At 41.4% G+C, this 144,179-nt stretch overlaps 4 protein-coding genes and 1 long non-coding RNA gene across 12 annotated transcripts in view; 3 read left to right on the plus strand and 2 right to left on the minus strand.

Moving 5' to 3' along the window:
• Positions 1–7,354: 7,354 nt before the first annotated feature.
• On the minus strand, positions 7,355–21,193 carry rab18a (RAB18A, member RAS oncogene family). Its single transcript, XM_035415834.1, has 7 exons — positions 20,999–21,193; positions 15,004–15,059; positions 11,888–11,949; positions 11,160–11,232; positions 10,287–10,405; positions 9,836–9,902; positions 7,355–8,072 (listed from the first exon to the last, which is right to left on the minus strand). The coding sequence occupies exons 1-7, from the start codon at positions 21,064–21,066 to the stop codon at positions 7,900–7,902; spliced, it is 618 nt and encodes a 205-aa protein (XP_035271725.1). The 5' UTR covers positions 21,067–21,193; the 3' UTR covers positions 7,355–7,899.
• Positions 21,194–22,432: 1,239 nt separating this feature from the next.
• Positions 22,433–61,926, minus strand: osbpl1a (oxysterol binding protein-like 1A). Of its 5 annotated transcripts, none has more exons than XM_035412701.1 (29): positions 61,456–61,926; positions 58,761–58,879; positions 58,183–58,268; positions 58,018–58,092; positions 57,446–57,557; positions 56,424–56,509; positions 54,911–55,055; positions 54,488–54,555; positions 53,523–53,567; positions 53,184–53,257; positions 52,531–52,594; positions 52,199–52,300; positions 51,631–51,753; positions 50,927–51,008; positions 50,328–50,434; positions 38,413–38,575; positions 36,160–36,325; positions 33,445–33,520; positions 32,671–32,805; positions 32,320–32,417; positions 30,727–30,909; positions 30,102–30,209; positions 29,822–29,911; positions 29,531–29,654; positions 28,235–28,345; positions 27,383–27,506; positions 26,351–26,441; positions 25,867–25,887; positions 22,433–24,122 (listed from the first exon to the last, which is right to left on the minus strand). In XM_035412701.1, the coding sequence occupies exons 2-29, from the start codon at positions 58,867–58,869 to the stop codon at positions 24,020–24,022; spliced, it is 2,871 nt and encodes a 956-aa protein (XP_035268592.1). In that variant the 5' UTR covers positions 58,870–58,879; positions 61,456–61,926; the 3' UTR covers positions 22,433–24,019. The 5 variants fall into 5 exon arrangements, with proteins under 5 accessions (XP_035268592.1, XP_035268591.1, XP_035268593.1 ...); XM_035412700.1 differs by having other exon boundaries at positions 50,328–50,437; XM_035412702.1 differs by lacking the exon at positions 25,867–25,887 and having other exon boundaries at positions 50,328–50,437.
• Positions 53,531–54,001, plus strand: LOC118224882. Its single transcript, XR_004764714.1, has 2 exons — positions 53,531–53,610; positions 53,887–54,001. It is a non-coding gene; the product is annotated as an uncharacterized LOC118224882 (long non-coding RNA).
• A 126-nt stretch (positions 61,927–62,052) lies between the features above and the next one.
• impact (impact RWD domain protein) lies at positions 62,053–118,998 on the plus strand. 4 transcript variants are annotated; one of them, XR_004764713.1, is made up of 12 exons: positions 62,053–62,635; positions 62,853–62,981; positions 63,052–63,104; positions 65,562–65,624; positions 66,266–66,351; positions 79,149–79,289; positions 80,099–80,193; positions 84,221–84,294; positions 89,388–89,478; positions 101,043–101,177; positions 116,268–116,484; positions 118,486–118,997. XR_004764713.1 is itself a non-coding variant. In XM_035412707.1 (11 exons), exons 1-11 carry the CDS (start codon positions 62,594–62,596, stop codon positions 116,274–116,276), a joined length of 918 nt encoding a protein of 305 aa, XP_035268598.1. In that variant the 5' UTR covers positions 62,053–62,593; the 3' UTR covers positions 116,277–118,998. The 4 variants fall into 4 exon arrangements, 3 of the variants coding, with proteins under 3 accessions (XP_035268598.1, XP_035268597.1, XP_035268596.1); XM_035412707.1 differs by having other exon boundaries at positions 116,268–118,998; XM_035412706.1 differs by lacking the exons at positions 116,268–116,484; positions 118,486–118,997 and adding an exon at positions 106,979–107,392 and having other exon boundaries at positions 62,055–62,635; positions 66,266–66,346; positions 79,147–79,289.
• Positions 118,999–132,798: 13,800 nt separating this feature from the next.
• LOC118225155 (histamine H3 receptor) overlaps positions 132,799–144,179 on the plus strand; it is a 21,855-nt gene continuing 10,474 nt past the window's right edge. Inside the window, exons 1-2 of the mRNA XM_035413217.1 lie at positions 132,799–133,498; positions 135,524–135,690. Coding sequence (XP_035269108.1) covers positions 133,249–133,498; positions 135,524–135,690 — 417 coding nt within the window. The 5' untranslated portion in view covers positions 132,799–133,248. The remainder of the gene's footprint in view (positions 133,499–135,523; positions 135,691–144,179) is intronic.

Genomic DNA, 144,179 nt, shown 5'->3' on the forward strand with positions numbered 1-144,179 from the left:
CTGTTCACTTTATGGAAGAGAGCTTTCAGACCTGTACGTCTCAGTAGTTCCCGCTTCACACTTAAAACGTCTGGACCATGAATTTCCTCCTAAAACCTTGGTACAGACAAGCAAAAGACATGAGCTGAACCTATAAAAGAAACATAAAGAACACTCACTGTGCCAAAAATGATAACCTCAAGGTATAAATCTTGAAGAAGATTAAGACCCTTAAATATGCGTTTTCAAGCCAAGAACAGCAGGGAAAACATTCATAACGTCGACTCCTATTGGACGTTCTCTACGAAACGGGTGAAACCCCTTGATTTTTTTCTGCAAGAGGTGAGAACGATAGCCCATGACCTCACTGAAATATATGCGCTACTGTCTCCCGTTTGACTGCATGATTGTAAATATTTGATGCCACAATGTGCCTACTGTGAAGTTAAGCCAAACTGCTCAATGCTATAAATGAGTGGAGGAGCCTCTCTAGTTCAGGGGCTCCAGATCTGCAAGGAATGCCATAGTGATGCGGCAACAATATTAACTCATTAACTCCTTGTTTTATTTTCGAAATTGTAAAAAAGTATTTTTATTATTTGTGAAATTGCCACGGAAAAAACACCTTTCTGTTAGACGAGGCCGGTGTATGGCAGGATATGAATCTCCTCCACATTAAAACTAATTTCAGCCAAAACGATGAAATCCTGAAATCCGGCCCTGGGTGGAGCTCACAGAAAATCTGCGTAACGTTTTTGTTTGCGCGCACAGTCAACGGGCTAGTGGTGATGAGCACTGTCACATCTGCTGTGCTTACCAGTACACGTTTAAAAGTTGCTCAAGAACCTCATGTTTTACACAGAAAACCTTAGAAATGAGGAATCTAATCCTGTCACGATGTGACCATAGAAATAAGTAATATCTTTATCGAGGGACTTAAACAATTCTATACATAAAGCCATACTGAGGCACAGAACATATTTCACACATAAATGTATTCCCCTCACTGGGACAACTATGACTTGTGAATAACTGACACCATAAGTAATTTTTGTGAACACTGGCAACAAACATACATTCTCAAAAGATGTCACATGCTCCAAAAGTTTGTATTTTTCTTCCTAGTGGAATGAACCGGCACCTCAAACATCAATGATCATAATGACATTCATGACTAATGTACATGCTGTACACAAGCAGGTATGTGTTGCACTGTGCACAGTGGGTTTAAATTCTAAATGTTTTTCTGACCCCCTCCCCCTTTTTGCCAGTCATTCTTTCCTCAAATTTGGAAAAACAAAATCTTTTAAAATAATTTAAAAAGTGCGCTAATCCAAGGAATAAGCAGCAAACAGTAATAAAAAAAAAAACCAATAGTAGGCTTATAATGTGGAAAAATATGTATTGTATGTGTAGAAAAAGTTCAACCTATCCTACTTTTTATTTTATGAAATGTCAACTCAACTCGTTTTTTAAAGTAACATTCTTTAGATTGCTGTCATATAAGAAGTAATGATGGCATAGCTTCACTTAAAACATACCATTGGGGCAACGTGTTTCACAGAGATTCACAGTGAAAGACATTGTTCCACAGTGAAGGCTCAAGAGACAAAAAGGTGTGTCTGAGCATCTGGAATTCCCTCCAGTCCAGAAGCAGGATACAGAAGATAAGGAGAGGAGAAAAATGACAGACAAGAAAAAAATGAAAGGAGGGGCTGAGTGAAAAGGGGACAAGAAAGGAGAGAGAAGAGTGGAGGGAAAAATAAATGAGAAATAGACAATAGAAGTGAAAGAAGTGATGAGAGAATAACAATTAGAAAAGTAGAAATGGGCATTTCCAATGAGATGATGGAAGATCAACAGGTGAGAAGGAATGGAGGAGGGAAGATAAGTGTGTAGTACATTATAGGAGGTGAATTTTTCAACCAGAACCAATCAGAGCAATCATAGCCTGGTACAAAACAATCAAATGAAAATCAAATAAAACATACCGTATTTTTGAATAGTTCATAAAACCCCAACATCTTAAACAAAGTAATTATATAACGTAAGCATGCAGGGGATTTGTTTTAGAATTCATGACATATTATTGTGTTTCTTTAAGACCTGATCAAAGTACATTTCTTTAATTAACTTGACACAGGATATTTGTCTCCTCACATTAAACACGTTTGATATGTCCTGTTTCATGAGATAATTCCATATTTTCGAAGAGAAGTAAACTTACATTTTACTCGAATCAGGGGAAAATGTTTAATTTAGATTTTAGTTGGATTTTAGGTTTAAACAGTGGAATTCTGTTGCACATTTGCAAATTACCTGAGCATCCTATGAAATACTGTAAAAATAATCCCTGTTCACCAGAACACAACTGCTTTATGTAAATGTCTGAAGTAGAAAAATACACAGTAATTAGAACAGCTTAACAGCAGACCAGAATAATTCAATGAGCTCTCCATTCATACCAGGATGAACTATGGAGCAAACAAGGAGTGGAGCTTGGTTAGGTAGGTTAGGTAGAAGCTTCATTATGACTTTGTGCTTTGTAAAGTGTCTTCATGTACCAAGCTTTCACACAAGTTCCTCCATCGCTTTTTCCTGTCATTTTCAAATCATTTTCCAGTTTTGTCCCTAATAGGGTCTGGGGTTTATTGGGGTTTTAATTCTCTCTAAAAACATACTCTTCTTGGTTCTTTCTCACAGTAAAATTGTAAAAATGTTTTATAATAAATGCCTTTTGATTGATTGACTTGAGACCTTGAATTTCTATCATTCTGTATTGCTGTCCCTTCCAATACTCCAAAGAATAACATCTTTTTATTGAAGTACAAAGCTGATTCCACCATTTACAGACCAAGGCTCACTTTTACATTTCACCGGAGACAGCCATTTTTTTTTTTGAATTCACAGGCCTTATTTTATAAGCAATTCACTGGCACAAATAACAAGAATAGATGAGTCCAGCAAAGGCAATAAGCACTGCAATTATAAAATAGGACAAATGTATTTACACAAAAAAATGAATCTGTTTTATTTTGCAGCAATTATTCTACCAATAAGATTTCTTTTTTTTTTTTAATTTAGAGGCAGAATCATAATACTAAAACAGGCGCTCTTCCACGGAAAAAAAATGTTTAAACTACATAGAAAATTAACACTTTTCCTGTGTTGATACAATGTGATTAGTTTATTATAGAAGCCATGATTATAACGCAAGGCTTTTCTGTTTACATGTTATAGTTCAGGGCTTGGGGACTTCGGAGTGGTTTTTTTAAATGCGAGACTGAATGACAGCATGGCTGAAAAATTTACTGTAGGGATCGGAGCGTAGCCAGAAACACAGCGCACACGAGTGAAGTAACAGGAGAATTACCGGTTGATGAATGGCAGTACTCATCCTTCAATTTATTTCCACAGGATGCCGGTGCCCGCGCTTGGCCCTGCATGCACCCCTCTGCTTATTGCCACAGTAAGGAGAAGCTTTCATTGAGGCAAGCCCACATAGAGCCCTTGCCTTTATCTGTTAAAATGCCATTTTATTTTCTGGATACCACGGTTTTCTAGAGCTCCGTCGGTAACAGATGAGTTTTTGACCACTGGCTGTAAAAAATGCACAACTAGGGCAACAAGGGCAGCTGAATAAATGTGTGTATTTTTTAATGGATGGAAAAAGGTCTGACATGAAATTTTGTTTTGCTTATTTTATTATTATTATTTTTTTAATTCTGATGTGGCTGCCTCCACTGCCACGTCATCAGAGAAAGTGTAACTGGGGAAGCACAATGATATGCTAGTGTTTCCCAGCTTTACTGTGCATAAAGAATGGCTTTAGTTGCAATCAAGCCCCTGAATCTGTCCACAGTGATGTTTGAACAACAACAACAACAACACTGTATACTGCAACAGCTGAGGCTCTGTGGGTGTCATTAAAAGCATGCCCTTCAATAAGCCATAGCTGAACACAGCCTACGTGCCTTCCTGTATCATTTCATAGCGTACCTTTGACAATGAAATGGTGAAGGACAAGGCCTTTGCACTGAGTGGGTAGGCTGGGGAGCTGTGGTAAGAGACTGGGAGACTGGGAAGGTATATTTCACACAGGGTTGTCAAATAAAGAAATAAGAAGCCTGTGAAGCAATACATGTAATGAAAGTGAAGTTACTGGGATACTCTATACAGGCAATTCAATGTAATTAAAGTGTTTCCACAGGGTGCTGGCAGACTCATCAGTTTGTGTGCCGGTGGGCGATTACCTCACAGCGGCAGGAGTTATTCTCTCACTCTCTTCTCTCCTTGGAAATCATTTCTTGAGTCACCCGCGTGTAAAAAATGGAGTAGGGCAGGTGCCCGGCAAGGTCTGGCTTCCTTCCTGCGAGTGTTATTCTGCTGTATCGCCGCAGGACCAGGCCGAGGCCTGTGCAGTGAGGGCGTGTGTGCGGCTAACAGCCTGAGCTTCGTAACCAATAGCGCCATTTTTGTCAGTCGGCGCGGCTAAAACGACGCGTCAGCTTCCGCCGACGGGCAGAACATAAATCAAGCGCGACTGACCCAGAAAGACCGGCGCTAAGTGAAGCAGATAGCGAGTCAGTGCCATTTCACACGCGGTGGTATGCCGGTTCTCTTTAAGGTAAACATCCGAACAGAGCCCCACACGTCTACGCTGCAGAGTCTTAAAGACAACACCTTATATCATGCAGCTGATACCTCCGCCAAGAGGTAAACAGAAAAATAAATTAGGAAAGCGGGGGAAAAAACGTCTTGAAATGCATGGGGCTATTTAGTCTGAGCATTAGGCATAGTCCACACCCACCACAAACAGATGAGATAAAAATGTGGTTATACAAACTTCACATATGAAACCCCTGAGCCATGTGTCAACTTCAGAGTTGTGTTCTTGTATTACAGAATGCTGAGCGGCAGTAGTATGGTATTTGGTCAAAATGATGATCAAATATAAATTTACATAGTGCCTCCCAGTAAACCCTGTTTATAGTGACTTGTAAGCAGATGATATTAAATTGCCCAAATAACTAAATGTGTAAAATGATGGTAAGACTAGTTAATGTGAACATCATGACCAGTTATTAAAGTGACTGTAAAGGTCAATCTGTGAATGGCTTCAGACTACATTGTATGGGGTTACTGTGGTATGTATTGAGCATCAGCGACAGTACGAGATCAGTCACATTGCAATATCAATTTATATCAGCCTAAACATTTCCATCAGTTCATATGTGCAGACTGAATGGGTGGAGTTTAATTTATTACTGGGCTCTGAGCTGTTGGGTCCAGGTCGTTCATGACGTAGAAATATACATTTACACTGAATGTTTATTTGTACCAAAGAATGCAAAAATATTCTCTAGGGTATAGACTATTACTAATTGTTTTCATTTATGAGGTAGGCTACAGTAGGCTATATGTAAGGCCTTATATTTCCCATTTTGTGGATAAATGGCAGACAAAATCTAGATTAAAAGGCAGAGTATACACATAAACCGGAATGCCACCGAATTGTGAGATCTTTGTGTACATTTTTCAAATTGCATTTGGTGCTGTTGAGCACGGGCGATGCCGTTTGCGTACGTCTGCTGTGTTCGTTTAGCCACGTGTGTTTGTTTACTTGTGGGTGGGACCGTTTGGGAGGAGTTCAGTGGGGAGGTGGGGAGGTGGGGTGGCGGGGCCTCTTGACCACCCCCATACAATCCTGAGGTTCTTTTTCAATACAGATTTTATGCCTGATTTGAAACGCATGTCATTATATTTATTGACATTACTTTGAATAGATATTTGGTGGATGTGTAGTGGATACATCCCTCTGTGATAATTAATGGTTATTTCAGCTATTTTCAGGCACTTCACAATCACTTCAAATTCCATGTGGCAAAGCGGTGCAGTGTAACATAACTTTAGAGCGGATTATGCTGAAATAACATTTATTTGCAGGTCACACCCAGAATTCATTTTTCTAAACTATTTCAAAACCTTAAAACCACCTATTTCAACTTCTCATTTACAACCACGGGACATAATGCTAGCTGAGGTCTCCCGCTGTAATCTGTAATCTTGGGATAGTCCATCTTGAACCAGTTACAATACAGTGTCCATGGGGTATCGGTGTGTGACATCCATGTCTGTAAAAAGCTCTGGACTAAATGTGTGCCGTGCACTGCAATATGAATGAACTAGAATAACCATGTTACTTAGAAGCAATGCCAGTTTATTTTACAATATTAAACTAAGACTCATCACCTCAGTATGTGGTTTAGAATGAACAACTGCATTAATTACAACTAACACCAGTCCTTAAAGAATGTTCAGCAAATGCAGGTTTATACATAACCATGTATGCTTGGTGGGTATTTCCTTGAAATTACAACATCATTAGAATATAAATAATATCTGTAATTGATTTAAAAAATAAATGTAATTTACTAAATGCAGTTTGTCACAGTGACTGTACATTCCCCATGTAAATTACTCAATAAAAATGTTCATTACAAGAAAAGTCACCATCCTTACAATGTGAAAGCGTATATAACACGATACCTTTGCAGGTTATTAATACCATTTATTATTGAATAAACAAGTGGAAAAGGGTATGCATTCCTGTGCCAAAACACAGTTTTCCATGCAATTAAAAAAAAAGAAAAAAAAAAAGAAAAAGAAAAAAATTTATATTATGAACAGACAAAAAAAGGCATGTGTTTCAGTACACCAGTGTACACTCCTGCGCCTAAGCACTCAACTACAGGCAGGGATAAGGATAAAGGATATCGCACATGCAAGGACACCACATAACAGACAACCAGCTTCAAATTAAATGAAACGTGACAAACTGAAGATGATAATAATAATAATAATAATAATAATAATAATAATAATAAGTGTACTCAGAATGCTGTGCCTCTCATTTCTCTCCCAGGGGAAACCCTGTGTTGGTGTTCTCAGTCTTTGCTTTTTAAACGTCTTTAGTTTTATCGGTTTGGTACGAGGCTCAGTCAGAGACAGCTCTTAAGCGAGCTGAAGGTCAGGAGTGGGACACGGGTGTTTCAACCCCGGATAACCAGGGCAGACACGCACCTTTCACTACTCTTTTAGTGTGCAACAGACTGTCGAGAGTGCCAGAGTGTTTGATTAATAAACCTTTCACATATTTCAAGCATGGACTCCACATTAGTAATAATAAAGCATATTTCCAACGTGTTGGTAACTATTTTGAACAAACAACCAGTTCTGAAACATGGGGGGGGGGGGGGTACATTATCTGCAAGTCTCCGGTCAGGCTGAGTGAAACATATCAACAGCTTAAACTTCATCTGGCAAAACGTTCAAAGAGCCTCTAAGGGAAAAGCAACTTCATACTACAGACAGATTTTTGTGTCCTAGAACAGAAACGTGTCACCAAGAACACAAGATAAAACGAAGAAAAAAACAAACAAACAAACAAAAAAAACAATGAAATAAAATGGTAAAAGGCAGCATGGATGGATAAATGCCACTGACTGTTCACACTAGAGCCTCTGAATGTTCTGCCCTCTCCACTTCAGGGACAAACACCTACATCGTGTTCGCCAGCCATCGCCATGGTGAGGGCAGCTGTGCTTAGGGGGGGGCGGGGACTGCAAGGGGCGGAGCGGACGGGCTCAGCGAACGTCGTCTGGCGGGATGAGGGCGGGGCGGGTGCTTAACGATCGCCGAGCGCTGCCATGATACGGAGGGGAAGTGTGCAAGCGGCGACGTCCCTAAGAGCACAGCCGCGAAAAACGTGCAAGGACTATTTACACTTCAGAGGCTGTTCAAACGGTTTTAAAAAAATGATGCCTTCCTCGTCTGTTTTCTCTTTATTTTCTCTCTCTCCTTAAATCTGCCGTAATGCGTGGTGTTTAAGGGGGAGGGGGGTTCTCCTGCGGGGGGGTTTTACAGCACGGAGCAGTACCCCCCACAGCCGCCCCGGGCGTGCCCCTCCTCGTCGGACAGCTGCACCCCCCGACCCTGCGTCTCGCTCTCCCACAGCCCCGGGGTCTGGATGATCTTCTCCACCAGCTCCTCGAACGCGCACTGCACTCCGTCCCGGGTCTTCGCGCTAGCCTCTGCAGCCGCAGGGGGAGGGGCAGGGACAGGGTGTTGCGGGACAAGACAAAAAAGTTTTTAAAAAAAAAAAGGAAACCTCAACAACACAACTCCGGGTACAGCGGTCCTGTATTTACAGTGTGATTGTCTTGCATGTGAATTATAGTCTTCTATTGAATTATAGTTTAAAAACTAAACTGGGAAGATAAAACAATAACATTGCCATGCAAACGGTTAAGGCTCAGTCAAAAGAAATGCAACTCTGCTACAAGGACAGGTACCCGAACTTGGAATGTGCAGCTATTTGTAACCACAGCTGCGCTCAACCCCACTGCTGATTCAGGAGAGCGCGGACACCCACGGTTCACCGTGGAAACGCGTGGTGTCGCCAGCCTGCTTCTTTTCACACCGCAGGCCACAGTCAAGCTTGCACAGAGTGGAGTCAGAGGAAGGCCTTTATGTGGTCATGTGGCTTTGGCATGTCCACAGGCGCTCGACTGACCAGCGGGGGGTGCTAGAGAGCAACGAAGCGCGGATCCTGAACCGGCTGAACCCTCCAGCGTTGTGGTAACCAACCCTGTTCCTGGAGATGTAGGCTATCACCCTGTAGGTTTTCATTTCAACCCTAGTGTAGCACACCTGATTCTACTAGCAGCTCAACAAAGATCTCTAGCTGTTGAATGAGGTCTGCTTTCTTAGGGTTGGAATGAAAACCTACAGGATGGTAGATCTCCAGGAACCGAGTTGGTTACCACTGATCCAACATGATCGCCAACTGCACGTCCTATGGAGGTACTGCCCGCAGCCGGCACTGGTCCAGATTCAGTCTGAGGCTGTGGCGCTCATCCATGCGCCACAGTGTGGTGCCTTAACCAAATGAGCCACCCAGCAGCCCATTGGGCTGGCTATCCCGTGTGCATTTCCCTCTTTCACCCTGCCAGACACTCATAAGTCAAAATGACATCATCAGCTGTGACCCATCTCATCCACTTCCCTGACTAACAAGACCATGCAGTGCTTGTTGGATATGCAGTTATTACAGAATTCCAATCATCCATTACATTGCCTTACAGGCATTTAGCAAACGCTATTATCCAGAGTGTCTTACACATAACATTTTTTACATTGCATCCATTTATACAGCTGGATATATACAGAAGCAATGCAGGTTAAGTACCTTGCTCAAGGGTACAACGGCAGAGCCCGGGGCCGGGGAATCAAACCTGTGACCTTTAGGTTACAAGACCAGCTCCTTACCCATTATACTACCCTGCCACCCATCCATGAAAGACATACTCAGCAGATGTTATACTTAATATCATGCCATACCACACAATACACATATTTGAAATTGGAGAACACGTGTAAAGATTGCTTAAATTCTTTTTGACGTTCATGTTCATTATATACACTTCCCCTTTTTTAAGCATTCCTTTGGCTTGTTACATTAACATGGTAACCCTCTTAAATCTCAGTCTAGTTTCAATAAAAGGAACATGTTCTGGAAAACAAAACAAAACAAGATGTGTGGGAAAAAAGTAAATCATAGCTTTTTGTTCTACAACATCTCACAAATTGTTTTAAAAAACCCACAATTCCAACAGTGAGGGGGCATCACGGCTAACCGAATGGCATTACTTCAGGCTCGGGGTAAAGCTGTTAAAAATAGAACAGCAATTCACTGCTGCCGACGTTCCCCTACAAGCATGACAGTAATTCAAAAAGCAGCTTCCTCTGTATAATTGCCTGCAGTAATTCACAAGGGGTAATTCTCCTGTCTTACCTATAAAAAGCATGGAATGTTTTCTCGCAAACTTCAGGCCTTCGTTCCTGTCAAGCTCATGGTTTTCCTAAGACAAAGAGAAGAAGGAAGCCTTTTTGAGAGGTCTGCTGTCTGTCAGACGCAGGGAACTGGACAGGGCGAGCGAGGGAGAATCCCACAAATTCAAATCACAACTGTCAAACAATAACTGGACATTAGAGCAATAAAGAATAATGCGTGGATGAGGGATCTGTTCAGTTTTCAGACAATGCTTTAGAGAAATGCCAATGCATGTTTTAGCACTGTGACACTGGGTGGTGGTGGTGGAAACAAAAACATGTAAATATTTGAAGAAGGTCAGAAAACATGGGGGAAAACATGTCTGGTGAAAAAACCCCATTGTTTTATCTTTGTGTAATTTCTTACAGTGAATAGGGGCAAAGTTTACAGACAATGTAAGGAGTGAACTCACTTTATCAATCTTGTTTCCAACCAGCATTTTCACGAGGTCATTTCTTGTACAGTACGTCTCCAGCTCATTTAGCCAGTTATCAAGCTTGGCAAAAGTGTCACGTCTCGTAACATCATACACTAAGAGATAAAGAGACACAAAGGAAGGTTTTATCTATTTCCAGTCAGGAAGACACCACACACTGCACACACACCAAACACTTCCACACATCACACATACACCACATTCTTAAATTCACCACACACCACACACACCAACCACTTTCATTCACCACACACCACACATACACCAAACACACCACACATAAACCAAACACCACACACCACACACACCGAAGACTTCCATTCACCACACACGCCAACCACTTCCATTCACCGCACACCAGATACACAAACATGTCCACACACCACACATACACACTTCCACTCAACACACACCAGACACACACCAAACACTTCCAATCACCACACATCACATATACAGCACATCAAACGCTTTGATTCACAACACACTCCTATTCTCTGCATACTGCACACACACCACACCAATCCCTGCACACCATACAGGACACATACATAATGTTGCATATATAACAGCCCACATGCATTCTGGTACTGTGGCTGTCAATACTGGCAAACTAATCTACTGCAGGTATATGAGACTTTTTTCTAAATCAGCTTGGATGCAAAGTGCCATCATAAATGTGCACATATGCGTGTATATGTAGGGGGAAGGAAGAGAGAATTTGTCATCGGAAAGATTTCATTGGTCCAGATGGGACAAGCAGGGAAACTCACAGCCTGAAAACCCATCGCTTTGTTTTTACGAGTTATTTATTAAAAGCACCTTTGAATAACACAGCCTCTTACTCACCCAGGATAACTCCCTGAGCGCCACGATAGTAGCTAGGTGTCAGCGTTCTGAAGCGCTCTTGGCCAGCTGTGTCCTACAAAAAAATTTAAATAATTCAGTTGAATCACAGACAGGAAAATGTGGCTCAGACGCCAAAGAAACAGCAGCAACTTCTGGTCCATCTTCTCATCGACGCTCATTATTATGCAAGTGCGCCATCTGCTGGTCGGTTGCGTGAGTTTGTCTACAGACGCTGGGCTGTGTCGGATTTGCAGGACCCCACACACAGACGGATGACCTCAGCGCCGTCTTCGGCTCGTCCCCATATTTCACAGTGACGGCGCCCATCCGCCAGGTCCGCCTCCGAGCCAAGAGAAAGGCTGTGACGTGTTCAAAATGTGCTCGATTCATTTGACCACGCGTGCAGTTAAAACGTCTCAAAGAGTCTTCTACTTTTAAAACTCACGGCTGGCTCTTTGAGAAGGAACACTTAAACATTTCTGTTGGACATTACACAGGGAAACATAACCTATAATTATGCAAATATCAGTAGAAATAGCACGCACAATGTATAATCATGCAAATACTGGATTTTTCAAAGCCAAAGGAAGGCAGGACATTTTCATTGATCTTTTTGACTGTACAGCAGCTGTGGTCCTTTACTTCCTGTCAGAAAGAGTGCCCTCATACCCTCCGCCCTTTATCACCCTCCATCCTGGACACGAAATATGAGGGGGGAAGACACATACCCATATTGCGAGCTTCGCCTTGTTACCGTCCACCGAAATGGTTTTTACTTTGAAATCCACACCTGCAATTACAAGGACACAGCATGCAAAGTCAACCATCTCGTCTCATAACCAATGTATAACTTACAGTATTAGGACTGCACTACAAGTTGTGAATTGGGTTTGGCCAAGACAGGAAATACTTAAGGTGATGCAAAATACACCTTGTGAAAATAAAATACATTACATTACAGTCATTTAGCAGATGCTCCTATCCAGACTTACACAACTTTTACACAGCAGACATCCAGTTAGCCTATATACTTCTGGATATATACTGAGGCAATGCAGGCTAAGTAACATGCTCAAGGGTACAACAGCAGTGTCCTATCCGGGAATCAAACTTGTGACCTTCAGATTACAAGACATGCTACACACTTCATTATGGGTCAAAGTTTATTTTGACCAAGTTGTTTGGCAGGATCAGAATGCTGTATTGTTACCTGACGTTCAGAATCCACAGTAATTTGTCACTTGGGAATAGCACATAATCACATGCACAAAGTAAAGCAAATACTGCACGCCTAATTAAACAGTGAACATATCTAATATTGATCGACGAAACCACAACTCAGGATAATTCTGGCTGTAGATGAAATGTTTTTTATTATTATTATTATTTATTTAATAATAGTGTTTATAATGCAAATATCAAATGCTAGCAAACGAAAGGCCGTTGAAGTTACACTTTAGCCCCAGAGAAAGCGCGAGCGCGGCCACCCTCTCCCCGAGCGCTGTCGGTCATCACGGATCGACCGGTAGCGGAGCCTGCGCTATGTAAACAAGTCCGTTGAGGTCGATAAAACGTTGCGCCCATACGGGAATTGCGGAATTTACGTTTACGCGACAGGAGAATTGCTTTCGCGGAACACCGCTACGTTTAGTGTACGTTCGGTAGCAGCTGCCCCGCGTGCTTCAATTATGAAAAGGACCAGAGATTAACGAATTCAGTCCAGCTTTCATTGATTTTAAGAGTAATATGAAACCACGTAAAGACGAGCAAGGACACAGAACGGACAAGGACACAGGATTACATACAACTAGTCTAGATGCATCAATCGAAAACCAATGTAATAGGGGTGGAGATATTCAAGATATGCTCTTTATTTTGTAATGGCACATTTTCAAATTTGCTTGACCTCACACACAATCTTATCTGACAGTACAGCACTTCCTTGAATGTGCAGGGTTTTGAAAGGCAAGGTCTGCATTTTAATGCTGCTGAACAAAAGCATACATGTCACTTCCCTATTATAATGTGCGGTGTTAAGATAATTTCTCTGCCAAAAAATTGCGACAGACCTGTCGAATGCATCAAATATCACTGACCCTGTTCCATAAGCACACAAAAAAAGGTTTCAGGCTACATAGTTTATGAAATGAAGCTGGACTTCATTTTGGATGAAGCTGGACGAAACGCAGCAAAATAAAACTGAAGCTTCCCTTTAGATGGCTGGGCTACTCTTTACAAAAAGGCCTAAAATCACATTAAGCTATTAAAATGTAATGCAAAATGTAAAAGCTATTTAAATGTAAAATAACAACTGGAAATTCCTCATTATCAATGTTAACAAGATATGCCCGCACACTGCACGATTCTCCTTCATGCCAGAGAAATCATCCGTGTTGGAGCAATAGAGTTTTCTAGCAGAAATAAGGACTTATGTCAAAGCGCATTGGGCTGGATTTCTGCAGGGACATCTGTTTGGCAAAGCACAGCTGGCCAAGTTAAATAGCAGAATTGCCTGCCTACCAGAAAAAATATTTTTATTATATCTAGGTCCCTACAAACCTGCTGGTAACATTACTTCAACAAAGCCTACATTGTGTGGAAGGATTTATATAGATCCAATTGTAAAAAGTACAATATAGGATTTCGAGGTGATGAGTATGGATATTCTGATATTCTATAATTGCACCAAATATTACGGTCCACTAATTTATAAATGGTGTTAACTGTTGACAGTTCCAAGGTTACCTCACAAAATACCACAGTAATGTCCTACAAGACTTTCCAGAATGTCAGTTGAGAATTTCACTCATCTTTTAATACTGTTGAAGAATCTAATGCCATTCACAGGGTCTGACGAGACTGCTTTCTGCTCTACTTTCTCAAGCCAGTTAAGGCTGAAGCAAATGGTTTTACTATGAAACAAATTAATATCATTTTTTGTAAAAATGTTTATTCATAAATAAGGGGATAAATCCACATATCTAATCACCAGGTTAACCCAATAATCTAGCTGCCAACAAGTTGTCCTGTAAACAACAACACAGGAAGAGAGATGGATCCAATGTTACAGACAGAGGTGTATTTCCTGGTTAATCAATGTAAGGTGCAAGTTGTTTCAGTTTAATGCTCACATTTTTTTTTTGCACTGGTGACAATAACAAGGAAAATCTACGTATTGTAAAATAAGCAGAACGAAAATGTGCAATTGCTTACATCACTTTGGAGTTCACACCCTGTTCAGTTGACTGGGCAGTTGATAAATGAGGTTCTATGGTATTATAACTCTTGGCTGTCAGGATTCAAGTTTTCTTTCCCTCGCTCTCTCAATCTCTCACTTTAACTCTCACCAGGGAGTCAAGCTGGCTTTATTTGCTCAAGAGTTTAATTTGACTTGCCAAAATATTTCAAAACGTGAACATGCAAGATGGACCACCTTTACCTCCACCTCTCTCAGCAGGCTTTGTGTGTGTGTGTGAAGGACAGAGAACACACACATTCACCTCCCAAAGCTGAGGAGAGTTCACACGTGTCTGTCCCCTGAGCAGGGGCTTTTAGATTCTGGCCAGAAAGCCATCGCCTGAGGAGCGGGACACATCCCCAGCATCTGGACAGTCTCCATAAAATGTTCCTCAATGGGCTGTATGGTCTGGGCTGTCTGAGAGACAAGCTCATAAAACCACTGTGGATCTAGACGACTTTAGGCCCTGCTGCCACAGCTGCTGGTTGCTATGATACAGTGCAACTTTAATCTCAATCATGAAACCGTCATTCAGATATGCAATGACCTTAGTGTGCTAGGTTACTGTGTGTGTGTGTTCCACATTACTGTATGTTCCTTACTTACCAATGGTGGCTGCAAGTTCTGGATCAAACGTATCATCTGTGAATCTCAAGAGTAGACTGAAAAAAAGGAGAAAACATTTTTTGTTAATTGAAAACATCATCTCAAGAGAAATACTCAATATCATTTAGGCTGCTAAGCAAATACAATGACAAATTAATGCATTCAAATATTTTAAAGGGGGGTCTCCAAGAAATAAGAAAGTCTTAACCAGACACAAAATAATTATGTCCTCCTAAAATGCAGCAATTAAATTTTGTCCACTTTAGGGGACACAAGTCTGGTCTTAATGTCAAGAACCATATGTTCTGCTATACTGAAATCTACACTACAAGGGACATTCTCAGCTCAGGAGGTAAGAGCGGTTGTCTGGCAGTCGGAGGGTTGCCGGTTCGATCCCCGCCCTGGGTGTGTCTCCCTGAGCAAGACACCTAACCCCAAACTGCTACGGTGAGTTAGAGGCATCAATTGTAAAGCCCCTTGCTATATAAATGCAGTCCATTTACATTCATTAGAAATAAAATAATTAGTATTTTCTCTGCAACATGTTTTTGTTACTCAAGACAGTTGTATTTTTCACATAATATGCTAACTCACAATAATAACACAATAAATGTATGTCGTTCATAATTCTATTTTGACACCTTTAACAGAAGCTGGATGAAATGGTGGGATTACAGTAGCTGTGATACTTCAGTATTACACCCAGACACTAATCCCGGACTGGTCTTCCACGGTGGTAAAAGTGTATTTGTGGGATGTGTACAGTGAAGTCATTGTTTGGGAACTGGGACTGTAACCAGCTTTTCGGCTCATAATCACAGATGGACCACTGCTGCAGTGCCCTTTGCTCACATAAATCCAAATTCACAGGGAATGTCCATTTCAAGACTTGAAATTCCACTAAATTTTCACTAAATAAAAGGAAATTAACATCTCACATACACTACATTTCCAAAAGTATGTGGACACCTGAACATGTACTTGCTGAATATCTCATTCCAAAAACCACTGACATTAATATGGAGTTGGACCTTCCTGTGCTCCTGTAACAGCCTCCGCTCTTCTGGGAAGGCTTTAATAGATTTTGTAACATGGCTGTGGGGATTCGCTACCATTCAGCCACAAGAGCATTAGTGAGGTTTGGCACTGATGTTGGTCATAAGGCCTGGCTCACAGTCGGCATTCCAATTTATACCAAAGGTGTTTGATAGAGTAGAGGTCAGGGCTCTGTGCAGGCCAGGAAAGTTCTTCCCCACCAAACTCGGCACACCATTTTTTATGGACCATGCTTTTCGCACAGGTTATCATCATGCTGAAACAGGGGAAATCCTTCCCAGAAGTGCTGCCACAAAGTCGGAAGGACACAATTCTCTAGAATGTCATTGTATGCTGTAGCATAAAGATTTCTCTTCACTGGAACTAAGGGGTCTAGCTCAAACCATGAAAAACCTACCCAGACCATTATTCCTCCTCCACTAAACTTTACAGTTGGCACTATTCGGGTCAGTACAGTTGGCACTATGCATTCGGCCAAACCCAGATTTGCCTGTCAAACTGTCAGATATTGAAGCCAAATTCATCACTCCAGAGAATGCGATTCCACTGCTCCAGAGTCCAATGGCGGTGTAATTTACACCACTACAGCCGATGCTTGGCATTGCACAATGGTGATCTTAGGCTTGTGTATGGTTGCTTGGCCATGGAAACCCATTTCATGAAGCTCTTGACGAACAGTTCTTGTGCTGACGTTGTTTCACTATGCAAACTGACATAGGCTATGTTATTTAATTAGCCTAATTAAAACAGTTGGGGACAATATAGCCTATATTTAACTACTGCATGGTTATATTTTAAGGAAATTGCATTTCCTTTTTCATATTCCTTTTCATTGCATTCTATCTCTAAGACTGACTGCATATTTCATAACAAAAAAAAGACTTCTTAAACGCCATTGTTAACAAAGCTCTTCAAATCATGAATAACACGTCTTGCTGAAAGTACTAAAGCACAAATTCCAATGCTATTAAAATGCACCAGACAAATAAATTAACAATTTAGCCAACCCTTTTTTGAACATGTTGATCCTGAAAGTCTAGCCAATCAGAGAGATAAACATCAAGGTTAAGCCTGTTTTAGGACCTTTTCCCCCTTCATTCAGCACATAGGCTAAATCTCACTGCCTTCCAGCATGAAAAGAAGGCCTTGAATTGAGAACACAATCGAATGAAAGCAGGCATTCAGCTCGGGCAATAAAGCACACGCAATCTTGCGGCTTCAGTAACGTTTCACCTAGCAGCCAGAGCAAGGATGTGCAGAACAGAAATTAACGATAATACCTGCCAGAGGTTCTCTCCCAGAGGCACTCTGTTCCACTGTGGTGTGGTCCCGTTAAACCTAATAATTCACTTATTCACACCTGGTAGACTTCACTCAAACAGACAATGCAGTAACTGCAGGAACACAGGTACTGCATTTCCTGTAATGTAATGTAATGTAGTTACAGGTAAACTGTCCCATATCATATATGCATTAGATACACTATGCCAGTCAAAAATTTTGGCACAACTACTCATATAAGGTTTTATTTATTTTATTATTTGTTTTTACATTTTAAAATAACAGAGAAGAAAGACATCAAAACTATGAAATAAAACATAGAATTATGTAGTGACCAAAAAAGTGTCAAACTATATCTTATATTTTAGATTCACTCTAGGCTTCATGAGGCAGGCACCTGGAATGCTTTTCCCAACAGTCTTGAAGGAGTTCCCACATACTGTGTGTTGAGCACTTGCTGGCTGCTTTTCCTTCACTCTGCAGTCCAGCTCATCCCAAACCATCTCAGCTGGGTTTCGATCATGTGACTCTGGAGGCCAGGTCATCTGATGCAAAACTCAGTCGCACTCCTCCCTTGTCAAATAGCTCTTACACAGCCTGGAGGTGTGCTTTGGGTTGAAGAACAAACCACAGCGCAACCAAGCACAAACCATATTGGATGGCGTGTTGCTGCAGAATGCTGTGGCAGCCATGCTGGTTAAGTATGCCTTCAGTTCTGAATAAATCGCAGACAGTGTCACCAGCGTAGCACCCCCTCACCATCACACCTCCTCCCTCCTCATGGTGGGAACCACATATTCAAATATCCTCTGTGCACCTTCTCTGCGTCTTACAAAGACACGGCAGTTGGTACCAAAAACCTCATAATTGGATTCATCAGACCAAAGGACAGATTTCCACTGGTCACACACATGCACACACACACACTCTCTCTCTCTCTAACACTAACCTCCACTATCAATTTGGAAGAGCGCAGACATGCTCTCCTCCAAAGCACATGATGTCAGCTTGTCAGCTGCTGCTTCTTATCGCAGTTCAAACTCAGGCTTACACAGACATGAGTCAGAGGAAGACACTTAATGAACACTAGCTGGTGCCTGCTGGATCAGTACAGGTCACCGGTACCAGATGAGTCACAGTCGTGCCAGCCGGGAGGAACCCTACTGTCCCAGGCCGATGCCAGACCCAACTGTGTGTCGCTCTGTGGGAATGGCCTGGATTTGGTATCAGACTGTGGGTCCCACGCATGCCCTTGGTCAGTGCTTTAACAGAATGAGCCACCCAGCAGATGGTCACATACATTTAGAATATACAACAAATGAGTCATCAGGAACTACTCAGTAGAGTCCCAACACTGGAAATCGATAGGCGGGCTCTACTGAATTGTTCCTGTTGTTCTTGCACAGCCCAGCACCTGGTGTTATGTGCACACTATCACCCAGAGAGGCTCTAGGATTTTGGTGGCCCTAAACAAGAATGCTGTCAGAACCCATTGTGAACCAGGGTGAAAAGAAAGAGTAACAGACAGCTGCAGACACATAAATTACAGTACAGTTAAAATGTGATTCCAAAACAAAAACTTGAATTGTGTGGCCCACGGCTGGTTGTGACCCTAAACAAGTGCACAGAGTGTTTATGCCAGCAGCAGGCTCTGTAATCACCATTCCCTGAACATGAGTCATGACACCAAGACTTTCTTAGAAATGCAAATCATATTATCACATGACAGCTACAAATTCAATATGAAATCAATACAGGAATAAACACCGGTGATGGGTCTGATCCAAACAAAGGACATCACGAGAACAAACTGAAAGTTACTTAGAAAAGTGCAAGAGCTTTGCTGTCCGTATATATGCTGTTTGCCTGTATGGCATGAGAAGCAAGGTGGAATGGGGGTCAAGGTTAGCTTAAGGCATTTTCTCTTTATCTCTTGACAGTGCGCTTCCCTTCGATATTACATGTTATGGAAGGAAAATGTGTTAATTTACCATCTTTTATTAGCCCATTTGATGTTCAGCACATCACCGCAAGTAGCCCTTGTTTTCGTGTCAGAAAAAGAGTAATGCCACTCCCCTAAACTCAGCATTTCACACAGAAGCGTGGTGTCAGTAGGCCTATCCCTCCTGATGAATTCTAATTCTCTATACCACAGCATGCACAGGCTGAACTGGCCACATGTGGTGGCCCAACACACTGAAAGCAACTTCATATTTACACCATTATCTTTACTTTAGTGCCTGTAAATGTTCTGCATAGAAACCTAAAGAAAACTATTAAATATCAGCTACAGTACTACTATTGAACTATAATGCCATTTCTATGTACCTATGTTAGATTAGGGGGTCATTTTCATTAAATACGTACGAACCTATAATGACCAGCATGGCATGGTTACATAACACAAATTTATGAAACAAAACTATCATGCTGCAAGTACAGGTAATTAACTGCATCCAGTCCCCTTCTGGAAGCAGATTACACAACTGTCAGGGCTTGTATGGACACGTATAGTAAAATATTGATAATGCAGCTTCAATAACTGAAAATAAACCACGTCGTCGGTACAGTCAGCTTCACTAACTCACAGTCATGGATAACAACATATATATTATTACAGACTATAGTAATACGTAGCTAATCCGTTATTGGCATTACAGTCATTTAGCAGACACTCTTAAAAAACACGACAAAACCTTGCTAACGTTACCCATCGCCTAGATGGTTGCACCATCACTTCTGGCCACCCCTACAGTATGCTATCTCGTGTTACATGCTCCACGCTGTACATGGTGACGAGGCAAGAATGCATTCACAGATTAACTCGCTTAGTTCGATATTGATTTATCGCCATTTGCACGACTGTACCGAGACATTTTATAGGTTTTCGTGGTCACTGTATGTAGTTATACCTACCATAGATGACTATTTAATAGAGAATGATCATAGAGAAATATGTTAGACAGCTAGCTAGCTAGTTAGCCACCTGGCTGACTAGGCAAAATACCAATTGTTACCAAAGTTACTGCTTCTTCCAGCTAACATTTGCAAGATAAACTCCTGTTAGCGTATTTGTTAAACTAAACTTCCCACAGTTAGCTACTGAACTGCAGAGGCTGTGTTCATTTGTTAGCTAGATTGTCATTATTTTATTTAGTCAGCTAGGTCTTTGTTACGTGATACTCGTTGGCTCTCAACTTTTGTATCCGTTTTGTTTCTGTCGACACAGCTAATTGACAGTATATAAACAAGTATAGCTGGCACAAACATCTAGCTGGCAAGCAAATGTAATTATTAGCTAGGATAGCTAGTACTGATAGTTACGAAATTAGGAACCAAGTTAGTACACAACGGCACAAGTATGCCTAGATGGTACATTCGCACTATGGATAAGACAACCAGCTAGCCAGGTAACTGGCCAGCTGTATGAGAACAGTGGTCACTGTAGTGAACGTTACGGCGACATTACTGAACATTAACAAGAATCCTAGCTAAGCTTACCAAGCTTGGCTGAACCAGAGCAGAAGCAAGACATGGCAGGACCATATTTTACAGGTAGCAAGCTAGATAACTTTGCTAGCCGCAAAGGATCTTCGAAGACATATTTTTTTGTGAGGCAGCTAAGGTAAACAATAGTTAGCAACGCAGATTATCTCACCTTGACTTCCCCACACCGCTTTCTCCAATTATCAGTATTTTCAGAGTTGTAAGCACGTCGTCGTCCATACTCCTTAGCCTTTCAGTTTTTGTTTGCAGTAGGAACCTGTCAGTTCACACAAGCTGGCGTGACGTTTCTGGTTAACCGAGGGAAAAGAGGCCTTGAGGTCTTCAACAAGCGGAAATTCCAAATGAATATATGACGTCATTATCATGTGGCCAGAAAATGAACCACTAGGGGGGGTGCTGTGCACAAATGTGTTATCATTCCAATGCATTAGGGTACAGAACCGTTCTGGGAATTAGGCCCATTGAGTTTAGTGATTAGGCCCAACCCACAGATATCCCATATGTTGAACAGACATTTGGCTTGGTGTGCCCAGATAGTGAAGGAAAATAACATGATACGTATTATAACAGAAATCAACTGTGTCCAACACATGCGTTGAAACCTAACCATCATAAGTAACACATGGCCATTAAACAAAACAATGACCGGATGACTAGCTCAAAAGCAAGCTCGATACGGAATTCTCATTGGTTGTGTAAAGAAATGTGACAGCACGAACAAATTCATGCTTTCCAAAAATATGACTAATCTGTGGGTAAAAAAGCTTACCTGTGACAAGGCTGGGAAAAAATCCCATTGGATTTGATTTAAACTAAAAACAAATCCCTGGCCCTAGTTCATGGGGCTGCAAGAGAAACTATATCCTCTAGTTGATTACCAGACTAGTCTGTTGTCAAACCATACATTCCTGCCAGATCGCTATGCTCCACAGATTTGCTCACTATTCTCAAAATGGTTCCTCTTCTGTTTACGTCTCTCTTTCGACCTTACAGTGAGAGAATGAACTCGCTACAAGTCAGGACAACGCAATCACCATCTTCTGCTTCAGTCTGTAAACTCACCTGTTCAAACCACATCTTGTTTAAAAAATGTATTTGTAGTTGAGTGCCCTCTTTGTGCTACATATAAAACTATACTTTTCAAAATGCATTTGCGATATGAAGCACTAGCTCCCTCTTGCACCTGCTAAGGAATTTGGCTTTCAGTTGAAGGTGTATGTAATAAATTAGCTGTGACACAGATGACTTGCCATGATCTCTGCTCTTTGCCTATGCCTTAATATACATTACAGTTAGTGGTTTAACAGATGCCCTTATCCACAGCAACTTACAAAATGCAAAATGAAGTGCATAACCATAAGGTACAAAGTGCTATTGCAGTATCTATAAAAAAAAGAATAATCCACAACTGGTAAGTGTATGGTTTAGAAATAGAAGAAACAAAATGAGAAACTTTATTTTTTCTTTAAACAGGTACTCAGTTTATCATAAAATGGCTAACTGCAATTTCCAACAAAGGATAAAAACAAAGAACCAAAGGTGTGTGGAGTTGTAAGAATGCAGTGAGAGAATGAACACATACAAATGTATTTTTAAGCTTTTATTTAGCAGCAATAGAAATCTATATTCAAGATCCTTAACATACAACAGTCTTTAAAATGGTGTATGTCCAGAGCACAGAACTTGTGTGTCTTTCAAGTACTACTCATTTTAAACCTCCTAAAGTTCTATGCCTTTTAAAGTTACTGTACCTTTTTACATTGGAGTAGAGGAATGTTCTCAGGCTACAGCACCTAAAGGAGTTAAGACATGACCTTGCATTCACCTCCTGTACCCTTCTTGCATAGTTGATGTGACTGAGGGTTTTCAGATTCTTGGGTCAGATTATTACAACCAGTTTCATTCAGACAGACATGCGCACACACACAATTACTGTAACTATTTTTTTTCTGACCAGCACCTAACATCATGTGACCTTTTCCAACAGAAGTTATTCTCCACTTCACTTCCAGTACAGAGCTATAACCACCAACACCACCACCTCTGTAACTGATTTAAACAAAGAGATCTGAAGTCCGTGTCCGTGAAATACTGTGATTATCATTTTTGCGTTCTGTGTTAATCTGAAGCTTATTAAGAAGCGATTCCTGAGAACATCAGAAAAAAAACCAACCTCTTCACTAACATTAACTCTGCACTTCTGCGTAACTTCCTCCACCTCACCACACCAAAGCCCCAACCCTACACGGCACCGTTACACTGTCTACACAGAAGTGTCCCCAAGCGTCTTAATCTGGAGATGGTGTACCGACATATTTACAGCTCTCTTGGAGGGAAGGAACTTCTTGCCTTACAAACAAAGACATTATAGCAGAAACAAGAGTTTGGATCGCTCTCCCAGTCCCAGAAAATGAAACACCCATGAACATCCCAGTCTCATTATCTCTAAGGCATACTCAACATATAAACACGTGAAAGAGCATCACTGATGCAACTTCAGCATTTCTTCTGAAATGCAACCGCTGAGCTTCAGGGTTATACATAACTCATATTGATGTAACAGCAAGTATTATTATTATTATCATCCTTTCTTTTTTTTTTTACACAAAATAGCTGTACATTTCCTTAAATAGATCAGAAAATATCACCTAAATGGCTTATTTATTCCTGAAGCTTAACTGTAGTGGAAGGCGAAACACAAAATGACAACCACATTCAAAGCAAAAACACAGCACCTTAAACATTAAATTGGTAAAGTAAAAGCTGTCGGCGAGATAACAGAGCCCCTGGATAAACAGCAACATAGAAAACAAACTTGTTCTTTTTTTTGAATGCTGCATCAGTGTTATGATATGAAAGGATAAAAGAACAGGGAGCAACATTGTGGAGTGGAGTATCCTGTATCTATCAGACTCTGAATAAGTTAATACGTTAAAATTTCAAATAAAAAGACATATATATAACTTTAATGCACGTTGAAAGGTGTCAGCTATTAAAAATGCACTAATTATTGCCACTTTTTCACTGTAAGTTCATTTAGTTAAGCCATGTCTCAGTTTCTTGCTTGAACACCTCAACTGGTAGGTTCTAAAAAGGTTTTAGAATTATTAGAGTTACACAATGCATAAAAGTCTTGGAAGTGGGCCAGAACTGAAACGGAATGTAGAGTACATCAGTAGATGTCCGGGAGCTGGGAATAGTTTCTGTCCCAGTATCCACTGGAGTAGAGCCAGTCCTGGGAGCTCACGTGGGGGTTGAGTCCCTGGTGAAACCACCTGAGGAAAAAGGGCACACCCATCACACCTTTAGTAGAGCGTGTGAAAAACATGCACACACGTGCACACACACACACACACACACGCATGTATGCAAACACTTTGATATTTTTTGGCATTTTAATTGCTATAGCACAATGCCTCTATCCTCACAGACTTTGATCAACTGTTTACGAGTCTCAACTGATCAAAAATCTTTTTACTTCCATAAATACACCCATCTTATAATTTTATTTAACGCATGCAGATCTTATTAGGACTACATTTGCCAGGTTCCAGGTTTTAAATGTCTGTATTCTGTTTAAATCTTCTCAGATTAATTTAGCATAGTATGCAAACAGTTTAATAAAAGCCTGCATTTTGTTTTCCCATGCACAAATTTAACTAATTTGCTACTACTGCCCCTGTCATATCTTTTACGTAACTAAGGATAAGCAGAGATTCTAACACCCATCCTAGTGGGACTCCATTTCCCATAGCACCTCATATATGATCTCTCCTACTCTCTGGAAAATAAGGTTTTCAAAATAAGGTAGAGCGCTATCTGAAATAACTCCTGCAGTTCCTACTGACTTAATTTTGACAATGAGTCTCTCATGCTACTTTATCAACTGCTTTTCGGAATCACAAAACATATATCATAATCCTGGTTATAGTTTAAACACTTACATAGCCTTCCTAAAGAAGTCCAGAAAGTATATTGGGGACAATCTTCTCCTGCAAAAACCATTTTGGCTATCCCTTAGAAACATATTTTTTTCCCCTAAGAAATCTTGTCCCCGAATGATTGATTCCAGCATTTTGCATGAGATGCTGGATCAGTACGATCCCCTTTCTTATACTGTATGTTGGTACTACATGACCATGCTTCCTGTCATCTGGTATTTCTCTACTTCTTTAGAGAGTGCATAAAGTACCTGGTTTTTTGAGCACTCCAGAGCATATCCTACTGGGGCGTGCGGCCTTATTTGTTATATGTTTTTGCACTTTATTTGTAAATGTAAATACATTTAATACATTTATTAAATCGGACAGGGTGGAGCGATTAGGACGCTGTTCGTTTTTAATTGCGAGGCTGAAACCGCTACGGCCAAACGTCTCTCGGAGAGCGTTCTGCAGACACGCCCTTTGGTCTGGAGCAGAGTCGTGCTTTGAATCGACCGAAGGGCTGCCCCTCGGTCACTGTTAGCGGGAATCTCGGCATTGCATTTAACATTAACTGTTTGGCCGAAGGTTATCAACACTACGTGGTATGGCATGTGCAAAATGATCAAACTTCACCAGGTGCAAATGCAGCCGCAGCCAAGTTAAAGATTTGGTCATCATATTAGGTGCTAACGGCAATTCAAGCAGCTTGTGTATGGGTAAAATTGCACTGAGCTACAGTGTCCTGCACAGATGCATTAGTTATGAAAAAATAACAGGGGATTACTTAGCCTGTGCTTCAATAGTATGCACAAGGACAGAACCATAACATCGTGGGAATATGAGCATTACCAGTTAAAATCAGGCTACTGGGCTTATAGATAATTTATTAAAGTGCAAATTGATATTGTGAATTGAAATATCTGATTTGTATTGTTAATAATTTGCCATTCATTAAACCGCAGAAATCAGTAAGTTATTTTAAGTTTATTTTCAGCACAACTAATGCATCACATGCAGTAATTGAGAAAGCCTTTAGGTGGCGGTACAACACAGAAGAACAATCAATGCAAACCAACAAGCGGCAAACAACTCGAACCTGGGGCCAAGAGCTGGATTTCTTCTCGCGAACAAAGGACAACAGAGGAAAACAACGGAAAGAAAAGGAGACTTATTAGCAAAGGCACAGTATGAGTAGAACACGAAAACAGCACAGGAATTACTAACATAATAAGCTATACAATATTAACATAAAAAATACAAAGGGGAAAAACTCCAGGCTGTATATGCACACATGCATGCAAGCATGCACACGCACAGGAACAGAGAGAGGATATGTTCCTTTCTTTGCTGCAGTCAGATTAAATTAAATCCACTCAACACAAAAGTCTGACCATTTCTAAGAGGAAGTCTAAATTCTGGGAAAGCTGTACTCATTTCGCCTGAGCCACAGGTGGGGATGTGAGTGTAAGCACCCCATGCATAGCAGCAGAACAAAAAACAGCCGCCACCGCCCCCGGCACCGGCGCCCGAGCGTGCTGAATTATTTAAGCCGGGCAGAGGGCTCTCGTTCTCCCGCTCACCTGGTCTTCCACTCCTCGTCGGACTTGGCGCGGATCTTGCGCGCCGCTCTCTGTTTCTCCTCCAGCCGCTTCTTCTCCTCACTGGCGAGATCTGGAAGAGAGCGAGAGGACGTCACGCCTTCACGGGACTACGAGCATTCGTCAGTGCGGAACAATACTGTGACAGCAATGGATGCGTGGCCCTTCAGCCCACGCAGAGCTACAAGCCCTAGTACAGATTTGAGACATGCATTTCTCACTGATGGCAACGTTTTTTATTTCGTAATTTTTTAAAAGGCATTTAATCTCTAATCCAAAGTGACTACTTCTCAGGAAGTACCTTACTCAAGGGTACAATGACAGTGTCCTAACCAGGAATCGAACCTGTGACCTTCAGGTTACAAGATCAGTTCCTTACCCATTATATTATACTGCCACCCATAAAGGTTGGAAACAGAAGCTTTTGGGTGCCTGGTATGTTGGTGAGAGGAACTAATGCATGTGGTACTCTGAGAAGCCCTAGCCAATTTAAATCAGCCCTACGATCCCAGACATGTCAAAGCCAGCTGTCCCCCCCTATGGCAAACTCCCTGTGGCAGTCGGCTTACGACTGCTAATACTTGCTTGGGGCTAATACTTGTTGGGCGTGAATAATTATACAATTAGGCACTAAATACGAGGTATTCGTCAGTGTGAAACAATACAGTGGCACTGTTACATCACATTATGCAAGTGTGGATTCAGGGAACCTAAGAAAGCGAGATGCAAAACTTCAAACTGGGGTGGGGAAATGTGAAGAGTTGTTACCCCTTTGAAGAATAGGGTTTTGGGAAAGCTTCCTTTTTTTTCAAAATTCTAAGTCAATATTCTAGAACTCCATTGCTTAGTTACCAGTGATGATTGTTACATCAGCATTAGAATGTTCAATTGAGAATATTCTAACCACATATACGGTATCTCACACCTTAAAGGGTTAAATCGGCAACATTACAGCAGCTGTACTGTACAAAATGCCAAATGAAATGTTAAACGTGGTCGTTCATTTCGCATTACCTATGTCCCCGTTCTCCATGGCGCGGATGTCAGGCCGTAACCTGCAGTCCGTTTTGGGAACGACGTCCTCGATGTCTTTATCCAGCTCGTTCAGCTGCATGGCGAACGAAGTGAAGCTGTACATCTGTGACCAGGGAGCAACGAGACAGAGAATCTCACATCCAGGTCAAAACTACGATCAGGCAGAATCAATACCGCGTAATCTTGAGTCGAGATAATCTAACACGATTCAAAACTGAGCATCTCTTCTTCAAATAACACGCAACTATGATCAGAACCAGCTTCAAAACCAGCGACAAAATCTAGGTTTGGGGTGTCCTGCCAAATTCTGAAAGCAAGACTAAAGATGAGGCCGATCCCTGAACGAAATGCAAGCGTTAATCAACTCACTGTGTGTAAAACAAACAATAACTGCCCTTACATGAACTTTATCACTTTATTTTTTAAATGCCTTCTCTACATTTTCTTTCCAGTTTAGAATACCCAATCATCCTCGCGTGGTAAAGCTCATACCAACCTCTGTGGTCATTTCGTGAGAACACAGACCAGCATGTGCAGGTCACTGTCCCACATTCTCATCATTTAAAGGACTCTAGTATTTATATATTTAAGGACAGTAGACAGTGCTCCTTTCTCATGTATTTCTTTTCACCTTATTCATACAGTAGGAAAGCAGAGAGGGTTACAGACCGAGAGGTGTGATCACAATACCAAATACCCAGAGTCACAATACCAAATACCCAATGCAAAAAACAGGATTTTTGGCTGAATCTGAAAGCTGGATTGGGTGCATCCCTGCTGGACACAGCATCTGGCATGGGGGTGATGTGGAGCGGGGTCAGGCTGTCTCACCTGGGCTGAGTTCGGCGGCCGGGGCGATATCCTCCACAGCAGCTGGCTGCCGGGGATGACCTGGACCGTATCGGCGTCCGGCAGGGGCATCTCCTCCGGCTCCTCCGAGCCCTGGAACGCCATCGCACATTTCTCACTCGTTTGCGCATCCTACTTTTACCTGCAGCACTCAAATTTTACTGAACCGGTATATTCGTTGGTTGGGTCCAGGTGGTGATGGCATTTTTAACTTGTGCCCTTCTGGTTAAGAGCGAAATTCCCCAACCCCTACACCAAACTTAATCTGACGGGACCTCTCTGCCTTTAAGTCGTTCCTCCTCCTGTTGGAGGTCCCTTCTGACATATCCCTTCCCTTTCCTTAACCCTTTAAGGAGTAAGAACATGGGATCTTAATGTTCTTTACGGCTGAAGTAACAATCAGTATTTGCAACTGAAACCAATGGAGTTCTAGAACACCAACTTGGAATAAAAATTTAAAAACATTCCAAAAATCTTACTCTTCAAAGGGCCCTTTGAAGTGGTTTTTTGGAATGTTTTTTTAAACTTCTAAGCCAGTGTTGCGTCAGCATTCGAATGTTCATTTTGAGAACATTCTAATTATATATTTGCGATCTTACTCCTTAAGGGGATAAAAATCCCTCCACTCACTGAGCATGGCAACCCCTGGCTCTTTCATGTTTCTGTTGAACCCAACCACTAGACACCTACCCTTCCCTTACGTGCCCTCGGCTGTTCTACCACTGGCTGTTTTTGTGGGTCTCTTAATGAATTAACTGAGCTGAAATGAGCAACGCATCACCCCTCACACCATCTTCTGAAGGCTTTTCATTTCAGGCTTTATCTGGCCGATTCCACAAAAAATGGCTCCGGTATCTGTGAAATACGTCGGCAACTGTGAATTCTGTTCGGCCTTATCTGGTTTGTCTCTATAAGCAGGTCTAAAACTGTGTTTCCCCACCAGCAAATTTATGTCTCATTCATTTAAATTACATTACAATCACTTAGCATGCACTCTCTCCCAGAGTAATGTACAGTAGTGGAGAACCTCAGTGTTGCTCTCAGGAATACAAGAATGTGGCATCACCAAGAAGGCCCATTTATGAATGAATTATGGTAATGTTTACCTAACCTAACTATTTGTACTGTAAGTAAAGAATGTTTGACTAGACACATATTTACACAGCTATACATGTAATATTATCCAAGAGGAAATCCTGAGAAGGAAAGACATAAGGAAAAGGGGGGTTAATGGGGGGGGGGGGGGGGGGTTCTCTGGCTCTGAAGCCCACACCGTACCGAACTCCTTCTCTTCTCCTCCGCGTTCTTCTTGTCGCTCCTCCTGTGGGCGTCGAGCGCGGCCGGGTCCACGGTGTACATGCACTCTGTCCACTTCCCGTACAGGGCACACAGCTTCCTCTTGCTGCATCAAATGCGAAAAATTAACCCATCAGACAAGCCACGGTGCAGGATATGTATGTATTATGACTAAGCAGGCCTTGGAGGGGGGCGGGGGGGCACAGGGGGGTCTGACAGTATGTCTTGCTGAATAGACAGCCCGGGTTTAGTCAGACTGGGATGGATGCCTACCTTTTGTCCAGGATGTAACCCTCGACTTTGTGCAGCTCTTTTCCGAAAAGGCCGCAAGGTTTGAAATTCAGACAGCATCTTTCCCCGGTTCTGCGTTTCAAGAATTTTAAGTCATTTCTGATGCACACGGTGACAACAACATGCGATTAAGAAAGCTCATCGTCATCAATAGCTAGCATTGTCAATGGAAAACTGCCAGAATCCTTCCTCCCTTCTTACTTACAATAACAGTGAAGGATAACACAGGGCCCAAAGGCCTAGAGCTTTACAGATCTCTTACTTGTGGTTGATCACCTCCATGTTGCCGTATTGCTCGATCCACAGCTGGCCCACTATGATGTTGTGGACGCAGCAGGTGGGATTGGTCCATGTGTACGCTTCATTATACCTGCGGAACACACATGCTGTTCAAAATCTGGATCGCCGCTGTGCTTTCTCCACTCCACTCCGTTTCACGCAGTGTCTGCTAGACCTGTGTACTGCTCCTCTGTAACACTCTCTCTGTGATAGCTGCTGACAGAGAGCCATAGACCATTCAAGCTGAACTGAATTGACAGATTTCTGCTGTGCTGGTTGTTTACTATAAGTGTGTAGTTAAAAAAAAAATCAATAGTAGGTTGCAGGTTTGATTCTCAGTTGGGGCACAGCCAATACACATCTTGAGCAGGTTATTCCTTACCCTGAATTGCTTATTTTAATATCTAGCTAGTCGGTCTTACCTAAATGCCAGCATAAGAATGAATGTAAGTTAGATTACAGGCCTTTCAACTCTATGTTTTCAATTTATCTACTCTACAGAGTAACAACCACAATATAAATTTATCAAGCACTTTGATATCTGCCAAAAGAAATGCATATGAAAAGAACATGGCACAATGTGCGGAGCGAAACGCGCAGAGTCTTACTTGGGCAGCTCCAGGGTTATGATCCCTTTGGGCTCCGCCTCCACGCTCTTGCCCCAGAACTTGAGCTTGGGGTAGATGGACCCGTGGAACACAAAGTCGTTGTTGAGGCCCTCGGCGTGGAAGGCGCTGACGGGCGGGTGGTGGCTGACCTGCTCCGAGATCAGCCTGAAGCCCAGGTCCTCCCTGAGCCAGGAGACAGGAGCGGCCCGCGTCAGCTAGCAGCTCTGCGCTAACAGGCCAGGCCAGCCAGACCAACGCGCAGACCGTAAGCCCTAACGCAATATACATCCTACCCCACAGAGCTCTCCACACATCCACAATACCATAATGTCACACTTCAAAGTGGTTTCCATGTATGTGTGTCAAGAGTCACTACAAAAAAAAAGCTACTGGCTTCAGTATTATAACCACTGCCCCAGAATACATTAGCCCCAGAATATATTAGTATCACGCCACATAAACTGGTTCATAATGAACAAGTCCATTCATAATGTTTATAGTATAGTTTGGGAGGCTGCAGAGTGATTAACATTAGTTGCGCTCAGAGTTGTTTTTTAGTCATTTTCTTCGGCGTGCCAGCGCATCCTGCTCTGATCTGCTAAATCACACATTTCATTCATAGCGACTGCTGACTGGATATTTCAGTGAGACCAAATAAATGTGTACTTGAAGAGCCTACGGTTTAGGCCCATTTCAATCATTATTTTATGCTTGTTTTGACACGCAGATGCGTGACGCATTTGCAAACTAACCCAGCTAAATGGTAAGTAGCTTGCTGGAAATTATGTTGAGGTAAATCAAGCCATCTGTTTTTTTTTCACTAAAGGTAACATTATTTCCCCAGTGTAATATTATGCTTGACATTGATTAGACTGCGGTATAGTCTAAATTTTCCAATTTAATCACATTTGCCTCCCTGACTTTCCATCAGGCTATATTGATGACTATAACCTTGTTGTGTAGAATGTCTAAACTTAATGAAATGATGCCTTATCTGATTTTAATTGCATTAAATAACCTAATTTGAGAAGTCAGACTATGTTGGATTTTTATGAGCCAAGCCTTTACAATCAAATAAAAGTTAATATACATCCCAAAAAAATAGCTTTCATCACCTGGAAACCAGATGTTCACTTTGCACATCCTATTGTGAAGGTCTCCACACAAACGCGTATGAATGAATTGTTCCCCTCAATCAGTCTAATGACATTAAATGAGTCATTTGTCTTCCTCAAAACTGACATGAAACCTTTGCCTATGCCATCAATTACAAACAAAAAAAAATTTGACAGGTTGAACATAATAGGGGAGCTGCTTTAGGAACTACTACCCTGTAATTCTACCCTGTGTACTCCACATACATGTAAGATACATGTATCACTCTCTACATGTAAAACAACTGAGAAAACTACATCCCCCACTTATTCTGTTGATTGCCCTGATGGTCCTCGAAAAGTATCTCATATTGCGCACCATTGCTGAGAAACACACAAGGAGCCACTTGTAGAGGAAGTAACCCCTCTCGACATAACTTCGTCCAGAAAGACACATCGTCTACGAGTCGATGCAGGTTAGCGAGCGCTTCAAACACACCTGACCAGCTCGTAGGTCTCTCCCAGGAGCGGGTTGAAAGGCTTGCCGGTCCTCTCCCACTGCGACGCCACGGCGGACACGGCGAAAGCCGCCACGCACTGCGGACACACACGGCAGCTGTCTGTCAGACTACGCTACGCTACGCGGCCGGTCTTATTACACAGAGGGGAGGGGAAGACCAGGCCTGATGCAGTGTCACACACTATCTAGTCTGTAAGGTAATCAGAGCACTAGGCACAATTTAGTCAGGAAAATGGCGAGCATTGTTGGGCCGAATGGCCTGTTCTGGTCGTTATGTCATGTTAAGGTAAAAGGACGTGTAGTTCAGGCAGACCCAGTGGCCCGGGATACCTTCATCCTCTCGATGGAGTCAGACGTGGCGTTGGCCTGGTGGATCAGGTACGTGTGCTCCATGTACTCAGCCAACCGCTGCAGGAAGCTTAGGGGCTCGTTGAAGATGACCGGCATGGTTATCTTAGACAGCTCCTGAGAAGGAAATAAGAGACAGAGATGTCACCACTTTCAGTTCAGTGTGTCAGCAAAGAAAAGTTTTTCATAATCAGGTCATGAACACAAGCACCTCCGCATTTTTTTTATTTTTAGCTGCAGGAAGTGAATCTCTGAATCTGGGATGTGAGGTATCAGGAAGTGTGAAAGGCCAAGAGGTTAAACAGGGACACCAAATTCAAATTCAACAGGCTGCTACCATGAGATCCTTTTCACAATGAACATGGCCCAACATTTTTGTTTTGTTGATTTATAGGTATATGGCACAATATATTCACTGAAAAATTCATGAGATACCTTCTTCATGAGATTCAATACAGAAAGACTATATTTGATAGGGAGGAACTGATCTCACAATTTTTCTACAGGGTCTTTAAAACGTGAGCTCCACCCTATCGAGACAAACAGTGTAAGAAGCCCAAAGAGGAGATTGGACACAGCATAAAGTGACTCAATACAAATCAGTTAAATATGCTTATATTACTAGATTACAGAGGACACTACGTTTTACCATAGAAGAAGAATACAAAAGCTGCTTTGTTATTGAAGGGTGTTGGGAGGCATTATTTGGAGAAGTGAAATTCGGGCAGAAGACGCTGTCATGTGATGAGACCTCACCAATCCGATGCACTTCCTCAGGATGCTCCAGATGCTGAAATCATTCCTGGAAAACATGGGGGCTGGCAGGCTTGTCCTGAAGGAGACACACACACACACGCACACGCACATGCACACGCACACACACAAAGACAGCATACATAAGTTTGAGGAAATCTGGAAGGAATAGGCCAGCCTTACTGTCCATACACTCATGATTCAATAGAATGAGGACTATTATACTCAAACAGATCACTGTGGCAGGGTCATTGTGCTGTAAAGCATCACCTGAGAGCCAACTGACAGTATTACCCATTAGAACGCTTAACCCTACCACTGTGACAGTGCCATCCCAACACTGTCACTCTAACACTACCGTGCCAACACTGTCGCTCTTACTGATTAACACTTCAGTTTGGTCCCAGATGGGGATGTCAGCATTGTCTGACACTACATCAATCATACATGACATCATATAACAACCCCAGGGCAGCACTATTATGAAGGAAAGAAAAAAGTTCTACACAGCTTAATGGTGTGTTATTTAAATCGTAGACATCAGACATCACTGGATTTACAAGATCTGGCAACAATGGCAGCCTCAAGTTCACAGCATTACATTACATTACATTTATTTGGCAGACGCTTTTATCCAAAGCAACGTAAAATAAGTGCACAGCAATTATGTAATACTGATAGCTACCATTCTGAGGGTTTTGATATTATTTAAAATTTAGTGTATGGTTTCATTTAGTAGTGTACGGGGAAGGATATTTTCAATATCTGCAGAGGTTTCTGAAACCTGTCGGCTACATAAAATCAGGTTAGGGTATTTGGCGTTTGCGGTCTAAACCATGAAAATACGCTTCGTGTGACTCCAATGATAGATACCAGTGTTTATCTCACACTGGGACTCCTTTGCTTGTGAGGTGCGGTCTCAGGTTACACTGTGCATTCACTAAACCAGGGGACCTCAATCTTATCCAGGACGGGCCGCGGCGGGCTCATTTTTTATTCAGGATCGTCTGGGCTGCCTGCAACACAAGTCTAGCTCGGGTTGAGGATCTGGCACGGTGCTGGACACGGGCCCAGGCCTAAACAACAGAGGCTGGAGGAACCTGAACCCGAGGGAGAGGGAGCACCTCCGGACCGCTCCTTAACACGCAATGTCCCTGGCCTGGCCGTTCACGTCAACTTCAACACAGTAAAAACAGGAAGAAGGTTCCAGGCCACCTCCTAACAAAACAAGCTACCGTGTGATAAGATGACAACACTATTTATTTGTTTGTTTCCTGAGATGCAGACGCTGTGAGGTGGCCCTGGGCCATTGTGGCTTCCTCAGTACAGGTCAAAGGTCATGCGTGTCCACACACAGGTAGTGTTACCCCTAGGTGTAATTTTCTATAGTATTTGTATTCCCTCCTATTCCAGTGCACAAGAAAGAGAACAATATGTCAAAGTCTTATCATCTACCCCCTGGACACATGTTTGTGCAATTAGCCAACATCTGAGTACAGAGTGACATTTCCTAAGACGTCGGCAATGATTACAAGAAACACTAAAAAGTCACGCAAACACCCGAATCCTGAAACCGATAACAATGTTTAACTCAACACACATAAACTCAACACATCGAGCAAAGAGTTACATTTGCAGAAAGCTTCAATGCCAATGAGGGCAGCGGAGAAATGGAGATTAAAAAAGGAGAATCATTTAAATTCCTGTCCTGGCAGACTCCCTTCACTCAGTCTGTCTGGCGAGAGTCTGGCTAGGGTCCCTGAGTGGAGGAAACCTGGGGATTGTAAACGCGATGGTATTAACCTCCGCTGGCCTCGTACACACCCTGCACTAAAAACACCTTTTTTCTAAAGACTTCTCCCCTCTCAACCTCCGGCTAACCAGCGCTCATAAATTATTCACAGTCTACTTGACTGACTGAAAGGCTAAAACAAAAAAGGAAAGGCTAAAACAAAAAAGGAAGATGCTATCTTCTGAAAGGAAATTGATTTTTTTTTGCCACACTTCAGGAGCAAAGGCACAGTGTCAACCTGAGAGTAGAGCACATGAGCGAGAGAGAGAGGAAGAGAAATAGAGAGTAAGAAAGAGAGAGGAAGAGAGAGAGAGAGAGAAAGATAGAGAGAGGAAGAGAAATACAGAGTAAGAAAGAGAGAGAGGAAGATAGCGAGAGGAAGAGGGAGAGAGGTGGAGAGAGAGAGAGGGAGAAAGATAGAGAGAGGGAGATAGAGAGAAATAGAGAGAGAGAGAGAGAGAAAAACAAACAGGGCCCTGGTGGGGGATGCAGTTACCCGATGAATGCAGGCGGTAAGCAAACACCCGCCTAAACTAAATGTGGGGACGGTGACACCGGAGACGCGGTGTCCATTACACACCGTGAAGAGACGGCGCCCCTCTCTATACAAACCGCTCCCGGCTCAATGGCCGCCGGGGAAACAGTGTCCCCCGCACTGAGACACTATACTTTCATCCCCGCTGCACAGCAATCGATACCGGTTCACCAATACGGCCGCCGGCCACAAACCCACAAACGGCCCCATGCATTTTCAATTAGGACTGGAGGGGGAAGAGAAGAAGAGAAGGCGAGCGGCAAGAGGGCCGCCTGGGCTCAGCACAGAGGCGCTGAAAGCCGGCCTCCAGCCCTTTCATTGCATTCCCCAGCAGCGGAGCCCTGAGCGGTGGCGGGCCGGTACGGCCGGGCGGAGGCGGGGGGTCGCTCACCTGTGCCTCTTTATCCCGTTGGCCTGGGGCTCCTCGTCGCCGCGGCGGTCCTCCTGCAACATGCTGACGGGGCTGCCGCGGATGCTGCTGAACTGGACCGACTCGCCCTCGAAGGACCGGCTGGCCACCGTCTCGAACCCGCTCAGGGAGTGCTCCGAGCCGGAATCTGCGAGGGGCAGCCGGAGCGGAGCGCGTCAGTGGAGAGTCTGCGGCGGACGCCCCGCGCGTCCCCACACACAGCTGACACCTTCCCCTGACGGGCGGCCCGGGACATCCGATCCGGGGATAGTGTTGCCTTTAAAGGCTGCTGCTGCGCTCGGCTTCCAACAGCAATGTCTGACCCCCCCGCCCCCCCCCAACCCCAACCACAACCCCAACCACAACCCACCCCTCTGTGAGAATTCAGGCTAAAGCACACACAAGCACTGTCACCTTCATCATCTTTAAAACTTCATCACATTAACAATCATCATTATAACGAAAGAACATTCCCCCATATTTATATATATATATATACACACACACACATACACACATATATATATATACAATATGCTATATAATACAATATAGAATAAAATAATATACCATTATTTTTGCATTCTATAAGCCCTTTTACTTGTCTCATGACAACTTTGCTGTTTATATTACAGATTATATCTTTATGTGTTCAGGACTTTTAATTCCAATTTATGGAAAGATATGAAAAAAATTATTATTATTATTAGTAGTAGTAGTAGTAGCAGCAGTAATGTACAGGTAAAAATGAGAAACGTAATCTCATATAACATAGATTCAAGCCAAGCAATTTTCCAATGCAGGCATGTTTAGGATATACAGCATTTTTTGTTTGGTGCCCTATTTTACAGAAATATTTGTTGACCATATTTATACAAGTTATTTGGAATAATAGTGTCTTTGATGTCAACAACACAACTGGTGTAGCCAGACATTGCGATTTGATAACTTCAAAGTTAGGCTATATCATGAAAGCATACACACATCCACCATTTTCAGGTGGGTGCTAAAGAGTAAGTGTTCATTGACAAATAAAAGCCAAAGATCTAAAGGTCCAAACAACAAGTAGTTCAATTACTCTTCTACTGAGAAAGCGATAACTTTTCAACCATCATCGACCGTCGCCTCGACTGATCGGCAAGGCTCGAACCACGATGTAGTACATTTGAATCTTCTGCAGAAAGCACACGTTTAAATCCTTATAAACCTAACCCATAAACCTAACCCACCAACCTGAAGCCACGTATGGTACAAAATCATTATGGAAAACAGCGTGTGTTGGAAACCATTGTCATGACAATGGCTAAGTAAGTGTAATTTGAACTTTCTTGCTTTTCAGAATTGTAACCTCCTACCATCATGTACAACAGATAAAAAAAAAATAAAAAAAAGATATTCAGGATTTTATGAAAAAAACATGGACGTCCAATAAAGTTCTAAGCGTGTAAGGACATGAATCATTAATGCTAACAGGTAACTTCTGTATGAGGCCCAATACAAGATCATCATAAGGTACTACATATACATTCCTAAAAAAGGGGACATTCAACATCTGACTGCCACAGGGTGTACTGTGTCACCATAACCACCCTGTTAAGCTACATCTATGTTATTCAACTATTGTGAAATACTGTACACGGCTTTCCCTTATTTCATGGGGCATCACAGAACAGCAAAATGAATGGAAAACATTAATGCACACATGAAAAACACAATGCTGGCAAGGCTGAAACTCCATCCTCTGTCCCTCTCCCTTGGTAAGATAACCCTTCTGCCTGGCACACCAGATAGGGGCAATTAAAAACCAAGCCCTATTCTGTCTTCTGCTGGGTTAACAGAGAGGGCCATGTCAAGACATACTTAAAGCCACAGTAATGGCACTGGGAGATTCTGAACACCTGACCTTTAAAATTTCACAACCAGAAAAAAAAAAACCAACAAAAAGACTCTTTTGCTCATAAAAATTGATATGATCATAATACATAATATACTGCCACATACACACAAAAGTATTATGTTACCCTGATAAGCTGAGAATCTTTATCCTGAGACGCATACAATACGCTAGTCAAATGGTCTCTGCAGGGATAATGTAAGCACCTGGTGAAATATCAGTTTAACAAAGACACAAAATGGAGCACATGCATGTATGCCTATGATACAGCACCAGTGAGCAACATGCCCAAAATCACATGACCTCCAGGCAGCTGTCCCGATTAGCCAGCGGCCTCTCACCTGAGACGGCGTCGTAGAACTCATCCTCACTGAGCACGCTCCGAGGGGAGGACCCCTTCGCCACCGACTGCTCCAGCTCGTGGTGCTCCGTGGCCAGAGTCTGCAGGGCTTCCGACAGGATCTTGTTCTTCTCCACTTCCTGCTCAAACTTCAGGTTCCGTACCTGAACAACAACAAACAGCAGCAACACTTGAGCTCAGGTTTCCAGCTCGTTCAGTCTCTTGTTCAGAACGTATCAAATACATTTTAGAAAATTGATAGACAAATATGTCACTTATGAAATACAGTAATTTTTTTCCAGTGGGAGTGCTGGATTGGAGGTCCTTTGTGATGAACTTCCACCAATTTAAGTGATACCACCAAAACCACTGGTTCTCACGGAAGTCTCTGAGAATATGAGATGCATTTTCATGCAGGAAACCATCCCAGCACAATCTTTACAACATTCTATTCAGTGAAATTACTGCCAATAATTATATAGCAGCAAAATAAATAAACCGATAAAGTCAAACATGGGTGCATTATACACCATCTAAATTGAATGGCGATTCTACAGAACATGTTTGTTTCCTCTTCTAGCTGACAAAATACATGGATAGGTTCTGCACAAACTATACTGGGATCAGACATACTTCTGTTCAGAGAAGTTAATGCTTTCTCTTTCTCTTTCTCCTTTTCCGGGCGGGGGTGCTGCCATCCACGCTTGATGTGAATGTCAAGCCCATTCAGCAAAGGCTGACTAACGGAGCACTTCCTTCACAAATAACACAATGCCTAAGGGTCACTTTGATGCGTTCACCTGCACAAATACATCAAGGCAAAGAGAAACAGAGAATCGGACTTTGATCGCTCTGGGAATGAAGGGTTTACCCCACCTCCTCGTGTGTCTGATTGAGGGATTGGTGAAAACAGCCATTTTTAGCATTCAATATGAAGCTGGTTACTGCCTGAGTCAGGCTTGCATTAAGACTGAGTCACATTTTCACATTCTAGTAGAACACAAATAAATCATGCTGGGTGTTCTTCTTCTTTAACTGGTAGCATCACGACCTCAATAAAAACAAACCCTGCATCATTTCTTTAATGTCACAGCACCGCAAAAGTGCATCTGCAGCGGAAACAACGGCCCTTCTCTACGTCCCGAATCAAACCAAGACAGATTCGCCAGACTCCTGTCATCTCACACGACAAATGCACCTCTGCAACGCACGACCGTTTAATCAACAGTGCACGACGCCAGCAGACCGAACACCAACCTCGACGGCGTTCTCATGACAACTGCCTTCCTACAGCAGGGACATCAGCACCACCATCGCCTTGGGCGGGGTAGAGTCAGTGACCGTCTGCGTCCACACCGCGATGGCCCCTTGATGCCATACGGTACGTGTTGCCAGAGAAGCGAGCATCCCCCTGTCGTTAAGGGCGGTGCAGAGAAGCATGGACCTCTCCGACAGACTCGTTCACAAGCACCGTACCATAGACGCTTTGGAAAGCCTCTCTCCTCCTGTCGGTCTCCTAATAACCTACAAGTATTTAATAAAGTTTTAAGATACAAAAAGGCCATTCGGCTAATCTGGCTCATTACTGTGCCTTCAGTCTAGAGAGTGCCTAGCCCTGCAGGAAGCCTGGGTAAGCCGGACTGGGTCGATCAGCACTGCTTTCAGCTTCAGTGAGCTGGCTTTGGACTCAGTCGGTACTGCGTCGGTACTGCGGGCCCCGCTGAAAGGCTAACAGCCGCAGCCGACGGTGGCCGCCCGCCCCGCCCGGCAGACTTCCTCTCGGTGGAACGTGATCGCCCGTCTTGGGTGACTGTGGGCTTGTGAGCCTGGGCGGAACATTCGTCTTCCACTGGGAGAGCAGCCCTGGCCTCCCAGGCGTGCCGTCAAATCGCCACCCAACTCGGGCACAAATCCGCTCAGTGCCCACAGAGCCGTCTCAGAATCAGAATCAGAATTTATTGGCCAAGTATGTTTTTATGCACACAAGGAGTTTGCCTTGGTTAATCAGTTGCTCGCTGTGTAACAGTGAAGACAGAGACAAACCAGTTTTAAAAAATTGTCATGAAAATGACAGTATAAATAAGTATACAACAGCATCCCTTCTGAACAAAATCTTGTGTTCAAAGACCACATTTGTCCAAAAAGAAAATGGGAGGCACCCTATGCTATTTCAAGTCACATGTTTTGTTTGCACATGCAAAAATTGTAGTTCACATTTCAAAGTTATAAGGGGAAATGTAGAATGTCACATGATTTCATGTTTTGTTTTTGCACATTAATATTTTTATTTCACACGTGAAAAAAGCCAAGCGCATGTAAAAACGTCCAGTTCACGTGACATTTCCTTTTCACATGTCAATATTTTAATTCACATATGAAATAGTGATTTTTACATGTGAAAAGGCATACATGATTTTTTCATAAGGGTTTATACATGGTATAAGCCAGGGCTGCAGCAAATATTCACTGGCAGTATTCAGTCAAACATTCGGAAGAGCGATCTGTTAAAATCTGATCAAAACAAGATTTGAGTAAAGTCTGCTAAGAGGTTGGGTTTCACGAGTGATGAGGAAAGGCACTTCTAACCAGAATGGTCTTGGAACACAAAGGCCTGCCACTGAACCACGATGGCGCGGAACGGCTGCCTGCCTTCGCCGATAACTGGATGCAAATTAAAAACTGAACAAATATATCCTTCGTGCCTGTGTGTCAGAAAGGGAGCCAGTGAGAATCGGGCAGCCGAAGCCACGCAGACACACTGGACGCCCTCCGCCTTGGGTGACTCCCGTAACAATGACAGGGAATACCAGGCGGCGGAGAGGAAGCGGCGCTGCGCTGCCATTGGCCGGCCCTTCGGGGCACGGGGGGCCGCGGGTAGGTTAGGGGGGTCTGCCGGGACTGGAAGTGCAGGCCCCCCGGGCGATGCCAGGGTTCTACCCCGGCGACCCCCCTGAGAGGGCTCCAGGAAAACAAACAGAGCCCCCGAGCTTCAGGCACGGAGCCCGGCCTGCGGGGCCAAAGGAGGCCCAGCGCCCGTCCGGAGGCGGGTCTGCGGTTCCCTCTGCACCCCCCCGCGCTTGCATCACACGCAGTCACCTTCTCAGGTATCAAAACACCAGCGCGTAAGACGCCATCTTCAGAATGCTAAACTGAGTAAGGACTTCTGATAAGGCAATAGTGTGTCTTTACAAACGACCTGCAGACCTGCACTATGAACCCAAATATGAATGTGTGAAGCAACTGCCACACCACACCCTAATGTTCATCCTTTCAATTTTCTAGGTGTCAGAGCATAACTTATTTAGAAAAACAATGTACTTGGGATCTGCACTTAATCATATTTTTTAAAGTTTTTAATTTGCAACATAAATCTCTTGGCTTTGCATTAATCTTTTTTATTTTCCAAACAGCAATTGCAGTTTTGCACAAATATAACTTGAATAAAGGGAGCTGATTAATAATTTCAGATCTAAAATGTGTACTTATCTCGACCATGCTTTTTATTGCTGTTCAATTAAATTTAAATATAAATGTACATGCAGGTGTACACATGCACATATTCACTACATGCAGGTGTACGCATGCACATATTCACTACATGCAGGTGTAGCTACATATTCACTACATGCAGGTGTACGCATGCACATATTCACTACATGCAGGTGCACATAATCACTACATGCAGGTGTACATATTCACTACATGCAGGTGTACGCGTGCACATATTCACTACACAGCATCAATCAACAAAGCAATCAAAAGCAATGGAGGGTTGAAAAAAAGATGCCCAGCTACATAGTTTGAGCCCTGCCGCTTAAGCAAAGACCTACTTTCTTTTACTCATCACAACCACTGGCACAGCAAATGTGTCAAAAGCAGGTACAGACAGCATTCTGAAAGAGGCTAAACTGCCCATAAATCACAAGACAAGCAGTAAAAAAAATATAAGCGATGAGAAATAAAGTCACAAAGTATCCACACAGTTTCAGTCGCCCCTCATTTCTCTCTCTCTCTATTTTTCTCTCCTCCGCTCTTTCGACACGGCGTGCTAACGCGGTCCTGGGGCGCTCTGACCCGCCGGTCCTCTGAAGCGTGCCTCACCTGGTCCGCGCAGTCACGGCCGGGGCTAGCTGGCTCTCTCCCGCGCTCGCGTGCGCCGCTGCGCCCGTCGCTGTGGTTCTGGATGCAGCCGGGCGGCTCGTATCTCGTAATGAGCCTCCTGGGCATACGCCGCACATCGCACACCGGTTATAAAAACAAATGAGCTCATCATTGCTACGACGCAGGTCTTACTCCAACGGTACTACCCAGCATCAGCGCGCTGTTAGCGGATGCGCTAATAAAAAAAGCACAACTAAAGAAACGCATTCAACTGCCTAACAGGCCAAGCCTGAATAATACGAAAAGACCGAGAGAAATTTAAGCTATATTATTCGCTCAGAATATAATAACATTTCTTTAGCAACTAATGCTGCGAGTAGTAATAAAATGGTTTAAGTGAGGCAATACGAATAGAAAAATGACAGAAAAAATATCATTATGTGTAATAGGGCACACATTAGGGACTATGATTTAAAACATCAGAGGAAAACATTTATGCACTATCCCATGAGGTATATAACTCATCTGCACAAAATGTGCAGGGCCACCAGCTTTACATTCTACACCGGACCTTTGACTACTTCATCCCAGATTATTATTCCGCAAACACGCTTGCCAGATTTAAGTGGGTTACGAGCATCTGTGAAGAGTCAACCTAAAGATTAAGTTAATGCATACCGATTGAGCTCCACGCATCATACCCCGATACAAATCCGCAAGATATTCAATTACACAGTGATAGACAACACTGGTGTAATTGAACAAAAAAATTTAACTTGTTTCTGAATTATGGAACAACTTCAGCTACACAAATAATTTCTTGTCAGAACAGAAGGCATCAAATTAAAATAAAAAAATGATGACAAAAAATACACAGTATCACCAAATGAAATATATTTCTCTTTTCCTCTCTCTCAAACACAAATATAGATTACACACACAAACACACACTGAGAAGAACTGAGGAACCAAACGCAATTTATTAGTGTGAAAACACTGTTTCTCATCTCCCTTCTGATAGGTCTCTCTCACTATGACAGTAGCACCTTCCCATTCCCCTATGCATCAACAGAATCTGTTCGCTCTGTCACTACCTCAGAACTGGAGTCCTCGTGGATAGCACCTAGCAGCAGGGCTCGCGTTTCCCTAACCCCCCGAGGTCCCCACAAAAACCGTGTGTGTTAGCTAGGGGGCACCATGTCCCCGCGAGACGCTGATCGGGAGAAGTGGGAACCTCAGTGTACAAGCTAGCAAAGCCTTCCGAAAACCCGCTCCGGAGTCCTTCAATGCGCCCCACGGGACCCGTTTCAAACTTCTCCGCTGAAGCCCAGCCTTCTATATTCATCACTTTAAGTGTCATCGAGAGATTAATAATGGATAACGAGGATTATGCAATCATCCAGGCGGTTCTCCACACAGGTGCTTAAATCTGCTACGCGGGCTGTATGTGTCTGTGTGAAACAGCAAGAAGACAATACTGTGTATTTCTCCCCATTCCCAGAAAGCTAAAGTTTCTTAAAAGGCACGCCACACTTTGTCTAGCTGTATGAAACCTGATCAGAAGTCTACCAATCATTTAAAGGTAAACGCCACGTTCAAGCCAGCCTAATTCCAGGGTGCTTTTGTGGTTGCTATAGTTCCTTCTGAAGAAGGTTCCATTCAACGAAATACAGATAAACATAGATATTATATGATCGTACATTTCAAACACTACGTAGACATTTGGATATGTTTATATAATGACTGCATATCTCAGTATAGTTATTTTACAACCTTGGAGCTGAACGCCAATGTGCTCCTTGCTATTTTGCAAAATATCCTTGACATTGTTGTTCTTCTGCACTGTACGCATCTCGTCATGGGGGCTTTAAAGTCACTGAACAAGAGCGTCGGCCAAATAGATAACTGGAAAAAAAGGCCTCGCTTACGAATGATCAGAGGGTCAAATGAAAGGATCCACAGATAAAGGTCCCGGTGCCACTGTTTGCAGCTCGTGCTCACATTGCGGGCCCTGTCCGTAATCTTGTCAGGCTGGTGATGGCAAGGGCTGCCGCTGTCCCTTCCATACGGTTTTAGCGCACAGAGGTGACCCAGTTAGCGGTCCTCGCGCTCTCCGCTGTACTGCCCCTCCTCTCTCTGGCAGAGACGACCCCTCCACAGAGCTAAACTAGTACTCACCGATCTTCCCTTCCTCACCCCCTCCCTTCCCTCTTGCTCTGTGTCACTCGCTCTCTCTCTTTCCCTGTAGGCTAACAGGCAGCTCGTAGCCATTTCCAGCACGGCATGAGCCTCATAAGACATGGTTTTCCCATCTCACACACTCCACAAGAGCACTTGCACATTTTCACACAGCTTAGGAAAGGAAGATCAATTCAAAAAGACAGCCTCACACAAAGCTAGCTCATTCGCAAATGTGGATGCAACACCCATAACCACTAGCTCTAACCATAACTGAACCTGGAGAAAGCAGCAAGCAGTACGTATTAACTAATGTGCAACATGCGGCATGTGCTCCCAGTGAATATACACTACATGGCCAAAAGTATGTGGACACCGTTTTCAGTGGGTTCAGCAACTTCAGCCACACGCATTGCTAACAGGTGCATAAAATCAAGCATACAGCCATGCGATCTCCATGGACAAACATTGGCAGTAGAATCGTACTGAAGAGGTCAGCGGCTTTCAACATGGCACTGATGTAGGATGTCACATTTCCAGGAGATCAGTTCATCAGCACATGTAGGTGTGAAGCTAGGGTGACCACATACTTATGGTCATGTAGTCTATGTGAAACAAGACTGAACAAGTGAAACACACAATTATGGTTGAAGCCCGAGACTCTGATAGAGACCTCTCTCTTCAACTGGTTATCTCCCTCTCCCAATCTCAGACGTTGGTCGATCCAATGAAGCTAGAGGGCATTATCAGACCCCAAGAGGCTGAAATATTCAACACATACCCTCAAACCACTGCGCAATGCTCTCTGAAGGCTTTGGGCTTCTCTTCATTTGACAATTCCTCAGAGACAACAGACCTGAAGACCAAGATCTGCACCGTAAGTCTGAAGGTTCATTACAGACGCAGACTGTATGAGTTTACAGCCCTCAAAGTCACAGACTAAACCGGTAGCAAAGGAACGGGATGGTTCGGGTGTGAGAGCTTGCTCCCCTAGGCTGAACGCTGATCAGACGTCTACTGCCAACTCATAACGGAGTCCCACAGAGCCTGTTTGGAGCCTTGCTGTAAACCACAGCACACGCTCGAAGCACCACTGGAACACCCTCCCCAGCCACACTAATGTCCCTTCCAGAGTGTGAACCTACGGAAACACCAGAACACGCTTACGGAAATAACACAGAGCCTGGCTTTACAGGTCAGTGAGGAGCTTACTGTGATTGCAGGGAGACTGACGGAGAGCTAAACGGTTCTATTCCCAGGTCCGTACAGCATTTAACCTCCCTGCACATCCCTGCGGGATTCAGGGAATTCTGCATTTGTCCAAAGCAGAAGGAACAACAAAAAGAGACAAGCAAGCAAAAAACAAAACAAAAACACAACTATGGAAAACCTGAGGAAAAAAGTGTAGAGCAATCCATTGTACTGACACCCTTTCCATGTACATACACTTATGTAATTGCATAGAGTAAAATTTTAACTTTGTTATCCTTCAGAGGTGTCTGACTTCTGATGGAAGGTGTCAAGCACTTCAGTGCTCAAGGGTCCAATGAGAAGCAGGTTGACAGCAGCCACAACTCTGGCACACTGCCAGCCATAATCAGGGTTGAGTGGCAAGAAAAATTCTCCCATTTAAGGTGAGGGTTATAAACTAGGGCTCCCTCTGTGGGTCTGGCATTAGCATATGCATTATTATTAAGTGCATTCATAAGAGTTCTATGAGCACCAATCACAGACCAACCAGACCAGCAACCAGACCAGCATGAAAATGTTAAATCATTAAAGTACTAAATTTAAACACAATACTGTGAACCTAAAACCATGATAGGAATCACTGATTCATATTGCATGTTAAAACGTGGGCGATTGCAGTCCTACGGCCATCTCACAATGAAACTCCCTCAGTGAGCCTCAGCATGCGACCTTCCGTCCTGTACGGCCAGTTTTCTTCCCCCGCCTCAGCAATCGAAACTCACGCGGTGATAAACGGGGTTATTATCGGTCAGGCCTAGGCACTAGCAGAGCCTCCCTTTCAACTGCTCTCTCCACCGCCCAATCCGACTCTAACTGCAAATTACGCAAGTTTCAGAACAGCAGCCGTATTTGCAAATCAAATCCGCTTTTTACGGGGGAGCAACGGAGCATACGCGTTAACCCCCCCCAAGCAGTTTAATCTGAAACACAGGGTAAAAAGTGCAGATCCATTCGTTAGAAAGCGGCCGAGGCGAACAGCGCAGAAGGATTAATCCAACGCCGTCCTTCATACCTCGCAAGCCAGCGCTACCCGTTCAGTTTGATGCAAAGATTACACCCAGCTCAGCCAAGACAGATAGCTTTACTTCGCTATCATTACTTAATCCCACACACTTCCTCGTCGTGCTGCTTCCAGCCCACGTACCTCACACAGCTAAGTCCTGCTCACATTCCACACATTCATTGAATTTCACTCATTAAAAAAAAAAAATGGCGGCGTAACTCACGATTGCCATGAATGTGCCCATATAGAGCCCTTTGGCTGTAAAGGCGCATTTTCATAATTCAACACTGTCTGTGAGAGAGGCGAATGGCTCGTGAATTCTGCCTGACCTCATGCACTGACACAGATCAGCACAAGACCTCAGCTGCACTCAGCCCTGAACGCCTCCTGTTCCCCAGCTGACCATGTAGAATATGAAGCACGGCGAAGATGTGCGTGTGCGCGTGATCATTTAAAAAAGCGACATTGAGAGAGGGAGAAAAGGCAAAACAGCTGCAAAGTTTAAACATGGCAATGAAAGCTCAAGGAGCATTTTCTTAGATTTTTGCCTTGATTTTGGGAAAAAAAAATATTTTGGCTGGTACAAAACACTGATCAGCTGTTTAAAAAAAAAAAAAAACTACACAGGCTGGTGGACCAAAAAGTTAATTTCATACATAGTTGTGACTACTAAGCACCTATAAACACATTTTGGCTACCTAGTGGTTTGTTAAGTAATGTCATCAGTTGTTTTTAATCAGTGAAGGAGTAAGTGATTCAATTCACTCACAGGCTAATGAGAACTAAAAAAGCTCAGCTCAACTGCTGGCATTTTTGCCCTCTAGTCTAGTATTTGCCCTCAGGTTGGCAGAGTGCGCGCTGCACAGGTAGGCAGAGTGCGCGCTGCACAGGTAGGCAGAGTGCGCGCTGCACAGGTAGGCAGAGTGCGCGCTGCACAGGTAGGCAGAGTCCGTGCTGCACAGGTAGGCAGAGTCCGCGCTGCACAGGTAGGCAGAGTGCGCGCTGCACAGGTAGGCAGAGTGCGCGCTGCACAGGTAGGCAGAGTGCGCGCTGCACAGGTAGGCAGAGTCCGTGCTGCACAGGTAGGCAGAGTGCGCGCTGCACAGGTAGGCAGAGTGTGCGCTGCACAGGTAGGCAGAGTCCGCGCTGCACAGGTAGGCAGAGTGCGCGCTGCACAGGTAGGCAGAGTGCGCGCTGCACAGGTAGGCAGAGTCCGCGCTGCACAGGTAGGCAGAGTTCGCGCTGCACAGGTAGGCAGAGTGCGCGCTGCACAGGTAGGCAGAGTGCGCGCTGCACAGGTAGGCAGAGTGCGCGCTGCACAGGTAGGCAGAGTGCGCGCTGCACAGGTAGGCAGAGTCCGCGCTGCACAGGTAGGCAGAGTCCGCGCTGCGCAGGCTTTGCCGACACGGCGCAGGCCCCCATCACATGCTGCGCGTTTCCACTCAAATCCGCGTCACGCTCCCGTCGGCCTTAATCCCCCCGGGTACCCAGCCTCTTAGCACGGCATTAACACGGTATTCACCAAAAACTGGAGGAGGAAGTCCACGTGCCAGCACGCTGCCCTCGGTGTTGTGTTCTTTGCTTAGCCCCTACATGTGAATTGCTAGGTCATATCTCAGGGTCCAGGGTGCACTGAACTTGTGTTTCAGGTCAGCATCAGGCAGGCAGCTGCTGGCCTTTAATTTCCAGGTAAATTCACCCTTTTCCTCCAGTGCTTTCCCAAGCACCACAGGGCCATAAGGAGTTCCTCTGTGAAAGCTAGCAAAGTTCCTCTGCAGCCTTTAGGGCACTGTTAGCAAGGCACGCTAAGATGTGCTCAAGCTAACGCCTCAGACATACTGCTCCGGTAATACTGAGGATGAGATGTGTGCTTCAGGCTGTGCAAATCGGACCCTTCAGCATTTCACTGCAGTTCACTTATAAACATCCCACATGGCTAACACATTTATTTAGCGAATAATCTTTTTAATAACGCATCATGAAAAGCAACGAAAGCATTGAGGTTCACGCTGCCAAAGAGGAAAAGGAATGCATCATGAAAATGCCTTCATAAATTCAGCCAGATTTTGTAAGCCGAAAAAAATAAATAAAGAAGACAGGATAAAAATGTAAAAATGTTTTTAGCCAGAAACTTTTCTTGACTGGCCGCCTCTTACAGAGAGAGACAGAGCTTAATCATTCATCAGTGTATTCTTGGTATTTGTGTGTGCTTGTCTGTGTGCGTGTGCATGTGTGTGTGTGTGTGTGTGTGTTGTGTGCATGTGCGTAATCCGACTGGCAAGTCTCGTCACAAAAAGGAAGATCGGATTCCTCCCTGCACCCACGCATGGGGACATCTCCCTTGGAGGGGGAAGGCCCAGTAAACCTCAGATTTACAGATAGGCCTGTGAGACTGAGCCAGCAACACCTTGCAACACCTCACAGGAAGGACACAATCACCTTTACACTGTCGGCATCAAATAAAACAACAAATCATCTCTCCGTTTTGTAATGTGTAACAATATTAGCTAATCATTTTAGGTGCATCTGTATCGGGTAGAGTTTCTTTAACACAGAATGTGATTCCATAAATATTCATTTTAAAATGAGACTCTAGATTAAATGTTAGTTAGTTCTCCTTTTCACAGCTGAAATTAAAATTTGTTCTAGTGTGATGACATTCAGTTGGGATGTTACACAAGCGTGCACTTCCTGCATATTTTAAGGGCAAAGAGTTAATTTTGTCATATGAGCTGCTTTGGAGTTGAAGTGCATTTTCTTGCTTTACACCACAAATGCAGAATGCCACTGTCAAGCCAGCAAGTTGCCAGAAATGTTTCCAAATATCTCAAATATCCTTTATTGAACATAAAACTGTTTGGGCTAATGAAAACCATACACTAGAACTAAAATGATTATATGACTATGTAATTATTATCATATTAATATAAAAACCCACCCAAGTGAACCAACCATCCCTTTTAATTAATGGCACAAACTGAAATGGAGAAGGTGAGTGTAAATTTTATTAAACAGTAAGGATTATGAAATACGGCTAAGAATAAAGAGCCTAGTTGAATAAAGAATAAAGAGCTATTTAAATTAGATTACCGGAACAAAATTTTTTTGTGAAATACAGAGCTTGTCAGTGAACGTAAATTCAGAGTTCCCATGTACACTACTTACAGGAGACCACGGCTTTGTGAACCCCATAAAGGGTGGAGATACCACGTACCATCAATCAGACTTCAATGAACCAATCGCACGCTTCGATGGGCCTAAGTTTGACGACACGACAGCGCCACCCACTTCAGGAGCTACAAAGTCTCATTACCCTATCCCAAATGTGCACCAGCAATTTATCAAGAGAAAAAAAGCAAGGGATTGTGGGTAAAGTGACTCACCCCGTCCTGTCTGGAGAAGAGGCTGAGGCAGTGACGGAGGGCAGCGCAGGCTTCGCTGGAGAGCTCGCTCATCTCGTTCATCTTCTGCAGCACGCTGGCCGGCAGTTCTGCTAATGCCACAGGGAGGAGGGGCGGGGACACTTAGGACACACGCTCGGCCTTCCCCCAGAAACGTGTATTTTGATCATGTACGAATTGTTTTCCATCATTTATTATTATTATCATTATTTTTTGCGCATCAATTACTATCAATTGCGGTACTAAATGGACACTATACCAAAATTCCTTGATATTGTCAAAACAGAGGAAAAAAACAAACTGTACAACAGAAGGCAGCATTGAGAATTATTATTGAAATGCCAATATGGCCTGTCAGGCAAAAAATTCAGTGCTATACTTCACGTTATTAATAGTGTATGCTGTGTACAGTAAGCCGCACTGGATAAAGGAGTCTGCAAATAAATAATAATAACACGCTTTCTAAATATAGTTTTCGTCGTGAGTAAAGTCGATAACTGAAAATTATGTGTGAAGGCGCACATTTCTTTCCAGAACCTTCACACAATTCCTGACAGATACAGAGTGAGTGAAGGCCTTACGTTCAGGCAGCTCATTTCTCTTCACCATGGCGAGGAACGCCGACAGCTCCGTCTCCAATCTCTGCTGGCAGGCTTCGGCCTTCTGCGAACAGAACACAAAGACGCGCGAGCGCTTCTCAGTGCTCCAGATATCCTCAGGCGCTGCCGAACCGCAGCGTCACCTGCACAGCGACCCGGCGGAGGGACGAGTGCGCCTCCAATAGGCCGCACACCTAAATGATGTTGACGTGGTCGTTTCAAGGGCTAATCTATAGCCGTACAAGACCTGTCCAACACAAGTATACTTAAAAAGCTAAAGCCCTTCCCAAGAATAATGAAGAAATATACAAAATAATCCATCCATTTACCATTTACCAAATAACACTCCAAATGTATTTCTGCGTTATACAATGCACTGAATTCTCTAACTATTTTAAACGGAGATTTTACTTATTTAACATCAGACGGAACCACTAGGAAGAATAAGAATGTCTGCTGAAGAGGACAAGCCATGGAATCCATCTAGGCCCATTTAGGCTAATTTACAAAGGACCTTAGTCATAGGAAGAATGCTGGCAAAGGCCCATGCTTACCCCTCCCTCCTTAAATCTATCCAGCTGAGGAATAAGTTCTCACAGGCTGTTAGCATTAGCAACCCGGGCCCCACACCCAGGAAACATCGCAGCTGTCAATCACAACGCCTCATAAGGTTAGACGCTGCTCACCTGCAGCGAGTCGGTCAGTTCGCCCACAGACAGTACGTCGTCTTCCTCTTCCTCGCTGCCCTGCTCGTGGGAGCAGTAGTGTGTGCTGTAGGCCGAGTGCTCCTCCAAGGCGTCCATCCATCTCTTTAAACACACAGAGAGAAAGAGTCTCTCAGCGCGGGCTACGCAGCACTCGCGCATGACACGCGAAGAGAAAAGGCCTCTTTTTAACTGCGTGCTCACACGAGTTTAATCATGTAAATGGACTGTAATGTGACAAGGCAGCAGCATGCATGGCCAGCAGTACCCACGTTGGGTGCTCAGCCAATGAAAGAACCTGAGCGTGATGTCATTTCCTGCACGGGCTTCTAATCACCCAGAAATCAGTTCACAGAGACAAGTGCATTAGTGGTTTGCTAAGCACAGTTTTTGAGTGAGAAAAATGTCGGGCACGGGAAAAAAAACTATTTCTCTGATGCATTTTAATGCACAAAAAGAAAAATCATTACTCGTAATTTCTGTCAGTTGTGCTGTTTGCTTAATGACACACACGCGGCGTGGTACATGAACGAAACGGAACACATCTCACTTTTCTTGTCCCTTCAGGATCATTCTTTGGGGATACTTTAAAATGATGGACACTGTCATCAAAGCACTTGAGGGTGAAGAAGCAGTTGTCCTTGGCTTTGATCTTGAACCGAAACAAAAAGAAGGAATAGGGCAAAAATCAAAAATAAATTAAAAACATTTTGAGACCAAACAGTAGAGACACACTGTACAAGACAGATCAAAATCATTACATTACATTGTCTCAACATGCACTTGCTGCCTAAATATGCAATCGGAGGCTGCAAACAGGAAAAACGGCAAATGTTAATGATCAATCTGTGCACTGCAGGCAATGATAATGTCTCCACCTACCAAGCAATGAGCCTGGGTCAGAGGCTTGCATCCCTGTCTGCGAGTGTTAGCAGCTGCATCCGCCCTTAGAGGAGACATAAACACATTTGAAGACCTTCAAAAATTTCACATTAACAATCTCACACCACAAAATGTTTAGCTTACGATATCTCTCTCGGCAGATTTTTGCCCTCCCCTCTTCTTGAGGCCCAATTTAGAACCACTGTGGTCTGTGCAAAGAGCACTGCCTCTGAATGACTGTTACGCTAATGCCCTCGACCACAAACCAGTGACAACTTTACACCCCGCCGGTCTAGCAGTACGAAGAGGAGAGGGGAGGTGCATTTGTCATCGAGGGCTACTGGTAGCCTGGGAGTGCCTGGTGTCAAGCTGGAAGTAAATAATGCAGCAGTAAACAGTGGAATCCTGTCTGACTAAAACCTAGCCTACTGCAGGCGGGACAGGGCCATTTGCGTCCCGCCACTCTGGCCGCCTGTTCATTAAAGGCCAATTATACGCTTGAGGTGAGCCGCCGCCCACAGGACTCAGACCTGCGCCAATTGGGTGCGACTTCGCAGACTAACCAAATTGGAACCCCTCAGCGAGCTTCAGAAATGCTTAAAAAAATTTTTTAAATGTAAAAACTACATGAAGACCGGTTGGAGAGGACCTACTGTTTGGGATACCAGGACAGAACCCCATCCTGAAGGACCACCCAGTGGGAGCGCCAGCCAAAAAAACGGGAGCTCTGACAGAGGGAAGGTCAGGACAGAGGAGGGTTAGTACGATGTTGCCTTTTCTCCAAAATGTTGTTCTCGCTTCATGCGAGGCAGCTGCACCGTACGGTCACGGGTGCAGGGTCTCAGTGAAATTCAGAGTGACTGGTGTAAAAAGAGAGTGAGCATTAATGGATCATTTTTAGGGCTGCTCTTCACGGTTTCCTCATGAGGCACATGCACCTTAACCATTCCACCCAACACTGCAATATTTCCACGACTAATGGAATACCTTACCTTCCACAGATGACCTTCAAACGTCTGGACCTGATGAGCCATACCCTTTGGGAGAGGAAAGGAAGATTATGTTAAATATTATAAAAGGGTACACAATCCAACTTAAAAATGACAAATTAAATGGAACATAGTACATGGCATATACTATGAAATGGTATATATGAAATATTACACTTAGAAAGGGAGAAGGCAGCAGAAGAATAAACTGAGGGTGATTTATAGCTCAAAGCAAAGTATGATGGTGACCTTGAAAAGTTTAAGCAGTCATATTAAACAAGACTTGCATTTTATCTAAAGAATGAACTGTTCTTGTTGTTCATTCTAACTGTAACCCCAAACCTAACAACAGTTTTTTTCCCCACAGACGGCCAAGTTAAAACCACAACCACTTTCCACCACAGGAACCCATGTTCTACAGCCAGCAACAGTGTGCTGTATCAATTCAATTGTGTGCTCTGAATAAACTTGCACAGATGTAACAGTTGATCTGGAGTCAAGCAGCTCAAGTCTATGATAGAGGCAGCCTGACCTGACAGGTCCCGGGTTTCTCGATTTGCCAGTGACAGTAAAATCATTAACAACAGGACAAAGACCTTGGATAAAACACTGTCCACGCCATGCAGCCAGCATAGCATAGCCTATGGTTTATTTAGAGTAATAGAATGAATCTATTCGCAGGATATGGTTCACTTCTTGCCTGACACCAGTGCTAACTCTTGGATATGCACATCATGTTCTGATACAACGACAACATTAGAAATGGTCAGCTCAGACAAAAGCATTCAGTAATTTTCCTTGGTCTGGTGATTTGGTTAAAATTTTATAAAAACAGTGTAATCTAAGAACTGGGATTATACCCAGAAGGTTACAGTTTAAGATGAGTTAGGGTTTGACCTGGATATATGCATCTGCCAAGCAAATGGGCTAGGCTGATAACTAAACTACATAAGAGAAAAGACGACAACCTTTTTTGCTGCGGCTTCTAGGACCTGCTTCATTTCCGCATCACTGGCGAGGTCAAACACGGTCTGACCTGTGGAGGCCGGCAAACATAGGACAAGCAGCTATTGTGTAGAAATACTTAGGCCTACACACTTTTTATTTTCAAAAAAACAATGTTAGTGTGATTCTAGTTATTCTAAAAAACATTTACACAGCGAAAACATGAAGAAAGTCTAAGTATGATTGAAAAAAAATGTAGGACCGCCCTGCTAATATTTTCACATTCATTTTCTAAATAGCCTAACTTTTTGCCCTTTTAAATAGCATTTTTATATACTACACACAAGGGGGAAAAAATTATGGTCACAACAAAAAATATAATTCACGAAAAAGCAAAAACAAACGAAAACAAAGGATATGAAAGAGTTAAAATAAAAGGTCTTTACCGTTTTTGTTCCTGGCATTGGGACTAGCCCCGGCCTTCAGAAGCCTAAGGGCGCAGAGTTTCTGACCTCGGTAGGCTGCACAGTGAAGGGGTGTGTTCTCCAGCAGGTCTTTACAATTGATATCAGGGGGCCTTTTCCTGTTTAGCTAAAAATAAGATTAACCAATAAATATGTACAATGGTTCACCCCTAATCCTTGAAGAAGTGGGAAACGTTTAGGAGCACCAGATTTCCAATTCCAGGCTATATTCTGCTTAAATGAACATTGTTTTCCCCACAAAACGCATTCTGGCAGCCACGAATGTAAAATAAAATGTATTTTGCTATGAAATGTTTAAAACACATAACCTTAAATTTGAACCTGATTGTGGCATAGGAGACAGGAGCTATTTGCCAGGGATAAACGAATCTGTAAAATGTAGGATCACACAGTAATCTACAAATGCAATTAATGTTTCCTATTACAGAAATACTCAAAATTATCAGTAATAAAACTTAAAATGTTTTATTCAACAAAACAACTGCACTCATCGTTACCCATAGGTAACTTGCTCGCTAGTCTCATTGATAAGCCTTCCGCTTACCGCGAGGACAGGAAAGCCTAGAAAGCGAGGCTACTTGCTAACATATCAGCTACTTTATTCTCAAGCTCAACGCAAAATCCAAACACCCAACATAACTAGACGGCTGTCAACTTTAAATGGCAAAGCAGCAATTTGGAAAAATTTGCGTTAGCTGTCTATAACGATAGTTATCTAGATCAATGTACGCCCATACAAGTAAATTAAACTAGCTAGTCTACCCATTTACGTGCATTGGTGCTCCACAGTACACGACGTAGCGCACATGATCCATCCTAGAGCTAACAACGCCGATGGCAATACAGTTACACTATTGTAACTCAGCGTTGGTCACCTTGATGTTAGCTAGCCATGATAGATACCATGAACTTGCCAGAGCCACAGCCATCCGGTCGATTACTTGCAAGATGACAAACATTAAAATCTACATCTCAGGTTGTCATTTCTGTTGTCATCGGCAGCTGACGTTGCTAGGAAACAGACTGAGACCGTTGTCGACGCCGAATTAGTTAATCATAATAAAATACGCGAAATACCGTGAAGCTGCGGATTCACAAAAAAATGTTAAATAACGGTAGACTAGGCCTACCAAAGAACGAATGCGTCCACATCGCCCGATTGTATTTTTATACGTATTTTTACGAAGAAACAGGCCTAAGATATCCATACAGTTCAGTGGCTACCCCTCATAATCGCCTAACCTAGAAACGTGTGCAGTTTACAGGCACACATAAACTTCAATGATGAGAACTTATGTGTAGCCTATGCTTTAGCCATCACAAGACAATGGCTATCACTGAAAATGGCCTGCCGGATGTAACAGACACAACACCTCCTTACCTCCCCCCCAAAACCCCTGATCAGTATTATCAAAAACAGCATATTGCTGGTAGTGGCAGGTTGGTTCAAAATGTATCCTGTACGGAGCCTCACCAACTGGTTCAGTGTGACTGTGTCCCCTTCCCGTGCCGCCTCCAGAAGCTGCTCCTCCATCTTCCTCTCCTCCGTCCTCTCTGCCGCTGGCCGCACAGACAAGAAGCTCATAATGGTGAACAATTCACACAGAAAACGACACATTCAGAGAATTAAGCCTACACACCACACCCACAGATTATTATTATAATAATAATAATAATAATAATAATGATGATGATGACACTCCAGGCATTACACAATCATGACAATAGCCAAGCAGTCAATTCTACAGTAGCCTACTAACTTACAAGATCGGACCAGGTGTGGTACCAAGCTAATCATTCAAGATTACTGGGCTAGGGGTGAAACATACAAAAAGAAAACAAAATCAAGAACAAGAAAAAGAACTGTAGGAAACCTGGGCTACACAGAAATACACTGATAACCAACAAAAGACCTGCACATAACTGACACGGACAGACTTATTTAAATGACTTATTACAACAGCAGGTCTGTTGTAAAATCATGCTAGGGGTGTCAACCATATCTTACAGGTACGTCACCATGCATGTGAATATTCTTTAGATAAACGTTGTGAAATCGTAGACTAATGCTACTTTTACCTACAGAGTTATGTAAACATGAATGCAGTAAGCTTTAAGGAACCAAGCCTCTACTGCTTGGTTCGCTACTGCTCTAGACATGGCTGGGTACAGACATAACCCTCATACACATAACAGGCATCAAAATATGGTTGATCCTGGTGAAGGCTGTGGTTCTCTGCACCATTATATACTGTAAATAGCACATAAACCGCACTGAATGCAGTCTTTCATGCAACTGTCAGTAAAATATATATTTTTTTTAAATCAAGTTTATACAGACAAGGTATTCATTACATAATCATACGTTTATTTAAGAGAATCATTATATCTGGGGGTCACATACTGATGACGTGAAAAACAAAACAATGGTAGAGCGCAGTGTCAATAATTTTCCAGCACATTTCTTATCATAGAAAATGTAATTTTGTAGCTTACCTTGTAACATGGTTTTAATTTCATCAACTTCAGTAACGTCTTTGGGAATCTGCGCTGTCCCATTAATGACAGTGGCACACGCACCATACTGTAACAGTAACATGACAACTTCCTAAAAAAGATGAAAATGGAACACAAAATTGGGATCAATTTAAACAAATTTGAAGAGACAATACAACAACGAGCAATAAATGGAAGTGTAGCAGTGGTAACAAAACATGGCACATAACATAAACATAAAACAGTTTCCTTGAGCAAAATAACCAGAATAGCCCTCTTCTACACAAACATGAAGAGGCTTAACAACAATGAACATTTCATCCCAGTATTGGTCACTGATCCGCTATGGCTGGGATATCCAATCTTCATCCTGGAACACCACCAAAATCCATAAACACAGATGCACTATTGGTGAAAATGATGACATTAATGAGGGTCTAACTAAGACAGGATGCATCATAGAAGAATACCGTAAACGCACAGTACAGACTACAGACAGTGGGAAAGATCAGAAATAAACACTGTCAGGCCTGGAGCTGCTCAGCTGGTAAGGGTGCCGTGTCCAAACATACCCTCCTCCCAGTGAAGGCCGCTTTATGCAGAGGAGTGTCCCCCATGTTGTTAGGCAAATTCATATCAGCTCCCGCCTGCACACAATAACCACAGACAGGTGAGTGGGACATGTAACAGCTGTTCCTTTGGGTAGTGGTGATCGTTCTCAAGATTCTCACATTTACCTTCAGCAGCTCCTCCACCACATCTCTGTGTCCAAAGTAACAGGCCAGGTGGAGGGGTGTCCATCCAAAATTACTCTTGCTTTTACCTGGGATGTAGGACAATTTTGAATGAAAATCATGTTCAATGTAAAACTCCAAAAACATTATCAATAAAGAAGATACTTATAAGAGGGCCTTACCCATAGATTTTGAGCCCATAGATCATACAGATGGACCCTGTTTGCATCAAAGATTACATTTCACCACTGATCTTATCCAATATTACAGTGTGACATTATATCACACTGTAGTTGAGGCTCATCTTGGCTCCAAACACAAAAAATGTTACTTTTAATCTAACAGAATACATTACATCCCTTTTGAAGTCATAAAAAGTCTGTTATAGTTGAATTATTACGAAACATATTACTGTGTATTATCATTTTTCTGTCCAATCAATTTTAAGTGTGGCATTTCAATTTATAAGTCTATGTGGAATGCAGGTTTTGTTTGGACCTTGAGGAGACTCTTGTTATAATTTGTCCATGGACTTAAATTGGAGAAACATGTGGCCATGTTGTGTGGTCACTTGTGGTTACCTTTGCAGTTAATATTGATTCTGGTTCTGGTCAGCAGCTTCTGAATGCCCTGGAGGTTTCCATTCCTGGCATTGCGAAGAAATTGCTCTTCAGGGTCAAGACCCTCCATTATTTCCTCCCTGAAAAGAAGACGGGGTTGTCGTACTGGTTCCCTGAGACCATTACAGTGTATTTCCCACCCACATGCTAAAATAAAAGAGAATCTGCACACAAATGGCTCATTCTTAAAAAAACAGCAATTATGCCATTAGTGTCATTCAGCTAGTTGAGCTAACATTCTCCAATCTCAGTTCATCAACACATGAACCAAAATAGTTGTGTATTTTTCTATGCCAATGTAAAGGATATATGGAAATGAATTCAAATTTAATTTTTTTTTTAAAAGCCCATGCAAAAAGAAGGATGGAGGCATCAGATGCTACACTGAGCATACGGCCACAGGAACGGACAGCTATGTTAAAATATGTTGTAAAAAGTCCTCTTTCCCACTCTCAGCTGACTTTTGAGGGGAAAATGTTTTATATGTCAGGGAAATAGACAAACAGGTCTGTCTCACATTCCTACTGGTCGATAAAGCGGTCTGTCCCGGTGAACATGATCAGCCTCAAGCTTTATTCAAATACCTGAGGGTATTCTGCCTTTTACACAGTGGAAACTACACCATTTGTATTGTTTATATGCAGGTTTAACACATCTAGCTATGTAATCTCTACACACCTTTCACTGGGAACTCAACACACCCATCTTTGTAACTCCCAGCTAATCAACTTTGATGTGGTCAAGAATTCCCAAAATTCACAGCAGAAAGCATTAAGGCATGAAATTTTCCCAACACAATCAATACACAATTCAATAAAATTGCAGATAACTCCAAAAGAGCACAACTAAATCCTGTATACCAGAAATACAGGTTTGCAATGGACTTGCACCTAAGAAAAAAATCTGCCTTGAGTTTTCATGTACTACTAGGTGAAAATCTGAAATATTTCATCCTACATGACAAGCCACATCGTAAACAAAGTTTTCAAAATGTGAAGTCTGCCTATATATACAGTGTACCTCTAATGTTTTTTCCAGTTAGTATTAGCTGTAGGCCACAGTTTACAGGCTGCTAGTTGCTTAATTACTGCATTGAAGCTTCAAGCTGTCAAAATGTCAAGATCACTTGACCTCGGCTTGTCATGCGCTTCCCCACAACCTTTTCCGAAAGGTTTCCTGTATATTGCAGCAACAGAATCAAGACAACTCAAGACATGACCTGCGTATAAGTAAACACCACTGCAGATGCCAGAGCCTAAGTTGAGGCAGCTTTAAGACATCTACAAATGTCTGTAAAATAAACAAGAACAGATGCATTCCAAAATCACTCAGTTGGTTTCCGTGCAATCATTGCTTTAACAGTGTTGTTACAGATACCAAGAATACTGTAATTCTAGAACAGAGTTTTTTAATTGGCCCAATAATAAAGCTCAGCAATAAACTCATATAAAACATTCATTGATGGTGGAAAAAATCGATTTACGTCACACTAATTAATTATAATAATTTTCTTTCTTGGTTGATAAAAATTAGTTGAAGGTATTTGTCTTGTGACTTCTCTGATATCTGCCAAGTTCTGAGAAAGTATAAACCATTTCCTTGACGGAAAACGTGTCACATGATGTACTACAAATATTGTATGGCAAACCTTTACAAAATGTGCTGAGGCACATTAAAAGGAAAAAAAAAAATCGTACTAAAAGATCGTACACATGTTCATGGGGCATAAGAAAAATGGTTCTAAGAATCCAAATGATTAATTTTCATATAGCTATTTCCTATTTGTACACACAAATGAAACTACTTTGTTAAGGTAAATCCTAAACTAGACTGGAACAGAGAACATGTTTTAATACAACTATCGGGCATGTTTTTTTTTTTAAATATCAGAACAAAACTGTGATCATAACAAAAAGCTTTCAACACTCTAAGTGATTTTGGTCATATGAAGCAGATTCGAAATACCTTTTTTAAACCTTGCTTACAAAAATAAAGCTTAACTCAGCCAGTGAAACAGGTCTGGGAAGTAGGTAATTTAAAAGACAACTGGAGATGCAATCCAGTAAAATTTCAAGTAGCTACAGGTAGTTGAGGGTAAGGGCCCGTTTTATGGAAATGAGTTTATAATCGAATCAAGATTACTTCATTGACAGTTTTGGCAGTGCAAAACAGCCTACAAACGTATGCAAAAACACGCGTCTAAATGCACCGATAGAATCTTCGCAGGTTAACTGAAATGTTAAGGGAAACCTGAAGTTTGATAAAACAATAACCTATTCGAGTTTGGTGCAACAGATCTGTAACAGTGTAGAGGGAACATAAGATTCTTTCTTTCTTTCTTTTAGATAGCCAGCGCTGTCAGATATGGGAAATAACGAGAATGTGACGACTAGTCTGCTCAGAAACATTGTAACATACTCTCGCCGTTGAAACAAAGTATTTGCATGTATACATACGCGTGGAAATGCAGACTATATGCATAGATATCGGTCGAATTACTTATACCATGCATTTCACGTTTAGTTTTGTTACAGACAATAACACACCCACTTAGAATATCGGGCGAAAGAACACTGCAGTAGGCTACTAAGAAACAGTATTACGCAAATACGGCAACTTGCAAATTAGTGAACAAATTTGTACAGTAGCTACTTACCGTTTAGTATTTTTTCATATCAGTTTTTTCATATCTGCTACACAAAATATGATATTGCTTGAGTTGCCCTCTTTTAAAAAAATAAAAAAATAAAAGAACACCGCCCGATATTACGTGGGACCGTGAAACATACTACTTTTTCGTGATCGAAAGTTATGACGTACAGCAAAAAGTGGTTTTCTCTGAATTTACGAGCTCTGTTGCAGCAGCATGTGATTCACTAAGCCTTTTGACTCTTCCTGTTTATAAAAAAAATGGACGCGCATGCGAATGGATTGTTTGCTAATAGGCTACAAAGTTGTTTTACATTCACATAGCATGGATGTTCAACACCAGAACGACTGGCTAGTTCCCCAGAGAAAACTAATTTTGCAACAACGATTGCACCACCCCAAATACACACGTTCACACACGCCCCAGCAGAATCAGTTGACGTTACGTGTGAATTTAGGAGAAATCAGCTGTTCCCGAGCACGCGCACAAGCACTGCACAATCAGGTACACAAGCAAAACTGAAAAATTTTTCATTATTAAAAAAAAAAAAAAAATCGGAAATACTAGTTTTTCAAATTCACAAATACGATAGCTCAATTTTTAAAATAAACTTTTATTCAGATAGCCTAGTTATTAACTCCACCTAAAAGCAGCTATTGCATCTCTTTGGTTATGAACTAGCACTAACGTCGTACAATACGCTACAGTTACTAACTGTAACTTGAGAAATTAAAGCTGTCATTTTTCGAGAAACGATCTCCGCAAACCTTACAATGAATTGAAAAATAGCCATAATTTTAAACGTTTCTGGGATTTCGGACTGTCAATTTGCTCCGGAAGTAAAACATACCCGTTCACACGCAAGTTTGAGCTCGCTGTCGGACAAATGCGTCCGGCCGTGCGCTTTTAATCGAATTTACACGTGGAACTTTATTTTTTTGTCTTTTTTAAATTTTTTCATACAAACTAAAAGGAAAATTAATCATCCAAAGCGACTCATCTCCCGAATTGACGTCAGGTCAGACAGCATGTAATGCAATTCTCTGTTGGTTGGATCGCCTGAACCATTGATAGAAAACGCGTTGCCACCGTATCTATAAAATATTTACTTTTTAAACTTTAGTATTTAGCTGGCCAGTGATGAATGGCTACCACTGCAGAGAATGTTGGAGATATTCAGGCTCAGGTACGCATCGTTGTTTTGATGGCTGTTTATGTTTATTATATAGCCGATTTATGTTGCTTTTAAATTTAGTTTTGAAACTTTTTTTCTGAGTCGCTTTGACTTAATAGAGAGGGTAGCAGTACATATATATATATATATATATATATATATATATATATATATATATAAGCACTTGGAAATGTGATTACTGTATACTTCACCTTCCTACCCTTTCTAGATTGATGAGATTGAAGCGCTTTCTTCTATCTATGGGGACGACTGGTGCGTGATTGACGAAGCATCGAGAATATTCTGTATTAAGATCTCAGATGACACCGATCTGTCAAAATGGACCATATGTTTGCAGGTAAGAATGTGGATCTTAAATCGACCTGCTCGGTTGTTTCATGTTTGCTAATTATGTCTCTTTAAAACAGGTAATTCTTCCCCACGATTACCCAAGTGAAGCACCGCCCATTTACCAACTTAAGTAAGTACTTTACAGTATTTGTGGTTATTTTTATTGGTTAATAATAGTTGTGTTTGTATGCAAGACTGTTTATATTCCTCTTATGTAATGTAAAAATGTAATGGACTTTAGACCTGTCCTTCATCAGTGGGCTAGTTTCGCCATCTCGGGCCAGAAACTTCACTTCAGGCCAAGTGTATTTGACAGCAAGTTACTATTCGTCGAAGAAATTAAATGAATAATGTTAGAGAATTTGTCACAAACTAAATGCAGTACTAGTGGTATTTACCGAACGGCTTTAATTGTGTAACAAATGTATTGAACATCAACCACCCTGCAATTGTCAAGACCGTATGGCTTTATTCTAGCAATTGAAAAGTGAAGCTGCACTTAAAATTGGGAGTAGATGCTATGTTATCAGTCTCTCAATGCATTTTTTTCTACTGCTTGTGCTTGCTTTTGAAACACTGAATACACTATCGACACTGGTTGTATTATGGCCCAACGTAAATGAACAAGTTCGATGAGAATGCTGTGGTCATCATATTAATTTTATCTACTGTATAATTATTTCATTTTAATGAATACAGCTGTATTTCTGTACACCTGTTAAAAATGGCATTATACTATATGTTTTATACCACATGTCATTTTTGGATGATTTCATATTGGTGCTATTATTAGCGGTCCAGCAGCGAAGCTGGTGGAACCCTATTGTATCTGTTAGGGTTATTATTATTATTATTATTGTTATTATTATTATTATTATTATTTCAGTTTGTTTTGCTTATTACATTGATGTGAACTTATCACTTCATTAAGTTTTTGCTTCAAGGGAAGCTTGTGTGTTTTTTAAAAACATGTCTGCATAAAACTGGGGTAACTGTGAAGTCTTGTGAAGTCTTGTAGATATAGTTAGGGGTTTATAAAAGTGTGTTAGTTTTGAATGTGTGCTGAATGTTTGAAAGCACAAGCAAGAGGGAAAACTAAAAGAATGTGTTTTAGTGGGGAGAGAATTGTTTCTATTGATTCGATTAATACAAGTTAGTGATTGACAGGGCATTGTATCTCCACTCATGATAAGGTTCACAAAGCCACTCATCAACACTTGATTGCTTTGTTAGCTTCACGGCTAAGGGTATTTATGACACATCGCTAAATGGAACCACTATCAAATGAAAGCACATTAAACAATGACTGGGTCCTTTTTTCTGAGAAGTCATTTTGGGTTCTTCCATTAATGCAATCAATGCTGTTGACCTGACTTCAGTTTGATTGGTGTTTTCATTTCTTTTCACTTAATCAAGAGTGCTGCTCGCAGCTCAGTACTTGTGGCAATTGTACTAAATGGCACGTGTGGTGGCACAGGGTTCTTTTGGGCTCATATCAGGTGGACAGGTTGGCCATTCCATCAGGAGCAGCATGTCTCTTACCAAGAAAGTGACTGGTTTGTGTGACTGGTGTCAGTCGCAATGTTATACGTGGCTGGTGGGGACATTGTGAATTTAGCATTGGGCAGTCAATGAGCCATTCATTCTCACTGAGTATGATCTTAATCTGTATTGTATTGCAACTAATGTCATTGCAATTCCAGCGTGTGCAAGGCAACATAGATTGTAACTCCTATTGCTGTGTCTATACAGCAATAGAATAAATAGACCATAGAGTTAGAATAAATGGAGCTGTTTACCCCCAGGCTGCGCAGCGGAGGATATAGCCGGATTCTTCCTGAGGTTTCTTCCCGTCTGGGACTTTTTGCTGGCCACTGGGGAGGTTTTTTTTTTTTTTTACCTCATGTGCTTGCTATTTGGGGGTTCAGGCCTGGTTTTTTCTGTTTTTATGTTACTCTGTAAAGCATCTTTGTGATAGAAAATATTTTTATTTGTATAGCACTGTAAAAGGTGCTATACAAATAAATTTGATTTGATTAACCACGGTGCACAATGTTGTTTCCGTCGCTGCATTGGAATACGTTTTTGCCTAGGCATGCCACATGCCTCTGTGCCAGCCATTCAGTGGCATCCCAGCATGTGTATGGTAGGCTCTGATGCCTGGATCCAAATGCCACAGGCACATGCCTACGTGTGTGACCAGGGCCGATTCAAGGGCAGTCACCTAACGCACCACCCGAGTTGGGGGGGGCGGGAAGAAGCTCATGTGTTGTATCCATGATATCCCCCTCCCCTCCCCATTCGCAAAAAAAAGGATGCACGAACATGTGTGTGAATGTAATTAAATGATTGTCACACCCCAGCGTGACACCCCTGGGAGGGAGATGCGGTCGTTCCAGGAAACACCGTTGGTTGCCGTATGGACCGAGACCAATCCACTTCTCCGGCACTCCGAATGCCACAATGATATACTAAAAAATAGGATGCCTTATCTGTAAAAGGGCAGATTGCTTCCAAGGACGTCGATGCCTCAGCTATCTTCTGAAATTGAATTTATGAAAATACAATTGCATTTCTTCCCCTCCAGTGCTACATGGCTGAGAGGATCAAAGAGAACAGAGCTGTCCAACAGCCTCGAAGAGATATATGTGTAAGTTTGTCATCTAATATAGACATGGAAATTGTATTTTTTCATTTTATTTTATGTCCAGTATCTTACTAAACAATTAAATAGACCATGCAGATTTTATCAACATTTAATTAATCAAAATATTTCAGTTTTCACATTCATGCAAACATGCAGGAGTTGGCTATTTATTGAGCTAATTTGAATCATTCATCCCTGGGCAAGATAAAATTGTTTGCGTGCTTGTACTGCATTATTGTTTTTTAGTTGAATGTTCATATACTGTCGCCAGATGTTCTGTAGTGACGTTTATGCTGATATCGATTTCATACAGCAGTTTCTGTTCTTGTCACATGTCTTACTATTTTGGAAATCTTGTGAAGGATTTCTAACAAATAAATGTGCAGTGATGGCATTCATTTTTCTGTTCATCTATTTATTAGAAGTGCATGGCAGGAGGGTGGCTGAAAGTGTTTACATAGAAAGTTTTCATTATTATTTTTTGACATCCTCCATTTTCCCATTGGAAGAGGGGTCCTAATTTGAAATAGCGTGTGCTGCCTTGTTCCACAGCATTTTTTCCTGGTACAGGTTTACTCCTCAGGGATCATTCATTCAGGTTTGCAGACTGGCGAATGAGCAGCCTGCCTTTCTCTTCCTATCAGGCAGAATGCTGGCGAAAGCATCCTCTACCTATGGATAGAGAGGATCCGTGAGTTCCTCCTGGAGACGTCCCAACTGAATGACTCAGGTGAGATTTAAAGAAGTTAAATTCAATACAGTTTCACATCTTCACGCTAATTATGTCTGAGTAATGCCCAGCGGAAGGGAGCCCAAGGCCCTCTCATCGTATATTACGTTCCTTATCTTAAAATGGATGAACAGGAGCGTGGGTGGATAGCTCATCCCGTTGTGATAAGACTCTGGGTTTTGGTGTCTTGTATGTCCCATGGCCTGGTACTGAGTCTTGGCTGTCTCAGTGCCAGTGTACTTGGCTGCAATTTTGCCCCGTAGGGCAGGTCTCCAGGATTTTCCTCATGCCATAATGTTTTCCCTGCATCTGCTATGTATGATGGTTTACTCTTTCGGCACAGTGATGGTAGAACTCAGCCGGCAGACTGCGGATTGAAAATGACCTAATTTGTTGAAGGAAAATCCAGTGATGGGGTGTTTTTATGAATATGGTTGGAGAAATTAAATTACTTTATCGGGATTAAAAATTGTTTGAATATTTGCATGCAATAAGCTACTCTTGAGACTGATGTAAGGGAATACGTACATATATGGCAATTTAATATGACTTTGTCAGGATTAAAAATTTGTTGAATATCAAGACATACATTAAATTTAACAAGTTACAATAGGTTGCGGAAATGTTTTTGTTGCAACTGTCCGGCCCCTGCATGTTCTGTGGTGTGTAATACATTGAAAAATGCTTCCTTTGTGCATTGTGGAATTACTTTCTCACACTAGATGGCAGTATTTCATTAAAACGTTGAAAAATGTAAATTCATTCACCTGTTGTATGTTTTAAACAAGTACGATAGGAGAATAGAGCACTAGAAGATGAGTATTCTTCCCTAAAAAACCACAGCTTATATGTTGTTACAGTACCATAAGCATTAATATTCTTTTGTTTATCACTATGATTGATGAATAGGTGATGAATAGGTGCGCTTTTCTGAAAAACTAATTCTGACATGAGCATTGTTGCGACACTGTAATTTCGAGTCTGTGTAGAACACTCATACTGTATCTTCCAATTATTTTCCCTTGTCCTTTGTGAGAAGCCAGAGAGCAGACTGAAAAGTATCCTTCCTTTCATCATAATGATAATTTAGGCAGAAATACCATGTCTGTGCCTCATTGATCTTCTCGCAGAGCCTTTGATACAGACCATGTAGTTGTCCTGATAAGCAATGCAAGCTTTACTGCTTTTTTGGACAAGACCCCTGCTGTATTCCATCCATTGTTTACCCGATGTTCGTGTATTTTTGTTTTTCAAATTTTTTTTTTATGGAGCAGTGGCTAATAAGTGGTTTAGGTTTAGGCCCTACGTGCTCATTTGGCAACAGACAATAATATCATAAATGTGAAGAAGACAGCATTACACAGCAAGAAGGTCTTTGGTTCGAATCCTGGCCGGGGCCTTTCTGTGTGGAGTTTGCATGTTCTCCCTGTGTCTGTGTGGCTTTCCTCCGGGTACTCCAGTTTCCTCCCACAGTCCAAAGACACGCAGGTTCGGTTAACTGGAAACTTTAAATGGCCCATAGGTATGAGTGTGTGAGTGAATGGTGTGTGCGCCTTGTAATGGAACGGTGAGCTGTCCAGGGTCTTGCCCAATGAATGCTGGGTTAGGCTCCAGCAGCTCCCGCGACCCTGACCAAGAATAAGCGGGAACAGATGACGAATAAATGAATCTGCTTTGCTGCCTAGCAATCCTTAGTTTTCTTAAGCTACAGTGCAGTAAAAAGTATCTGCCCCCTTCCTGATTCCCTCTATTATTGCATATTTGTCATACTGAATGGTTTCAGATCTTTAGACAAAATGTGATATTAGACAAAGAGGACCTGAGTAAATAGACACAAAACAAATTTCTTATTTACCTTTTTGTTTATTTAATGAAAAAAGGTGTCCAATGCCCTTATGAAAGAGCAATTTCCCTCTTTTTCATGACACTATTACTAGATTCCTAATATTACTTCCCTAACTAGCTAGCCATATATCCAGGATAGGAATTGATGTGTAATAACTTATTACAAGTGAATATAATATCGCTAATGTTAGCTAATGTTTATGTTATGGTTAAATCATAAATTAGGCTGAACATTAAACCTTAATAAAATAGAAACACTTTTCAGAGTGTGTTACTTCAGGATACTTCAGATTATCAAATTTCAATAAAATGTATTTGCATAGCGCATTTTATGCAAATAATTTGTCACAGTACACTTCCCAATGTATATTGACCCTGATGGTATACAGAATGAAACCTTTGGAGGAACCAGACTGAATGAGGGAGCCCATTCCACTCTTGCCAGCTCGGAGTGTGGGTGCGCAGAAATGAAGACACGGTCAGTTCAGGACAGGCTGCATGTAGCATCTGGAGCTGGCAGTCCTGGGTGGAGCTGAGGAGGGGTGGGTGGGAGACAGCTGGCTCAGGAGTGACTTGGAAAACGGCTCAGGAAGCAGGGGCCACGGTGGCGGGAGTAGGGAACAAGGACTGGGTGTTAGCAAAGAGCTGCGGGTAGAGAACAAAGATGCAGAGTGGAGATGACTGCAGATCCTTGCCAGGACTTTCCTTTGGCATGAGAAGGGACAAAAAACCTACCCACCGCGCAAGAAAGCTACCCAACCCCCTAGACACCTATCCACCCCCAAAGAAAGTTACCCACCCCCCTAGAAACCTCCATAGAAACCTATCCACCTCCCTAGAAACCTCTCTAGAAACCTACACCCCCCCCCCCCAAGAAACCTCCTTAGAAACCAACCCCCACCCCCTAGAAACCTCCATAGAAATTCTACCCACCCCCCAAGAAACCTACCCACCAACCCACCCCCCTAGAAACCTACCAGTGCCCCCCCCGCCCCCCCGCCCCCGCCCCCCCCCCCAGGTGGAAACCTACCCACCCTCCAAGACCATGCATGTAAAATAATAAAATGAGGGTCACAGCCATTGATAGGTGACAGAAAATAAACTTTGTCTCCCCATAGTGCACTATACCTGCAGGCTTCTCCAGCTCTGTGTCTAGATTTTATCTGATTATAGGTTTCACTTGAAGCGACTTAAACATTGAGGCTCTTTCAGATTCTATTGCAGGTTTCGGAAGATTATTGCACAGTTGCTTATCTCTGTAAAAAAAAAAAAAGAAAAAAGAAAGGCTCTATCATCTGTTAAACTACCAATTCTTGGTACAGCTAGATAACCTGAACCGTAAGAACAAAGTAACCCTGTCAATTTGTAAGGTAGAAGCATATCTTGACAGAGATACCAGTGCTAGTATATGTAAAACTTGAAGTAAAACCTTTCGGTCAGTGCAATACTCATCTAGTGCAAGGATATTAACCATGGGGTAATATGGTTATGATTCTTTTTTTTCTAGTCAGAAGACCAGCTGCGTTTTGAATTCGCTGGAGGTTCTTTAGTATTGTACTAATATTGGATGTATTAGAGCAGCCAGATTACAGGGCTTTACATTAATCGAGCCTGGACAGGAAAAAAAAAGCATTCGACAATTTCTCTGCATCCTGTGATGATGAAGTGCCCGATGTTAGCAATATTCTACAAGTTGAGTGATGTTTTTAACGTGAACATCAAGAGTAAGACCAGGGGCAGTGGTAATGCCAAGATCTTTTGCAGCAACGTTTGGTCCATTTAAGCAATCGTCAACGTTTAAGGAAAGATTCTTCAAAATCTTTTTTTCTCAGTCATCCATAATGTGCTGTCTCTGAGTTAACGGAGTGCACACTAAAGAGTTAATTTACATTCAAAAGTTTGGACTTGAGAATGCAATAAAAGGAGCTTGGAAAATGCAGCTCAATAAATCTCAGACATCCTAGAATAGTAAATCATATGCTGCAGTTTATTGAGAAGGTTAGCTGCATGATGAGTACTGGCTCTCCTGATTCCTGTCGTGGAGGTGTGCCTCTCTCCATATAGTGTACACAATGGGTGATGCATATTTAAACTTGACTGGTGGATGCTGGCTTGTGCTACATTTCAGGAACACTGAACCCTAAGGATGGGATTAGCACTGCTCATAAAGTCATTAAAAATATCAAATGCACTGGTAATGCCACACAAACCTGTAGTATCCCCTGTTTATGAATTTTAAAAGCTTTTCTGTGGGAGTGTCAAGCTTTATCATTAAAGAGAGAAAACGTCCACTAAATAACTCCCTGTGAATCTTCATGAATTTAAAAAAACATGCTTTTCAGGGTCAGAATTTAATAGTATGTTTAAAAATATTGAGCATATAATCAAATACTCACATGCTTAATGTTCTTGGGTGAGGCACACATTTTGAGGATTGCAGAACCTCATTGAAAATCCTTGATCTATTTAAGCCATGAGAGCCATCACTCATCAAGAAACCACATACTGTGATACGGTAATAGAACTGGAGTGTTAGACTGTCTTGTAACAGTAGCACAGAATAATTGATCACACTAGGAGGCAGACATCTCATCATTTATCATATATTGGGTAACTTCCATAAGTAAATTTCAACAATTTGTTAGAGGTTTCTGCGCAGAAGAAAATGAATCCTGTCTGTCTCAGTAATTTCTGGCTAGTTTCTTGAAAAGGCTTAGAAAACAATCCACTGATCTGTCTAGACAGCTCTCTCACAGGCCTATGAGTACTCTGAACCACCATTTGCTTTTGTTCTTTTAAAATTGGCTGTTTGAGCTTATAACAGTTCACATTGTTTTGTCGGACCTGTTTAGACTGCCCCAGTGCCTGATGGGAATATGCAAGCAGGCATTGTGCAGTTTGGCTCGCGGAAGGTTCTCTCCTCATTCTTTAGACTTATCATTGCCTGCTGTTCCTTTGGTGCCAGTGTTTTGGCCTTCAAGGCTCATTATACTGTATGGCGCCCTCCCTGAAGTCCCTCAATTCATAACCCGTAATTCAACCTGATATTTACCATCAAAAAGGAGAATATGATTTTTCCCCCTTCTGAGGGAATCTAATGTGGGGCTGTGGGATTTGATTAGCCTGGAAATAGGTGGAAATGTCAAATTGCAAAACCGCATAACAGAAATTCCTCCTGTCCAAAATCCCTTCAATGGAATTGCAGTAATTTTAACAAAGAACATTTAGGCCTTAACATTTTTTTGTTTATTGTTAACAAAAATCTCCCTTTGACAGCTCTCTGATCACAAGAATTGATCAACAAATGAAGTGAGAGTTATTGCCTTGGAAACCAAATTGTATGCACGAAAAATAAAAACACAAAGCTGATGGTTTGGCTAGAATATTGGGGACAGTGCTTAGAAGAAAATCAACTACATTTATAGTGAATCCATATCATTGTATTGATGTTTTGTTGGACTGACCCCAATCTAAAGCTGAAATAGGCTTTAGATGGGAGTGAATGTAGGCTGTGGCCATGCTTTAGCACTGGTAGGACTCCCTATACATCAGTGTGTAGTCCTCAAATGACAAGGTAATGGAAGGGAACTGAAGCAACAAAAAGAGAGATAGCAGGAGAGCAGTCAAGAGAAATAGAAATGTATTTGTTTTATATATTATGACTTTGTGTGTGTGTGTGTGTTTAGTATTTTTTTTGTTTTCACTTGTTTTGCGCACTGGAGGGTAGTCAAGGAGATGCCACAGGTGCTTAACGAGTAAACAACTGAATAGGAAATGTTCTATACTTTAGAATCATATTTTAAAAAGTCTGTCAGATAAATAAAGTTGGCTCTTGTTTATACAGCCGGTATATTTGGACCTGTTAATATGGAACTTGTTTTGTGTGTTTACCAGCACAACTGCCTTTGTTATTTTAGTGTTTCAGGCTGTGGTTTTTATTATCTTTTTCTTTCCTTAATTCCTTGCTGCTTCTCCCTTGCATTTTGCAAATAACGTGTCTCTTGATAACTTACTATTTATGTTTGTTTGGAAAAGAGCGCTTCTCTTTGACTGCTACTATCCAGGGAGGGCTACAGAACCTAGCAGCAGCCTCACGCACAGGCACGCAACTTAAAAATGAAATTGAATATGAGTGCCAGTCTACAGCAGAGAAAATACATCACCCTGGAAACAGAGCAGCAGTTCTTTAATTTCCCATAGCAGCACAGTTAACTGTGATAGCTTGGTAGCCTACAGACATTACCAGTGTTGGACAATGCACAGTTTGCTATTAAATTTTCTGTGCACGGAGCTCAAGGCTATTTGGAGCAAAGACAAATGTGCCTCTATGTGGGCCCCTATATACATGGGCGCTGTGCCCTGTGCACATCAGCATGTCCTTTGCTGGTCAGGACCCTGAAGAGCACCAGAGTGCAGGACAGAGTCTCCACTGAACTGTATAAGAACCTCCTCTCACCTTCAATCGCTTACTGCCGCTATGGAGCCAGAATGGGTTATAGGAGTAGCTTTCCCTCACTCTGCTCCTGGTACGCTGTCCCTTCAGCACCTCAGGCATTTCAGCAACCTGGGAGAGCTGCAGGACCATGGAGAGCGTAATCACCATGCTCTACAAAAGGCTTTGCTCCTAGTCCGAAAGAGAGTCACTTTTTCTCACCCCCTGAACACAGCACACGTCTGGTTTTGTTACTTCTCAGATGTTTTTGTTATTTGGTCACCACAAGAGCAATTTTTTTTTCCTTTGTGCTATGTCTCTTTGTTAGCGGTGGCAGTTGTTCTGTTCTCATTTTGTGAATGTCCTTCCTTTGCTTTCCTGAAAAGTGGCTAATTACAGAGGACCAGCCAAGCCTTTCTGTTGAGTTTGTCTTGCCACAGTGACCCAGCACTGTTTTACTATATATGTGAAGAATGTGAATACTGCTGAACGCAAGTGTTATTGCCCGCTAAAACTCCACACTTATCCTACATTATGATATTTTTTTTGTATTTTGTATTTACTATTTGTGATGTCAATCATCAGTTAAATCAGGGTGTTTGCTAAACACCATGCAACATTGTACTAATCTAGCATTGTGCAATTAAGCATCTGCTTGAAATGAATGCGCCGTGTATTTCCATAACATTGGTATGGTGCAATTAAACAAGTGCTTTTCATCTCATGGTCTCATTATGATGCTGTCAAATAGAACAGCTCAGGATCATTGTGTTGCCTCCAGATAGGAATTGCAAATGTGGTCTGTAATCACTGCCAGCCTGTTACAGGGGTAGTACTAATCGATTGCATTGTATAGCATCTTTCACCTTGGGGCGTAATGAAGATGGGGTGACTGTCCACAACCATTACGAATGTGGAGCACCTACCTGGATCAATGACCATAATTGGCTATAATTCTGTTATCCTAATTTGTCCAAGAATACAGAGAACCTCCTACCCTTTACAAAGAGGTCCATGCATTCAACGGAGAAAACGCTTTCTCTTGCCTGAAGATCCAGGCTATTGTTTAAACATGCATTCTTCAAACCACAATTTCTCTACTGGGAAAAGCTGGGGAAAGTGGCCAACAGAAGTACTAACCAGCAGCGTGACGGCTTGTCAAGGAAGAGCGGTCTTCTTTGCACGCAAAAGTGGAGGTCTTTTCAAAAACTTTGGCTAGTAGCTATTCAAGCTTGCAGCACATGGTGAAACTGGCCAAAACTAAGATTGAGGCAGGTTTTGGAATATTTTTATCATGTATATTGTAGGAGCTGAAGATTTTCTCTAGAATTTGGTTCCTAACTAGTTCCTGTAAGCTTGCAGGTAAACTGCTTGGAATTATGTGAGCCCATCAGAAATGCAGCAATAGTGAGAATGACAGTTTTTGCAAATCAGTCTTATGTGTTACCCTGACAGGGGCAACATTCTCCAGGTGTATTCTTCTCGCAGGCAAGAGAATTAGACTTTTCCCGTGCTGTGTCCGACACACGTTTGCATGGAAATCAGGCTTTTGAGGCTTTATCCACTGGAGAGAAAGCTATCGGTGGATTAGCAGTTCACTTCAGAGAAAGCGACTGAGGACTTCCTCAACCCACTGGCCTGACTACTGGTTGTGGTAGGAGGCAGCAGAGGTCATCTTAGACCCTGAGCTTGAGTTTGGCTATTTGTCTGTTTGAGCTGCTTGCACTGTACTCCAGTTATGGCAAAGAATGTAGCGATTGACTTTACCTTGTGTGGGCCCTGCCAGAAGGGGCTGTTCAAAGGGGCCTCCAATAAGATTGTAGTTTTGTTAAATCTGTTTGCTAATAGCTACAGCAGCTTTCTGGGGATCGTCGCTGATCCATGGACTGGTGTTTGGTTGTCATGACTAATTCTTTCAGCTGCTGTACAAATCAACTCAGTTTTGTGTTCCTTTTACCCCGAGTGGTATAGTTTTGAGAACTTATGAAAATGCAGTGAACATTCCCTCCTCCTGATTGGGAATCTTCAAAGGCTCTCACCAGGACTGACCCCTCTTAAACTGCGAGCTCAGGTGGTCCGGCAATCTGTCAGCGTCTCTCGAACCCCAATTAGCAGCAGTCAGGATTGCATCTCACTTCAGACTTAGAGTGCCTCGATGCGGCATAATTTTTGAAAGCGATTGTATCCCATCCTTATGCTTTTCTGGCAGAAACTATTCTTTCAGCTATTTCTGTTCTCATTTTATATAACCGTTCAATGTCGCATTGTTCTCTGGCATGAACGCTTCTTCTTTTCGATGAATATACTGCCACAAATGAAATGATTGTGGTGAACTAGAAGCCACTGCCTTCTCTTTTAATCAATGTCTTCTTTCTTTTTTATGCCTCCGCGATGGCACAGCCGTGGCCGGAGGCATTATGTTTTCGGGTTGTCCGTCCGTCCCGTCCGTCCCATTCTCGTGAACGCGATATCTCAGGAACGCCTTGAGGGGATTTCTTCAAATTTGGCGCAAACGTCCATTTGGACTCAAGGATGCACTGATTAGATTTTGGTGGTCAAAGGTCAAGGTCACTGTGACCTCACAAAACACATTTTTGGCCATAACTCAAGAATTCACATGCTAATTATGACAAAGTTTCACACAGATGTCTAATAGGATAAAATGATGAAGTGATGACATTTTATATCCAAACGGTCAAAGCTCAACTTCACTGTGACATCATAATTTTCTGCAAAAACACTTTTCTGGCCATAATTCAACTCCACAACTCAGGAACAGAAGGGGAGATTGTGACCATATTTCACATTTATTGGCCAAGCATGTGAACACATGCAAGGAATTTGACTCTGTTTTTTGTTTCTCTCAATGAACTAGGCGCAGCTTGTATTGTAAGACACTATGTTTGGTCATTGTCGGGCTTTTAGAAAAAAAAACCTGTTGAAATGACTGATTCATAGACTAATATGGGAAACAATATTAACTAGGCTATAGCCTATTTAGGTAAACCTAAACACACAAACCTAAACACACATTTTAGTAAATTTTAATTATGGTAAGGCACACATTGACAAGGACCAATAGTGATCACGTCTACAAAGATACACAGAGAAGCGATTGGAAAGTGTGAAATTCCGCTACAACTTCCATTGCATTTCTTGTGTATGAAACCAGAGTGAAACCCAAAAAAAATGCTTCCGCTCTGTTCATTTTATCTATAATTTAATAATTAATATGTATATACACACTTGTCCTCCTCTCCGCCACTGCCTCCACACTCTCCAACCTAATCACCTAGCTGGCCTTCCTTAACAGCTTGTTGACACTGCTGACCTCCAAGCCTTGATACCACCACCCCAGCACATCACCGTGAAAAACAGAGCACAGGCTACTGGTTGGCGGAGGCATACCACCGCGAGGCGGTATTTCTAGTTTCATATAGCTTTTATGCAGCTGTCAATAGCAGGGATGCGTGGTGCGAGGGAAGAAAATATTAACTTGTGGATACGTGCGTTTTTGTTCAGCGATTGTTGGTCTCTCTGTGATGTCCCTGAACCTCTAGGTCCTCAAAATGGGTTGAGAGGTTTGGGGGGTTTGGGATAGCTACTTGTTATTGGGTCATTTATTGAATGCCTGTTTGTCAAAATACTACTTCTAAACCTCCTAGTGATGTAATAACAAATTAATGGGTGAATTTATGCAGAAATAAAAAAATAATAATGGCTGTTTCGGGTGACCAGTTTGGACGAGTTGTACTGGTAGGTCCGTCTGGCCACTGGAAGGTGAATTTGCGAGAGCGTGGGCTTGGTCACACCCTGCAGTGCAGACAGAGTGCGGGCGCCTGCTCGCTGGTGTGGGATGAGAACAGGGCCGTGGCACTGACAGGTCATTTGCGCTGCCTGCCCCCAGTCAGCTCAAGTGTGATCAGGATTCGGTACCGGACAACATGTATGGCGTGTTAGTACTTGCTGCTACATGTAGTCCGATTCTTTAGAAACTCACATGCTGCCGGCAATCACGCCAGTGAAAATGGCTTTGTGGAGAAGTATGTTCTTCACATCTTCCCACCAATACATCTTGTTGGTGGAAATACAAAGAAACTTGAGAGAACCAGACTTGGTGGGGTATTCCAGAACACTCTGAAGACGTGGCTTAAGAGAAGACATTAGAATAATATGTGAGTTTGAGTCTCTCAACAGTAAGGTCAGTCTGGAAAAGAGACGTTTGAGGTTTGTCTGACTTATGGAAATACACAGACGGGGAGCAGTAATAGGCAGAGATAATGGATGTCCTGTCCCTTTTCTGAAGGACATTTAATGTCTCAGACATTGAAGTCGCCACTGGCAGAGGCATTTACACACTAGGGCCTTATCACCTGACTGCCTGATAACAGCAGCTGTGGGGACAGGACTGCTAGTGTCTCACGCTGTGAAATGTGTCAATCAATCCTGTAACCAAGGTCACTCTCCAATCAGTGATGAAAAGAAAATGATAAATACAGATAATGCTTCCTGTGTCGGCTCTCTGATGAAGGATCTATGATTGTTTTCAGAGTTTACTTTTTTCTTTCTTTCTTTCGGGGAGTAGTAAAATAAACCATGACAGTTTTCAACTTTCCTGTCCCAGTCTTGCCTGTCTACAGAATAATGTTGAACATAATATCTCCAATCATCCCAGCCTCTGAATTGGCTTTTTGGAAGACAGGTCCATTGTGATTGGCCCATTGTGATTCACAAATGCCTTATACCTTTCCCTTTACTTCTCCATGTTCCTGTCCCTTTTCGGTGTTTTTAGAGTAAAGTTATACACTGTTGGTATGAACTGTTTTGGAATGCACATTGAATGACAGGATTTTCAAAATGGCGTGATATATAGAGTCCATTTATATATTACTTATCTGAGAATGAAAATCAACTTTTATTTTGAAAGTATATAGCGATTGCGTACAGTGAAAGCTGTTTGTGTCCTAATGCTGCATACCTTTGTCCTTATCATTTTTGAAGAACTACAATGTGTGTGTGTGTGTGATTAGGCATAGAGGGTGCTGACAAATGTCACATGGAGAGCCAGTATAGATGCTGTTCCAGTTGTGAACAGTACCCTCACCCTCGTCCTGAGGTAACCAGTAAAAATAAATCATTTCCTTTGCCGACGTTAAACCCTGACAATTTGCCACACTACAGTGAAGCTGCATTTTATTTTCAGTAGAACTTAAGCACTGAAGTACTTAAACTGAACTGCCTGAATGCCTTAAACCTAAGTTGTCTTATCGGGTAATATTAGTCCCTTTTGAAGGCTTCCAGGCTTAGCAGTAAGGCCCTCCATTTGTATTCAGTAGGAGTGGCAGCCTGTGATGGGCGTTGTCTGACGCCCACCCTTACACAGCAAGCGCCCGCCCCGTTCTAGGGTCTACTGAAGCAGGAAGCTGGAGCTTGCGCAGTAGTCTGGGGCTAAAGCTCGGCGCTCCCGACATGTCGAGAGTTGGCCCGAGAGCTCATTTTAATCAGGAGGGCAGTTATTCTGTAAAGGAAAGAAAAGCCGAGGGTGGCATTCCCCTTTGATCCCTAAGCGAAAACCAATAGTCTGAACTGAAGAGTGCAGGCATAAGTACAAACGTAAGGATGTCAAGGATCTTGAAAGGTTCTGCATGGAATAATGGTTGAAGATCCCTTCAGATCTGTGTTGTTCAACCTTATCGAGCATTATTGGAAAAGGCTCAGTGCCATTATCCTTTCAAGAGGTGGTTGCAACAAGTACTAAGCACAGAAAAGCTATTTGCTTTTGGAAATAAATATATCATTAAAAAAACATCTTGCTTTTATTCCAGTTTCGATGCAATAGTAATTTGTTACTAGAAAATAAATACTACGGTTATTTATTTTCTAGTGTTTTTGTGCCTCTTTATCAAGGGTCCCAATAATTCTGTACCTATAACTATAACATCTTTGGCCAGTTAGTCCTTTTAAAATGAACTGAAGTGGTCTCAAAGCAAATGTAATCCTGTTTCATAATTGTGCCAATGTAATATGATAATCAACCGCAGTTCATAGAACCTCTCTCAGAAGGATTTAACATAGCTAAGTAGTGGACATTAATATTTTAGAGCAGCTTATGGGAATTTAAATGCAAGAGAGAAATTGAAAGGTCACTCAAAGTAATTAAGTCTGGGGAAATAAATTTAAATTCGTCAACACGTTTGTGTGATAAAGTCTTCCAATTATCATCATTGTGTCATTTTTTTTGTGAGAGTTAGAAATCACATGACGCTCCTCTGGGCTTTAGTCTCTCTTCTGCCTCTTTGGAATGAACTTGAATGTTCTGGGCCGCAGGTTCAGCGTTAATGAGTTCAAAGGTCAGATAAAAGCGAAGTTCCTTTTGTTCTTAATGACCGCTTCCTTTGGAGCTGACCGGGTCTTTTGCGGTCGCACTTGTCAGGTAAAGCCGCTGTGACCTCAGTGTTATAAGGCTACAGTGAAACGGCCGTTTTTAAATGAAGTACGTATTTGCACTGCTCACCTTCAGAAACCCCTGAACCGCAGAACGTGTCGGAGGAGGTGGAGGTAGACGATGGCAGAAGCTGGACCGCTGAGAGCGATTTCCCTGACCTCCGTGCCCTAAGACTAAACACAGAGGCTGCACATCTTCTGTCTGAGCTGTCTGGAGGTAGGGCATGTCCACTGGCAGGGGGATTCTTCCTCATTCTGTGACATCATTATAATGATAACACTCATGTCATTTTTGTTGACAATAGCAGTGTATATATATTAGTTGTATAATAATAATAATAATAATAATAATAATAATTATTATTATTATTACATCCCAGAGGTTTCCCTTAGATGACCTGCTAAGCAGTTCATTCGTGAGCAACTCTATATGACAATAAAATCTCTTAGTTGTAGTATTTCTTGTACTGTATTATTTAAAGTAGAAGAAAAGCGCAAAGCAATTATTTCATGAAATGTGCGGTTTAAATAACACCATAAAATAGCCGCCACATTTCCTATTCTAATAAATAATGCTTGTCACAACCCACCCCATCATATGTCTTTAGACAGAGCATTGCGGACTGTGAGTACCTGGCTCACTTTGAATACCTTTCACCCATTGAGGTGTAACAAAGTCACAAATGTGTAATAAGTTCTTAATTGAACATGTTAATGCTACTGCAGCAATCTCTATTAGTAATTGAATTGACATGAATTTTGAAAAAAATATTCCAATAAAACTACTCTTGAAAGGGTTAAGTACCATGGCCAAGTGGAATGAACAAAGCATGCAAAAACATTTTGCAAGTGCATTGAATTCTTCGCGGCGCTTAGATGGCAAGAAGCTCTTGTTTGGGGAGCTCAAATTGCTGCTCTTCAGAATAATCCCTTTGGCAGGTACGGGTACAGGCTTTAGAGAGTGCACAGGATGAAAGGGCTGCATACTACAAACAGCTTTTTTGTCATCGCCGTGTTTCTGTGCAGACGAGGAGCTGCCTCCAGTTAAGCACGGGGAACCAATCACGGACAGACGCAGCACGTTCCAGCCCCACCTCGCTCCCGTCGTGACACCCAGACAGGTAACGCAGCCTCCACTCTGCCAAAAGAGCTTTCGTCTGTCCACCTTCCGCTGTCCCGTGACATAATCTGCTGTCTGCCTAAATCTCAACCGCGCCTTAGTCTCAGTTTTACGTATTTTTCATTCATAACAGTGATGTGAAAGATACCTTGTGTGACCTGAAAATCTCCAGACGCAGTGATGCTTGTGTGAATGACCTTAACCCTGAGCTGCGGGAGAGATTGCCCTTTCCTGAGAGTCCTGTGGACTTGGGGTGGGGGGGGTGTCCCACCATCCTCTTGCATCAGGCGTGGCTATGGAAAAACACCTCTGGATTAGCCGGATGTGTGGGCAAAGCTTCTGTGGCATTCGGTCCACCGGAGAGCCTCTCCAGTGGACCGAATGCCACAGCTGCATTTTAACTCGAGGGATTTGAAGAGGATCTGTGTTTTACTGGAGTGCTATTAATTATGTATTAATTAATTCACACGAGTGATATTAATTATGACAGAAGTCATGACACCTGAGACAGGTGACTCAGCTGCAGCTCTTTCAGTTAAGGACATCAAACAATCTATGAATAAATTTATTCTGTTAAATAATTAAAAATAATAGTGTAACATTAACTACTGCTGCACTGAAATTCATACCTACAATCTTATCAATAGATTTAGATAAAAAATCCAAAATCCAACCCGTTTTACATAATGAGACACAGCGTGAGCTCAACACATTTTTTTGTAATGTTTGTAAGGGTGATGGTGAGGGATGGATGAAATTTGAATTGCATCAGTCCAGAGGAGCACAGTTATCTATTATTTAGCTAAAAACATGTCAATTATATTTGAGGAGTGTTCATTACTATTTTAACAATTTTCTCAGTCGATGGCTTTCTGTTTGGATAGCCATTATATACAGTATCTGAGTCATATTCAGATGTCTGTCGTCACGTATTGAGTCATGGTGCGACATGGACATTGAACCAAGGAACATTGCTGGCAGCGGGCGGATGCAGTATGCAGAGAACCAGACGCTGGCATCACTGGTACCGTTTAAATCTCTGGCTGGTTTTAATCATTGGCATCAAATTGTCCCACTGATATTTTGCATCCAGCTGTGCACAGTTATTCAGGCCTGGTTGAGCTGCAAATAAATTGAAAATGTACAGAGATTAGACCTTTTTCAGGTCTGACGTACCTGCTATAAATCAACATTTCCCAGAGAAATGTAAATTTGGAAAATCCATTTCTTCAGGGGGAAACGTGTAAAGGTATTTTCCATGTGCTTCTTGAAATAGTATTGCCTTTAACAAATTTATAATATAGATATTCAGGGAAATTGATGACATTGTTTTTCAATCAGTTGTCATATGGCCACATACACAGTTGATTAAATGTTTTTTTTTTTTTTTTTTATTTAGTTGCCTGATTGAAAAAATGAAAGGTTGAAGAAACACCATTGCTCTTATCACAGAAGTTATAGCAGAAATTTGTCCATAAAAATCATTTGTTACTCAGTGGACTGTTATCAATTAAGGCCAATTTTATGTTAAATTAACTACTCATTCAAACATGGTCGTTACACAGCTGAAACTAAAAACAGCATATACACTGTATCACCAGGACTAGGTCATAATAACTAAAATATGATTGGAAATGGGTAGATGTGCAGGGTCACAGATACTCTAAATTTCTTTGTTGGGGAAAAAAGTAATCTAAACTTTTTAAATATTTATTTTTATGACATTTTCAGCTTTATTGGACAGCACAGTGTAGAGACAGGAAGAATGGGGAGCGAGCGAGAGACAGACAGACATGTGACAAAGGTCGCACGGCCGGATTCAAACCGACGCCGCAGCTCACAATGAGCACGTAGGCAGTGCGCTACCGGCTAGGCCACGAAACATCCCCAAAAGTCATCCAGACTTTAATGGATAAGGCAGGTACTGCAGTAATTCTCTTGTAGGCTGAATGCTGCATCTTATAGACCGTTTGTATCTTGGTGTACCCTCTAGAATGCTGTCATTGTAGTTATTCAGTGGTTCTTCCACTGATTGTCTGAATTATTTAATACATTCATTTGCCTTTTTGAAAGTTGCATCTGCTCAAGTGCTGGATGTGTTCAATTCAGTTTTATTAGTGTGGCACTTTCTACAGAGACACCAAACAGAAAAACACTTGATACAAAAACAGGAAACAGGAAAAACTGAGTCTGGGCCCTCAAGTCCCATTAGGAAGAAAAAAATACTGAAACAGTGGGGAGAAATAACTCGGAGGACATCTTGGGAGGAACCCGGACGTATTAAAGGAGCCCATCCTTCACTGGTTGGCCTGGTGTCAGTTGTTAAAGTTTAGAGAACAGGGAAAGAGGTAAATAATCATAGTGGTTGGGCAGATTATAGCCTGAGGTATAAACTGGCTGGTAAAGCAGATGGTTCAAGCGAAGAATCATATGTCAATATGCATGTATACACATATGCATATCATCAGGAAAGGTGTGGTGATTCACTTAAGGCCTTCAGGTTGTGCCATGGCATGGACTTAAATTAGGAGAGGGTGAGGACTGGAATGGTCTATGAACAGGCATAAAAAAATATTAAAGAGCTGATTTTTAAATGGCCAACATTGATTGAATGTAAGGCTTGTTTCCCTGACAATGCTGCCTTAAGCAAGTGGGGATACTTTACTGGCTTTAGGTGCGAACCCAAGGAGAAATGCTGCCAAAGAAGTGATAATAGCTGAGGTTTCCCTGTAGTGGCAATGGGTGTCAAGCTGGCACAACATGCTGTTTCACGTGTAAGAGCTGCACTGTAAAAGCGGTCTCTTTATTCACAGTCAAATGAGTTCTCATATCGCCTTGGTTCACCATGCCCAGCTAGAAACCGAGGACAAGAGTATAAACCTGTAGCTCAAAAAGACATGGATTACACATGTATTGTCCTACTGTCATTCTCTCATCACAGCCTAGAGATGGTGTCACCAGGTGCTATCGCCATATACGGTGAGATCTAATGGCATCTTCCCAAAGCTGCGAAAGCTGTGAATTTAGACAGGTGCTGCCTTGAAAAAGTGCCTGGCACACAATAGAAATTTTTGCCTTAAAAGTCTCGCGCCAGGTCGTGATGACACGCTGTAATCCGAAAAAAGGAGTGTCAGGAGTGGTGCCCGTTTTTGCTCTGGCATCCTGTTCTCCATTTGAAAACTTTGCGAGAGTGGTGTGCCACCTGTACTCCGTGTCAACTCCGTGATTTTCAGAAGTGGTGAAATGTGTATCAGACTTTTCACAGACAGCAGAGAGAAAAGGGACTCGGTTCTGCTTATAAGACTCATTCTCTGGACCCGCTCTCCTGAGTAATGTGCCAAGAAGACTCGCTGGTTTGTCTCATTGAATGCTTGTGGGTGGGATGTGCACACAATTCACGTGCCAAGGTTTTTGAAAGGGAAGATAAAATAGGAAAAATGGAAATCTATTTTTCAATAATTCTTTTTGGCATTAAAACCAATACCATGCTTGGTAGATTCCCACTAATCTTGTGTAGAGCCTGATCATTCAGAACAGTAAAATACAGACATTTCAAGGTATCAAATGTAATGCATTTCTGTCATATTAGCATATTCGTCAACTGACTGTGCTACATTTGCACGGTAGATAGTAGAATGGAACACTGCTGGAATACATGAATGTATGAATTTTTTCTGTGAGCTTCGTCCGATGTCCTTCATAATCTGTTTTTTTATTTTATTTACCCCACTTTTTAAAGTGAGTAATATGTGATTTGAAAGCTGGAAAATGATATTAATGATTTAAAGAGTTTATAACATTCCACTCTTTTTGATTTAATGGAATGGAATGCCATTTATGTTTGTTTATGGATAAGCACACAGTTGTGGATATACCCTCCAACATAGAGCAGAGTCCAACCCAGAATTCTGAGGCACATTGCTTTCATGTAATCAGTGACACCAATTACAGTGTGTGTGATTCAGACCTACAGTAAGGGCCCTGATCCATAGGATATGTTTATATGTTTTCTTTTCCTGCCATTTCAGGTAAAAATGGTTCTAGACAAACTCTACGAGAATAAGAAGATAGCGAATGCCACTCACAACATTTATGCATACAGGTATGGAACAACAACAATGAAAGAGGGTCCATTTCAGGTTAATTCAGTATGCTTTTTTCCCTGAGTTTACATATAAAAATAGTTTAATGGTGCTCTTTGGAAAATTGTCAGAAAGAAAAAAGCTTCCAAGGAGCTCTTCTTTATTAAATTGGTATGCTCAGAAGAGAAAGTGATTAATATCTCACAGACCACTTGCTCAAAAAAGCTACAATGAAGACATTTTAATATGGAATCCTGTAATAGAAACCATGTTGCTTGATTTTACCTCTATTTTTAGTCTCCTCTCAAAATTTTGAATCAAAATTTCCAGCTGTCCTCCCCGCCACCCTGGCCACCTTGTCAATGTACGCACTACATTAAAAAATTTGTTAAAGTCTGTTCTCATAACAGAATATTATCTGTAAATGTTTCATTTACATTGAATACACTGCTGGGTGACTCATCTTGTTAAGGCACTATTGTAGTGCACAGGTGGGACCCATGGTTTGGCATTGAATCTGGACCAGGCCAGTGGGGACTGTGTCCGGAATCCCCAGAGGTTGATGAAGAGTTGGCTCTCCCATCACTTGGGGATGGGTGGATTTCGGTTGGCTGGGATGACAGCGCCTCATTGCTCTCTAGCATTCCCCACTGGCTGATCAGGAACCTGCAGTCTGCCAGACGAGCTGCGCATGCACCAACCACAAGCAGCAGCAAATTCTCTCAGTAGCCATTTTGTGCAAGCCTCTATTCATGTGCCATAAAGACCGATCAGGCGGATTGGCTAGAACTGACAAAATCTGCAGAAGACTGAATAATGAAACCAGTGAACACAATGGGGGCCCTACACAGAGTAACGTTGAATTGAAGTGCTTTACTTCACAATGAGTGACATTTCAGTTAACTCTCCCTTGCTGTCTTGGAAACAGAAACATGACTTATTTTGTGAATGAAAGAATTTGTACAGAAGTCTTTGCATATAAGCTACTGTCATTAACATTTTTTTGCAAAAAAGAAGAAGAAGAAGAAAAAGGCAAAAACAATCTGATTCACAGAAATACACTGTGTGACCAAAAGTATCTGGACACCACTTGGTCTGGTGCGGTTTTCCATGGTTTGGGCTAGGCCCCTTAGTTTCAGTGAAAGCAAATCTTAATGATACAGTATACAATCACATTCTAGTATAAAGTCTTCCCAGAAAAGTGGAGGTTGTTATAGCAGCAAAGGGTCGATATACTCCCTATTAATTCCCTTAATTTTGGATGAGATGTTGGATGTCTGGTGTCCACGTTATTTTGGCCAGGTAGTGTAAATTGTATCCAAAGTGATGTTTCACAATTGTGGGCTGCAACCTGAAGGTTAGGAGGGGACTAAGAAGCGGATGATTTTTGAAATTTGGCAGCCCAAGCTCCTATTTTTAGGGAAAAAATAAACTAACAGTGCTTCCTAGTACATGGCTTTCCAAAATTGGTGCTGAACCGTATCTGGGTCATTTCAGGCAAAATTGTGCTCACCACTCAGGGCCAGATTTACTAAGGAAACCGTTGCAGTGCAAGAACAATTGCGGTATTGTTTTTTTGCGGTCGCAGATACCTACCCATTAACGGCCGATTTACAGAGACTTTCTATTTACTCAGATAAATAGATTAAACGCCCATCAAAAGGGCCAGAAACAGTATGGCGTGCTTACACATCCAGATTACAAGGCGCTAAGAAATGGGTACGGAGCTTCCAGGCACAAGTAGTGAGCGAACCGCAAGAAAAAGAAACAGTTCAATTAAATTTACTGATCAGGAAATATAATTAGGCTAATGGTCAACACGGTACAGCTTCACAACGATGTAGTAATAGGAATACAACAGCAACAGAGAGGGAAAAAATGGGCAAAAGACATGGTGGTCCGACGAAGGAAATAATAACACCGATGGAACAGCAGGTGAAAAATCCCTGCAAAATGAGGAAACCATGGGGGTTGAAGGCATAGACACAGATTAACTTGTAAAGGCCACAGAGCATCTGAAGGTAAAACTGCATTCGCAATTCATTATATGCCCTAGGTCTTGCGTCCTTACAAGGATGATTTAATGGTATATCTGAAACTAAATGAGATGTAATAAGTATAAAAATGTGCAAATCAAACGTTAAATCCTGTCTCCTTTCCGGAGGTGACATTATGCCTCGCAGGATGCATTCTTTCATCTCCATCCCATGCAGCCCACAATGGAGAGTTGATCTGAGGATGCGCATACAGCCCGGCACGCTTCTCTTGGGTTATATCAGCGCAGGCAAATTACCGCCTGCTTTCAGGAGTTCTAAAATTTCTCACGCAGAGGGGAGTCACAATTAATGCGAGCTTTAGTAAATTAGACTGAATACTTAATTGGCCTAATTTACATAATGCCCACCCTGTTTTAGTGCGTTCACTCCAGGTATGCATATGCATGAACACATTTAATTACGCACCAAAAGGAAAGTCGCACAGTGACGTAATCCCCGCAAATTACATCCTATTAATGATTTTGACTCTTTGCAACAGTTTAGTAAATCCCACATAGGTATTGCGATCTTGTAGCGACTGCTTCTGCGTCTGAGAAGCAGACGCTGTCCTTTTGTAAATCCCGTCCCTCTGTGTTTGTGTTGCTGGGCCTTTGAAGGTTCTCTCAAGAAGCTTGAAATATTATCCTCCAGTGTTGTGCATACTGTATCGCTTTTTAAGTTTGTTCTCAATGCTTATATTATGTGTGTTAAAGCCAAGCGGCCAAAACCAGACTTCGTTTTTGAAGCTCATTTTCTGGTGTTGTAGTTCCTGGTTGCTCACTAGCGCCACTACGGATGGCTCCAGTATAGGTGTTTTCATATCCGGTTTCCATGTAAGTCTACGGTACAAATGCGATCAAAATACAAAGTCAATAATTTTTTCTCACAAGAACAAATAGTCATAATAGGTGTATTTTATTGGTCTTATGACTGTCCATGGGTCGATTTCATGATTTATTGCGTCATTTGGGCACAGTGCCAATATTTGTTCTGGACCAATGAGGTACAGCTTGCGTCACTTCCGGATTACTGCGGAGGACTGAGCTATAGTAGGGTCTACAGTCTATGGTCACTGGGGTGGGCGGTGGCGTCTCTTGGCCTTGACATTGCGGCGCCGGCTACGGTCCGCCTGTGCTAAGTCTGAAAATGCAAGCATCCCATTTCGTGGTGATTTAATTATGGCGTGTGCTATTTACAGCTGCACTAGACGACCATAAAATAATCCTCCTCTTAAGTTTTTCGGTAGCCGAGTCATTTTTACTATTTCCTTTAGCCTACTTAACCAAATAATTAGTTGGCAGAAAGCGTAATCAGCTTGCTATATTTGGTAGTCCAGTAGTAGCCTATGCTAAAACAGTTCGCAACTTCGGCTACCAAGCCATTTGACTAGCTAGCTAACCTTAACCGGCAAACATTCAATCTGTCAGACGTGTTTGGCGGCTTGTCAGTCGTGTACATTCCGTAAATGTCTACCTGGGCCATGCTTCAAGCATGTGACAAAGCTACTATAATCCCGATTTTGGGATAAACACTTTTTCAGTTTCACGAAGCGAATTAAGAGTCTCAAGGTTCATTTGCTGAATATACAACACACGATGAAATCACACACACAGAATTTAACGAAATTAACCATCTTGGCATTTAGAAAGGAATATGTTTTTAGCATTTAAGAGACCGACAAGCTAGGCATTTAAGACAGTGGTTCTCAGAATCGGTTCTGGGGGCTCCTTGCGTATATTGGCTTTTCTCCATTGGTTTTGATGATTTACAAGAAAAAAATGATAGCCTAATAATAATTAGAAATTCAACGTAGGCTACATTATTTTTGTCTTCATGCACCAGGTGGAAAACTTGCTGTACAAAGTGCGTTGTCATATTTACACGCCTGCAGATCAGTTATTAAAATACTTGGTAGATTTGTTAATCACCGCTGACAGTGTTAATTTTTATTCGGTAGAAAGTGATTTGCGAACGATCGGTCAGCTAGCGTCACCCAGCAAGTGAACACCACAAACGGCGATGGAGTAGCTAGTAGTAGCAGTTACTGGCTCATTAACTGACTGGCGAAAACCTACGACGATAACTTGCTCGGTTAACAGCAGATCTACCAGACAGTTATACGAAAATTAGCCTAGTCAAATCACCAGTAGCCTACACATCTCCGATTGATTGACCATCAGTGTAGTCAATGTTCTTCCCCTGTGGTTCATATTGCTAATGCGTGAGCTAACCATGGATAGCCTACCTAGCTCACTGGCAAGCTGATATGCTAGCTAAGCATATTCGTTTTGCTGAGAAACATGAATTGAAGATAACTGAACATAGCCTAATTGTATTTTTAATGTCATACATATAACGTGATTACATGACAGTACAGTCACGGATGGAAATTAAAACTCCGTAAACATCTGATAATATATTTTAAAACATAACGGCAGACAGTCAGCTAGCCTCGTTCAGGTTGATGGGCTTTTCCGCACCGGACTGTCAATCAAATTGTAAAAATCACAGAGCGGCTTTTAAACTCTGTGGTTTTGGCTCCAACTCCAAAATGGCCGCGCCCGCCATTGAGCTTCAAAACGTATTTTCGGAGACCCACGGAGAGTCAATGGGTGACGTCACAGTAGCTTTGTCCATATTTTTTACAGTCTCTGGTTAAAGCACTGCGTTAAGATAGATTATTGGTAAGAGCATACAGTCTGTCAGTGTGAAAGCTAGGTTATGCCTGCGAACAGGCTTTCTCTCACAAAGGTGCATTTCTATCATACGGGGAAGCACCACCTTTACGTATGTATTATAAAAAAATTAGCACCAAAGTTGCTTGAATGGATGTAGAACAAAATGTAGTTGGCATTGGTTTGGGGGGAGATTTTTACTGTGGTGGATAAAAGCTACTCTAGTGGCACGTGGTGGCCCAGCGCCCTAATAAGATGCTTCATATTGGTGTTTCAACCTTTCTGGCCACCTTCCTGTGTGTGTGCGTGATTATGTGTGCATGTGCTTGTGCGCGCGCATGCGTGTGCGCGTGCCAGTCGATCGTGGGTCACAGTCCTTCCCCCCCCACTTTCTCCTTGTAGGATATACTGTGAGGACAGACAGACCTTCCTGCAGGACTGTGAGGACGACGGCGAGACGGCCGCCGGTGGGAGGCTTCTTCACCTCTTACAGGTACGGTCCTGCCGGCGCCATCGTCTGCCTCTCGCGCTGCCCCTGACCCGCTCGGCCTGAACACCCCCGCTGAGCGTCCCGCAGGCGCGGGGCACAAGGGCGTTTAATAAGGACGACGGAACGGAAATTAAAAGAGCGCCTTGTTTTTATTCCCCCCGGTCAGCGCAGTATTTCCCAGGCAATATCAAAACAAGCTGCAAATGATGTATTGATTGCTTCCTGCTGCGGTGTGGGTTTGAGACGCTGCTTTTTCCTCTCATAGATGGCACAAAATGATTGAAAGGAAGCAAATGGTTAGACTGGGAAAAATGATATTGTTGTTCTTCATGGAGTGCTTGAGTCCCTTCTGGTATCACAATTTAAAGGCATGATCAGAGAGGGTTTAAGAGAACTGGCATAAGGGGGACCAAATCTGTAGCCAAATTTATTCCTGAATTGAGTCCAGTTGTAAGTGTATTCTTGACCATTGGGTTTGAAAAATGAGAAGTTCAGAGGTAGCATAGAGAACTGAAACACAGGTAGTGTGTTGGGATGGCACAAATTCCATTAATGTCCACAGAGGTCCTTCATTATTGATAAAAAGGCAAATTTATTGATTTCAATAATAATATAGGAAATCTGGTTAAGAAAATCCTTCTTGTGGCTTCTCCTTTCCAAATATTGCTTTATGGATTCTGGAAGTCTTGTTGTTCCAAATAATTGAGGAAAATAATTTGTCCAGTGACTTTAAAAGGGTTTTCTGACAAAAATAGGAATTGTCTGAAATAGATATAGAAACCATGGAAGTATGACCATTTTAACTGAATTGATTCTATCAGCCAAAGTAATGGGCAAGTGGAACCGGCTAGTTAAAAGTTTAAACTTTGTGTTGGCGGACTGAACCTGAGATTTATAACAGATCTTGTTCCATTCACCTTCCCTTATTTCTCTACCTAAGTCACAGTTCCATGCTTTTCTTTTACTCTGTGAGGATACTTTGAAATAGACCACAAGAAACTTACAGATAGTACAGATCCTTGACCCTTTCCATAAGAGTGGTCTACAGTCACTTTTCCCTGGGAGGAGAAATGTGGCTAATAAAGTGAGGAGTTTTGCATCTTATATATAGAACTTCCGACTTGTAATTATTTAAAAAACAAAAGTTTTGGGGGGGGGGGGTATTCATTTTAAACACTCTCCCCTTAAAAAAGTCCAGAGCACACTATCATCACACAGATCAATTTCTTTGCTGATTCGCTTGTCTGCCCAGTTTAAACTCGAGGTCTTGTCTTCCTGGCTTAAAACTTTCAGTGCCCCACCCATATAGGAGAGAAACAAGACAGTTGTGGATCAATACCTAAACAACTCTGAACTTTATACCAAACCTCTGTGGTATTTCTCCCAAAAGGGTTGTGTGTATTCTTTCTTAGCCTGATAGGAGCAGCTGAAAAAAGATATAAATTCAAAGGCATCAGAGTAGTTGCAGCGAACTAACAATATTAAACATCTAAGTTCATTCAAACAGATCAATAAAACCATCAGTGGTTATTAAACCCTTTGGATGCGATGATAAAAAAAATTTGTAAAGACAAAGGCATCTTTGTGCATTGTGGTTATCTCTGTGAGAGGCCCAAACCATGTATGATGCAACCTATAATTTAATGATGTCATACCAATCAGTTGTTGATTTTACTGGATGACCTTTGGGGTTAGATGTATTTCAGATTCTGAAAACAGATTAAACTAGCACAAATAGAAGCACGTATATGAATACAACTGTAATCTATCTGTGTGCAATCATTGTGCTACTTATTCGAACAGCTTTGCTTCAGGTTTTTACATGTCATGAGACAAATAAGGAAGAAAAATGATGTAGGATTGAATTCATTGGTACAAGGTTACATGTAGACATGGTAAAATATCAAAAATAAATAATTTGGACTTTCATTGAACTTGTCTTTAATTTAAAAAATGTTATTGAAGTAAATATTTTGATGCCAAGGGTTAGAATACATGTTTGAAATCCTTTTCCGAACCAGTTGGCTTTTCATAAAATTGTAAGGTGCAATTTTGAGTATTCCTGGACTTTCACCACTGCTGAGGACTGGTGAAGCCACACATGCCACAAGTTATATTTGGCAACCAGGAACTGGAAGACCAGGCCATGGGCCTACCAGGCGGAGGGGTCAAACATACAGGCAGATAACCCAGCTGGAATACTAGGCTATGGACAATACCAGGCGGTGGGGTCAACAGAGCAGGACAAGACTGGACACCGACAGAAATAATACAGCATTGCAATGTATCGCCAGTGCCACTGCACAAGAAATGTGCATGAATGTAGGACAGAATGTGAAAGAGGGGAAATAGTTAAATAAATATATGAATGTGGAACTGTAAATGAAAGAGGCAGTGATTTATAGGAATAAACATGAGTGTCTGGATAACAGAGAGACCATGACCTTAGAACTCCATAGAAAGGTATCTTGGAAGATCGTTACAATCATAAGATCACACGCAGTCGCACAAAGAATCTTATTTCTATCAATAGGTCACAAAGGAGTATACTCTGCGGTTTCTTGGAGGAAAAGGGGTTTTGTTGCCTATTCCTCTCCAGACGTTATGTGGGCAAACAAAGGGAACTGTGGGTATGGAAGGCTTGTCAGGACTGTACTTAAGGGAAGCTCAAAGAAGCATTCGGGGAGACACTGCTTAACAGTTCTTCTGGTACCATAGTCATTGCCGTACAGAGTCATTTAGTTATGTATTTGTCAGTGAACATGTTCATGTTTATTTTCCGTAGGAAGCATGTAATTCTCTGTTCGGGTAATGACCGTTTTCATATGTTCTGTCATTAACGTAACTGGTGATCATGTTTTTTATGATATCCTCACATTTCCGTCCCATCTGCATCTTCCTTACTAACCATTTTGCAGGCTCATGAATACCACTAAGGGCTGGTGCATATAATGTTGAGTAAGGTAACAAGTCTCGAAATTGAGTTTCTAATAGATTCCTAGTCCTAAAGGAACCTCTGAGTACCATGATAGATAACTAATTTCAGGATATGAGTTTCTAAAACCAACTCCCAGTCCTAAAGGAACCTCTGAATATTGAATTGTGAGTAACAAGATATAGGTTTCTAATAAACAGATCCCAAGCCTCAAAGCGACCTCTGAGTACTAAGCCAGACATAAAAATATAAAAATAAAATCCCTTGTGAGGAAAACAAAGCCTGAAAGGGGGGTAGCAAAAGGGGACCAGATTTTGGGTATTTGTTTCGTGCCCCCTGTCTAAGCGATAACTAAAATAAATTATACAAATTTCCCTTTACAGTTTTGGCGCTGCAAGCAGGATAACAAATTTTCTTTTACAGTTTAAGGCGAAGAGCAGGGTAACACATTTTCTTTACAAAATGTACATTTTTGTGTAAATTTTAGACTTTACCTTTGCAATAAACTCTAAAATATATGTGTGCAATACATACATTTCAGTCCATAAGTATTTGGGCAGTGACTTAATTTTTGTTGTTTTGGTTCTACCCCAGCACATTGGATTTAAAATAAAACAATGAATATGCGGTTAAAGGGCTGGCTGTCAGCTTTAATTTGAAGGTATTTACAGCCATATCGGGTCAGTGATTAAAGCACTTTTTATGCATAGTTCCCCCATTTCAGGGGAGCAAAAGTAATTTGCACAATTTGAAATAAAGTTGTCATATTTATTCTCGGCTGCAAATCCTTCGCAATTGATGACTGCCTGTAGTCTGCTGCCCATAGACCAGACGCTAGATATCTTGCCAGGTGATTTTCTGCCTGGCCTGTACTGCGGTTGTCTTAAGTTCCTGTTTGATTCAGGGGCATTTTGCCTTCAGTCTTATCTTCAGCATGTTCACTTGGATTCAGAATGAGAAGAACACTTTTTGGCCTGATAAACTTTGTGGTTACTTTAGCAGTATGTTTGGCGTCATTGTCCTGCTTCAAACTGAAGCGCTGTCCAATGGGTTTTGAGGCATTTGGTTGGATCTGGGCAATACTTCAGAATTCATCAATGATGACAAGTGAGATAGGCATGTATGGCTGCTACTGGAACTAAGCCATAACACTACCTCTGCCATGTTTCACAGATTGGGGGGGGGGTGCTTTGTATCGCGAGCAGTTCCTTTCTTTCTCCACACTTTCTTCTTCCCATCACTTTGGTACAGGTTAATACTTGCCTCATCTGTCCATGAGACTTTGTTTCGTAACTCCATATGTCCAAATTCTTTCGGTTTGCTAAAGTGGGGGAACTCTTGATCAAATGGGCTGTAATTCCAACACAGATCACGTGTAAATACCCTCAATTTAAAGCTGGAAGTCTGCACTAACCTTGTATTCATCTTTCATTTCAAATGCAGTGTGGTGGAGTACAGAGCCAAAACAACAAAAACAAAATTGTGTCACTGTCCAAATACTTACAGACTGCACTGTATATAAAACCAGAGACGATTTCTGTTTTCCATTACTGTGTATGCCTTTTAGCACTCACTCTGAATGTGTGGTACGGCAACATCACTGCCGAAGAGCACTAGTCCTCCAAAGGATTTGTTTGCAATTTGTTTGATTCAGTGAGCTCCATAATGTTTGGGACAAATAACTTTTTTGATTTCGCTCTGTGCTCCACAATTTTAGGTGCGTAATCGAACATTTCACACATGTATAAAGTCCAAATTCTCAGCTTTTATTCAGGGGTATTTTGTATTAATTTTGGTTTCTCCTTGTAGAAATTACAGCACTTTTCATACATAGTCCCCCCATTTCAGGGCACCACAATGTTTGGGACAAATGGTTCACAGGTGTTTCTGATTATTCTGATGTGTTCAGTTGCTTCCTTAGTACCGGTATAAGAGAGCTCTCAGCATCTAGTCTTGATCCTAGGCTTTTGATTGCTTTTGGATTCTGTTATGGATGTTTGTTGACATGAGGACCAGTGTTGTACCAGTGAGAGTCAAGGAAGCCATTACAAGGCTGAGAAGGAAAAAACTGTCTGAGACATAGGCCAAACCGTAGGCTTATTAGGATTGACTGTTTGGAACCTCATTAAGAAGGATAGCTCTGGTGAGGTCAGTAATTGCAAAGGGCCTAGTAGGACAAGAAAGGCCTCTGCAGTTGATGACAAAAGAATTCTCATCATAATGAAGAAAAACCCACACACACCTGCCCGACAGATTAGAAACACTCTTCAGAAATATAGCACGTGCCAGGCCTTTCCTCTCTCTGCAAGATGCTAAGAAACTGATTTGTTTTTAGTCGCCTAGATTATTGCAATGCACTCTTGATGGGACTGCCAAAGAAGTTGATTGATAGATTATAATATTTGAAAAATGAAGCATAAGAAATCAGGAGCTGAAGATGCATTACAGGCCACGCAGAGCATCACCGGAGAAGATAATCAGTACCTAGTGATGTCTGTGGGTCACAGACTTCAAGTAGTCATTGCATGAATAGTATATGCCACAAAGTACTAAACATGACTACTCTCATTTACATAACACATAACATTATCTCCAACATTATGGTGCCCTGAAAAGGGGGAGGGGAGGCTATGTATAAAAAGTGCGTGATCTATGTGGTGAACCCAAAGTGTATAAAAATTCCCTTTAATGATATCTGAGAATGTGCACTTTAACCGTTTGTGAATTGTTTGATTACAAATATAAAATTGAGTACAGAGCCAAATCAAGAAAAAATGCATCTTTGTCCCATGCATTATGGAGCTCACTGTATATTGCTTGAGAGTGCTTTCTTGGGCCCTCACTATCATCAGGGACCCTCTAGGTAATCCATCCTTCGATCTGTCATCAGGCAGATATTATCACTCTATAAAATGCTCTACTAGTCTCTTTAGAAGTAGTTTTTTCCAAGCACCATCTGCATTTTAAGTAATAGAACTGCTCTTTGACATAAGTACTCACACTTTAGATAATTACTTGGATTATTTTATGTACTGCAGATTTCCTTTTAAAGCTTTTTTACTGTCATGTTGTATTTGGTCCTGATGTATTCTTATTATTTCCGTTTGATAAGCTCTGCATCTTTTTAATTCCCATGTGTTTGACCACAAATGGCAAATAAAATGTACTCTTACTTCTCAGTACAGAAGGTTCAGTCGCAGATGTATGTTATTCATTAGTGTTCCTAGTGTTACAACCTGCCTGAGCTGAGAGGAAACCACTTACATTTCTCAGACATTCAAAACAATATTTCAGTATCACAACACACCACATAATCACGTTCTCACATGTACGTGCAGCAGTCTCTTCACAATGTGGAAAAACAAACCCAGAATTATCAAGAGGGAAAAGTCGGTCTGTCATTGAATAAGTCATGAAATTAGGGGATAGGAACAGTGTGAACAAGATCAAAAGGACAATTCCTGCCCAGGTGGGGCTAGTGGGACAGAATAATAAAACACAAGAGCTTGGGCCAGCCTGCGACCCACATATCCAATATAAACAAGCCTATACCAACAAGCACCTGAAAAGGGGCTCCACCCTCACCCACACTAGCTTTTACAAATTGGACGATTTACAAGCAATAAAGAGCAATTAACTTACAGGAACTAACATCCTACTTGTACCACTGTCACGGCATTTTAGGTTCAGGTAAATGTGCGCTGCATACCTGATCATTGTGTCACTTGTGCAGCCTGCTCATGCATGATGCTCATAACACCACCCAGAATGTAGGTCATGTTCGACATATTGATTTTGACTAAATGTGTTGAGTGTACGAGAGCTCATTTCATGCATGTCTGCGGCAAAACCAAACGTTAGGCCAGACTATCCTTCAACTCCAGTGTGCTGCTGAATTTCAAGTCACTTTGCCCAGGCAATGGAATTTTCCAGTTTAAGAGCCTTAACCGGATGGCGTACATTTCCAGTGGATCAAAGAGAGAGGGAGAAGCAGTGCTGACAGTACCATCCCGGTGGATTTTCTGTCCATGAGGACTGAAAAATTGTGTGGAGGAAGTAATATTCTGCTTTGAATGAAAATCAGTGGGATCTTTCCCCAATATTTTCAGAAGACTAAAGTAGACTAAATTAGTCATTTCTAAAAGGGTGAGAAAGTCAATAAAAAGTTCGAAAAGTTAATATTATGAGATTGTGTGTTTTATGAGACTAATGGCATTTTTCGTGGTGCTTCTTTATGCATAATTATGAAGTAGGCTTGACGTTTGTTCAGAAGGTGACCTTGCCGGTTTTAATAACTTTAATGAATTTGTTCAGGCTGCCACACTTTTTTCCAGGGCTGACAAATTGGTGATCAAACAGCCGGCTCTCAAGATCATTGTTTCACTTGATGCCTGCACGCTGCTTGAATAAAATACTGCAGTCCCGCATCAACTGCTACACATGTATCTCCTGTGCCACTCATTTTGCCTGTACCTCCATCCAGCACTTTCTGTGCCTTGTGCAATATCATTGCCTTGATGTTGTAGCTTGTAATGCATCCTAGTTTGTCTTAGCATAGGTTAGATCAGAGTAATGTTCACTGTGTGAAATGGACTTAATGTGTTCATGGCTAGAATAACTGTACAAAATGAGTATTGTACCCTATCGAACCTGTGTTTTGTGGTTGTTCCAGTGACCTTTGGTATGCACTTATTGTACGTCACTTTGGATAAAAGCGTCTGCTTTAAGCATAAATAAATATAATGTAACTGGAGGGGACATTATTGCATTCCTTAAAGCACTATGCAGGGCAACTTTCTGCTTGGTCAATGCTCTAAAACCTTTTTAGCAACTCCCACAACTTTGTCAGCTTAAATGGACTGCAAATGGCACCACGCCTATGAGTGTTTCCCGCTGCGTTTTCAACGTGTACGCCAACTTCCATTATCTGAGAAGAATGGAGCCTCACTGCTGAAATCCACCTCAAACTCAAAGCTGCTTCTCGCTGTCATCTGAAACTGAACAGTAATTTGCAGTGGCTAGGTCATTTATGTCAGCAAGCACTGTTTTTGCATCTGATGTAATTGATGTTCCTTGCGAAACAAATAAAACATTCAATACATAATTGTCTGTGCTGTCCGTTAAATGGATGGACTGCATTTAACTCGCGCTGTCAGACATGCTGTCAGTTGACTTGACCAGTTCTTTATATTTTCTTTCTGTCTGTCAGCAGCCCACAGCAGACCTCTGACAGGCCACTGATTACATTCTTATTGAGGCAAACAATTTGGTTTTTCTAATGAAAGTTTGCACTAAATACTGCACTGATCATACTGTAGATGACATGTATAGGCCGTTCAAAGCTTTCTTGTGCCAAGTGACAGAAGATTCCCCTTTACTTTTTGTCTTTATACGACAAGACAATATGAGTAGTTGATGGTTCTCACCAGATTTGATGACAATACCACCGAAAAATGAGCATTCTGCATTGTTTTTTTCTGAGCTATGTCTCAGCAGGTTTCCAGAAATGCCATTTGGAGACTACAAAGGGACACCTGGATATTATAGGTATTTAGAGTTGTAAAATTATATATATTCTATACGCTCGTGAAAGATGTATGGTTAAAAGTAGCTTGCTCTCCCATTGCCTGTCATCCTCCCCCTCCCTCCCTATCTCCTTATCCCACTCTTCTCCACCTCCCTCTCCTTGCAACCTCCGGCAGTAGCAGGTCTGGAAGACTTTAGAAGATAAATACATTACTGTTTACTAATCCATTTGTTGAGGTCTATATATTTTGTCAAATGAGAGTACTGAATAATAAAAAAAAAACATTTTGTGAATGTATTTAGATGCTCACCCATATGAAATGGGATCAAGTCCTTCAGTGAACATGCCGTCTGCTGTGGACTCAAAGCTGTTTTCATTGTCCTCCTCAGAAATATTCACTCAGATGATGTCTATGGCCTCTAAATGCGTCTTCTGTCTAGACTTTGCCATTGCAAAATACATTTTTGTTGTAAAGCAAAAATGTATTTTGTTGGCATGTAGGCATAGAATGTTGAGACTCGCACAATATTTTCAGCGTGTGCGAAAATGTCAAAGGTCAGTCAAAGAAGCTTATTGGTGGGCTCATTTTGTTCCAGAGAATCTATGCAAACCGATGATGACAATATTGTTTTGTACACTATACTTTTGGCATTCGTCAAAGGTCGAAACGGACAACACTGATAATTCCTCCGGGGAATTTGTAAATAAACACTGAACATTCTATCAAGATGTCTCTGAGTTAGTACTATTTTTTTGTTGTTTTTGTTTTTTTTTTGTGTTGCCTGCAAAGTTCCAAAACGCAAAGAAGGTGAGGACCCCCCCATGCCTGTTCTGCCACCCCATGCTACAAAATAAGTAACCGTTGTCGCTAAAACATTGGCATGGTTAAATAGTTCATATAGATGGAACCGTGAGTTTTAACACTTTCAAATGGTGTATCATGTGACCAGGCTGATTGAACATTTTACTATAAAAAACTAAAGGAATGAGAATAAGCCCCCTTCGAACCAAATGCGGGCCAGTGCAAGGGGTTATTCTAGGATGCTTGCTGCAAATCTCTTGCTTACCTCGTCTGTCCTGATGGCACTGGGGAGCAGGATGAAAACAGGATCGAAGAGTCAGTCTGAAAAGAGCATTACTGCAGCATGGTGCTCTGTTTTTAACTAGCAGTCAACTGCCCATGAAGTGAAGCGGGGATCAAAGCAGAAGGGAAGGTCAGGGCTACAGGCTAAGACTGATAGTCATGCTTTTTAATTGCAATTAAACCAATTTTGTTACAGTGTAAGTGCAGTTTTCTGTGTTGGTTTTAATTTGCTGTTGGTCCGTTATTGAATTCATGACATCTATCTCTTGATGAAAGGATACAGGCTCATCTGTGGAACATCTTACCAGTTGCCCTCTACAATCATGTGCCCCCCAACCCCCCATCCCCCTTCTCATACCACACAGGTAGCACCAAACATATTCTTAAGAAAAATGATGGTATTGAAGGTAAAGATAACAAACGACTGAGTCAGGAGCTCTTTTTTATAATTTAATAAAACGACCGGTTGGGAAGAGGTACAAGTACAGTCTTCAAAGATATTAAGTCTAATACACGAGTTTATATAGTTTTTAGAGACAAACCGCTGTTGGTCCGGCCTATGGGATTAATTCAGTCGCCATATGGAAAACGTCCAGTTATAGCCAAGTGTATCTTAGGGAGTCCATTCCAAAACTGACCATGGGGGCTAATTAGACAGAAATAGAGGTCCTTTAATCCCTTAATGCACTTGATTACTGCAGCTGGTGTCTGTACCCTCTTGCTTACATTCCAACCGATACATTGTTGAGGTGAAACAGTGTACAGTCAGATACATTGTCTATAAAGTGTGAGCATCCAGCACTTAGTGAACTATATTTATCAAGTCATTACATTTTATATAATTACTTATATAATGCTTTATGTAAGTCAATTTTTTTTAACATGATACTTCAATGTGAACGGAGAAAATATGTGCATTTCTTTTTCTTATTAAAGAATCAAAAGTATATTAATGCCCTTTTCCGTTGTCTGCTCTTGATAACATAACTGCGCTTGGCACTGTGGGACAGGAATGAGTGAATGAGTGGTGCATGACATGAGCCTACAGTACTGGCACGGAAATTAATTTGCTATCGTGTAAAAATAAATCCGTTTTGCATACACTCCCATGCCACCTTTTGAATGCGATCCAACACAAATGAGCTGCCTTCAAGCCCAGTGTCATGGCTGGTGCCCCGATTTTTTCTTGGTAGCAGGAAGTTATGTGGTGCTGAAGTTTTTCTTTTTATTTGGGGTGGGGGGGGGGGGGGGGGGGGTGGTGCGGTGGCTGTTAATCTCAACCTCCTCTCCTGCTCTTTCCTCTTCAATTCAGCACTTTGGTTCTGCTTCACTCGAACAGAGGAAACTGTGTGAGCTCGGGAAGAAGCGAGTGGAGCGCACAAAGCAGTGTTATTAATGGGCTGTTTTGCGCAGATGCTGCTGAGTGTTTCTTATTGCAGCTCACACTTCTTTGTGGAGGACAAATTAAGCCATTGTTCCGCAGGCTGTGATTAACAGGCGGGTGCTTATGGATGGCTGTATGCCGATATTCTGTCTTATGAAGAGCAAGTCGGGTTTCCAGCTTAATTTCAGAGCCCACACCTGTCAGCTGCCATCGCACGGTTGCTCAGTCATGGAGCCTTGGTGCTCATTGGATGAGGAAGACTCTGTTTTTTAAAATGATGTTTCTTATTTAATTTTTTTTTATTATTCAGTAGACATTCTTATCCTGGCTGTGTCAAAAAGCTGTAAGATAGAGGTCGTGGGTACGGAAAGTTTCACAACTGTAAATAAACAACAACAATGTATAAGCATACAACCAACATTGTATGTTGTAAACAATCAAAGTTGGACTAATGTTAAGCATATTGCCAAAGAACAATCCACAATGCAACCTAAGGTAGGACCAATGTACACAAAGTACCTAATATTGATCTAAATCAGTAGCTGCATGAGACTTGGCTCAGAATATGGGCTGCGGAATGTGGGTGAAAACAGTTTGTCCTGATCAGTATAGAACCTGGGTCCTCTTTTTTCCCCAGATCCTGGATGTTCGAAACGTGATGGTGGTGGTGTCCAGGTGGTATGGTGGGATCCTGCTTGGACCAGATCGTTTCAAGCACATCAACAACTGTGCGAGGCACATCCTGGTTCAGGAGAACTACATAGATTCAGTGGTAAGATGTCCGCCCCATCAGACAGACATGTACACTTCTGGGCAAAAAAATGGGCCAAGCCCAAAATGGCAAAATATTAAGCTTTTAACGGTCTTAACAACAAATCATTGGTCAGAAAATTAGCAAGAATTAAACAAATGCACTCCTGAGACCTCCTGTGCCACCATTTGCTTGTTTACTTTTGCTGCAGTTTACTGTTTGGGGAAAAGCTAGAAACAGGGAAATTCACTTATACAGTAGACAGATAACATAATGTCAAATAAAAGAGTCATGTTTTGTATTTGGTTGCATATCATTTGCATGCCATGACTTCCTGATGTCTGTGACCTGTCAACATCATCAGAGTCTGGATATCTTATTTTCAGGTTGTCCTATAAGTGATACAAAAACTCTTTGCATTTGAATTGATCTCTATGGGAATTGGGGGGTGGGACTAGATTCAGCTGTACATTATGCTGATACAGTATGCAACACATTTGTTGGCTAAATGTCTTTAAGTCATCAAGGGTCCAAGGTATCAAATGAGCCTCAAACCAGCGTGCTGCTGCCAGATATGCAGTAGATACTATAAGCATTGTTTCTCCTGATTAATTTTCCATTTGAACTCAATGGAAAAAATATTCAGGAGAAACAATGCTTGTAGTATCTACTGCATATCTACTACAAGCATTGTCTCTCCTGAATATTTTTTCCATTGAGTTCAACAGGAAAATTAATCAGGAGAGTTCACTGTAGCAAAAGTAAACGAGCAAATGGTGGCACAGGAGGTCTCACCAGTGCATTTGTTTAATTCTTGCTAATTTTCTGACCAATGATTTGTTGTTAAGACCATTAAAAGCTTAATTTTTTTGCAATTTTGGGCTTGGCCCATTTATATATATATATATATATATATATATATATATATATATATATATAGATGGGTGACAGATTAAAAGAAAAACCTGGATAAATGAGTGGAGAAACATAATGAATGCAGAATGCTTCTATGCAGGTGTACTGCATGATACATGATATCATGCACTGTTGCATGTATAAAAATGCTGGAGGTCCAGTTGACCTTGATTTTGGATCAAGATGGCAAGTGGAAAAGATCTAAGTGACTTTGAAAGAGGGTTTATTATCGGGGCGGGGCACAGCACAGATAGCAGGAGCTTCAGTCACAAAGACTACTCAACTGGCTGGTGTTTCAATAGGAACAGTGTCTAAAGTGAATCTGCATTTAGATCTATGGGAAAGACATCAGTAAATCGGGTCGTTAATTGTGGTCGAAAGCATACATTGACCATACTTCACAATGATTGTGATGCTTGTGCATTACTGTGATAAACTAGAAGAGCAACTCTTCCTCAGGTGACTGAAATTGTCAATTTAGGACGTGATCAGACTGTGTCAGGAATAATAGTCCGCTACCAACTACAAAGTGAGGAATATTATAGTCAAGTTGCAGTGCATTAACCCCTCATTACAAAGACAAATGCTCTGCATTTTAGAGTTCAGTAGTGCAAAAACCACAGACACTAGTCTACAAAGATGTGGATAAAGGTGTTATGATCAGATGAGTCACCCTTCACCATATTCTCAACAATTGAGCGAGTGCATATGTGCTGTACACCAATAGAACGGTACAGGCCTGAATGCTTGACCCCTACAGTGAGGGGGTGCAGTGGCTCTGTTATACTGTGGGGGGGGGGGGGTGTGCCTTGAAGTGCCAAGGTGCCTTGAAGCTGTGCTGGCAGCTTGTGGTGGCCCACCTGCCACCTGGCTGTTGCTCCCTCCTAGGACACCAAGCTTAGAGGAGGGTATCTGATGCCAGGAACGGAGTAGGGGTGTTGTCCACCAGGGGGGCAGCACCAGCCCCACTCACCCATTACCTCATCACCAGGCCTAATAAAAGGCCTGGTTCACAGGCCTATAGGGGGGCAGCTTTTAGGGAAGTAGTGTGATGGACCACTGCTGTGTGTGGGACAAGTGCTGTGTGTGGGATTTTGTTATTCCTTTTTCTTTGAAGGGTTTGGTTGGCCTTTTTGTGTTTTTTCCTGTCTGTTCACCACATGAACAGTGGCCACCCCCAGCACTGCCTCACTGTATATGTAGTGTGAAAATGCTCTGTGTTGTACAAAACTGCATATTCTGCCTTTTGAAGCATCAGGAGTTGGCAACAGATGATCTATTTAGACAACATATTAGAATTGGCCTAGGAGAAATGGAGTTGAATCAGCTTGTGTGTGTGTGTGTGTGTGTGCATGTGTGCGTGTGTATTATAATACTGGGCTCAATTCAATTAGAAATTCTGTTTTAATTGTTTAAAGGAATATTTAAATTTGTCACTAGACAGGGGACAAAATAGTGAAGTGTTTACAGAAAACATGTATGGTAATCTATGCGTGGTTCAAAGGTTTTTGTGAGACAGCAAGTGTAATTTGCAGGCTACTTTACTGTGCTGCCACACATCTTTGTATTACTGTAATCTTTCACAAGCGGCAGAGAATTGAAACAATGACAACACCATGGCAACATCCTGCTCAACATCAGCTCAACATGCTCAAAATGTTGATTTGTAAATATATAGAAAAAAGAGATCAATGGTGATATGATGTCTCTCTTTTGTGGGGATGACAATGTTATTGTCATGGCAACAAACCACTTACATTCAAATGTATTTTCATTAGAAGGCCAATGTACTCTCGTTTTCATCTGCAAAATCAGGGTGCAAGGGCAACTGTTCATGTCCAACAATGTATTGTATAGACAAAAGCATACATATTGCTTTAAACGCTTTTTCAGTGTTTTGGTGGTTGTTGCAAGATGACATGTTGCAAGAAATTATGACTGGCTAAGACCGACTGCTGTCTAACATAACATAACATAACATAACATAACATAACATAACATAACATAACATAACATAACATAACATAACATAACATAACATAACATAACATAACATAACATAACATAACATAACATAACATAACATAACATAACATAACATAACAACACAACACAACACAACACAACACAACACAACACAACACAACACAACACAACACAACACAACACAACACAACACAACACAACACAACACAACACAACACAACACAACACAACACAACACAACACAACACAACACAACACAACACAACACAACACAACACAACGATGAGAACAGGCCATTCAGCCCAACAATGCTTGGCATTTTCTTAACTAAATTAGTGCTCTGAAACTAGATAGTATTTAACACTGTATCAAGCCTAGTCTTGAAAATCCCCAGAGTTTCTGCCATCACATTGACTACTGTCTGTAAAGCAGCTGTGGGAGGAAGAGAGACACTGGGTTGAATGATGCATTATGGTATGCAACGCTAACCTCAAGTACAATAACACATGTAAACTTTGCAGGACAGTTGTCCTAAGAGCACTTGTCTCTGAAACGCCACAATAACATTCAAGTGGTTATTCGTAAAGTGCCCTCTCCTCCATTGTTACTGCCCTTTCATTTGCATAGTCATAAATAAGATGCCGACAATTGTGGCTTTGAAACCTGTTATCAGTTTATGCGCATATGCTAAAGATCATCTACTGCATGTGTAATGTAATTATGGTTAGTGTTAGTACTTATTCTGCCATTATTAGTACTTATTTGCTGTAGTAGATCAGAGTGTACTGTAACATGCGTTGTATAATGGTAAAACATTCTAAAACTAATCTGGACGGCTTTAGTGTATGATCAAATATGGTTGATATAAAATTGCATGAGTTTCGGCAACTTTCAGTGTGAAAATGGTATTCCAAATATAGAGGAAAAAAGTGTATATTAAAATATTATTCACTGACTGTAATATTATTCACTGAATAAACATCAAGAAAAATGCAACAAAAATACAGTGCTTCCACGTTATATGGCCAGATAAAAACCAACTGGTGATATGGTTATAAAGCAAGGGTGGGGGGGACTAGGATGTGTGAATAATGATGGCTCACTGATGGTGAAATACAACTTTATTACTTAAAACGTTTTATATATATAAAAAATATTTTAATAAAGCATTAATATATGTTAGTATACTACAATAATCTTGGCAACTTGTTTTGCCAGCAGATTTAGACTTTCTGTTTGAGAAAAAGTGCCTTGCCAATTCACAACCCAATTGACCATTTATTAGCCTTTTTTTCCTTTTTTCCAAAAAGAGGTAAGACAGACCACCCTCCATTTGCATTTTTTTTATTTGGAAAAGGAGTAAGCAGAAAAGGTAAAAGATAGAGAAGGGATCATAGCTCAAAAGGTGCCATGCCAGGGGATTTCATTGGCCAGCTGACTGCCAGTCAGATCAATTTCCATATAAATTGTTGCTGACCAGTATTGAGTTTGTCTAGCTGTCCCTTGAAAGCATGGGGTGTGTCAGTTTTTCATGATGTCAGATGTTGCTAATGCTTTCTAATTTCTGCTGGAAGTATAGTGAGGTTATTTAATAATGCATTTGCATACATGTGATCAGCTCAGAGCTGGTGGATGGTGGACAGCAGTGGGAAATAGCTGTGGTAGAAATACAATGATTTGCAGTGGGAGGATGTCTGTACATGGGATAATGCTTTTGGTAGGTGAGGAGGTGGTGGTGTAATGGGGGCAGTATGGCATGAGAGCACTTTACTTTATTCTTCCTTTCATGTAGAACGGAATTTTCTTTGAACTTCTCATATTCTACGGAGAAAGAGAACTTTGCTTTGGCGTGTGACATTCTCTCTGGCCTCTTACTGTTCAGTGAACTTCAGGGTTATTTCTATCCTGCAGTATTCAGCAGAGAAACCCAATCTAAAGAAAGTATATGTTCCTTTGTGCGCATGGATTAACACACTTCACAAAATGATTGATGCTATGCACTTACTAACGCAAGTAGTATGGTCATCTATATTTTTTTTTTCTGTGCCCTGTAGCAGTTGTTGTGAAGGGTCATGGCAGACAGCTTTTCTATTTATACCTTTTGTGTTCAATAAATAATGAATTTTGAAATTGCATTTGGCAGGAAATTTACATTTTCATGCAGTCATTACTTCATTCTGGCATCTGGGCAAGCATGTGGAAGCTAATTTCATTTGGAGCTGTGTTTGCATGCACACGCTACGTGAGCGCTTGTGTGTGCATGCGTGTGTGTGAACACAGCCTTATTTATTCTAGATGCGGAAGGAGGTCGGTTGCAATTTACAATTAGTCTTCTATATCTTCAAACCAATGGGCAGCATTTATGGTCAGAGGTCATTCCCCCTGCACATCCGTGTGCTCGTTGTCTTCAAAGGCACTTGACAGAGACGTCATCGCAAACCACAACCACAGCTACATCCCATCCCAGTGACACCCCAGTTTCCTGGTGACATTTTGCAAAGTGAATGGAAACACGTCTCCCTGAATGAGGGGGCTCTGACTAAAAGGTTTTGGGTTGTGCGGCATTCAGCAATCTGTCTCTCTCACCCAGGCCGTCTGAACTGACGGCAAACTACCAACAAGGGACACGCGCACAGCATGAGACTGCCAGGCTGGGTCCGCTGGTGTGCGACACAAGCGTCCTGGTTAGAAACGTCTTTCACATTATGTACACACAGTAAGAAACTCTGCGTGGAACAGGCAGCGGGGACCCGGTAAATGTTCTCTGTTGCATTTCGGCACTAAGCTGTTCTGTGATGCAGTCGTAGGAATGACACTCCCATAGCAGTGGTGTGGCAGCTGTTTACTTATATATTTGAAATTTGAAATGTCAAAGTTGTCAAATATTTCACGCAACTGGTGCATTTTTTTCTTCTTCCCAGGAGGACGGTTCTAAAGCTGGAGGGAGGAACAAAAAGCATAAAAACAAGAAGGCAAAATGAAGTCATCATTAAAACACAGAAATGCTTGAAAATTTTTTATTGCGGGGAGAAACAGAGGAAAGAAATGGTTTTGGAAAATGCAAGGAATCAGATTTCTATCTATTATGCATTATTGATTTCCATTCTGTTCATTAATTTACTGCCTGTCATTTTAAAGAAAGGTTAGGGCAAAAAGACTCATCACAAAGACTCTCTTGAGGCTAAATTAAATCCTGACTCAAATACATGCCATTAAAATCATAAGAAATTCTCATTTTTTGAATGATGCAGGTTTTTATTGCTTTAAAATGTTAGTTTGCATTAGCCTCTGAGTTCAGTGGTGGATAAAGTATGGAATAAAGTTATTCTTATGAATCAGTGGCCCTGTGTGAGTTATTATACTTGGGCTTAGTTTCAGTCACGTACTGGTCTTTTAAATGTGCCATTCCTTTAGCTTTCCTTTTTTTGTGCTAGACTTCTAGCCTGAGTCACTCATTCCCACTGATTATCACAGTATGGGACCCAAGCACATCCATCATCATATCATACATGATTTTAATGAGTTCTTCAGCACAGCTCCGCTCTGTCTTATCGTGCATGTATCCTTATATACGTTATATGTTTGATATTGCAGTGCAACAGTCTGTGATTTGATTAATGAATGCATATGTTAATACATGACATTTATTTATAGGTTAGAAACCATTAAGCCACAGTCAGTTTGCACCCCAGCCTGCTCGAGACACGGTTGGTGCAGTAAGCTCTTGGAGGGGGTTGGATGTTTCGGTCTCTATCTCCTGGCTGTCAGTTCCCATTCCAGAATATTAATGCTGCACAATGTTTGCCTTGCACAGAACACAATTGGATCTTTGAAAAGGAACTTGTTTTTTTGGCTTTTTGTTGTTACTCACAATTCAGCTTTCTCCTGAGAGAATTGCCAGTCTGAGTCATAAAATGAGTCTTGCCCGAGCAGTGTGGTTAATACATTGTTTTTTAATTGAATTTGCTTGGTGCCTAGATTTAGTGTCTGTGCTGGTGCCATGCATGGGCCTGCACCATACAATGCCCTGGTCACAAACCATGGTCCACACCAGTCCTCCGCCACACACAGGGCTGGGGACCAAACCCCAGCACCACCATGGCCCCGGTTCTCATGCGACCACTACCTACTGGAGCAAATCGCAACACAGATTTTGGTTCCTCGTTTTGGTACCACGCCTTCATTAACTAACATTACACTTGCTCTGTTGACTCAGTGACACCAGGTGCCAGTAGCACAGCAAGCTTGTTAACTTAGTCAAAATGCCAAAAGCAAAATAGTACAAATTATAATTATAAAGTATAAATAAAATAATTCTAAATTAAATTGTTGAATTTCTTTGTCTTTACAATAAGACACTATTTAATGTTGTTTGCTTTTTATTTTAAAGAAGGTATCGATTTAGGCATCAGTATCATTTAAAAAATATTGCTTTAGCATGGGTATAGGGAAAATCTAAATGATACCCATCCCTAGCCACACGCATGTAATATCATTTCAATTATCACTCTGGCCTTGCCTTTTGCAAGGTGAGATTCCAGGAGGCTCTAGCAGACCATTGAAATGTGTTATATTAATGCAACATCCTGTTGAAATTTCACTGTAAGGAAGTGTGACCAGCATAGGCCACAAAACCCTCTAAAAGGGAAGAAAGTAACCTCATAGTCCACTGATGTGTACTAGCTGCTGAAATGATAAACTGCAGTCTTTCTTCAGCACTTCATGCTGCTCCTATTTTCATGTTAATTTATTCATATGCTTTGTTTTAATGTGTCCCTTAAGCTGTCGTCTACTTCTTGTATTATTTTATTTCTTTTATGTGTGTAAAGCACTTTGTAAATTTGTTTTTGAAAAGTGCTATACAAATAAAGTTTATTATTATTATTATTATTATTATAATACATCAGCTGTGGTGGAGAAGGGATGGTTTTGTTGATGACCATACTGAGGTTTTGAACAGCCTCGTGATGACCATCCTGTAGTTTTAATAGTCTCATATGATGACCGTTCTGTAGTTTTAATAGTCTCATATGATGACTGCCCTGTAGTTTTAATAGTCTCATATGATGACCATTCTGTAGTTTTAATAGTCTCATATGATGACTGCCCTGTAGTTTTAATAGTCTCATATGATGACCGTTCTGTAGTTTTAACAGCCTCATTTGATGACTGCCCTGTAGTTTTAACAGCCTCATTTGATGACTGCCCTCTCCCTGGTTTTCCTGGGTTCTCTGATTAACTTCCTCAATCCAAAGGCATGCTCTCAACCCTGGTGTTCCGTCAAGGATGGAGACAACTATTGTTCCACCATAGATGGGGTTAGAATGCATTTCCTGTGTTATTAGGCGTCTAAAACAGTATATCATGCTGGCCAGGACAATAATAGCACACCAGCAAATGCAAGAGGAGAGCAGAGAAAAGCACTCAGCAGGTAAAAAGGCAGTGTCCTATAAAGTCTTTTCTACAGTGGGCTCCAGAATTATTGGGACCCTTAATAAAAATGAAGAAAAAAGGCTGCATATAATAAATGACACAGATAATAATCTAATAATATAATGTTATGTTCAAACATATGGGAAAACGATATACTTTTATTTAAATACATTTACTCTCATGCTTCAATGTTTTTTATTAAGTAATCTATTTTTTTCAGAAAACCATAGGTGCCATAATTATTGGCACCCCTAACAATTATTGTAAGTAAAATCAAACAAAAGGAAATTGGCAATACAATTTTACTTAATTTAGTTCATCTCAGTCTAAAGGAACAATATTGTGTCATTCCATCACTTCCAGTTTCACTAGAGAATAAAAATGAGGTAACAAGCATACAAAATCCCTTTGTCATCCATCAGCATGGGAAAAGCCAAATAACTGTTAATTCAGAAGAGACCGATGGTAATTTGCCATCACAAGTCTGGTAATGGGTACAGAAAAAGACAAACGGTTAAACATACCACTTAGCACTGTAAGGGCAATAATAAAAATGTGTAAAACATATGGAATGGTTGCAAATTTGCCAGGAAGAGGAAGCAAGTGCATGGTGTCCCCCCAGACGGTGAGGGAGATGGTGAGGGCGGCCATTAATAACCCTAGGATCACTGTTTAAGAATTGCAGAGATTGGTTTGTTTCTTGCGGTCAACAAGTAAAAAAAAAAACCATAAAATGGCACCTACATACCAACTAACTCTTTGGAAGGGTGGCATGAAGACAGCCCTTACTGAGCACAATAAACAAAACCAAGAATCTGGAGGTTGCCAAACCTCATTGGAATTATGACTGGAAAAGAGTTCTATTGTCAGATGAGACCAAAATTGAAAGTTTTGGCCATACACACCATTGACATGTTTGGTGGCAAAAGAGGAATGCATACAGGAGAAGTACCTCATACCTACTGTCAAATATGGAGGTGGGTCATTGATATTTTGGAGATGTTTTGCTGGCAGTGGTCCAGGGGCACTATTTTAGATAAATGGCACAATGAATTCAACAAAGTACCGGGAAATTCTGGTAGAAAATGTGGTTGTCTCTGCTAAGAAGCTAGGACTTAGTCATAGGTAGATTGTCCAGCAGGACAATGACTCCAAGCATACATCAAAATCTAAACAGAAATGCTTAAGTGAAATCAACATCCATGTTTTCCAATGGCCATCTCAGTCTCCAGACTTAAATTCCATCAAAAACCTGTGGTCTGAACTGAAGAAGGGGGGGGGGGGGCAATGGTCAAAAATCCCTCCAAATGTGTTCTCTAACTATATCACAAATTATATGAAAAGACTCATGGCTGTCATCTTTCCCAGGGGTGTTTTCACAAAGTATTAACCAGGGGTGCCAATAATTGTGGAACTTGTTTTTTGGCCACCTACATATGCCACTAACACACTACTCAGCAATGAAGTCATTAAGACATCTGGTCAACATGTCAGAGAAAAGGGTGCCATATTTATATGAACTTGTCAGCTGATTCCCTGATCACATATCTGATCTTTTCCAATTTTATGAAGTGCATCATATTTTAAATCCACTGGGTAAATGTTGGAGAACTATCCTTCCATCTGATAATAATTTGCCTTCTAGCTGCTAGAGTGGCAAAAGCCAGAAGATTTAGTTTATTGCTGTTATAAGACCCACTGTTACAACTCCAAATAAAGCATGGAAGGCTGAGATTTCTAAGGGCTTGTTAATAACTTTGGAGGGTGTATCAAGTAGTGTTTGCCACAAGACAGGGCAGGCCCAGAACATGTGAAGCAGGGTGGCCTGGTCTTTCTTGCAGGGATTACATGTTGGGCTTAGGTTGGGTGTGAACTTGGATAACTTTACTTTAATCCAGTGCAGTCTATGAAAAATTCTGCATGAGGGTATGTCTCCTACAGACTGAAGATGAATGTATTCTCAGTAGCATCTGTGACCACATGGATTCCGAAATCTGTACCTCCAAATCCCCTCCCACTCACTTTTAATTGAGTTCAAGGTCTCCATAGTTTTGCTCCTTTAAGGGAATTTAAAAGGCCTTTATTACCCCAATAAATAGATTTAATGACTAGGAGCGAGGCTGGGGGCTGTGAAGGGAACCGGCTTATATTTGAGCTGGGTTTTGGTCCTGCAACAGCATTTCTCTTGGATACAATTCAAGACTTTGACTAAGCCACTTTGGGCTTAGTCAAAGTCCTTAGTGGGTTTCTTCTCAGCCATTCAGATGTGGACTTTTGTTTTGGATCATTGTCTTGCTGCATAACCCAATTACGCTCCAGCTTCGGTTCACTGACACATGACTGGACATTCTCCTAAAGAGCCACTGCCTTTATTCAGTATGAGTAATGTAGAAAAGCCTGTCATAATGTTTCGGAAAGTGAAGCAGTTGATAGAGATTCTTGGTATACTCCTTTTAAAAGGGGTGTTAATTGGCCTGAAAGGGTCTTTAAAATTTTTGTTGGGTACCCATGTGGGCCAGCAGATTTCCCACATTGCATGTTTCTAATGGCCATCTCATTCTCTTCAATACAAAATGGATGCTGTAACTTGGCTGGTGTTAAAGAGTGGGATGTGGGATCTCCATGTTTTGAAAAAGATTCAAATAAGTAGTTGTCAGTGACTCAGAATTTCTGTGACTCAAATTTCTATATAAATTGAGAAGCTGAAGCTGATGACGGAGTGGTCTATGCATATTGCACCGGACTTGTCATGAAGTATTGCCTGACTTGCTGCCTTTTTGGCAAAGCTGGTGTGCAAGGATCATCCCTGATTTATCCCCACGCTTGTAGCATGTGCTGTATGGCCTTTTAAAGGACAGTTGGATTACTTTAAATGACAAATGACACTGCACTCTGTAGCTGTGTCCCATTTTACACCAATGTTCTGAGTGTTCCTAGAGGTTCAGATTGAGGCGAAGGTTGTACAGAGCATATACTGCACCTCCTCCCCAGTAAACTAGTCAAAGCTCATGTTCCTACATATTACCCTTGCTGTGTAAGCTCATCCATGCTGTGCCATTGCTGGGTGCTCCACATGAGAAAAACAAAAGAAAAGAAAAGCACACACCTTGAGTGCTGAGCTGGGAGAAACAGTGCCTGAGTAAAGGCTGAAATTAAATGTAAACAGCTCCTGCACAAACATGTCAACATCTCCAGAAATGCTTTCTGAATTTGAAAGTCATCAAAGGGTCCAAGGTATCAAATGAGCCTCAAACCACTGTGCTGCTGCCAGATATGCAGTAGATACTACAAGCATTGTTTCTCCTGAATATTTTTTCCATTGAGTTCAACAGGAAGATTAATCAAGAGAAACAATGCTTGTAGTATCTACTGTATATCTGGCAGCAGCACGGTGGTTTGAGGCTCATTTGATACCTTGGACCCTTGAAGACTTAAAGCCATTTAGGCAACAAATGTGTTCCATACTGTATCAGCATAATGTCCAGCTGAATCTAGTCCCACCCCCCAATTCCCATAGAGATCAATTCAAATGCAAAGAGTTTTTGTATCGCTTGTAGGACAACCTGACAATAAGATATCCAGACTCTGATGATGTTGATAGGTCACAGACATCAGGAAGTCATGGCATGCAAAGGATATGCAACCAAATACAAAACATGACTCTTTTATTTGACATTATGTTAATTTGTCTAAAACACTGAAATGGGGGACTACGTATAAAAAGTGCTGTAATTACTACATGGTGAAACCAAAATGTATAAGAATACCCTTTAATAAAAGCTCTGCGCCTGCACTTTGACCACGTGTGAATTGTTTGATACAAACAGAGAAAATAAAATATTAAATCAGAAAAATGCAGGTGGTTTTAATGTTGTGGCTGATCAGTGTATTAGTGTAATAATATAGCTGATTCAGTATACATGGTTGATGTTCTGTCCTGAGGGAGGTACTGCTGTTTACCTTCGAGCACGGTACTATACTTAACCTCACATGTCTACTATTTGATGACAAGTCCTATATGTCGGAATGAAAACTGTAACCTGGAGAGGGTTAGATTTGGGTCTAAGCAATGATCAGCGTCCATGAAGCCTTTGAGCAGATGGCTCTTGCATCCAAACTGTGCTGCACAGCATGACATGTGGTACACCTTTCAGTGCATGAGAGGGGTTATTGAATAATGTAGGCAAACGTGGCTCTGCAAATGACAGATGGATAGGAGAAATTCACTGCTGTGATAACATAATCGTGAACCGCACATGGATAATGATCTTCAGATTGATTGAAAAAGCGACTGCTTAATTATCCAGTTTCCGCGTGCAAGTATTTACATGAATTTACATATGTGCATATCATATGCTCCATATATTTGAGTTAATTTGTCACGACTGCAGCACAAATAATGTTTTCTAGAGGAAACAGAAAAACCAGAAAATCTTGAGTCAAATCATACAGAATGATCTTCTAGCCCCAATAAGAACAGAGACCACTTTTGGAAAATGGTGTCAAATGGTGCCAAAGAAATTATGGAACAGAAGGAAAATTAAGGCTAGCTTATCTGATACAGAGAAGAATATAAATTTTCACATACTGATTTAGATTGATTTTTTCCCATCAGTGCTGCACATAATCCAGAGATTAAGTGATGGAAGGGATGTACATAGATAGGCATCATTCATTTGCATCAGTTTATGTAAGATTTATGTAAGAATTTCACATTTTGAAATGCAGACATGGGTTAGGTGCTTTCTTAAATCAAACCTCTGTGCTTCGGCTGAATTACCTGGACTGAAAGAGACTCATTTATCAACATTTTTATGAAACAGTGTATATTTACTCACAAAAAACTCACAAATTCCCCCGGATTTGTCTAACACGTGTGAAAACAGCTTTTTCTTTGCAACATACTTATGTTGATAAATACGAGTCAATCGTAAATTAAAAACGTGTTTACATGTTTATAGATTAACGCCCCTAAAATATCGTATGAGGAGCTCGGAATTCCATTGCAGGTAATTTAATGAAATGGCTGGAAAAAAAAACGAAAATAAAAAAACTTGATTCTTTGAAGCTTTTTTGTTTTGCAAAATGAGTGCCGTGCCATAACCCAAGTGGGTACTACATATTGGCTGTGATTGAGATTAATGTGGTGTAGAAATGATGGAAACAACTGTCTGAGCTCTAGTGAGCTCCACTCCATTTACTCAATGCACAAACTTGTTACCCTTTGCGCTCATGCACATTATATCGTCGCTAACTTAAAGCAGAACAGTACCAGCCGTAACAATTAATTACACACAAAAAGTTCTGTGCAAAATTGTGGATTGACATTGCATTGATAAACTTAAATATTTAATTCATTCATTCATGTGATATGACAGAAAATGTTAGGAACATGCATGTTGGGTGTTCCGTGTTTAGTAGCATGATTTGGATCATTGGGGTTATGGTTCCCCATAGTATCCTTAGTTCACTGACCGGAAATGAATTGTGAGTGGTAAAATTGCACTCATCACTACTGTTACTTATAGGAAAAATAACTAAAGGATATGCCAGTATGTAACTTATTTGTTGTATAAAAAGCAGGGTGCTGACTTGCAGTGATAGGGCTCAGTGAGTGCTCTATGGTGCTGATCCACCCTTCTCTCACACGTCCAAATTTAGATAGACTTTAACACAGAAAGCATGTCTTAGCCAAACATGCACAGAGAGATGATTACATGAGACAGGAGCTCTGAGAAAGGCTCTGCTTCTCTTTGTAATTTTAGAAATTCTTGGCACTAGCCGGCACCTTGTCAATGAAGCAATCATAGTGGAGAGTTCAGACTGACTAATTCAGTAATACATTCTGTAAAACCATATGTTAGGAGAAAAACCTCTTTGTCAATTCTCAATTCACCAAGCAGCCATTGAAGAGACAGGAGGACCGATGAAGTTCATACTTCTTTGTTGTTGTAATTACCCAGCAGCCACATTCTGTTCCAGTTGGAGATATTTCAAGGTTGAATTATTGCAACCCAATAGCAAAACTTTACAGTAGTTCAGCTGAGAGGTTATAAAACCATTTTTGGCATTTCTCTTCCTCAATTTTGACATATTCTCAAGGTATATAAAGATGATGTTAATGTGAAACTTAAAGGAGAGATCTGACACACACTAACTTTCAAACAAGTGGATTAGCTGTGACAGTGCAGCTGTCTGAATTTAAAGATAAAAGTAAGTATGTATCTCTCTGTGACTTGGGGCCTACTATCAATGTCTCAGTCTCATCTGAATTTGAGAAAAGTATAATGTTGTAACTATACACAGGACTTGTAGCCTCTGGCTTCCTGACCATGGGACTAACCATCCTCTGAGTCACGGTCACAATTAACATCTCTGGTCAACCAAGGCATAATAAAGTGCTGGTCCTCTTCCTCTTGTTACCTTGCAATAAACTCACTGCTTGATCGATTAGGCAGTGTTTTGGGGCAGGAACTTCCCCCTACAAGAACAAAACGGGGAAACCGAGTTCAATTAATGTACTTAAACACTGCTACACTACAATGGGTCAAACAAATTTTACAGCGCACAAAATCATCTATCTATGTTGGTTCCAGGGAACGCATGTGGGGTTCCATTATGTTAGTGACTTTGTAAACATAAAAGCTCACCAAAAACATAGCATCTTTGCTCTGCAGGTAAAGACTAACTGACCAGATGCACTCCTTAAGAACCTTGATGGACTTTGCTGCGCACCTTGCTTGATCGCCAAGACAGAGTTTTATTTCCCTTTGACAGCTGTTTTGAGGAACAAGTACATACTTTTCCTCCGACATCTTCCTTGTGGCCGGACCCAAGTGGAAGACCTGTGCACATCAAAGTCATCTTGCCTGGAACCCTGTCACGACCCTGACTTCAATGAAGAAGTCCACACGCATCTGCTGTGACCTTAGACCAGCTGAAGAGCTGACACAACACCTAACAAAATGAAGGCCTGGCCTCCCCTGTATTGCCGGTAAGTCCTGGTATCAAACTGTAGGATAGTGTAATACGTTTAACAACGTTTGTTGTGTTTTGTTTTGCTTCGCGTGTGTTGGTCTGGAATAGCGAATTTTCTGACCTTGTTGTTTTACCATGCTAAAACATTTTATGAGACTGATTAAACAGACTGACCACATAATTTAGAGTAGTGTGTCACCAACCCTGTTGGTTGAGACCTGTTGGCTTGTGTCGCTTCGCTGTACTTACGCTTCTTCACCTCCACCACTGCAGTAGCAGTAGCTAGCTATCTACAAACACTCTGCTGAAACGTTATCCCACCCCACAGGCTCTGAACACCCCACTCCCAACACTGAAAAGAGCATCACACACAGAACTGTCCCGGATACCTCTTAGAAGCAGGAATACAGGCAGAGGAGCACAGATCCAGAAAAAACTGCACAAAGAAAGAGATTGTCTGCGCATAGATACTGTATAACTGAGCATGATTATTTTATAGTATTTTCAAGGTGAAAGTCTTGCATAGTATGCCTTCAATTTGAGTTTGTTTTAATCAATGCAGTCCATTCATTACAATAAAAAGACAACATAAAACACTTTTTTCCAAATATATTGCAAAAGGCATAAATTAAAAAGATCAGTTTAAGATTTATAATTATAATTATACTATCAGGTCTTGATGATATTCGGTTGATATACTCGGACTGTTTGGTTGCTAGCTGAAGTCTGTCTTTGCCCTACATGGAACTCATCATTGATACATATTACCAATAGGTTTAATTTCCATGGTTACATCCCACATAGGGAATAATATTTGATACCATACAACCACAGTTTACACCAAAACCAACAGTAAACCAACGGGTCATATGGTTGGTGACTCCAGTACAGCATTTCACATCACAACGTGGTTGACATTCATTTATTTTTCTTTGGTGAATAGAGGATGAAATGAACACAGACGGAAATGGGACAAAATTACTTTGCATAAAAATAGTTCATTTCCATTTCATACAACCTGCACTGGCCTTTGGTATGGAGATTTTCAAAAGTGTTAATGAATAATGGTAATGAGGGAAATCAAATCAGTAAATTAGTGGTGATGGTTGAGACCTTTACACAAGCAGAAGAAAAGAGAATGAATTCATTGCCTTTTTGTCTGTTGAAAAGAAGTGCCCTCAACTACTTATACCTTGTATAAAGAAAAAACAAATCTAAACCTTTATATTCAGAGATCAAACATTATGAACAAGGACATACTTGGGTGTTTCTGTTTCTCTTCTTTGAAGAGAACAAAAAATATACAGATTTATTTAAATCCTTATTTCATCCTCACAGGACAAAGGTATGAGAAGTTCACCTTTTTCAGTACATTGCATGCCCTTTCTCCTGAAGTAACACCAATTAAGTGCCTGGAAATGTTTATACATCAGCCAAGTGAGGTGCAGTTTCATTTTACCCAGCAAAAATGGTCTCATTTAAAAATACTTTATGGATACTGCAACAAAAAAACTAAACTATGAACTTTGACTGTACTATTAATGGTGTAGTGTGGAATATAAAGTGTACTGTACATACCCTCCAGCATCAACACGACACACTTCTTCCCAAATTTTTTATATCACACCCTGTAAAATGAAACCTCTAGTGAAGCTGCTTCAAGACTCATATAATTACTGTATGATACTCTAGAGGAAGACAGAAGAAGATAGCACTATGTGTTTCTCTTCAAACCATTAGAACATCTCCCCAGTCTATTATATGTGTTGACCACAAATTGACAATGGCGACACAATTTTCTTGAATCTACATGTAGAGTCTGTTGCCCTACTGCCTGTACCACACGTCTCACCCATTACTTTCTTTTTGATTATCGTGGCATTTGTTTTTAAAGTGCATTGATTAAGTTCGATCCAAATGAGTATATTTGTTGTTGGTTGAATTGTGTATTGTTACGTCCCAGTGTTTTTTGTGCTTAGTGTTTTGTTGCTGCCGTGTTTGTTTCTGTCTTCCCTAGAGACATGTGATGTCATTATGTGGGTCTGCCAGAGAGAGGATGCATGCCAACCTGGCAACCAGACTGAGGGATGCCTGTTGTTGAGGATGCTAGGACCGTCGCGAAGCAGTGTTATTAGAAAGATGCTGGACTATGTATTGATTATAAGCATCTTTTTATGTTAGTCTACAGTTTGGAGTTGAGTCTACTGCCTACAGTCAACGCTGTCTGCAGTCTGCTCATCTTGACAACATCATCTTAGCTTACAAACTTTACTATAACATAAAAGCTTTTTTTACAAGCTTTTTTTTACAAAAGCTTGTAAAAACGCCACTTATAGCCTGTGTGTTACCTAGTTATAGAAAGTTATTCTAAATAAGAGTATACATTGTGAAGACAATCAATGGTCACCCCAATTTCTACTTTGGAACATCTGCAAAGAATTGGAGGTTTGGAAGAAAGGACCATTTTCAACTCTGCCGTGGGCTACATCTACCTGCCCGGTGAGCCTGTATATATGCTTAGAACATTTTATATATCACTTTGTGCTCAACTGGATCTTCTTTTGGGTTGTGGTTATTGTTGAGGTGGCTTTGTGTTACGTCCGATAGCATACACCTGGTTATTTAACGTGGGTGGATTTTGGGTCGTAACAGTATTATTAGTATTATGTTCTGCATGTGAGTGTGTGTCTGGCCTAGCCCACAGGGTTAGTACAGTAGTGCAGTAGTTAGAGGGAAGGTGCATGTCTACTTCCCATCTGCTTGAAGACCTGCAGAAGACCTGCTTGAAGAATGCATCAAACAATATACACCATCTCATATTTCCTTTTTATATTACAGTGCTTTATCATGCATTCTCATGCAGGGGACTAACAGCATGACTTGACACATTAACAAACTTGTAAAGAGTTGATTTCTGTAGTCTCTAAGCACATTTGAAGCGCGAGCAAAAGGGTAAGTAGGGATATTTGGGGGAGGTTCTGAACAGCCTGTCTGCCTATTCACAACAGCTGTGCATGAAACCCACCCCTTGAGCTTCAGGCTTTTGTACCAAAAGGGATATGACTCACTCTGCCATGCAGGAAGGAATACTCAAATGCTATCTGAGCGTGTAATTACTCCATTCTAACTAAATTTTCACTCCTGGTAAGAAAAAGAGGTGGGAAATGGTCAGGGAGAGGGAAAAAAACATGAGAAAGGGAGAGTTCGTTTAATATTGCACTCCTAGCTGCCAGTATTGAGTGACAGGCACTGTACTGGTTTGAGCCATAATATGATTCAGCATTCATGGCAATGAATCGATTGTTGAGACGCACAGTGAAGCAATCTGCAGCATCGGGATTGACTTCATAGAATGTAAATAATGGCTTTCATTACTTCTGAAGCCATCACCCCTTGAACTATGCTTATTTACCCTGTGCCTGGTAGTTGATGCGGCATCAGTGCATTTGGGAGCCCCAGTATTGCCATGAATACAATTTTGCCTGTATGGTAATAATGAAAGTTATATGCATACTATTGTTTAGATGAGAGCAATACCCCCATTAAAGTTTTAGTCACTAATATTTGACAATAATCTGCAGCTAATACTCTGTGGGGCCCATATAACTTAACAAATATAGTATGGGTTCAAAATAAACACTGAAGGTAAAGCAAGAGGAAATAGTGAACAGAAACCATCCCCAAGCACCATGTCCTTTCAGTGTAAAGGACTCAGGATCCACAGCCTTGTGAGTAGAATTCCACAGGGATGGTGGGTAACTGTAAACACGCCTTCTGTTTTGGTCTATTTCCTCCATCGATTATGTTTCTGTCAGGACCACTGTCATCAAAGTAGAACTTTATTGACAATAAAGGCAATACAGTTATGTTTGGCGGTATGGCTCTGTTCTGGAGCTCTCCCGCCAACCACGCAGCCCGCGTGGATAAGGCCGGGAGGCCAGCAGCCAAACCCCCCTAGAGGGGTACACACAGAACAGATCCAGCAGCAAAGCAAGTTCTTAACACATAGGGGTGGAGCAATGCAATTTCTTAACACATAGGAATGGATAAATGCAAATTCTTGACGCTTGGGGATGGAGCTGGGGTGGTGGAGGGGATTTACGAAGCAACGTGCAGCGCTTGCATGCAGGAGGAGCAGCCGAATGAGTAGAGGGAGGCTGTTTAAGTAGACCGCCCTGTTAGTGAACGTACTGTGATAGGCGAACATCACTCAGCTGAGCCATCAGCTGATTCAGCCGGAGCGCTTGACTCTTGTGGCCTGCCAGAACTACGCAATGCTCCATTTTTTCATTGCTTTCCTCTTTGTAAGAATAAAACATTATTTATTTTTTCAGGTCATTAACAGCCTAAGACCTGGCAATTTGTTTTTGTCCCCAATGAATTAATTATAACGTGTGTGTGTGTGTGTGTGTGGGCATGTATTACCATCTTTGTGAGAACCAAATGTCCCCACAAGGATAGAAAGATGAGGAAAATTACGCAAGATGGGGACCTTTTGCTGGTCCCCACAAGTTCAAGAGGCTGTTAGGACTAGGACTTAGGGTTAGAGTTACAATTAGGTTAAGGTTAGGGTTAAGGTTAGGCATGTAGTGGTTGGGGTTAGGGTTAGGGTTAGGTTATGGAATGAATGTAAGTCAATGGGAAGTCCTCACAAGTATAGCAATAAAACGTGTGTGTGCGCACGTGTGTGTGTGTGTGTGTGTGTGATAGATTATAATGTTCATCCAGTGAATCTATCTATAAAGATGAACTCATCGCTGTCATAGTGAGCCTTCCATGTCAGCTGTGGCATAACACATAGCGCAGATTGTTTTGACATGTTCAATAAAACAACTTAAGTTAGGATCTCTCAGTCAGTCAAGATCACAAGATCATCTGCACAATGTTTTCATATATACACACTGCTTTACTACATCATAAAAATACAAAAGATTAAAAACAAAAGTAAAGCCTTCCTTCCTCATCAATGTGACACAGTACTCCATTGCCCCTCTCCCTCTGTAAATACTCAAAAAGAAGTTTGTTACTGTATGTACAAGTGTGTATTAGGAGAACTACACAATATTTGCAAAAGTATGTGGACACCCCTTCTAATTAGTGGTGTTGGCTATTTCAGCCACACCCATTGCTACCAGGTGCATAACATCAAGCATACAGCCATGCGATCTCTATTGACAAACATCGGCAGTAGAATGAGTCGTACTGAAGAACTCTCAGCATGCCACTGTCATTGGATGCCACCTTTCCAACAAGTCAGTTTGTCAAATTTCTGCCCTGCTAGAGCTACCCCGGTGGTTGTGTTGCGTGTGGCACATATGGTGTTTGTGAGTGAGAATGTACTTGGTTGGCCTAGTGTGTTTGTTGAGCTTATAAAAGGCTAACACAAGGCTTACAGATAGTGGTCTAAATCCAGTTCTGCCTCTTGGGAAAGCATATTGGTGACTGTATGTGTTTGATACTCAAGCAGTAAGAGAAAATGATAGCAGTTGGTAAAACACTGTGTATCCCATTTATCTATGTATTTTTAGTGTACCTAATTTCCACTGACTCACATTTTGTCTGATCACAATATTTTTTACTTTGCATCCTCGGTCTCTTGCTTGAACCTGCCTGCCCAGTTTGATTACTTACTACCATGTTGACTGTCTAGTTAGAATTACATCAAGATTTTACAAGAATATGGCATGCTAATTAATTTCTGGTATCTGTCGGTGTCTAATGAACCTGTACTTTTTAGAGTGTCAGATCTATAATTACCAAAATGACGGGTAAACTCCCTTTCAAATGAATTATGTAACTGTTTTAATTAAGGCTTCAAACAGTTACAATAATTAAAGATCTTGTGCAATCACATTTTAAAGCTGTAAGTCCTGGGGTTTTATGGTAGAATATTCATCTGCAATTAATTGCTTAAAAAACCCCATTACCTACGAAAACTATATAAAGTACAGGCAGCATCATGACTCAAAGCTTACAATAAAAGTATCACCTCTACCAACAAAAATATTTCATCAGGTCCTATGGGAGTCTGAATCAGGAAACATACAGGAAATATAAATTCTCAAAAATAACATAGAAAGGAATATTTTCTTTATCCTGCAGTGATAACATGTACTGGAGACACTGAGTGACGCCAGATTTGTGTTCCTAATCTTACCCCAAGATGTCTAAAGCACTAAAAAAGGGATTTGAAGATCACTGAACAAAACAAAAAAAAAAGTAAAGATGGCTCTTCCCAAATAATATTCTCAAACACGAAAAGAACTCTCCAAATAGGCTCCCGCAGCTCCTCCAAATAAAAGCCTGTGCATATATTTTGCCCAGCCTTTTTCCAGTTCCAGATCTTTATCCTTATATTTATGGTACCCTCTGGAATCCCACAAACCGTACCCAGTATTTCAGTCAAAGGGTTGTCTTTTGTGCACAAAACCTATTCATAACTACTGATCACACACGCATTCACAACCAGAAATAACCAAACTGTCACTCTGACCTGCTTGTTCATGCTCAGCTGTCATCTGAAGAGTGGAAAGGGGAGCCAGATAGCAGCCTCTAATTTACATATTCAAATATTGTAAACTGGGGCAAAGCCCACAAAAATTCTTGAAGCACACCTTTACTATTTTGAGTACCCGTAACCTGATCCACTCTCCCTACCACTGGTCAACTGGCCAGTTGTCAGCACCTCTTATATGCCATAGAAGTGTGCTAGATGTCACTATAATCAAAAAGTAATGAAACGCCTATTTGTGTTACCATCACTACACTCAACATAACAATTGGGAATTTTGTATTGTTATTCCTTTTGTTCTGTGATCAGCAATTACTTGCTAATTTTACCATGTACCACCTAGCTAGCTGGATTAACAACGTTATCTTTTTAACCAAGTAGCCTAACCTTATGTAAACAATAGCTCTTGTTCACATATGTTAATTGTGAATTGACCTACATAAAAAAGTGAAATGGAAAGCCAAGTTGGAGCACCCAGTTGTATTTTTCAGCTTTCCTTGCCATAATCTCCACTAAAAACTAATTCAAAATCTCAACAGAATAACAAGTGCATAGTGATTGTTATCTTTGTTTAAGATCTTCATAGTAGAACTTTTTTAAACAAAAAGTGATTTTAATTTCACAGGGTTTTTACTACTGGAGCGTAGCAAGGCATCGACTCAAAAGTGCATTTTCTTGCTTTTTCCTTCTACCTCCTTATAATTAAGTAGCTTTAATTAAACAGGGATACTTTTGGGACATCAACACCTTCTATCCTCCTGAGACCCAGCAGAAAAATAATGAAAGCATTTACATTTTTTGACAAAAAGTTTTCTGGATGACAAAAACATTTTCAAAAATATTATCTTTTATTTTTAGTGAATAATATCCAGGTGTAGGCGTAGGCAGTGGCTTATAGGGCACCATCCGTAAAAAATGGGAAAATGGAATGCCGTGCTGCATTCTGGATAGTTGACCAAATTCCCCCCCCCCCAAGGGCCACAATATCTACCTACCATCCCACCCCACCTCCGCAATCCTGCCTAGCGAGGCACAGGCCAGTCGCCCTGCTTATTGGATAGATTTCAGGATAACGGAATATATTGTTCTTGAGATTAAGACCAGAGACTCATGAATGGCCAGGTTTTAGGACGAGAGGAGGCTATCAATTTTTACCGTAGCAGGGTTTACAAAAAATGGAAATGTTATTATTAGCAGTGTAGTTTGCTAGACCTGGCAGTCTTATAAAGTGACACCAGCGTCCTTCCAAAGTACATATGCAGTTGTGCAATTCAATGCCACCAACATCAGCACCAGAATTATACAAAAGATTATTTTCCCCATTGTCTTTTTCTGGTCCTATTTTCCCTCCAATTCAAATTACTTTGTTAAATATACAATCACCGGCCACTTCATTAGGTGACAGGAGTGGCACCCGGGTTGGTCTTCTGCTGCTGTAGCCCATCTGCTTCAAGATTTGACGTGGTGTGCGTTCAGAGATGCTCTTCTGCATACCTCGGTTGTAACGAGTGGTTATTTGAGTTACTGTTGCCTTTCTATCAGCTCGAACCAGTCTGGCCATTCTCCTCTGACCTCTGCCATCAACAAGGCATTTTCGTCCAGAGAACTGCCACTCACTGGATATTTTCTCTTTTTCGGACCATTCTCTGTAAACCCTAAAGATGGTTGTGCGTGAAATCCCAGTAGATCAGCAGTTTCTGAAATACTCAAACCAGCCCGTCTGGCATCAACAACCATGCCACGTTCAAAGTCACTTAAATCACCTTTCTTCCCCATTCTGATGCTTGGTTTGAACTTCAGCAGATCGTCTTGACCATGTCTACATGCCTAATTGCATTGAGTTGCTGCCAAGTGATTGGCTGATTAGATATTTGCATTAACGGGTGCAGTTTGCAGTTGAACAGGTATACCTAATGAAGTGGCCGGTGAGTGTATGTGAAATTCTCAACGCATTTACTATATACCACATGTAACTTGCATTCCGAGCTCATTCTATATCCCAAAGCCTCCTATCTTCGTATGAAAAGTGGTTCTCAGCCCATGGCCCAGGGTTGACCATGACCCAATTTGCATAATTATGCAGCATAATTTTCAGTCTAAAAGGCCCATTTTTTCCAGTCAATGACAAAAATATGGCACTTTACCTTCAGGGTATTTTTCTTATTTGTTATTGACAGCAGTGTTTCTCATTAATTAACTAAACTGTAGCGGCCCGCCACAGTCTAATTTGTCTCACCGCAGTTTCAGAATGAAGCAAAAATATTTTGTACTGTCATTATAAACACAGTCTGTATCGTAGCTTCCTTGCTATATGTGCACACGGGATGAGAGCGGGCCTTCTTCACTGTTGCCCTCTGCAAACATGGCTGCCTTCCACTTACGGTCGACCTCTTATTGGATTAAAATGCTATCGCATTATTTAAACTTCAGTACATTGTTTTGCGCATACCTACTCACAGTACAAGTTACCTGTATGTTTGTTCACCAAGCATGTATGTGGTTGTATTTGCTATGAAGCTAGCTAACAAGGCTCTGTAAATAGCTGCCAACTAGCGAGCGATAAAGCCCTGTTGAATTTGGCTAAATTCATATCGGGGAAATGTCATGCTTGTGTAATGTTCATGGTTTGAATGCACTGTGAAGATTTGATTTCACTTCTGTTTGTAAAATTGGCAGTACGCCAGTTATAAATGCGGTTTCCGATCAACCGAGTGTATTGCTGCATTGCCCCACCACAGTTCCCCATAATCCGAGGACAATAGTTTCTCCGTCTGATAATTGGGCTGAACACGGGTTGAGAACCGGCTTTGGATTCATTAATCCAACAGCTATTTAACAGGTCCTGTCACATAACCAGCGGTCCCATCCTTTAAGTCTTTTGCGGTGATTCAGATACTGATAGAGCAAGAACACAAAGAAAGATCTGGGCCAAAACTCAGAGGTGAGGCACAGCTCTAATTTGCTTTCCTAGGAAGCCAGGCACACAATTGCTTATGCTTATTTAGAGTGACAGTAATCCTTATCATAAAATCATTGTCTGTGGCGTTTTCTCACAGTGCAATCACTTTGATTAATGTCTGTTTTTAGTACACTGGGTTCTTAGAAAAAAAGGGTGATGCCACAAAGGAATTTTTTTTTAAAATCTGTCATTTAACAAGAATGCATTAGAAATCTGAGAATGTTGCCTTCAATTCTTCTCTGCAGACAACGGATCCCATTCAAACACATGTTAAAGAAAACACATTACCTTAATTTATCCAGAAAATTACCCAGCATCTGATACAGCATCTGTTTTACAATGAAGACTTGGCCAAGAGGGCAGCAGAATAAATTAATACAAAAAATATACAATAACAGATACCAAGTATATATAAGAAAAAAAGAAAAGGAAAAAGTACCAATATTTACTATGACACCTATGCTATGTTAATAGATACTACAGTATGTATCCCAAATTCATACAATGAAATGAAGCTCTGAAGGTGGAGTGTTTTTTGCAGGTCATTGCAAAACCAAGGACCCAGGAAGTCAAAACCCTTCCTATCCAAGACAATACTTGCTCTCAGTCACCTGGAACCTAAACAAGGATTAACACCATACATTCTAAGAACTATAATCAGTACATTTTAAGGAAGAATAATATAAATTCTAAATGAAAACATCTTAAATCATAAATCTTAAAGGTCATAAAGGCCCCAAAGAGAAATATTCCAATATGTGCAAGGATGTCACTGAAGTGTGCATATAAATAAAACCATCAAACTCAAGTGCTAAAGAGCTGCAGACACATTTTTCTTGCAGTGAATAAAGAGGGAAAAAAGAAGACCTTCAGCTTAAATGTTTTGCCATCTTGTCAATTTGAGCCATGAAATTTAGCCAAGATCTTTATCAAGCCAAAGACCACAGTACATGTAACATGAGTATACACATTGTCATCTGAAATAACTGTTTGATTCAGATCCAGCGAATGTGAGTGTGTGGAAGTCATAACCTTGGCTTTGTCAGTATTTAAATTGAAATTACCCTGAATATATTAAAATCAGGTTGAACATTTTCCATGTCGCACTTAAGGGTATCAGCACTTGCGTGCACTACAGTGTCATGAGCAGATATACGCACATCTCTCATTTGTGCGTGAATATACTTGCCAAAAAGAAACTATTAAAAGGCAGGGAGGAAATGGGAAAGAGGCAGCTGAGGTGGCCAGAAGAGTCGCCAGGCACCAGGAGTCAGTCCCAACGCACTGTTCGTCGGTGGCATCAGGAAGAGCGATGCGGGGGCGGTCTTCTTGCTCCTGTATATTGTAGTGCGGTGTCCCTTCAGAACCTCAGATATTTTAGCGATCTGGGAGAGCTGCAGGACCTCGGACAGTGTCCGCCCCACTCACATGCATAGTAGCAGCTGTGGTGCATTACCAGTAGGGCTAGCTGATACCCATTGCCTAATTACTGGGTTCTGTTAAAGGCCTTGTTCCCAGGCCTAAAGGAAGATACCTATTTGCCACATGGTTGCTACATGAGGTTGGGTTTTGCAACCAGATTAACTTGTTCTTGGTAGCCTTTTTGCTAATACAGCCTTTTTCATTGTCTGTTTGTGAACTCTTTTTGTTCTGCCCTTTTACATACATTTTATTCATTTTTCATATACTCATTCGGTGGAATTATTTTGTTGTTTAAGTTGAAGAACTGAATAAAACGTGGTCAGCCTCACATTTGCTTGCATTCATGTTGTTTGTTCACCAGGCGACTCAGTGGTCATCCCCAGCATTGTGTCACATACTGTACACTCAACGACCACATGAATCAAAGGGAGGAAAAACTGAACAGACCAAAAGAAGAGGAGTAGCAAGACATCAGAATGAAATAATGTGTAAGGAGAATTCTGTGACAAGGACAGCCACAATACAGCGTCATTTTAAAAACAGAGATGTGCTGCATGATCCCCACTAATCCACCAAGCCACACTGGTAGACAGTTGCACATCTCTGAATGTTCAAAGATTTGACACAAAATGACATGTAACTGCATATAGAGCTAAACGCAATCGCAGTGGAAAATAAATTTATCATAGCAAACTGTATCCACTGCAGCAATACCTCATGTGTGTATATATAACATTAGATGACAAATATATGTGCAGTTAAATGCAAAAGTTTTGGCTGTGCCCAATTGGCTGCTTTTCTCAGTTATAAACACATTTCACATTTACAGCTATTGAAGAATGTTTGTGTATTTCAAAAGTTAACAGCATGGAAAATTCTAAAGAAGAAACAAACTGCTGGAGGACTTAGAACTCACCAGCGATCAGGTCATCCATGGAAGATATCAGAATGTGTTGACAGGATAATTGTAAGAGCTGTAAAAAAAAAAAATCCTACACTCTCAGAAATAAAGGTACACAGGGGTACAAATTCTGTACAAGTATAAAACTGCACCTCTAAAGGTACTAGTGACAAGTGATTGTACCTTTCTAGGTGCTGAATGGTACCTTTTTTCTGGTAAAGGTACAGTTTTGTACCTTCAAGGGGTACTGCCACAGTGGCAAGCGATTGTACCTTTCTAGGTACTGAATGATACCTTTTTTTCTGAGAGTGTAAACTGTCAACTCAAGTAACTGCTAATGATCTCTGAACAGTGGGGGTGAAAGCATCACAGGACACTGCAAGACTGAGAGGCAAATTACAGAGGCTACACATCCAGATGTAAACCTCTCATCAGCGCATGATTGGATTTTGCAAAAAAAACAAAAAACAAAGAAGAGCTTGATGAGTTTCAGAAACAAGCCTTACGGACAAACGAGACAAAGATAAAGAGAGAGACAGAAAGGTGAATGTGTGGAGAAAGCGGTACTGCTTTGGATCAGCATACTACATACCATGACCACACCATACCATATTATATATATATATATATATATATATATACACTCATCGGCCACTTCATTAGGTGACAGGAGTGGCACCCGGTGTGGTCATCGGCCACTTCATTAGGTGACAGGAGTGGCACCCGGTGTGGTCTTCTGCTGCTGTAGCCCATCCGCTTCAAGGTTTGACGTGGTGTGTGTTCAGAGATGCTCTTTTGCATACCTCGGTTGTAACGAGTGGTTATTTGAGTTACTGTTGCCTTTCTATCAGCTCGAACCAGTCTGGCCATTCTTCTCTGACCTCTGCCATCAACAAGGCATTTTCTCCCAGAGAACTGCCACTCACTGGATATTTTCCCTTTTTAGGACCATTCTCTGTAAACCCTAGAGATGGTTGTGCGTGAAACTCCCAGTAGATCAGCAGTTTCTGAAATACTCAAACAAGCCCGTCTGGCACCAACAACCATGCCACATTCAAAGTCACTTAAATCACCTTTCTTCCCCATTCTGATGCTTGGTTTGAACTTCAGCAGATCGTCTTGACCATGTCTACATGCCTAAATGCATTGAGTTGCTGCCACATGATTGGCTGATTAGATATTTGTGTTAACGGGTGCAATTTGCAGTTGAACAGGTGTACCTAACGAAGTGGCCACTTAGTGCATATATATACACACACACATTTCAATATCAACGTATGTCAGAACTGAAACAAAGCAAACAATAAGATTTTTATAGAAAATGCAGTTCCATTTTTGATGTCTTAAAACAATAATCTCATCAAACAGTTCCTTGAAATTAATGAAAACCATGCTGGCATTTGTCTCATTCACGACCGTGTGCTGGAGCAAAAATGATTTATCTGAGGGGTCTCATCTGAATCAAAATTTTACCTTTGAGGAATTCTGAGGCCAGCACGCCCTGTGCTCACCTTGCATGTTGTGTGTGGAGACACATAATTAATGGTCGGCATTCTCTGAAGCATAAAAGCAGAATTCAGAATGAACCAGGAGAGTAATTAGTCATTCCACAAAAGATGTTCTATTGTTGGCAGGATGTGGAGGTAAAGAGGACTGGACAGTGGTTTCTGTTTTTTTTCTCTCCCATCTGCTTGGTAAAACATTGTGTGTGTGTGTGTGTGTGTGTGTGTGTGTGTGTGTTTGTTTTGCATGTGTGAGCAGTCAGTCATAAGAGAGAAAGAGAGAGACCAGTGAGTCATATAATTGCAAGATTTATATCTGTCAAGTTCTGCTGTATTTGAGAAAACCTGAGCTGAACAAATTGTTGTTCTGAAACCTGGAGAGAACCCCACCCATGATGCTGATGATAGTACTTGAGGTTGGGAGCAAGTTAAACCTAAACATGTAGTTTCCTATGTGGCACAATTAGGGCCACCAGTTTGCCTCCCCTTGTTTCCTGGCATGGTACTTCATTCCTCCACCAGCTAGAGGTCACAATAGTCTCTTTGTCAAGCCCCTTCACAAAAAATTATCCCACACACACCACCTCAATATTCTAATAATCAATGACAGATGGGGGTTTTTAAAAAAGGGGAATCAATTGAAGATAGGGATTTTGAAAAGTAAAAAAAAAAAAAAGATTTTGGCATCTGGAACCATTGGTTGTTGAACTGCCAGCTGCTTCCTGGAATGCTCAGTTTTGCGATTCCAGCTGCTTGTGTTTTACTGTGAACTTAGCTTTAAATATATAGATGCCAGCTGAGCTATCTAGACTGCAATCGATCAGCTTCACTTTGAATATTCCATTGAACAAGTAACAGTAAAAATATATTTTATGGGTCAGTGCTGTTGGTTATGCTTTACATCATACGGTCTCATAGAAATGCAATCAATAAAGGCAATATGACAAACTCATAGAAGGAGACAGCCTAAGGGCAGTTCATCGACCCTGCTAATCCTGACAGAAGCTAGGAATATGCATCTATTTACACCTGTGTATATATTATATCAGCCAGCAAAAGATTCAGCTACTGAACAACAGCTAACTCACTAACTAGGTAGAAGCTTGTTAGCAAGAAAGATGTAGAGTCAACTAGCTAATACATACACAGCATTTACTTACTACTGTTTGTGAGAAAGGAATGGCTGAGTGTAGGCTATATGTATTCACAATAGTCTAGCTATGGTTTTCATACTTTAAATCAAGTTCAAAGCAAAACACAAGCACCTGCTTCTCCATGTTTACACTTTCCCAGGAGATTCTGACACCATGACATTGACCCGGAAGTACATATGTGCTGTTATTTATATTTGTTTGCGAGATCTCGCAAAAGTTTTGCTGGGGAATGCAAAATTTTGTGAGGGAACCCTAAAGTTTTGCGAGGGAACACAACAGTATTGCAAGGGAACGCAAACATTCTTGTTGGAAAAATGCTTTCTGCATTCCACTCTGGCCCCACCCCCATTGCGATATCAGAGTTCCTCTTTGAAGGTACTACTATGTCATGTAGATGTCAATCAAGATTTCAAGCTGGAAAATAGTTTCCGCCCACAAATTCTTCCGTTTATGTTTTTAATAGGACAGAACACTGCCTGCACCTGATTGGCTAGATTGGTTTTGGCCCAACCTTTTTCAAACCGGAGAAACATAGTGGCCTGATCATAGACTCTCATATTCCGCCTAAACAATCCACTAAAATATGTTTCTGAAAATATTTGAGGTGAGAAATTGCTTCTTATCTGGATTCATATTTGATCTGCAATGCTTAGTTTGACAGTTTTATCCAAGTTTCATGAGCCTGTTGCAGCTACGCTGTACAAATTCATTTGCATATAGAATACTTAATGCAAATGAGATGGGCACACCTACCCCACCCACCCGAGGACGCATTTTTCAAAACCATGTAGTAGGCGGGGCCAGGCTGAAACAGTGAGTGTAATTACTCTTTAACATCAGCAACCCATTCAGACCCGAGAACCAGGTGACCTGAGTTAATCAACTGTGTAATTGTGTAATCAACTGCTTTAAATAATCAATTTCTGTACTACTCAAGTGTTGAGTAACAATCAAAGTCAGCAGATCCTGTGACTGTGCAGGACCAGGAGTGAGGATCACTGGCTCAAAGACATGCTTTTCTCTAGCATTTAAACTTCCAACCATGTTTACTTTCTGTCCTGACTCTCCCCATATTAGACCAAATAACTGTTTTTATAAATGTGTAACTTAGAAACTCAGTTAGTGACTTGACTGTGCCTTTGGAGTGCCTATGAGGACCCCTGGAGGATATCAATTTAAATACAAGTTTTAGTCACTGTGGGGGGTGTTTTTTGTAGGGGGGGGGGGGGGGGGGGGGGGGGGGGGGGGGGGCAGACATGCCTATGGAATATTTTCTCTGAAAATCAAAACAATTGTTCACGAAAACAGTTTAAATCTCTGCAGGTAACATGGTGAAGACAAACTGGTGGCCCTAGGCATAATAGATATCACAATCATAGACCTATAACACACTGATTGAAGTCTTAAGGCGGCTTTCTGATATTCTTTTCTTTTAGGTATTGTATTATTTCATATAAATCAGTGTACTGTGAATTAAATTATACAATATGTATGAGGGACTAGTAGCCAATCATAAGAGTTTGTAACATATATTTCTTGACATCTGCGTGCTTCAGTTAAATATGACTGCTTATCATTAACTGTAATTTTGGAATAAGCCATGAGTAGATGTTATATTTGAGCCGAGTAGACTGAACTAGTAAGTAAAGCTCTCTTTTATAAAATACAACAAAAAAATATAAATATTCTTAATGAAATACAAATACGAGTATTTTGTCCCAGTCAGAGGCGTAGCCTCTTAAGTTGCATGTTCACGACTTTAATGGCAATGGAATCCCTTGATTGCCAAAACAAAACAGAAAACAAACGTAATTTGCATAAACACCGAGACCGTCAGTGTCGAAGACAAGCCTATACTGTTGACACTTCGAATCAGTTTGACTACAGGTGCTGCGCCCGGGCGTATTTCCCCAAACCACAATGTAACTAGTTGCGCATCCTCCACAGCGAGCCCCTTCCAAACGGATCCTCTTCAAAGGAAAAAAACGGAACACGTTTCGCTCTTTTCCCTTGGAATACCAAGAGTGGCTTTATGTATGCAGTCCGTTTTATCAGATTGGATGGCTCTAGAACTCGACACACGCAACACATTTTGATTTTTGAAGATTCTTCTGACAGTAATTTTGGACTTACTGCCTGTTTTCGAATACATTTCCGACTCATAACATACCTCTGAAATTACCTGACAACATGCAAATATAGTCTTCATATAGTTCTCATTCGGCTTCGTTCAAATGTGGATTGTAATTATTTTTAAAACAATGATTCATAAATCGGTTAATTCATCTTAATCACGAGCAGACCTGCGTGTTCATGTTTTTCATGTAGATTATGGGAGCTGATATCCCTGGAATTAACACGAGCTTCAATCTCACTCATAACGACTCTTCGAGGATCAGCAGCACTGGTGCTGCCTTTTCGGGATTTGTCATGGTGATCCTGGCTGTGCTTATGGTAACTCTGGTAGTTGTAGTCGTAGTTGGGAACGCACTGGTCATCCTCGCTTTCATAGTGGACAAGAGCCTGCGAAACCAAAGCAACTATTTCTTCTTGAACCTTGCGATATCAGATTTTCTTGTAGGTGAGTATGTATAAATGTAGCTCACATCAATCTACTTTTATTTTACAACATAAAATAAACAAATCGGCTAAAATGCATTGAATAGCTACATTTGAAGCCACTGCACGCTCAAAAATAACCTGGAATGATTATGTTCCAGGCAAGAATCCAGACAAGAAAATTATTCAACACGAACGTCTTCAGTCCGAACCCTACTTTAATTCTCCACGTATTTTCTTTTCCCGTTAATTGATTTATGCGTATCATTAGCCAGAACGTGTATTTTTATTGATCAACAAAATAAAGACGACTCTCAGATATCTCAATTCCTGTCATCGTTTTGGACAAACTTATAACGTCATTAATGTGATTTTAGGGTTGCAAATTGATTATATGGTTCATATAATATAGTATCGCACAAAACGGCACACGTGGAGCGTATATCTACACAAAATGTATTTTCAGTCATGGTTATCTGTTTTAGCATTTATAAATGCGTTTGGCTGACGGCAAAATATGTTTCTCCGCAGTCAAATTGAAAACAATTTGAACGGACAGTACTGGACCCCACCTGGAAAACATTGCTTGATACTTCCTCAAATGGCTGGAAGTGCTTCGTTGATGCTAGGTTTTACGCAGGCACACCTTCTCTTTCAGCCAAACTCTTTTACTCCTGGTTAAATTGCCAAGTATATTACACAGGTTTGTCCAGGACCCCAGGGAGTCGCCCGCCTATCCCTTGCGATATTTTTCTGGGTTCTTTAATAACCTCATGCAATGTAGGTTAGGTCTTCGAAATCACAAAGTCTGTCTTGATTTACCTCTCGCATTGCCAGATAAAGACCGTACCGACACAGTGTCTTCTGCAATAAGGGGTCCTTTAAAAACACATATTTTTTCTTAAATACAAAGCCACTATTACCAATGCCTGAAGAAACATAGAAAAGGGATGGACATACATTATTTAAGATTGACTGTTTCATTCACATAATACCTGCTGTTCCAGATGTTCTAGGAGTTTAAAAATTTCAGTGAACTACTCTTGGTTGAGACAAAAAAATAAAAAAATAATAAAAAATGCTTCCTGTCATAAATGTTAAACATTATCTGTGGCAACAAATTTCACTCAAAGCAGCTTTCAGTTCACGAGAAACAACACAGAAAGAATGATCAATCAATCAATCATTGTTTTCTTTTGTAAAGTAGTGTTCACAGTTACATTATCATGCAATGATTCCATGGATTTCCTAGAACAAATGAAAAAACTCCTGAAAAACTATTGGGGTACAACTATTTTTAAATAAAACGAAGATAAACCGTTATTATCTTGCCTTTGGTGTGTAATAAATTCTCTAGCTGATTATTTCTTCCATTCATATGTATTTATTGTATAATTTCCAGCTTTGCCTGTCAATATCGCAGCATAAACAATATGATAGGTGGTTGGCTGTAATGTCAATAAATATGAATCCCAATGGACATAAGCGGAAGTTACTGTAAGATGATTCCAAGGGGGAAGACTGACAGGGGCCCTCAAGAAATATCAAATTTTCTTGGGTGGTGGGACCCAATGTGAAATCTTTTCTTGGGGCCAAACATCCCTGGTGGTGCCCCTGGACATAACTATCTAATAATTATTAATAATATTTTATTATTGGAGTTAAATGGAAATAGCTCGTTATGTATTGTATATCATATGCCAGGTTTGTGTTTGTTCAAATATGCTTTCAAAGCAAGAGATCTGAAATAATGTTTATCCATGCATTTCTTTGTTCATTGATAACACCGAAGCACTTATAATTTTAGCAAGATTAAACAGTGCTAAAGATGCTAACTTGTGCAGTCATGTCTTAGGGTGTGTTGGGCCTGATAGCCTATCATAGAATGGTGTGCCCGGTGGGGTGTAGGACTTCTGATGGATTGGTGCTGATAATCTTGCTTGCCTGTTCAGTCACGCGCTGCAGATTGGCTTGGTCCTCACACACACTACCAATATGCCTGATGGTGATAGCGCTTTGTGTCTGATGGTGTTGTATTTGATTACAGGGGCCTTTTGCATCCCGGTCTACATCCCGTACATTCTAACTGGGCGGTGGATGTTCGGGAGAGGACTGTGCAAATTGTGGCTGGTCGTAGATTACCTGCTGTGCACCGCCTCGGTCTTTAACATCGTTCTCATAAGCTACGACCGCTTCCTCTCCGTCACCAGAGCTGTGAGTATGGTCACCGTTGGCTTTACATCAAGCAGGAAACTTAACTACAGCCCCCATTCCATTTCTGCAGCATCCTTGGTTGGTTTTGGAAGACACAGCCTTGTGCATTCGTCCTTAAATGTGCGTACTTCCAGTTCCTTCATCTCATGGGCTTTTGGTAACTTTGCACTGAGGTGGGCAGCCGTTGTGCTGCAGGGCTATGTATGCCATGGAGCTGGTGCAGACAGATTGCAGGTCCACCCATCAACCAGAGGAGCCGCTACTGCGCAACAGGATTAGGATTGCTCTGCCAGATGCAACCCCCCTTGCCCTGTGTGTGCTGCATCAGTGTCTATTTATTGAGCTAAAACTTGTCAATTTTGAGGCAGATCTCTTTCACAGATATTTTTTTTTAAGCATGTCATTATGTGTAGACAAACCTTTTGCAACGATAAAGCACAACCCTAGAACAAGTTTGGCGGTACCGCATGCGTACTGTTTATTGTGGTAGTATTTCCCCGAGGACCAGCACGGCCTTACATATGACATCGTGCTACCTCTGAGTTCACATTTATTGCTCTCTGCTAGCCCTCAGTGCTACCTCCATCAGTGATTACAACTAGATTTGAAGACAGTATGGTTTCAGTGTTCACATCAGAACGCTCACATGCGTCTTGGACTTACACCTTCAGGATCTTGTTAGTCTTAAAATGATGTGTCTGTGTAAAATGGACATGTCTGTCATTTCAGTGGCTACATCAGACTGACCTTATCTGGTACATGTGCATGATTGCAGCGCTGGCAATGGTGCCAAGCTGGACATGAGAGGCTTTCCTTAATATAAATAATCTATGGTCTCTTAAAATGATTTTTGCAATAATAATAATAATAATAATAATCATGGCCATCATCATTGAAATTTGCATAATGCTTTTTAAGAATGCGAAGACACTTTAAAATATTGCCACGAAAACAGAAAAGGCAATATATTAAGTCAGTATATAAAGTCAGACAGGAATTGAATGTAGACAGGACAGAAGGGTGACAGAGGAGGGAGGGAGATAGGTGAACACAGAATGTAAGCGTGTGTTGGGGCGAGGGGATTTTCAAAGTTTGTGCAACCAATTTGTCTTCACGCTTGTTTTCACAAATGTACTTCAGTCACCATCAACAAAAGGTTGACAGCCTTTTTGTGAAGCCACATGTTCAAGCCAATGTCCCGATTGCACCACCCTAGTAATCTACCTTGATGAAGCGATTGTGGCAATTTAAGCACAGACAGTGATTGACAGTAATGTTTACGAGTAGCAGTGATGCATTAAATTCAGTCAGATGCAGAAAACACATTAAAATGAAAACAGTTGTGTAACATTTAATTTTGAAATGGTAAAATGAGAAGTGTTAAAAATAGTCTGCAGCAATGATTCAAATAATGATAAAGAAGTGTAGTGTACACAGTTGAAATGAAAATTTGAGGTCCTAAACTCTGTTTCACCTCACATCAGATTTAAAACCTAGGTGTTAGCCTGACGTGCAGTGAATGGAACAGCTCCACCTTTTATCCGATCAAGCAACACTCTCCTTTCCACAACCTTGAGGTGGTGACTGGCTTTCCAGTTCCAGTGTGGTTACTTCTCCCAGTAATGATCCCTGTCTGTATTGGCCCCCGCAGTGGTGGAATGAACTTACCAAAGTAGTCAGGACAGAAGAATTATCTTCCAGCATAGACTGCACACTAACCTCATGCACGAACACTGATATAGGTTTATGCATGGGCGTTGCTAGACCCCTTTTACTGGGGTACGTGCCCCAGTATTGATCTGTGATCAGTGTTTGAGTTTTAACAAGCTCCTATATTTGGCAGTGGATTAATTTAGATTGATAATAACGGGAGACTAATGGATTTTTTTCTAATCCACAATGTCAAAGCAACGCAGTTTAACCCAAAATACAAGCTGAGCACGCACCTTGCGGTCTGGGTCCGTACACCGCGGCGTGCACATTACTGTCTGTGCACAGCAGTGTGCATGTCGTAGGCATTCAAGAAAAAAATTGTGTGATTTGAGTAATGGGGGGCCTGTGCCCCAGTAGAGCGTTATGTCTAGCAACGCCCCTGGGTTTATGTATATCTTCTGAGGGTTCCTGTTATCTATGTTGTCATATGTACATATAATTAATACTTTGGTTGTTGGTTAGTGCGATTAACTTGCACTAGTGCATTAGTGATGTTGCATCTTTGCTCACTGATCTGATAATGTTGTTAGCTAAATCGGGGCCTATTGTTAATTAAGTATCTGCAGTTCTGTTTTTCTTTTATTGTAAGCTGCTCTGGATAAATGCATCAGCTAAATGAATGTAATGTAATGAACATAATTTGTAATTGCCCAGCTCAGTTTCACATTTTTCATTGGAACCTAAAATTGAGTCCAATTGAGGAGGGTTGTCATGTTGCACCTACACACTTGCTTTGGATCAAAAATCCTGACAGCTTCAAGTCATTTTTGAGCAGGTTTATGGAAACGTGGCTTATTTTTGAGTTCATCAGGGTTTTAATATGTTGTTTTTTCAATTCAACTTCACTGACAGTTATACAAACCGTTGGGGTCATTGTTTCCGCATCTGGTACAGTGTATCAGCAACTTCAATGGGTTCTCATGCACTTACCTTGAAGAAGGAATAAAATATGTAAAACACATTTGTCTGTCATTTCTGTTGATTTGTCTAGGACCATGGATATAGTATGTTGTCAGTTGTGTTGATAAGTTATTTCTTTTTGTTTTTATACAAAGCAACAGTCCAACATACTTGGAAGCTTCTAGCTGATAGAACTGTACTGCCATAACATGCTTTAAAGATTTTTTTAAAAAGCGCATAATTTTGAATTATCCTCTTTTTCCAGCACAAGAACAACACATCTGTTAAACCTTGAATGACATTTGGCTACTTTAATGTGTTTTTCATCCTTTTAATTTATTGGTAGACCGTATGGTGATGTACTATATACAGTGCCTTCGGAAAGTATTCAGACCCCCTCACTTTTTCCACATTTTTTTTTAATGTTACAGCATTATTATAAAATGGATTAAATTCATTTTTATTCTCATAAATCTGCACACAATAAACCATAATGACAAAGCGAAAACACATCACATTATCACATTTACATTTACATAAGTTTTCACACCCTTTACTCAGTACTTTGTTTAGGCACCTTTGGCAGCGAGTACAGCCTCAAGTCTTCTTGGGCGCGATGCTACAAGCTTGGCACACCTGTATTTGGGGTATTTCTCCCATTCTTCTCTGCAGATCCTCTCATACTCTGTCAGGTTGGATGGGAACGTTGCTGCACAGCTATTTTCAGGTCTCTACAGAGATGTTCGATTGGGTTCAAGTCCGGGCTCTGGCTGGGCCACTCAAGAACATTCCCAGACTTGTTACGAAGCCACTCCTGCGTTGTCTTGGCTGTGTGCTTAGAGTCGGTGAACCTTCACCCCAGTCTGAGGTCCTGAGCGCTCTGGCACAGGTTTTCATCAAGGAAATGTACTGTACTTTGCTCCATTCATCTTTCCCTCAATCCTGACTGGTCTCCCAGTTCCTGCTGCTGAAAAACATCCCCACACCATGATGCTGCCACCACCATGCTTCACTGTATGGACGGTATTGGCCAGATGATGAGCGGTGCCTGGTTTCCTCCAGACGTGACGCTCGGCATTGTGAGTTCAATCTTGGTTTCATAAGACCAGAGAATCTTGTTTTTCATGGTCTGAGAGTCCTTTAGGTACCCTTTGGCAACCTCCAAGCGGGCTGTCATGTGCCTTTTACTGAGGAGTGGCTTCCATCTGACTACTCTACCATAAAGGCTTGATTGGTGGAGTGCTGCAGAGATGGTTGTCCTCCTGGAAAGTTATCCCATCTCTACAATGGAACTCTGGAGCTCTGTCAGCGTGGCCATCAGGTTCTTATCACCTCCCTGACCAAGGCCCTTCTCCCTCGATTGCTCAGTTTGTCCGGGCGGCCAGCTCTAGGAAGAGTCCTGGTGGTTCCAAACTTCTTCCATTTAAGACTGATGGAGGCCACTGTGTTCTTTGGGACCTTCAATGCTGCAGGTACCCTTCCCCAGATCTGTACCTCGACACAATCTTGTCTCAGAGGTCTACGGACAATTCCTTTGACTTCATGGCTTGGTTTTTGCTCTGACATGCACTGTCAACTGTGGGACCTTATATAAACAGGTGATTTGGAAAGGTATACGTGTCCAATCAATTGAATTTACCACAGGTGGACTCCAATCAAGTTGTATAAACATTTCAAGTATGATCAATGGAAAACAGGATGTACCTGATCTCAATTTTGAGTGTCATAGCAAAGGGTCTGAATACTTGTGTAAATGTCATATTTAATTTTTTTTATTTTTAATAGATTTGCAAAAATTTCGAAAAAACCTGTTTTCACTTTGTCATTATGGGGTATTGTGTGTAGATTGATTAAATTCATTTTTATTCTCATCAATTTTAGAATAAGGCTGTAACAAAATGTGGAAAAAGTGAAGGGGTCTGAATACTTTTCGAAGGCAATGTATGCATTATGTACTAACCCAGATGGAAAATCTTTTGCTCAGGATTGTCTTTTCTTCAACTCTTGAGAAAGTAGTAAGATCTCAATTGTACATCTTTTTGAGATCACTTCATTCTGAATTGCTGATCCTAAAACCCCCTTAGGAGATAAGATGAGATAATGAGAGAATGAATTTGAGACTTCAGTAAGACAAATGGATGTTGAATTGAGATGCGGTTGTTTCTCATGAGGTCACTATGAGAAAACTGAAACATATTTGAGAAGAATCATAGAGTTTTATTTGAGCTCTTTCTCTAATCTCATGGTCCCATGTTCAGGAGACCTAAATTAGACTTATTTAAGATCATTTAGAGATCTCTTGTTTTGATCAGAGTAAGACATAAATGAGATTATATGTGGTTGTTTCTCCTGAGATGAATTTGAGAAGTAGGAGAAAAAGCCTTTGGTCTCACCTTAGTATTAAAAATGGCTCATTTGTGTCTAGGAGAAATGAAAGAAACAACCATGAGATCTCTTCTTGGATTTTGCTTTCCTATGGGAAGTGTAGCTATTTAGTACATAATAAATATTTATGAAAAACAAGAATCATGGCATCATCACAAAATATATGTAAACTCAGTTTAAGGTTTACCTGAAGATCTAAAATAATGTCATTTATGAGATATGGAAAACAGTTTTCCAAGCCTGTGCTTGGGGCATTCAGTGACAAACACCTGCCTGTTTAAGTAGCATTCCCACATATATGATAAAATATTCCCAATGTAATAAAGTGCAAGTAATTCACAGTTGCCTCATCAGTGTTAATGACTGCTCTCTGTCAGAGTACATTTCCAGTGACCAGGGACACCCATTGGACTGCTGGAGACTTGGCAGCCCTTGAGTATCCATCTGTGCAGGTTAATTACTTAGAAGGGATCAGCACTTAGGAGTCATCCAACAAATAGCCCAATTTGACACACTGTGAAGCAAAAGTTAGCCCTCAGCACTTTGCTGTTCTAACTCTGACTGCAAAGGCCACATGGCAGCTCAGCAGGCTGTCCAGAAACTTGTACTGAGACACACACACACACACACACACACACACACACACACACTCATATTTGATGCAGAGTGATCCATCTGGGTTAGTTTCATGGAAAAATTGTGGGGGTGGGGGGCTGGTGTACGTAGGGTGGAACATTGACTGCTGTAGTAATTACAATCCAAGTAAAGCTGAGAAGAAAACGGTGTTCTCTTCTCAGCTTTGCCTCAGCCATTTAAGAAAACTGCACAGGTTTCTAGTAGAGTATTGGGTATGGGTATTTGGTTCTTATCGAATCCTGTTTCCGATTGTCATGTTTTTTGAGTACGGAAAGAAACCAAAATGTGTTGTATGCAAAAAACCACCTTTATTTTCAGCAAATTTAGGCTGCTATAAAAAGTAGTAAAAAAGCTAAACCAAGTAAAATTAAATAAAGAAAAATAAATTAGTGTCCTCTCGCTTTGAGGCATGTTCAACACAAACATTTACATCTGCCAAAAAGGAATGTAATCCCTTCAATGACCCTGGTTACCACTCAGTAATATTAATTTCACAGTGTCAGAGCTTGATGTTGGAGGAAGTAGTACATAGCAACCTCAGGTGTGTAGTGTTAATAATTAATTTGCTATATAACCAGCTATGTAGACGTAAGCACAACAGGTCCTGGCAGTTCCGTAAAATTCTTTGCATTTCACTTACTCGTGAATGCCATTAAAAATACATTTTCAGGACCAGATGAGCAGATTCGAAATGCACATTTCTTAATGAATTCCCGGACAACCAGACCACAACCAGATTTTTCAACAAATCTTACAATTTATTAAGGAAGCAAAAATAAAAACAAACTTCAGGAGTGGGCCAGGCCAAAATAACAAACAAAACGCATCCACCTGAACATAGGAAACTAAATACCCTCAAAACAAAAAAAAACTCCAAAGGAGAACAAAAGAACAAAGAATCTTACCTTCCTCTTCCTAACTTTAAAACATTTAGACCTAAGGCGCCCTCTAAAAAAAACATTCTACAATCTAAGGCATTGTTGTAAACAACCTTCTAAAACCTGAGGGTTTACTGACAAACTTGACAGAATTGTCAACGTTCACTAAAACCTTTATTTCTCAGCCTCTGTAGCAGATAGAAACGTGAAAACCATTTGAGAGCTTAAAACTTTTGGCTTTGAATGGGAAATTATTGCCTTTGCCCTAATGTTCATTAACATTTTTTAAAAAATCAATAAAACTGAAAAATGTTGACGAATGTGCTTGTTGTTTCCAGCCATATTTTCAATAAAACAAACAAACTGGCAGCAGTAGTGCAATAACTATCACAGTTTGTTCACACTCTTGTAACAGAAACGGGCTCACTGATGTGTTCACTGTTAACTTCAGACACACTGCATTTTCTGTCTGTAGTGTCAGTACTAGGATGATTCCATTCTTCACCACCAGAGGGCGTAAGTTTTAAAAAAATACTGCTCTCGCTGCACGGTGGCATAGTGGTTAGCACTGTTGCCTCGCAAGAAGGAGGTTTCGGGTTCGAATCCAGGTCCGACCGGATCCTCTCTGTATGGAGTTTGCATGTTCTCCCCGTGTTCGCATGGGTTTACTCCGGGTACTCCGGTTTCCTCCCACACTCAAAGACATGCATGTTAGGTGCGCTCCTGCAGTTGCCCTTGACCAAGGCACTGGCCTCAGAACTGGAGTTGGTCCCCAGGCGCTGCACTGTGGCTGTCTACTGCTCCTAAGTAACTATGATGGGTCAAATACAGAGGACAAATTACCCCACGGGGTTCAATAAAAGTATCTTATATCTTATCTTATAATCGCCTTCCCAATGTGGATTTCAGCGAATCACGATGCATTTCATCGGTCACATGTCTTGAAAACAATGACAGGGCCTAAAACACGCTCACGTTGCACCCGGTTGTAAACGGATATACATGCAAATGTTGCATCCGGTCTTAATGGGTTCAACAAAAGAAAAAAATATATATATTAAACAAAATGGCACCCACTCCCCAGCTTCCTGGAAAGAATATCTGAAATCTGTTTACTGCTTCAATAATTTAGGTTTCCACACAACACCAAAATAGGGCCACAACAGGCTGAAGTAGTTTTCCCAACTGTAAGAGATTACATTACCTTACATTCATTTGGCAGACGCTTTTATCCAAAGCGACGTACAAAAAGTGCATTTCATGGTCATAGACAACTGAGATGACTGCTCTAGGGATAGTCTGGTGGCAAGAGAAAGGAGTCGCGTCTCAGCTCCCAGGTATTTATACTTGACCCGCCTTCTCCCACACCTGCAGCTCGTTACCTCAATCACCGTTGTAGTGGGCGGAGCAACCTGTCAGGAGGAGAGGAACAAAGGCAAAACAAGAGCGAGAGAGAGAGAGAGAGAGAGAGCAGACAGATAGAGACAACTCAAAAGGGAACAAGTGGACAACTTGACAATAAATACGTCCTTGGATATAACACTATCCATGTAGCATGTAGGCTATACATTCCAAATGGAAGATTGTAACTTCACCTCACCTCAGGAGGGCCATTTGGAAACATTACTAGTTCTATGCCATCAGAAACAACCAAGATATGCAAGAGGCAGCTGCCCTCCAACCCCCAAAGGCTTACACCTTTTCCACTTTAAAGGAGATTGGTCTGTTCAGTCATAGATCCGGCACGTATTCGCTGGCTATCTGGGGTTATTCAACTTGCATGTTTCTTTGTTTTATGTTACTGGTATGCAATGTAAGATGCATGTAGGCCCATAGACACTACATAGCCAAAGGTATGTGGACATCCCCTTCTATTTTGTGGGTTTGGCTAGTTCAGCCACACCCATTGCTAACAGGTGCATAAAATCAAGCTACAGCCTTGCAATCTCCATAGACAAACATTGGCAGTAGAATAAG

Source organism: Anguilla anguilla, chromosome 4 (assembly GCF_013347855.1).
Source record: "Anguilla anguilla isolate fAngAng1 chromosome 4, fAngAng1.pri, whole genome shotgun sequence".
In the NCBI taxonomy this organism is placed as follows: Eukaryota; Metazoa; Chordata; class Actinopteri; order Anguilliformes; family Anguillidae; genus Anguilla; species Anguilla anguilla.

Coding starts and splice junctions, on each gene's coding strand:
- rab18a (XM_035415834.1), bottom strand. CDS start 21,066: ATGGACGACGACGTGCTTACAACTCTGAAAATACTGATAATTGGAGAA. Junction 15,060..20,998: donor AGCGGTGTGGGGAAGTCAAG/GTGAGATAATCT, acceptor CCTTTTTTTCAG/TCTACTCTTGAGATTCACAG. Junction 11,233..11,887: donor AGGCGAAGCTCGCAATATGG/GTATGTGTCTTC, acceptor ATTTTTTTGTAG/GACACAGCTGGCCAAGAGCG.
- osbpl1a (XM_035412700.1), bottom strand. CDS start 58,869: ATGGAGGGTCTTGACCCTGAAGAGCAATTTCTTCGCAATGCCAGGAAT. Junction 54,556..54,910: donor CAATGCCAGGAACAAAAACG/GTAAAGACCTTT, acceptor CGGCCTCCACAG/GTCAGACCGTGTTTGACCTC. Junction 33,521..36,159: donor AACGGGATAAAGAGGCACAG/GTGAGCGACCCC, acceptor TGTCTCCTTCAG/GACAAGCCTGCCAGCCCCCA.
- impact (XM_035412705.1), top strand. CDS start 62,594: ATGGCTACCACTGCAGAGAATGTTGGAGATATTCAGGCTCAG. Junction 62,636..62,852: donor TTGGAGATATTCAGGCTCAG/GTACGCATCGTT, acceptor TACCCTTTCTAG/ATTGATGAGATTGAAGCGCT. Junction 89,479..101,042: donor GGCTTCTTCACCTCTTACAG/GTACGGTCCTGC, acceptor TTTTTTCCCCAG/ATCCTGGATGTTCGAAACGT.